This window comes from Talpa occidentalis, unplaced genomic scaffold (genome assembly GCF_014898055.3).
Source record: "Talpa occidentalis isolate TD23 unplaced genomic scaffold, MPIMG_talOcc4v2.1 talOcc4.15, whole genome shotgun sequence".
In the NCBI taxonomy this organism is placed as follows: domain Eukaryota; kingdom Metazoa; phylum Chordata; class Mammalia; order Eulipotyphla; family Talpidae; genus Talpa; species Talpa occidentalis.
The window spans coordinates 27,438,406-27,582,584 of record NW_023601543.1 but is presented as its reverse complement, the minus strand read 5'-3'; the positions used below and the strand labels follow the sequence as shown (position 1 = coordinate 27,582,584).

Here is a 144,179-nt window from a genome sequence, read left to right as displayed (position 1 = left end):
ATTTATTTATGCATACAAGAGCTAGGATACAGGCCAGAGGTGCTGGGGATGAAAGGATTCACGAGAGACAGAGTGGGGAGCAGAACAGGCAGACCGAATGAAATACACTGCTGAGGGGAGCAGCGGGTGAGACAGGAGAGGTCTGCTGCATCATGTGGGTAGCTCCCTGGCTGGCCAGGGATCCAACTCATGCTGCAGAGTCTGCAGAAAGCTTCACAGTGCTGTGCTTAACCCCTTGTGCCACCAAGGAAGCCCTCGAACATAAATTCTGACTGCACCACTTACTATTTGTGTAACCTTTAGCAGGTGATATAATCTTTCTGATCTTCAGTTTCCACATCTCTGAAATAAAGGTTGGGAAGTTTAGTTACTCCTTGTACAGCCCTTATATAACAAAACCCAACAATTGTAAATCCTCAACAATTATTATCATTAGTACAAGCCAACTATATTCTTCCATAGCTTGCACTATCAGAATGAATGTATTCAGTGAATGACGTAACTCTAGCTTCTGAGAAAAATCACTCTCAATGTGCGGATTGAACTGGAAACTGGGGTGGGTGGTGATCTTCAAATGAGAGGATAATGAATCTCCTTATCTAGTTTATTTTGAGAATGTGTGTCAATTAGAAGCAGGTACCACTACTGACATTTTATAAACAATTAATTACCCTAACAGCCTCAGACATGTGGAGAATTTCCTTAAAACAACACAGCTTGGATAGAACACTACCCCTCTGTGGGCTTTGATTTCTTCATCTGTGGTTTGAGAGTGTTGGATTGAGTTGCTTATAAAGGTCCTTCGGTGTCTGACACTCAACATTTCTCCTATTCTCAGTGCTCTATTCTTATTTCCAGAGAAATGAAATGTGAGCAAAATCTTGAGAAGTTTGTCACAAAACTTCCTGCTGTGATAAGAACCTTTAATTAGGGAAAAATATTCTGATTTACTGACCATTGATCATTCATCAATGATTATGATTATATACCAATCTCTCATATAAAGTAACGTAAACTTTTGAGGAGACTTTAAAATTAGATTATCTGAACCTTGACACTATTGACATTCTGCATAAATTATTCTTTGCTTGGAGGGAGAGGCTATTGTGTATTATAGGATGTTGAACAGCCTCCCTGGCATCAGCCCACTAGATGCCAGTAGCATGCCAAGGTGATTTGTGTACATATTGAAGTTTAAGAAACCTTGCTTTTGTCTTAACCTTGTAAATATATTAGACATATCACATACCAGTAACGCTTTTTAAAATTATAGATGTCCACCATAATATATTCTGATTCAGTAGATCTGGGTAAGGCCACCATATGAATATTTTCAATTCTCACTGCTACTTCTGCTTAGTGAATCTGAGATGCAGCAAGGCATAGGTAATGCCGATCTAGCTAGTCCAACCCTTTCATTTCACAAATGAAATTGAGGCCCAAAGATACAACTCACTTGTTCAGGTGACAAACACTCATTTGAAGACCTGTGGATAAGTTCAGATCTCAGCTCCACTGACTTCTCATCTGGTATTCTTACTTTCCACTGCTTCTGTCATCATTAAAGAGGAGTCTACCAAAAGCTATCTCCTAAAGAGGAGATAAAGGAAGCAGAGATGTTGCAAAATCATATAGATTATGACAACTCCAAAAATGTTAGCAGTTATTGTCATTGAAGATGGATATCCTGTGGTAGGAATGTTGATTCCTGTCTCTCATCAGCAGTGAGGAATGTTGCAATTAAAAGCAAGTTCACCTAAGAAAAATTCATATCCCACTTAGTTCAACAGAGAGTATTGCAGGCAAATGAGTAAGAACAAATAGATTTGGGTGCATTTTGAAATGAAATAAGGAGCAAGCAGAGAACATATTAAACAATATGGCAATTAACCTATATTGAGGTCAGTTGCAGCACTGAAGAGAGACAACTGGCCAATCCCACCAACAGAGTCCATCACTGAGTAGGAAGACTTCTACATTCCAAGATGTGGAGCATACCTTGAGGGCAGTTTATGTGACCTTGATATAAGGTGCCCTGAGGGCCAACAGTCAGCTCAGGAGAGTTTTAGAGAAACACCTCATTTCCCAGATTGCATTAAAATGCTCTGGGCCTCCCTGGTGGCGCAAGGGGTTAAGCACTGCACTATGAAGCAATTCACAGCCTCTGCAGCACGAGTTCGATCCCCGGCCTGCCAGGGAGCAACCCACATGGTGCAGCAGACCTCTCCTGACTCGCCCACTGCTCCCCTCAGCAGTGTATTTCAGTCGATCTGCCTGTTCTGTTCCCCACTCTATCTCTGGTGAATTCTCTCACCCCCCATACTTCTGGCCTGTACCCCAGCTCTTGTATGCTCTTGTATGTACAGTCTTTTTAAAAAATAAAATGCTCTGGGGTGAAGCATTCCCTGGCTGGGATTTGAGGCTCCCAAAAATCACTGGAATTGGTAGGGAAAAAAACCATTTTGTCCTTAAACCAAGTCTAAGACTGGAGAATTTACTATCTCCAGAGCTCAGCTTGAATTCAAATAACTTCATATTCTAAAAAAGATGTAACATCTACCTCTTTGAAGAAGAAATCTGGACAGGATAAGTCAAGAAGCAATTTTTGCAGGCTGCCCATACCAACCCACATAAGCCCCTGACAGAGGCAGATAGAAAAAGTATGTTCCGGGCCTCCCCAGTGGTGCAGTGGTTGAGCGCTGGGTTGCAGAGCTGCCTGCAGCCTCTGCAGCACCGGTTCAATCCCCAGCCACTGGGGGAGGGTCCCACATGGCAGCACAGACCTCTCCTGGCGCCCGCTGCTCCCCTCAACAGTGTACTTCGTCAGTCTGCCTGCTCTGCTCTCCGCTCTGAATCTGGTGAATTCTCTCACCCTCCTGCGCTTCTGACTGTACCAGTGATTGTATAAATAAATAAATAAATCTTTTAAAAAAAGTATGTTCCTTTGACTCGCACCCCAAAGTTTAAATCCTATAATTCATTTTTTCTATGTCCCTCCATTATTCATTAACAAGTATTAATTATTCATTAACAAGTGCCCAAGGGACATGTCTGAATCAAATTTACCTTTGTAGTTAAAATGATTTGTTAGCTCTATGATTAATTTCTCTAATGTCAGTTGATTATCAGGTTGTCATACTGGGAATAAAAACTTACTCCAACAGATTATACTTGCCAGTTACCTCACCTGAAGTTCATCAACAAGTGGCACAATGTTGTGATTACCCACTATGTGCTCTGTGCTGTGTTGGGCATAATAGAAAACATAAGAAGAAAGGATAGGAAGTCACCCTCATTCCCAAAGAACTTACAAAAACTTCTGTGCATACACAACAAAGATACACATTACGTGCCTTGCATTCTGATTTCAGAAAAGGAATGGAGTTTCTTGAAAAGAAAGTCTTCATGGAAGACATGGACCTGGAATGAGACAGTATTGGAAGGGGTGCCTTTATGCCTTCCCAAATCACAAACCATTTCTAAAGGTGCCATTAATCTATATGAAATCATTGATTATCAATGTATCTGAGCACCTACTTGGGATTTACATAGCTCTTTTCTAATGTTATCACGTTTATCTGTTCAACAAATATTTCTTGAGCCCCTGCTATGTTCTAAGAGTTGGAGAAACACCAGTAAACAAATTATAAAATTTCCTGCCCACAGGAAGAGTTTTTTTATAGTTGGAAAAAGAGACAATATGTATATATTCAAATAATTATAGAGCAGAATGAAAGGATAAAGTGTCAGGAAGTGTCATTTTATATGGGAAAAGCCAAGGAAGATATCTCTGAATAGGTGACATCTGAGCTGAGTCCTTAAGTGGAATGAGGATGATGCCAGGTAGATATCTGGGAAGAGAGGATAGACTTGTTTCCTTGGTTAATCTTATCTTGTGTGGGCAACAAGCTCCCAAACTATGCCTGTTGCCATTTGAGGTGGAAGTTCCATCTATTCTCTAGCCCAGTGCACCTGCTACTGAGCTAAAAAAAAAAAAAAAAAAAAAGAAAAGAAAGAAAGAAAAAAAAAAGAAAAGAAAAGGTTCCATCACTCTTTTGATCTGACGGATTATATAGTTTAGCAGCAAGCATATTGAACGTTTGGTGAGTTAGGTGATCATTTTAACTAATGTCAATATTAGAGTAATCTAGAACTTAGATTTGACCCAGGCAGTTTCATAACCACTAGATTCTTTATTTCTGCCAATCATTTAAAAGTCAGAACTAAAACTATTTTAGACACTATTATTATTCCAACTATATTATTAGTCTGAAAATTTATTAAAACACCTGGAAAATGTTTCCTAAACTTAAACTCAAAAAAATTCTTCTAACTTGTGTTTGGATCTGAGTATTTATTTTTAAGAGCACATTGTATCTATTTCATTTGGTAAGTCTTATAAAGGCTTCAGACCAAAAGCAATATAATTCTAGACTGAACTAAATGCCTTCCCCCTCCACCTATCCACTTCCTTGCCATGCCAGAGCCGCATAAATCCATGAAGCCTACTCAACGAGCATAGTGTAAGTTTTTGCCTCCTCACTAGACTATCTTCCAGGAAGGGAACTACATCTTACACTTTGTATTCCTCTTATACTTTGTACCTAGCACAGTGTTTTGGCCCTGAATTCTATGAATACTTGTTTATTGACAACTAAAATGTAGGCACTGAGTTAAACCTAAAAATATCATGGTGCTATAGAAACTGTCCAAGTTCATTGTTGGTAAATTCAGTTAGTGAAGTGCTTTCTAATAACCGGAGTCCTAGGGACAAAGGGGAACTTTTCCCGTCAACAAGCGCAGCTCCATGGTCACACACTGAGTTACTATGTGGCAATCTCTCTGCCCCGGAGACCAAGTCATCTCTTGCATGTTCGTGTCACTGCAGAGACATTTTACTTTCTTTCCTTTTGGCAAAGACAAAGTCAATTAATTAGTAATATGCATGATAGTTCAAATATTCTATCTTTAACAGGATAGAGTGTATACCTGACTTGTTGGAAGGCAGCTATACTCACCACTATACCACCAACGCTAAACCTGACTTTTTGGAATAGTCACTAGGATGGCTTGAGCATTTCAAATAGAACCATTAATCATGAATGGAGAAAAACTTTCACTTAGATTAGGCTAGTGGGAGGTTCTGGAGTGGGACAGATGCAGGACACATTTTTGAAAGAACAGATTAGGTCATGGGTAGGCTATGGAGGAAAGGTAGACATTTATATTTTTTAATACAGGACATGGGAGAATAATGACTTCTTCCTTCACTTTAAGCACCATAAGTTGTCAAGGCCCAAAGCAAAAAGGCCAGCAGAGCATACTTCTTTTCCCTCAAGTTATTACCATTGCCTCTAGTGTTGGCCTTCAAGAGCGCTGCATTTAATGACTCCTCTTTCATCCTTCTGTTTATTTGTTTGAAAGTTAAGCTAGTTTAGGTATCATTGATTTGTTGTGGGACTGTCATGTGTGATTTATCATTAGCTTGTTCGTGGTGACCTTTAAAATACAACTGTGTTATTGCAGTTATGTCATTTTCTCAGTATCAGAGAAAATGATTCTGTTGACATAGCCAGGCTCTTTTACAGCTTGCTGGATGCATGAGGTGCTGTACTCTGTTTGGTTCTGTTTCATTAGAATTTGGTAACATTTGGTAGATATTAATTAATATTTAGCTTTGGAAGTTAAGTTGAACTTTTTTTTCTTTTCTTTTTAAATATTTATTTATTTATACAAGCACTGGGTACAGTCAGAAGCGCGGGAGGGTGAGAGAATTCGCCAGAGTCAGAGTGGGGAGCAGAGCAGGCAGATTGATGCAGTACACTGCTGAGAGGAGCAGAGGGCGGCAGGAGAGGTCTGCACACCATGTGGGACCCTTGCCGGCGGCCGGGGATCGAACTGGCGCTGCAGAGGCTGCGGACAGCTTCGCAGCCCAGCGCTCAACCGCTGTGCCACCAGGGAGGCCCTAAGTTGAACATTTTGTTTACTCAAAATATCCTTAACCACATTTCTCCAACAGGGCTACAATGAATGAAATGAGCATAACTATTATAACATTTGGCAAGTTACTATTTACAAGGATGGTTTTAATCTTTCAGAGTGGTTTGCTTTGTTCTCAAAAGCAACTATTTCTGGGATGAGTAATCTAAATTAATAATGATTCTTTTTACTGGTTTTTACGTATAAACCCAGGTTAGCATTTTTTCCTTGAGCGATAATGTGTTTTTCTTCTGTATAGGAAAATACTTAAGGAGTATCTTGAAAAACAGGTCAAGAGAGGGCCCACTGGGGCCCAGCTAGTGGACTGAAAGAATGCTATAGGTTTGCAGTGCCTACCGCCAGGCATGATCTCCATCTAAAGTAAATTTAAATTTGAATTTTTCCGCGAAACTGCTGACATGGCTCCTAATATATAGTGTAATTAAGTTGGTCTATCTTTTACAGAGAGCAAGGTGGTGACAATGTGATGTTATTTTTTACCAATTACGTTGGCAAAACTAAGATTGACAAAAACCAGTCATGATAAAGGGATGGGATAATAGGCATTCTCATACCCCATTGAGGGGAGTATATATATCATCTTTTAGAGAGTGAGAATTCCTAAGGTCTGCAGCCAGTAAACTAGAGACCCAGGAGAGCCAATGGTGTATGTTCCAGTCCATGTTTAAGACCCAAGAAGAACTGCTATTTCAGTTCAAGTCCAAAGGTAGGAAAACACTGATGTTTCAGACCAAACAGCAGAGCAGTAGGGCTAGAGGAGTTTCCTCTTACTCTTAGAAGGGTCAGTATTTTTGTTCTGTTCAGGCATTCAACTGTTGAATGATGCTCACCCACATTAAGGGAGAGCAATCTACATTTTACTCAGTGTATTCATTCAAATGTTAATCTTATTCAGAAATACCTATACCAACATACTCAGTATAGTGTTTAACCAAATACCTGAGCATCCTGTGGCCCAGTCAAGTTAACACATAAAATTAACTATCACAGTATGGGTGGTATGATTTCATTTTTATAAAAAGAAATCCAATTATACATAAACAGAAGAAAATATTAACAGCAATCACCTCTGAGGTTGGGGTAAGGATTGGAGAGTTCTACTTAATAATGTTTATAGATTTGTTTTTGGTTGATTATTAAAATCAGACCTTATTTTTTATTGCTTTTATAATTAAAAAAATGTTGCTTAGTAATGAAGTAGAAGGTGATGTGTAAATCCAACTAGCTCAGTCCCATGGGAGTGGTTACAAGGATCAGGGCAGGGGTAGGCAGGAATCAGGAGAAACATCTATGCAAAGTAATGTCTGTTGATAGGTTATGAGGGGTGCATAATTTACCTCTTGCCTTTCCTTATCTCCTCTTTCTAATCTCTTCATTCCATTGCCCCTCATGCCTGATAGTTTAAAGTCTTTATGTACAGAAACCTCCAATCCCCAATCATGACACTTTTCTTAAAGCACCTTTAGACTCCAGATTTTTACTTCTTTCTCATGGCCTAATGATTCCAAGTGAGACAGAATCTGGCTAATTTTCACACTAGAAAGAGTTTGTTTATACATGAATTAATCATTGGATGCTATTAACTAGTCATTACCTCATTTATTTATTCAGCAATCATGTAACATGTCCTGAGTGTCTACTATGCATGCATCATTGTGCCAGAGAATCAGCAGTTCTACCTGGGTAAGTGATTAGGAAAAGCTTCCCAGAGGAGATGTGGAAGGTGGGGCAAAATAGTCCAGGTACCAGGAGCAACCTCTGTCAAGATTTGGAGTTCTGAAAAGCTAAACATTTTCCAACCTTATGAGCAGGAAAAAGACAAAGATGCCCATTGTCACCACTTTTGTTTAACTCAGTATTAGAGATTTTTGGCCTGAGCTATCAGACAGAAACAGGAAATAAAGGGAATTCAAGTCAGAAAAGAAGTAAACTACCATTATTCACAGACAATATGCTATTCTATATAGAAAAATGCTAAAGAGTACATCAAAAAGTTATTGGAAACAGTAAGTGAATACAGCAAAGTGGCATGCTACAAAATCAAAATACAATAACCTATAACGTTTTTGTTTATACAATAAACAAGAAGCAAAGAAATCAGTAAAATAACTCCATTTATAATTGCCTCAAATGAAATTTAATACCACAGAATTAACCTAATTAAAGAGGTCAAAAGATCTATCCAATGAGAACTACAAGGTGTTATTAAAGGACTTATATAGAGCTATAAGGAGATGGAAGGATATCTCATACTCTTGGACAGAGGGAATCAGTATAATCAAAATTACTATCCTGATCAAAATGATATACAAGTTTAGCGCAACTCGTATAAGAGAAAAAACAGCAATAGTTTTCTAAGAAATTGAACAAAATAATATTGAAATTAATATGGGAACACAAAAGTCCCCAAATTGCAAAAGCAATTCTGAAAAAAAAAAAAAAATAGAGGATTTATCATTTAACCTGACTTCAAATTTTACTATGAAACAACAGTACTAAAAACTATGGTACTGTCACAAAAATAGATACATGGATCAATGGAATAGAATCAAAAGCACAGAAATAAATCCATGTACATATAAGCACCTAATCTACAATAAAGCAGCTATGACTATATAATGGGGAAAGGATATCCTTTTTCATAAATGGTGCTGGGAAAATTGTTAAACTAGACATAAAAGAATGAAATTGGATCATTCTACAACTCCATATCCAAAAATGAACTCCAAAACAGATTAAAGATTTAGATATAAGACCTACCACAATAAAATATATAGAAATAAACATTGGTGATATGTTCCATGACATCATCAATAAAGATGTTTTTGCAAAGAGAAACTCCACTGACTGGGAGAAAATTTTTGCACACAACACTAATGATAAAGGACTGATCACAAAAATCCAGAAAGAGCTGATGAGACTCAATAAAAACAAAGAAAATAATCCTGTCAAAAAAATGGGCAGAAGAGCTAAAAAGAAACTTCTCTGAAGAGGAAATGCAAATGGCCAACAGGTATATGAAAAAATGTTCAGCAGCACTTGCAATCAGGGAAATGCAAATCAAAACTACCATGAGATACCATTTTACACCAGTGAGAATGGCACATATTAAAAAAACTAGCAACAACAAATGTTGGCGAGGATGTGGAGAAAAAGGAACTCTCCTGCACTGTTGGTGGGAGTGCAAACTGGTCCAACCACTATGGAGAGCTGTGTGGAGATTTCTGGACCTACTAAACATAGAGCTTCCATATGATCCAGCAATTCCACTCCTAGGTATTTACCCAAATGACAAAGAAACATCAATTCCAAAGGGCACCTGCACCCCTATATTTATAGCAGCACTGTTTACAATAGCTAAGCTTTGGAAACAGCCCAAATGCCCAAAAATAGATGACTGGATCAAGAAGATGTGGTACATATACACAATGGAATATTACTCAGCAATCAAAAAAGATAAACACATGCAGTTTGCAGCAACATGGATGGAGCTAGAAGGGATCATGCTCAGCGAAATAAGTCAAAAAGAAAAAGAAAAATACCGGATGGTCTCACTCATAGCAGGAATTTAGAAAATTTAAATAAGAGACCAGGAAAAAGACTAATCAATACAAAGTAAAAAATCAAAATCAACAAGCAACTATAAACCAGAGACACACTATGGGGGTGGGGAGGGAGAGGAAGGACTAGAGTCAAAATAAGGGGGGGGGGTGCATACATTGTGCAAAGATGAAAAATTATGTAAGAATGATGTAAAATAAAATATTTTTAAAAATGATGTTTTTGGAGACTCAACCCCTATGGCAGGAAAATTAAAGTAAAAAATAAATAATTGGGTTACCGCAAGTTGAAAAGATTCTACAGAGTAATACAAGAAGATTAAAAATATGTCCCATTGAATGTCACAAAACATTCATGTATTCAATGTATAACTGATAAGGGGTTAATATCCAAGATGTATAAATAACTCAGATAATTCAACAATATAAAAAAAACCCAGCTTAATAAATTGGCAACAGATATGAACAGTTTACAAAAGAGGATATCCAGTGCCTCCCCGGTGGCGCAGCGGTTGAGCGCTGGGTTGTGAAGCTTCCCGTGGCCTCTACAACGCTGGTTCGATCCCCGGCTGCTCCCCGGCCACCGGAGGAGGGTCCCACATGGCGCTCAGACCTCTCCTGCCGCCCGCTGCTCCCCTCAGCAGTGTCCTTCGGTCCTTCTGCCTGCTCTGCTCCCCGCTCTGGCTCTGGTGAATTCTCTCACCCTCCTGCACTTCTGACTGTACCCAGTGCTTGTATAAACAAAACAAAACAAACAAACAAACAAATAAATAAATAAAAACATGCCTCTATTAAAAAAAAAAAAAAAAGAGGATATCCAGAAGGCCAACAGACATATGAAAAAATATTCATCATTTCCAGTAAGAGAAATGCAGGTTAAAACCACAATGAGATAACATCTCACACGTGTGAGAATGGCACATATTAAAAGACCCCCAGAAAGAAGTGCTGAAGGGGATATGGGGAAAGAGGAACCCTATTACACTGTTGGTAGAAATACAAGCTGGTGCAACCATTATGGACTTCATGGTTCACTCCCTGAACCAGTATTTCCACCAGTAGCACAAGGGGAAGAGAGAGGCCCTCAGTTCTGGGGAGTCCTATCTCAAATCTACCAATCAACACATAAAGCAATGTCCTCATCATTATTCCCATCCCAGGTACCCTAGAAAAAGGATACCATCAACATAGTACCCCATACACAGCAGGGGCAAAGATGAGGTGGTTTGCTATGAGCAAAACTTTGAAGCCAACTGCTAGTCAAAGAGTATGATGCATTGCAAATAATAGCTTTTTGTAGACACTACTTGGACATGGAGTTGAAACGGATCTTAGCTCATGTTCTCTAGACATGACTGTTCAGGCCCTGTAGAATATATTGAGACACTTTCCCCTTCTTTGCGTAAGTCTGTGCTGTAATTTTTCTCCTGTATTGATCTACTCGTAGGGGTGAAAGTGCCTCTACATGTGTCTTTCCCCACTAGCACACAAGCAGCTGTAACCTAGCAGACAATAATATATGTCAAAGAATGCAAAACCTAGTTACTTTAAGCAGCTAAATGGGCATTCGGCCCATTCAGAAGGAGGAGGGTATTCTTTCCCTGTGGGCTCTCTACGTGATAGGGGAGTCTCTTTATATGCATGTATATAGAGGCAAGGAGCTTCCTGTAGGTCCCAAGGGTAGTCTTGAAGTCTGGGAGCCCCCAGGCCATATTCTGTCCAAGCTTTTATTTGTGCATACTATAAGAATAGATCTTAGGGTGACCTTAGTATAACTATTCTTCTGCCCCTCACCAAGCATTGGCTCTGTGGGAGGTCTCCCAAAATGGAGACTCTCCAAAGTTTACCAAGATGGAGTTTAGGGGACCCCATAAGTGTGAAATGGAAGCCCAAGGAAAAGTGGATCTTACAGAGGTTTTAGAATTAGTCATTCTGGCCATGTGCCCTATGGGTCATGAAAAAAGAGACTTAAGTCCTCAAATAATTCCCTATTAAAGTACACCAGGGCACTATTCTTGTTTTCTTGTAAGTTAAGCCTCTCTCTCTCTCTCTCTCTCTCTCTCATTGGAGAAAATGCTGTTTAAAAACATACAGTTGGAACAAGAAGGGAGTAAGTGGGAGTGATGGAAGCTTGGGAGACAGCCATAAAGTGTAAATTTGGGCTGATGAGGTCAAAACTACCAACTCTGGGAATGGCTGGCTCAGAGCTTGCTTGCTTGCTTGCTCTCTGTACTCTGTGAGAGTGTGGGCCAGGCAGCATCTGTCAAACCCAAGAAGGCACAGGGCTACAAGTCCCCTTATGCTTATCTCTACAAAATGAAGCTGGATATATGTTAAGCAGAAAGCTAGCAGCTTGGTACATCGGAAAAAGTAATTTGGGTTCCCTCTTAGGGAAGAATTCAAGACCTGGGCAGCCATGGGTTCATGCTGGCCTGAACTTTAAGCATCTTTGAGCTTTTAGCACTGTGAAGGGGGACTAAAGGGGGAGAACCTGAGAGGGGGTGAGAGAAGGGAATGGAGATCATATGTTGTCAATTAGAAAAGAAGGAATGAGAAGAATGCCACGCTTTAGCTTAAACCCTCCTTGTAGGTTGATGACAAGCCACATGTAAAGTTTAAGATGGGTATTTTCAAACTCATCCTTCTGCCCCACTGGAGCAGCTCCAGCTGTAAAAGAAGCAGATGTGGCAAAAGAACAGGATGTTTCAGGCTTTGAGTTTCAAAGGACCAAATGGAAGTGCAGATCTGGTCCTTTAGTCTTCTGAACACTGAAGATTGAAGGTTTTGTGGCTCTCTGGGGCTGTATTTTCTCAGCCTAAGTAGGGGCCCTGTTTTTTCAGGTGTGACTAAACAAGGGGAAAAAAAGAGAAATCAGGTTGGGTAGGCCCTGTGAGGGCAGAATATGGACTTTCTCAGGTACAATGGCAGAGAATCCTGAAAATGCCACTCGACTCCTTAAAGGGACAACCTATAAGTCTGCAAACAGAAAGAAGCTATCTTCCCTGGATTTTGAAGGCTGCTAGATACCTAGATCTCCTCTGGATAGGACGAAGAGTGAAGACGCTTGACTGGGTAAGCCTTTGCCTGGGGAGAATAGAAGGAATTTTAATGACTTCCTGTGTAAAGTCTTGAGGGGCCTTGGGTAGCCAGTATAAACAGGAGGCATTTCAGTTGATTGGATTTATGTTTCTGAAATCAGGAAACAGGCCAACATGGGCCTCTGTTTAGCTCCGTTCCATGGGATTGGAAGTTGGAATGCAGGGAGATGCTGCCTCAGATTTCATCCTGTAATCAGTGGCCATTCTCTTTTTGACTTTTACTTCAGCTACTTTATATACATAAATATGTATCTCTATGTATATGTCATATATTAATTATATATATTATGTCCAATCATATATAATAGACATAGCTAGCTATGTAGATGTAGATATATAGAAATATGGATATAGATATAGATAACATAGATACACATAAAGTTGCCTCCATTCTTGAAAAGACCGGAGAGTTAAAGGGGATCTGGTTTCCAATGATGGAATGAATGAGTTTCAAAAGTATCTCCTTCAGGCCTCAGGCACTGTTTCTCTAAGATATAGGGATTGGTCTATGTGGTCTTGAACATACATTTCAGAAGATCCTTTGTGCAAGGAAGTACAAAGAGCATCCAAGAGCTTCTATTCTTATTTGTTGGCCAAGCCTCTAGAATCTAGACCATTTTATTATATACTCATTTCTGCCCTGTCTGGTGCAAATAACTTGACACTTAAAGTCAGATAGTCCTGGATTCCAGGTGGACTTTGCCACCAGCTAGCTGAATAAGCTACTCACTAAATAAGAATAGACACTATTGATTGTTTACTAATCATGTCAGCCCCATGCCAAAAGCACCTTACATAGATGATCACATTTCATTCTCACAGCAACCCTGGGAGGGAGGGACTGTTATTATCTTCACTGGAGAAGATATTGTTTCTCAAGTTAAGAAAACTGAAATTTAGCGATTGACTCAAGGTCAATGGCTAATCAGTAGCAAAGTCAAATTAGAATCAAAACTGTTCCCAAAGTCTGTGATCATAAACACTAGTAGCCTGCCTCCACCCCTAATTCATTATACTCTGTGTCTAGGGTTTTTGGAAAATAGGAATAATATTTTGAATGACACCTATTCTGCCTACTTTATGAGGATGGTTCAAGGATAAAAGGAGAGAACAGCTATTCTACTCAATGAACATTTATTGAGTATTATGGGTGAGGAGTTGTTCAAGGGTCTGGGTATTCAAAAGTAAATGAAATGGGGTTCCTTCACTCCAGAAGGTTATCATCTGGCTATGAAACAGCCTTGAAAAGCATAAAGCACTATACAAGTGCCAGTTTCCTATGGTACAGTTTTCATTGCATGTATAGTGAAGGGAAACTAATGGCCACGGGTACAGAACAAGCTAGGGTAAAAATCCCACATGGCTTTCAGCTGCTCCCTACCAAACTTGGCAACCAGCTGTTGCCAATCCCCAGTGAGACTGAAAGGAGAGGAAACAGGCAGTAATTTGAAATGTGACCATAATGCAATGTGACTGCAGCTTTTTCACAAGCATATTAGGACGTGCACATCCAAAGGAGTGGTGTCCCCTTCAGACTAGCACCTTGGGAGGTGAAATCCCTGAACATACATTGCAATGATGTTGCCATTGCTCAAAACAGTTTTTGGAACTCCTCTTCAGTAATTGAGTTCAGAGCCCGCGGCACATTCTTTTAAATATCCTCAATGGTGATAAATCTTTGTCCCCCTTTGAGGGTGGATTTGATTTTAGCAAACAGCCAAAAGTCATTCAGAGCCAAGTCTAGAGAATAAGGTAGGTGATTTAGCTCAGTAGTAAAGAGTTTTTAATTAGAAAAGAGCCTGCTCCCTCTCTTCTCCACCCTACTTTTCACTCTACCTATGCCTCTCTCCCCCTCTCCTGCCCTGGCTTCCAAGAATGACTGTTAAGATCACTTTACTTGTGTGGTTCATAACCTAGTACAAACAGAGGTTAAATGACTACTGCCAAGATCAGAGGACTAGGTAAGAGGTGAGCTAGGATCAGCCCCTGAGTCCCCTGCAAATTACAGCGTGAGAACATGAGACATCAGAGAAACTTCATGATGACCAAGGGAACCCAATCATGGAAATGGATGAACAAAGGACCGTTCGTTCCTAAAAGTCTCTCCAAACCCCTCACAGAGCACATAAGTATAGTGCTCCTTGATAACGGCAATAATGCCCTGTGATTGGCCCTTCTTTCCAGCAAAATCCAACTGGGGATAGGCCAATGTCTCTGAAAACTGACCTTCCAAATAGGGTATAAGTAGAAGGCGATAAGAACTCTACTCCTTACCCACTCTGGAAACAAAACAACAGCAGAAATATTGGAGAGCCAGGGCTGTCCCTAAGCAAGATTGTAAAGGCAGAGAAATCACTTTCTTGGCAATCACTTCCAAATCCGCATCCCTCCCCCCATCACCACCTTCTCCCTATTTCCCTATTCTCCAGTAAAGGGGAAAAGTGTCTGATTAGTGCATGTGCCCAAAGGGTAACACAGGCCATCTGCATGATAGAAAAGAGAATCAAGGCTGTGGTTATCCAAAGGAAAGGAAAACAGACTTGCAGAAGCTCTGGATGCATTGACGGGATACTTGTAGGGAAGGCGAGGTATGCCAAATCACCCCCAGAAAGAATATCTACCATTCTTGGTGTGTGAAGGTATCCCTGGAGTTAGCTCTATCATAGGCTACTTTCCCTCAGGGGCTGGTGCTGTCTAGAGTGGGACTTCAAACCACAGAATCCCCTTAGAGAGAAGGCCATGGCCCCATTTGGAAATTGAGGCCTAGAGTAAATGTGGGGGAGAAGCAGAGGAAGGAGTAGCCTGCTCCCAAATCACCAAGGAATTCATGGTTGTGCTGGGGCTGGACCAGGTCCCTGGCTTCCAGCTACACCTGAGCACTCTGCAGTGAACACCTGACCTTGACTGGGGCCTCCTTGGCTGGCAGTTATTTGCAGAAATGCCCATGTCCTCATTCAACATACCCAAAGTTTTTTTGAAGTGAGTCATAATTCTCAGGCTAGTTTCCTCTTGCTATTGATTCACGAGGCACTTGAATTTCTCAGGGGATGAGGGAGTGAGAGAAATGTCAAAATCCTGTGCCCTTTCCAGAGGTACAACATCTTCTCTCATTGGAGGACAAGAAATCCCCTTGGGAACCCAGGAGCATTGCTTTTGAGCCTAGGCAATGATTCCACAGCAACTCGAGGTTGTATATACTATTGAATCCTCAAGATGAACTATTGGAGAAAGTATTCCACCAATTATGTTTCCATGGGGCCCAGGGCACATGGTCTTGATTAGAATGAGCAAGAGCAAAGCAGATTTCCTCCTGTGAAGGTCTGAAAGTAATTTGAAATCCAGCCAATCACGTTCCAGCAGCCAATGCCTGGCTTCCAGCTGCTGCTTAGTGAAAATTCCAAACTCAAGGAGATGATACCTGGAGGGGTAGGTGGAGGTGCAAAAGGCTAAGCCAGGGAGGAAGAGAACTTTTGGAGAACTATAGTTACAAGATTTGTAGGTTATGGCTTTCCCCAGGCCCTCGGTCCCAATTTCAAACCCCAACACACCCAAGCAGAGCTGACTACCAGCCCATGGAAGCGTGCAGCTTTGTGGTGAAACATTTGACTGTATTTCAAGTCCTACCTCCTGTCCCAAACTATTCTAGCTTGTCAGGAAACCCCTAGGGCCTCTCAGCTCTTGCAGAATGAATACAGTTGCTCACAAGCAGTATATCTCTCCAGTATTATATCTAGGATTTCACATTTAAATAGGTGCATTAGCTTCTTCCTCCTCAGCCATATTGTGAAATTTTCAAGATCAAAACCTGTTTCCTTCCTCTTTGCATAACTCACAATGTCTAGCTCAGTTAGGGCCTGACAGGTGATTGACCATCAGTAGTCTGGACAGAGCACAAAAGCACAAGCGGTTCTCCCAGTTTATGTTGGCCTTTTCCAGCCAGGTTGCCACTCTGGCCCTCAAGGCCATGCTGGGCAGAAAGAAATAAATTCAGGAAAGGCCAGCCCCTGAAGAAGCTACCAGAGAGAAAGCAGGTTTCAATAGGTGAGTGCTTTAGTGGGTAGAATGTGGCAGTGAGGCCAGGCAAGTTGGACATAGGGGCAGAGAGAAGGAGAATCTAAACAATCCCCTCCCCATCATTTATCTCAAAATTATATGTCCTGGAAGAAAATCTGGAGGAGAGGAGTTAAGAATCTAACTTCTTTTATCTGGTGTTTGCTACTTCCAGATATGAGTTATTTGGGTACATCTGGGAGACCAAGCATTGCTGCCGTGGTTGTTTATATGTGTATGGGGAGGGAGAGGCGTTGAGGGGGGGTTGCAAAAGCCAAGAATGTTATGGAAGCATGTGTGTATGTGTGTGCATGTCTGTGCATGTGTCTATATATTTGCACTTTCTTTTATTTTTCACACTGTGTCCCCAGCTCAGGTGCTACTAGACAAACTAACACCTCTGTCACCCCTTCTCTGTAATGTCACAACTAGGTCCCAATCCACACGGTTCCCATCACCAATAAAATAGCATGAGAATAATAGGTTGACTGCCACATGCTAAGTGGAAACATATGACCTATCAGTCAAACAAGAATCAGTTTTTCCCCTAAGATGCAGAGCACAAGTAGAAAGGGAGAGCCAAGCTGGAGTACTGAAAATAACCTCTCTGCATATGAGCTGGAGAAGGAAGCTGGTTTCTGGTTTGGCTTTTCTTCAGCTGTGCCATGAAGCTCTAAAGCACTCTGGAAATTAAGCAGTATTCTGACTCTTGAGGATTCCTGCAGGAATGCCCGGAAAAAGCGAGGGCAGAGATGGTTCTAAACATTTTCTGGTGTCACACACCTCAGTGGGATTTCCTCTTTAACTCTTATCCTGGCCCGTCTGGGGTGACAGCCTGTGTCATTCACTCCGGCTGGGGTTCCAAGCTTTCCAAACTGTATTTGGTTTTTTTTTATCTAGTTGAGAGGGTGTCCAGATCTTTGATGTTTTCCTCTTTTGTATACCCCACCTGATCTCACCTTGGACAGCCCTCGTCTCACCACCTACATTGCCAACTTCAAAGCAAGTAGTAATGAGCTTGTAGCAATACAGGAAAGGAAGTCAGGACAAAGGCAGCGCTTGCAAATAATAATTAAGGAAATTTCTCAAGAAATGTTTCAGATAAGAGTGCTGTGGCATGTGTCTGGGGTGACTTAAATGTGACTATTTCTCAAAGTCCCTTCTTGCCCTGTGATCCTGTCATCTCAATATGTCCTCCTTTGAGACCCAGCAGGAAAATGACTTTCACCTGAGAGGGCTAATGGCCCACTTCTCATCACTCTATTCTCCTTCACTTTGGATATTTTGCTCCCCTTCTTATTTCAGAGAACTTGCAATGCTGGCAGCTTTATTGAAATACACTGGGCCTTGTCAAAGGTGGAAAGTAACATTAGGAGCAATTTCAAGTGTGGGCTGGTCAATAACCTGGATTTAAGAATCTTTAAAATTTGAGCCTATCCGAGTGAGTGGGTTGAAATGTGTTGCAGGGAACCACCTTTGCGGGAATCTCTGTAAGTCTTCAGTTATATTTCTTGCCTGGAAAAAATATACACATAACACACACAAATGTGCTGATTACTACAGGGCAGCTGAATGACATAATTCTATCCTTATTACGAAGGGCAAGAGGCCAAGGGAGCCAAGATTAAAGTTTTCTAAATAAAATAGTTTTTACATAACAGTACCAATTACAGAATTTTGGAGTTGAAAGTGATCTAGAAAAAAATACATTTGTTGCAGCTCTCCTGCCTTCAATTTTTCAGAGAATGTGCTTATTTCCTCTACCCATTTGTAAATGCGCCTTTTACCTCCTTTTGATAATACCAGAGCCAATATAGTTCCTTGTAATGTTGGCCTTAAAGTCTCCCCTGCTGTGTTGTGTGTAATGGATACTGGGTTATCGATGTCTGGTGTTCCACCTGAAAGCCTAATGACGTAACAGAGCTCCACGAAGTCGCTGCCAGAGGGAGACCGTGGCTGGTCCAAGGGAAGCCAAATAGCCATTTGGGTCACTAGATAAGACAGTGAGACTTAAGAAATCAGTGTTGTGCTTCTCCAAAGAAAACATACAGATGGCCCACAGGCGCATGGATAAATGCTCAACATTGCTTGTCATCAGGGAAATGCAAATCAAAACCACAAGGAGATACCATCTGACTCCAGTGAGAATGGCTTATATCAAGAAAAAAAAAATAGAGAAACAAGTGTCAGCAAGGAAAAGGCACCCGTGTACCGTACACTGTTGGTGGATGCAGACTGTCCCTATGGAAGACATAAATATTAAAAGTAGATCTTTCATATGATCCACTCCTAGGTACATACCTGAAGAATATAAACATACCAATACAAAGGGATACATGCACTCCTATGCCCATTGCAGCCTTATTTACAATAACCAAGTTATGGAAACATACTGAGTGCCCAAGGACAGAGGAATGGATTAAGAAAATGTGGACTATGATGACTTCACCTAAGGGGAGAAATCCTATATTGTGAAAAAATAAGCACGGATATCTAAAAACAAAAATTAAAAAGTTTAGAAGGATTCAGCAGGTGGTGATGGGGGAAGATGTGGTATATGCACACAATAGGACACTACTCAGCTATTAAAAAGTAGATGAACTCCTGCCATTTGGGACAACATCAATGAAATTGAAGGGGATTATGCTAAGTGAAATAAGTCAGAAGGAGAATGACAAATACTGCATGATTTCATTCATATGTGGGATATAGAGAAACAAAACAAAGGAACAGACAAGACCAAACCAAAACAAACCAGAGAAATCTGACTGCAGAACTGAGGCTACAAGGGCTGTGTTGGGGGAGTGGAGAAACAAAGGTGGGGGGGCGAGGTGGGGTAATGGTGTGATTCTATTCCCCTAAATTATATAAAGTGTTGTAAACCAATGTTTCCTCAGTATAAACAAATAAATATGCTGGAAAAATAAATAAAATAAAATATTAAATTTTAGTCTAAAGGAAAAAGAAAGAAATCCTGTGATCCATCCCCAGGTTGGGGTACTTAGCTGTGTGAGAGAAATTACATAAGCACTTCTGTAAATCCACTTGGACTGTATTATTTCACATCTGCTGTGCTTTCTTGCAATTGTCCAAAAGTCCTTTCGGGTATGTTTAGATAACAGGCTAAGGCATACCAGGGCAGGGAGGGCCTCTTGGCTCTTGAATTCCTGCTATAATTCCAGTGCTCTGAATTTACCAAGCACACACGTTCTGATTGTCTAGCCATGTGCAAATATGATCTCAACACGACTCACTGTCGTGGCCCAGTGACACAGAGACAAAACTCCCTCTCTCCCTCCCTTCCACCCTTTCTTCCTGTCTTACTCCTCCTTCTTCTCTCTCTCTCTCTCATTCTTTTGTTTCTTCCTTTTGTCACCCTCTATTTCTTTTCATCACCTCTTGTAGTACACGAAACTGGAGTTAGTTCCTGGAAGTCTGTGCTGTGTTCAGTATGGCCGGGTGAGAGCAGGCATGCTAATTGGGCTGCAAGGCCCCTTGTATGGCATGGAGCTGACTGGCCTGAGGCCTGGCCACCTGACTTGTCAGGTCAGGGAAACCCTGCCGTTCTTGCACTCTACTCTCCGTTGCTCTGGCTCAGCTTGAGGCAGAGCACAGTGGCTGGCCCTGTGTACTTTGGCAAGGCAGCACTGTTGGAATAGGCCAGGATGAGGTTTTCCTCAAGCCACTGGACGGTCCCCTGGGAGACTATGGATGGCTCACCCTAGCTGACAATGCACTTCCTTTTAAGACTTCATCAAGAAGTTGTAAAACACTCAATGACTTCCTTAGACATTGGAAGGAATACAGCTGCTGTCAGGCTCAGAATACTCACCGAGGGAGGTTTTCCAAAAAAAGGAAGGTTTCCTGGGTTAATGAAAGGAAGTTAGCTCAGCAGCCTAGGGAAGAAGCAAAGCTGGGTAGAGGCAATTAACCAGAATGGGTAATAGGTACTTCCCACTTCTACAGACAATAACACAAGAGGAAGGGCTCTTAAACTTCAGCATATGGGCTGTAGGGCAACTTTCAGGGACATCTGGATTGGTGGCAGGCAATGGTCCAGGCATGGAGGAAGACGTGGATGGCAGCTCCAGATGGATCTATGGCAGCTTGGGGGCTAGATGGGCATACCTTGTGTGAAGTGCAGAGACCACTCTCCAATGTGGTATTTTGACTCCGTGTCCAGCCAGAGACTTGTTTTGTCTGTTCTTGGAACAGAAAACAGGACAATTCATTTCTGGTAGGAAAGATTTAAGGAAAAAATATGCTAAATGATCTGCTAAATTGCTACAAGCTCAAGGGATTGCTGGCTATCAGCATCTGTTCGAACAAGATGCATGTAATACAGGAGCCTCGGGCCTCCTTGGTGGTGCAAGGAGTAAAGACGCAACCGACGAGGCTGTCCGCAGCCACTGCAGCACGAGTTCGATCCTGGCCGGCAGACCGCTCCTGCTACCTGGCACAGCAGACCTCTCCTGCCTTGCCTGCTTCTCCCCTCAGCAGTGTATTTCAATGAATCTTCCTGTTCTGTTCCCCACTCTGTCTCTGGTGAATCCTTTCACCCCCCCCACCACACCCCTGGCCTGTACACCAGTTCTTGTATGCAAAAATAAATCTTAAAAAAAAATAATAATAATACAGGAGCCTCATGTCAAACTGGAAATTTCTCTACCAGCATTTTTCTGCCTCCTGAATGGTGAAACAGTTTCAGCAAGAGCTAAAGATAACATTTACTTTTACCTGAAACAGAAAGCATAGAGGACAAGGCATCCTTGGGTGGTGGTTCTGATCTTCACAGACTCCCTCCATTAGCTGCCCAATCCACGTTGCTGCCATCCACTTTATCATTCACTTATTCCTCTACCCCTGACATGCCAAACCATTTTCTCTGTCATCTCTTTCTTTACCTGCTCTTTAGAATATGAATCTATTTCTAAACCACGATTGGCATTAGGCAGGCTATGTTATAATAACAAATGGACTCTTAGATCTCAATAACTTGGCACAACTAAAGTTTCTTTCACGTAGACATACAATGAGAGTCTTCAGGGTCCCTCCTCCAACTTGGGTGACTTGGGGATACAAGCTCTTTCCATTCCATGGCAGTACCATCTCAATATGAAGTTCCAAGCTCTATGCAGCAGGGGAAAAGAAGGCTGAAGATTCTCTTGAAGTATTTTAAGGTGCAGGCTAGGGAGTAACTTGCAGGATTCCTTCCACATTCCATTGGCAAGAATGCAGTCACATGGACCCCTTTCCCAACATGCCAGGAAGGGTAGGAAATATACTTTCCTGTGATCCCAGGAAGAGGAAAATTAAACAGGACCCAATATCTCTACTGAAGTGTGTCTATGATTTTTTTGGCTCTTTTCTATCTTCATGTCTGTCCCCTAGAAACTCACCTTACCAGCCAACCCTGACACTCAGAGGGGTGAGTGTAACTAGAGATAGTAATGGACATGAACATCATCTCATAGCTAAACTAATAGGTAGAGGGTGGCACCGTTAAGCCCACAGTAGCATGTAAAACTAATCTGTGCCTTCCTCCAACAGTAAAATGGAATTAAACGCTTATCTTGCAGTACTAGCAAAATTAGAAACACCATATATAGGAAACACACAAGTAGGAAAGGGACAACAGTATAGTTTTACCATTGCCCTGTAAAAATTCATGGTCCCCATGGTGGTTCCAGAAGCTTTCAAGCTGGCCTCTCCAAGATGTTGTGACGCCTGGAGCATCTTACAGTGAGTGCTTCCCTGATTTGTGGGAAAGATGGCTGCCTATTGGTTACCATCCGCCTGGGTGTATATTTTACCCTTCTGATGAAACTGACCTATTTTGTGACAGCCATACCTAGGTGTGGGGGTTGTCCTACTCTTCCCAGCAGGACAATAAGGGTTTTTGTTGTATGACAACAGAGTGCTCCACAGAGCTGTTCTAAGGAATGGCAATAGTTACCAATTACTGAAGGCATGTTGTATGACAATGACTTTTTATGCATAGTCTCAACTAATCTGTATGAAAAGCCTCCCAATTTTGGAAACTCAGAGAGGTGAAGAAAATTGCCCAAGATCACGCAACTAATAAGTGACAGAGCTGGGACCTGAACTCAGGGGTGCCTGGCTTATTCTGCCCATTGGGACAGGTAGGGTGTGAGAAGACAGGAATACGTAGAAGAGAGGGCTCTGCTGCTTTGACTACATTATTTTCCTTCCTCTGCCTCATGTCCTTCTTCTGTTTGAACTTGCCTTTTCTTCACTTCTCCTTGTCTCAATGGCACACTGCCAGAGATATTTAATAGAGGACAGCAATTTGATTTAGAAGCAGCCTCCAGACCACAGAGACATCAGCTTAGAGTTTCTGAACCAAAGGCAATCTTGTCTATCATAAATGGACAAATTGGTCTATTTGAGAAATAGAATGTAGCTGGAGAGCCCCGGACAATTAGTGCAGTGACTTCAGCTAACAGGTTCCAGTATGAAGTACTCTTTCTCCTGGTCTGCCCTTGCTGAACTTGTATTGGGGACAAAAGAGTAAAAACAGGATGAGGAAGTCTTTGCTCCCAATCCAGCAGGGACCAGATGAGAAACTTGCTGGCAAACAAGGAATGAGCTGCTGGGGAAGTCTCCATCAGCCGCAAATGAAGCAGCAGCCAGGGAATGAGCTGAGGCCGGCTTGAGCAAGGGGTGAGGAGGCATGGGGAGGATGTCAGCATTAAATATGCCTATGGCTATGTCTAGTCCAACTCCCTCAATATCCCAGTGAGGAGGTCAGGGCTCAGAGAAGGAGAGGGAACTTTCCAGAACTCACACAGATGACTGGTGTCACCACCAGAAATGGAACTTGCATGTTTGGATTGTAAGGATAAGGCTCTTTGCACCATATCAGTGCATACTGCAGGCAGTTGCAGTTGGATCCTTCCAAGAGTGTGTGCCCATTTGGAGGGGTAAGAAGAGACTTTGCTGTAGGAAGTCTCCTTGTGCTACCTTACTCTGTCCAGGACCTATACCAGAATATGGCTAGAAAACCCTCTGTGAACCCATAGGACACCCCTGCTTTAGCATATCTTCACGCCTCAGAAGGATAGTGGGAAAAACTGTCCTTCCATCTTCCTGCTCTTTTGGCCTAGAGCCATCCTATTCTCTGTCCTCATACCTGGATGTTCTTCCGGGAAACTAACCAATGTCGCCCCAGACCAGCCAGCAGGTCCCTCCCTTAAGGCTGAGATCATTAATTCTCTATATAGACCAGAACTTTCTAAAAGTCAATGTATGGACAAGTTCCAGTCTACAACTATGTTCCCAGTGGTTTTTGTTGAAATTAGATGAATCAAGATAAATGTAGTGAGTTCTTTATTAATTAAATTTATGTTTGTTCTGTCGTTCCTCGCTGTTTAGAGTTAAAATGCCATGTCCTAAATCAAATGATAGAGATTTTCACTTGGAAAGGTTTTTTTTGTTTCACAATATAAAAGCTGAGCGCTTTATGCTATACCTAAATTAAATGTTTTATACCCTTCTGTGAAATTCTAAATTCTGGGGTCCCTGGTGGATGCTACCCACCCTGTTTCCAGCAATATCTCTAGGCCTTATTATCTAGGATTGCTGTTTATTTTCTCAACTTTACTATCTGTCCTGAAAGGTAAATCTTCAGATACAAGGAACACAGGCAGCTTCAAGTAATAGTGATTCTAATGGTAATCACTGCTTTATCAAATGCCTAATGAGATGCCTCAGGGAAGGTACACACATGCCTGTTTGTTAATGGAACTGTAAGTAGCCATGGAATTATTAATAAATGAATTGTCTTGTGACGTGGACCTCACAAACACCTCAGGTTCATCCTCCTAGCTATTGGCAAGATTAAGATAACTAATTTGTTCCCTCAAAAAAGGGAATTAGACAATGGCAAAGGGTGGGGTTAGAGAGTTAGTCAGGGTTATGTGACAATTATCATCCTCCCACCTCAATGTTTTAATATATATAAAAGGTAATTTCTTCTCATGGTAGAGCTGGGAAGCAAGAGAAATACAAAGCCCATAGAAGAGTGGAAATGTGAATATCGCAAGGAATAGGACGTTCTCCCTTGCCCCAAAGCCATGTGATTTCTGATGGACCGGTGGTAGCCATAGGAGAGGGTAACTAACATGCCCATCATCTGCTGAGACTGTGTGTCTTGGTGTGCCTTGGCATTCCCAGGGATGGGGTACGATTAAGGAAACTGACTCTATGATTTTTGGCCACATCCAACTCTGCCATTCTATGGGTCTTTACAGTATAGGCTGCCAACAGCAGTGGCTTTTAGATGTCCTGACAAGAATGAGGCCTCCCTGAAGAAGGCAACATAGTCCTTAAGCCACTGAGTTGTATAACCTACTGAGTTCTCTACCCTAAGCACAAGTCCACTGGTTGATGGCGGTCTAGTTTGGAGAGAGCGGCATCCAAGGAGCACTTCCCATTGTTTTTTGTTTGTTTCATGAAATAATAGGCAACCACTTTATGCTGTATCTTTGCCCTGCTTCCTCCCTGGTGACCCAAGGAGAACAACAGCTTAGGACACCTGTAAAGGAGTAACAGGAAAAGGTGTTTCATGGTACAAGGCCAGAGGGTGCTCTAGATGAAGCAATGACTGTAAAGATTCCAAAATTTTTTGATTCACAGATCTTCATCCCTTCCAAAGTAAACTGGCTTAGTTAACCCCTAATCATGAACCTACCATGTATGTAGGTTACATTTGTTGATTGCTCCTGGGGCTCTTCTACTAAGAGGACTCACTTGACTAAGGCTTTTTGTTAGTTAAGGCTTTTTGTTTCTGGGACAGGAGCCAGAGCACAGCAAGCTGTAGTATGAGAAGACACCCAGAAAAAGGTCCTTATTTCACCCAAAAAGAGCTGACCTTGTGCCTTCACCAAAACCCCTTATCTCTCAGCCTGGCATGAATGTTTTACTACAGCCACAACCCAAATAATGCCAGGTAATCTAAGAATGTTCTGCTAGGCTTAGGCTACTTTGGTACAGTTTGTTAATGACTAGGTGTCCCATGTTGTCTGACCAAACACCTCTTTCATGGGCAGTACATGCGCTGCCACCCACCAGCAGGGATGACAGAGAAGCACTCCATGCCCTGCCAGCCTGGACTTTCTTACCTTCCAGAACTTTCCTGTAGTCTGTAGCATCCTATATTGTCAGAATTCAAAATTGAATTTCTCTGGAATTTATAATGCTCTGGCTGAATTGCTTGAACATATAGTACATAGAAATTTTTCTAGAATTCTTTATATATACCAAACTGCATACAGTATTAACCAATGGGGTAAAATTGGGGTATCCAAGGTGACTTTTCCCGTTTTAGTTTATACATGTTTGTACTGGTGTACTCTTCAACAAGTATGTGTGTCTTTTGTAATTTAAGACATTTAAAATAACAATCTGAGAATGTCAATTTGGTGCCACTCTAAACTGGTTCAAGAAGGTCCGCAAACTTAGGCCATGAGATACCTGGAGGGAGAGGTGCCAAGAGCAAGTAGATCCCTGACCAGCCTGAAGCAAAGCAATTAGGACTCCTCCAGGCTGGGCAGGGGCTCAGAGTTGCAGTTGACTCCTAGGAGCATGGATGGACTTGATTTACCATCACCACCCCACCCCCACCGCCAGAAACAAAAGATCAAAGTAAGTAAGTGCTTGAAGAGGTTGGAATGGAGTAGGTTGTGAGCAGGAAGAATGAGAAAGTCCATTTCCTGCTTCCTTTTCCCTATCTCAGAACCTACCCTTAAGTCATCTTAAATTCAGCAGCCTTGGGGGCGGAGTATTCTTTAAGTGTTCCTTTTCCTCTTTATTGAAAAAGCAGCCTCAGCTTCTGTACACCACCCTCCTCTCTCTCGCCCCCCTGCCTTTAAAAACTCAGGATCCTTCTTGCAGCATGGAGTCAGTCTCATTTGGGGCGTTACCAATGGCAGTGCACTCAATTTATTTGAAACTTTGGGGGAAAGCAGATTTGTTTTCATATTTCATCAAAGTAACCATGCCAGCCTGTGATCCCTAAAGGCATGCCCAGGTGACGGATGGAAAATGAATAAGAATCTTTGTATATACAGACTATAGCACCTTTCACATAAATTTAATTCAGAGACTTCATCAACAGCTTGTTGTTTAGCTGTATTGGATTTGGGCTTGGGGCGGGTGGACACCAGCCAGGACACTGAGATATCTGGTGACTTTTTTTTTAAAGATTTATTTATTTATTTATACAAGCACTGGGTACAGTCAGAAGCGTGGGAGGGTGAGAGAATTCACCAGTGCCAGAGCGGGGAGCGGAACAGGCAGACTGACGAAATACACTGCTGAGGGGAGCAGCGGGCGCGGCAGGAGAGGTCTGTCATGCCATGTGGGACCCTCGCTGGCGGCCGGGGATCGAACCGGCGCTGCAAAGGCTGTGGGCAGCTTTGCAGCCCAGAAATCAACCACTGCACCACCAGGGGAGCCCCTACCTGGTGACTTTTGATGACGTTCAGTGTATGTTGATGGCAAGCCAGATGAGGGCAGAGCAGCATGCCAGCAGCGAGGTCAACTGCTTACTTCATGGGGCCTAGTGGTCCTAGGCCATGTGAGAAATTGATGATTGACCAAATCCTGAAGGATTAAGGGGCCTCTAGCCTGGTTTACGAGGTGGCTAAGCCCAATAGGTCATTGCTCTGTGTCCCTGTTTCAAATGCACAGCTTACTTCCAGGGCCAGTGCAAGTTTTGGCAAAGAGAGTCAATTTGGATTCTGGCTTCAGTTAGACTGGCCTTTTGAGCCTTTAAACACACTCTGCCAAGGAGTAAGTCTGGCCAGGCCATTTGACTAGTAGTACCTTATTTGCTTTATGTCCCCAGGGGCATATCTTGGTTTAGGAAAATTAGGAGACAACATGATGTTTGCATGAAGTTAAACCAATGAAAATGGCTTCTTGCAGAACACCTGACTCCGCTGTCTGGAGGGAAACATAAACAAATCTAGCACTTTCTGCTTTTCGAAGGACTTCCCCATATATTTTTTCTTTGAGCTTCACAACATCCCCCACAAACTGGTAAAGAAAAAAAAATACAAATAGTCTCATCGACCCAGGGAGGAAACCAAACTCCAGAAAGGTAACATGACAGAGCTTGGACTAAATCTGATGTCTCCTCACTCCCAGAGCTGTGTTCTTTGGACTATGCCATATCATCTTAGATCATGTCTTCCTTTTTTCCAAATATTTATTGAACATTTGCCACATACTAGGCGTTGTTCTAAGAACTGGGATAGGGCAGTGAACAAATCCGTCTTTTCTCTCATAGAATTTACATTCTGGCTGGGGAAGACAATCAATAAACAACTAAACAGAAAGGTAGAATTTTTCTAGTGGTGTTGGATGCTGTAAATTTTTTTTTTTTAAAGGGAAGAAGGAAAGGGGCAATGGGTGATGTTTTTCTAAAGGTAACCACAGAAAGCATTTTCCATTAAGTTGCTATTTGAGCAGCAACCTAAAAGAAAGTGAATTATGTCCAGACAAGTGTTCCAGGCAGAGGGACAGCATGTGCAGAGTGAGACAGGAAGGTAGGTGGTGTGTTTAAGGACAGCAGGGGGGTTGGTGCATATTTTATAGTAACATCAACTCACATCCTATTATATTTGAAAGCACACACAAGCTTCTACCTTAGTCTGTTGCTCATGCTCGCTCAGAATTTGGTGGGTTTATGGGTAATATGACCAAGGGATCCTCAGACAGCATGGCAAAGATGCTCAGTCCAAACACAGAATAATGCTCTAACACTGGGATTTCAGTGGCATCACTAGTCAAGGACTGAAATTGATTAGACAACATGTATATCAATCAATTCAAGTTCAATATTAAGATTATTTTGAACTTCTGTGTTAGTTTGGGTTCTATCACTTCAGAAGATACATAACATTGGTTCCAGTTTGAATCAACTCACTGTATGTTAAGGGAAACAAAAACAACAAACTCTGGTCCAGGTCACAGTCCAGTGAGAATACTTGGCTTCTGTTGGTGAAGTGTAACTTAGCAAATCAATGTGCCTAGTCCTAGTGGTTACTTCCATCCAAATCCCAGTGTTCAGTATCCTACATGGGCCCATTCTGTAAACCAAGATAGATCTTCTTGAAGTATCGGTGGTATCAGTGATATGAAACTTTTTATTTAAAAAAAAAAAAGATTCAGTAGATAGGACTTCCTCTATCAAATATTTTTAAACAAAACCTCTTTAGGAAGCTAAATTTCTATTAATGCAATATGATTTAATGTTTTATGTTTATGTACTTCATTTTTAATTTTGAGAGAACTTATTTCCACCTACCAACCCAACAAAACCCAGGGATCACACACCCTGACTCTGGTTGTTTAATATGTTTCAGCTCCCACCCTTCTGTGTTCTCCAGTAGCTGCCTCATCCATCAAGTATCTGTAGACACAAGCATCAAAGCTAGGAAACAGTTTCCTCAAGTGGGAAATAAATTCCCAGAATTCAGAATTCCAAATAGTCCAGTGCCTTGCAGGTCTGCAATGAAAATGTTATTTTGGTCTCCTTGGATAATTTCACATCATGTGTATACAACAGAATGTGAATGGGCTTTGGAATCAAGATGAATCTGGTTTTGATTCCACTTACCATCTACCACCTTTGTGATCTGGGTAATTTGCTTAACCCTTCTCAGCCTCACTTTTTTCATCTGTAAATTGGTGATGATAATAGTACTTGCTTCCCTGGTGTTGGGAAGATCAAAAGGGATCTTGTGTGTATGGTTTCTGCCACATAGTAGGTGCATAGTGGAAAGGCTGAGGATTACGACGAGACTTTCTGCTAACAGGGTAGATAAGCAATTTTCTGATTTGAAAAAGACATGCTGTTAACTGACTCTTCAGAAAGCTAGCGGTGCCTGGAGTTAACAGCCTCAGTTGTTGTTTACTCTGAGAATGGTGAGCTAAAAAACAAATATGTTTTGGAGATTCCACAGTTACTTGGTTTCTCATAAAGAGACAACCCAGATTATTTCAGCATCCCTACTGCAAACAAAAATCCTCGTTGGACACCATTTATCTGATCTGAGGATCTGATTAACAGGGTATCTGCCAGATCTCTTTGCCATATGTATCAACCTCACCTTGATTCCTTGGCTCAGAAATGGGAATGGAAGAGAAGCAGAAAAAAAAAACTTCAACTATTGCCTGTCTGGCACTTCCTCATTGACACTGTAATAAAAAATGACTCGAGGAACTTCCAAACACATGCCCAGGATTGCCAGGCTATAATGAATACCTACCTGATCTCACAGGATGCAGATTAACCAACAGTTACTGTAATGAGTAATATCTTGGACAGAAGTGAAGACAGTCTATTGCAAACTGTCCAGTTGCAGTCAGGTAGGTGGATGGTATATTAGCCTTCTGACTAATAGTCTGCCTCACTGGTTAACATTCAATATATTAAACTGTCGTTCGGGAAGCTAAGTTTATGTCTATATAACCAACCAGGGAGAGGGTGAGGGACGATAGGTCAGAACTCCAGTTCCACTGAAGCAGAATTGCCTGCGATGGAGTTTGAATAAAGTCAATTCTCTCTTTCCCAATAGAGAATACCACTCCAGTAGGTGTCATAATTAAGCAAATTAGCACTTGCTGACATAAAAACACAAGATGGAATTTTAAAACCAGTTAACCTAATACCTTGAAAGCATTATTTTAAGAAGTTAGTCTACAAAGCTGTTATCTAAGAGATCTGGCAGCTCTTAGTAGATTTTTGTTCTAGTTGTAACTTTTCACAGCAAGAAGATTTGGGTCAGAGGATTTAGAAACTAATTGGCTGAGATGTGATCCTAAACTGATCCATAGATTGGCAATTTCAAGCCTCTCTCCCATGGGGAAAGAGAAAGCTGAATAAATATATTATTCACATAAGCATGATTTACTTCCTTGTAAGGTCTAAAGACTAAGTCCATTTAGAAAGTATAAGTCAGGAAATTCTTAAGAGTGTAGACTAAATAATCAAAAGTTGAAGCCTTTCCTTTCTACTGATGTGATATAACTAACCAACTGAGCTTGTCCAAAAAATAGTTTGTGTAGCTTTTTCAATCGGTGCCAAAGAGGAAAGAAGAAAATGCAACATCATGGAGTAGACTAGAAATGATAGTGCCACATGAAGACCTAATTAATCACTAATGATTCATCAGCTTCATAATGGAAAGGGGTCAGAATATGTTGAACTAAAGTGCAGAAGTTATTAAGGATACTTGGTGCCTTTTCAATAGTGTAGATACTCTGCTGACAGCCAGTGTTTGAATTTAACAGTTACTGTGCACCTGAAACAGGGAGAAAGGAAGGTCTAGTCCCAGCTCTGTCACCAACCAGCTGTGCAAACTTTCAGAGGGTGTTTTCTTCTCTGGGACTCATTTCCCAGTCTGTGAAATAAGAAGGTTGAACTAAACAATCTTTGAGTTTGCTTCCAACTCTGAAATTCTACAAATCTATTTATTAAGCCCATAAAAATGAACAACAAGGTACAAAAAGGTGCATTTGGGGGCCTGTAGGCAGGATACTTGGGTCGATGACTGAGGATGTATATCATTGTTATCAACCACTAAGCTTGACCTGTTTTTTTTTTTTTTTATTAGTACATGCCAGAGCCTCTGCTAAGTGCTTGAGACATTGTGCCAACACTGCTATGAATAACTGAGTGATTCTCGGAGCTGTGTCTATGCCAGCTACTCCTCCCCATATCCACAGAGTGCAATCCCAAGTGGTATTAGCATCTCACGACTTGTATGAAATAGTAAGGTTAGAATGACCACTAAAATGATTTACTTTGTTTATCTGGGAAGAATCCTGAAGAGCTCTAGAAATTTAGACATAGTATGTACTTCTTTACCTTTTCAATAATGTATAGAATCTGGTATTTCTTTAACTCTACAGCAGGTGTTTTAGGGCCATAAATTAAGATGAAGCTGTTTTCTCCATACCTTGAAAGTGCTTTCAATTCAATTTTCCATCTCTTAGCCAGAATTTTTGTTAATAGAGAAGAATGGTGTGAGTAGTTACTGAAGTATTTACATTTGGCTTTAGAATTTGGGGTTGTATTTTATTTGAAGAGGTATTCTTGATGTTTGGGAACTTTACACCAAAAGACAAATATTGAAGCTGCACTGTAAAGAACTGTCATCGGGAGCATTGGCAAGTTTAGCTCAAGCCTTCCTCATTTCCTCTGCATACTGAAGTGGTATCTCTCAGAATAATGTAGAAGACCAGTCCAGAGCAGCCCCAGCCTTCCCACCAGTTCTGCTGCCTATCCGGATCACATCTGCCAGCAGATTTTGTTGTAATTAAATATTTGTTTCTAAATGTCTTTGTATCCAACTTGTGGGATATAAATTGGAGGAAATAGAAGCGAAATTAAGTCAATAATAAAAGGGGGTGAAATTGAGTGATTCTGGTAGTCCATCTGTCCATAATGAAGAATTGACTAAGCTTCCAGGTCATGATGTGATGGGTGAAAATTATTATTATTAATGTGTATATGTTCACAACCTTCTCTCACGCAGTGCCTCACGCAAAGGCTGGCTTTGTTTTGTCAGATTGTTGCCATTTCACCTTCACCCTCCTATGTTTAGTAAAATCGATTTTTGGTTTTTTTTTTCCCTATGCAGAACCATGAAGAGAGACTAAGAACACATAAGAGACAGGAAGAAAGGAGTTAGGCTGCATTCCAGGTCAATATACATAATTAAGTGCTTGAAAAAAGAGAATTGTTCAGCCTTAAGGACCAAGAAAAGTTGGGGTGGAGTGATAAATTGAAGAGACACTGGAGACCTGTGGAATATGATGCAAAAAAATAAATAACAGAAGAGAAGGGGGTTAATAAGTTATTCTGAATCCCTTTCATGATTTTTTGATTAGTGCAAGATTTTAAAATTATTGTGAAATTACTTTTGGTTGCTAGACTATGTCTTTCACTGAGATACTACTCTGACACTGGTCAACAAGGTTCCTTACTCCATAAAAGTTTCATTAATTTCATAAAACCATCTTTCTCTGGGATTGAATGCCTTGCCCCTGTAGATATGCAATGACACTTCACAGCAGATCTGACAAATTGGCTTTTCCCAATAGCTAACCGCCAAAGCCCTCCTTAAGGCCTAGACCTGGTGAGATGCAGTCTGGTGGCAATAGCACTATCCCTCATCCCTGACATTTGGTTAGAAATTGTAACTTTCCCCAGTGCTTTGACATCAATTTTCTCTTCTTCCATCCTCACAGCATCCCTATGAGGTAAGTAAGACCAGGATGCATAACTTTACTATCCTTTGCCAGCAAGTAATTGGCAGACCACAAATCTTTAGGCTCCTAATCTCAATCCTCCTTGAGACACCCCTCAGAGAATCCAACAATGAACTGTCTGTGATCCAAAGGATCACTTGATACAAGAGATACTTGAGAGCACATAAGGGTCATGATAACTGTTCATTCTTCTAGGTTCTCTGTGCCAGGTCTTTATATTAAGTCAGATCAACAGAAAGAAATTTACCTGAACCCTAATATCTTAGCTTTCTGAAGGAAAAAGACTCTTACTGCCTTAAGATTGAAATTTTACAGTCTTCCTTTTTTTGAAGGGGAAGAAAAGACATTTCCATTTGAAGATTACGTCTGTATCTTTTGTAAAACCACATCGTCCATTATAATAAACACTATCTAGTTTACAAGGAATTACATGATTAATTCCTTTTAGAATTCAGTGGCATGAAAAAAATCTGTCTAGGCAGATGAACTCACAGGCTTTTTTTTACTCCACAGAGAACCATGCAATTCTATTTTATTGTTTTCTTCCATTTTTACCTTAACTGCCAAGAAACTCAGATTTAAAATTTAGTGGCCAGATACAGTGATTTATCATGAGGCTGTCTGAAGCTTCTAGTTCTATTTCTTAAAATGTTTTCCCCTGGTTTTAATTTGAATTGATCTATTTTTATGTGTTCTTAACATTCAAAAGCTGCTTAAGTCTATTTTAAGGAGGTATGTGAGGAAATTATTGAATCAAAGATTCTCAGATAGGGGAAGGATCTTGAAAGATCACTTAGCCCAACCTTTCACACAATGCTGTAAATATCATCTACTATGTCCCCACTTATATGATCATTAAACCTCTGGTTGAATACCCTTAGTAACAGAGAACTCACTGTTTTGATAGTCCATTAATTTTTGGACTGCTCTGACTAGTAGATCTTTTTTCTTTATATTGACAATATGTCTCCAGTTTCCAGCATTTGATCCAGATTCTATCTCCTGAGGTTACATAAAATAAAGTGAAAGCCTACTCCTCATGGTATCCTTTCACACATCTCAAGAGAACTATTGGGCTTCCCCCTTTAGTCCTGTAGTCTCCACTTCTCTTGGCTTAGTATCACAGCTCCTAAAATTGGCTCCCCTCAATGCCTCAAGTGAAAACCATAGTAAAAAAATAACTGGATTCTTTTCAATGCATGAAGAGGGGAACATTTTTGCTATCAAAGGTTAGTGGCCATCAAGAAAAAAAGTTAACCAACAATAAGAGAATAGAAATGTGACAACTTATCTCTGGAATTTTATGAAGGGAACATACAAAGACTACTGTCTTTCATATCAAGAGCAAAGTCTATAACTTCAATTTAATAAAAACAACACAAAATATACAATACACTTTGTTTTTAAATAATGGCTATATATACGCACATATATGGAAGGAGTGGTGATGGGTGACAGATGGATGAACACACAAGACTAACATTAAATGAAAAAGGAAAAGAGGTGAATTGCACACCTGAAAATACATACACGGAGAGGCACAGAGGCATTCATTTATTAATTCCACAAATATTCATTTGGAGCCTTTTATATGTGTCAGGCGGTGCTATGCAGAGTATAAAGACAAACCAAATATGGCTCCTGCTGTCAAGAAGCTCATGACATTTTTTTCTCTAGGTCAAAGTATAGTCAAGACAACAAGACAAATATACAAGTATCTATAAAACAAGCTAATGTTACATAACTTTCAAAGTAGTATAGGGGAATTATTACAGGAATTCAGTGAGAACAAGGAAGAAGTGATATCTAAGTAGACTGAAAGATGTGCAGAATATTGATACGTGGTGGTGAGATGCAGGGAAGGACTTTCAGGTAGAGGGAAAATGCATGAATAAAACATGGAACCAGAAAAGACCAGAGCAGAGAACAAGTAATAAGTTTAAGCTAGAATATAAACATTAAGAAGGAGGGTAGGAAAAACAGGTTGAAACCTAACTAAAAGATTTATAAAAATAGAGAAATGTTGAAATTTTTGGAATGGAAAATTACAAGGTCTGAACTTTAATCCCAAAAGAGTACACTGAAATACAGACAGAGATATACACACAGAGGGAAAAAAATATTTCCTGGAGTAACATAATCATCTTATAATTCCCTTTTGGAATCAGCAAATGGTAAATCACCAGTTACTATCACTATAAACCATTAAAGTAGTACTGCACTTTCAAATTACAGGTATAAATGGGGGATACTTCATGTTAATGTTTATCCCATGGAATAAGTGACATTGTCAACCCGAATTTCACCAATGGGGCAGGTTATCCAGACTTACAACCATCCCAATAAATTTACTCTGGGTCTAGATTGCTCTTGGTACAAGGCATACCCAAAGAACAAGTATGTCTTGCTTCTTTACCATACCAAAGATGCCCCAGTGAAGTTAAGAAACTGTCATTTATAAAGAATCTAGCTCCATCAGCTAGTCCCCTAGAGGGAATCTCTTTCCAGGAAGGCAAGGTCATAAGAAGTTCACCTGATACTACTCCTCACAATGGACCTAATCACCTTTGATGCAGTTGGAGTCCGTGAACATAGGGTAAAACCTGTGCCCAGTGGGTACACAACTACACCCACAACTCAGGAGATTTCATGGCTCTGGAGGAAAAAGATGATATCAAAAATAACAGAATGATCTTATCTTGCTTTGAAGTTTGCAGGTTTTTTGTTTTGTTTTTTTTTTTCCCTGATATCCCTCACCATGTACTGAAATTCTCATTTGGATGATAGGCAAAGTGAAAATAATCCTAAGATGTCTTCTGTAGTCAGACTTTTTTTCAGGTTTCTCTGGGACTTTAGTCCTATAAATAGAATGAAGGTCTTGTGCTATCAACTACCAATGAATCCATAGAGCTAGGTGGGATTAGAGATTTGTTTTCCATCAACTTGGAACAAATTCAACTTAGTAACATGCATGGCAATGGATAAGATTGGCAAGAGTGATTTTACCAATTCTGAGAAACCCAAAACAATACACAACAGACATACCATGTTTTTTAAAAGTGAGAAAATGGCATGGACCAGAGATTCCACTATTTTAATGGACTAGAACCAGCCAGCCAGATGGGAAATGTGCTTGATGAAGTCAACCATCTCTGGTTGGAGATGAGGTTAAAATAAAGTGATCAATCTGTTGTGACCTTTCATCAAATTATTGCTTACTTGAGTCAACTGAGTTTGTAAGTTACCTCCACTTGTTTGATGACGCCTAGATGTGATCACCCAGTGCATGAAGTATTACTATTTGGCTGTTTGCCCCCTCCTACTCCTTGCAAGTTGATTCCATTTGGATTAAGGGCAAGCATGTGATGAGATGAGTAGTTTGGTAATAAAGTTGTTTATACTATGTCTAAGACAAGGTAAGCAGAATGGGAGTCCTTGGAACAACAGTTTTTGGTAGAGTAGTCTTTTTTATATTTAGTAAACCAAGTTACATCCTCTGATGAGGTAGATAGCCATCTGCTATCTCCTCCTGCTTAACTATGCCAAGTGAAATAAAGAACGATCGGATCACTGAATGCTGCCCACAATCTAAACAGAGTCAGTTTTTACCTTGAAAATTATTCGTGGCCACTGCCAGAAATGAAAGTAAATGGACAAATTTGAGAATTAGCTATCTTAAGGTATTTTTTGTCCAGGTGGATGTTATAATAACATGCAATGATGTGTGAAGTGAACCCAAATAGGAAGAGGGAAAAAATAAAGAATCTAAAGGGGTTTTGAGAAATTTTAATTTTGTTTGTACATTTTTGTTTTCTAAATTTTCTACAACACACATAGAAAAATACAGTGTATAGGTATTGAGACCAGTAAGTGAAATATCTAAACAGATGGAATAATCTCCCATAGGATGACCATTTTGTTATGTTTCATTTGCAGAGTACAATAAAACCTCAACTAAGCAGAATAGAACTTGTACTTCATTAGCTCTTGGTTTTCTTTTCCAATAGTCCATTTTGAGAAAAGGCAAATCACCAGAAAAGAGGCAGATAAAAAAGATGTGATGAAATTGATTGAAATCTCTGAAAACATTGTTTAAATAATTTTCTTAATATTTTGTTTTGTACAAGGAATATAAACAATGCAGGAATATAGCTGTGAAAAAATCATTTTGGTCCTTCTTAACAACTAAAGCCAACGTTTTTAGTAGCAATACATTGAAAGAAATATTAGCAATTATATGTAAAAATCAGGCCTTACTCTACTAAATAAATCAATGTTACCTGAGAGTACAGCGTTTTTCTTCTCCTCAAATAATTAAAATGTGAAGGCAAATTGAACAAATCTTAATTTTGGTCAATGTGAAAGGCCTTAATGACAAGGAATCCAAGAAAGAACAGAGTGATTTTAGGTAGGCATTCGTAACAGAACCGAATAAATGAAGATGTGATCGTGAATGAGACAGGATTAGTAGGCCAGACAAGGTGCGTTTGATTGACATGAGGAATGAGAGAAATGCCAAAAAGGGAACTGGGGAATAGATTCAGATACAGAGCTAGGGAACAACACCCTTAATGGGTCTTGTGGCTGAATAAAAGACTTTGGCTGGGCAGTCCTTGTTTTGCAGGCCCAGTCCTGGACTTCCTGGGGCTAAAGGACTGGACTATGCCAGAGAGAATCCTAATCCATGGAGTCTACAGCTGCAGACCCACTCCCTCTCCCCTGCCCCCAATTTTCCCTCCATATTCACAGGGCAGGACAATACCACCCCTCTAGGAAAAGTGAAATCCCATTTTGAGTTGGTGCCTTTCTTTGAAACGTCCTTAGGCCCCAAGACTTCTCTTGAAGTCTTAAAACTTCAGCTTTTTTATTGAGACCTTACCACAAGTAAAAGATGATATTTTGTGTCTCCTTCCTCTCTGCTATGTCCAGATAAGGGAATTACAAACTCCGATCAAAGAAACTAAAAGGCAACTTCAGCCTTTTCTGCAGCTCTCGAACAGCTTTAGCATAAATAGAACAGTTGAGAGAAGTCAGCTTCTGTGAAGAGGTTAGTCCTGGGGTGCTTCCTTCCACTGGAGGTGGAGGGGGTACTGCTGAGAAGAGCTTTTGACTTTAAGCTCAGGTTCAGGGTGAGTTGATAATGGAAAAATTGAATATTAAATATTAGTGAGAAAGGTATCAAATTATACCTTAGGCATTTCTTTCTTTAAAAAGGCTTGCTCTAAAAGAATTAATTACTTTACTGGCTGATATGTTTGGGTTCCACTGTTTTAATAAAGAGATTATTTTTTATAATAAAAGGGAGGAAAAGCTTGCTTAACTATTTTAAACATGCCTGTGTCTTAAGCCTTCACTGCTTTGGTCCATGTGACTGGCAAGCCACTGCCAATAACTCCTTGAAAGTAGAATCTGGAAAACCAGCAGTATAAAGTAAAACAAATGTTCAAGGGGATTTTTTTATTTTAAGGGTAGGAATAGAAACTTAAAAGGCAGGGTGGGCAGGAGAAGGGAGAAAAAGAACAAAACTTTAAGGGAATTGCTCAGTTAATTCAGCGATTTCTGTATCTTACCCTGACATCTCTCACATCTCTTCAGTCATGTTCAGAATATGGCCCTGAGGCTTCAGTACAATACTCACTTAGCCAGGACAGTTCAACGCTGCCTAGATTCTCCTTCCTTAGACAGTTTTGGAAATATTTTGAATAGTAAGCAATATGCAGACCAAGGAACTTCTTAGCCTCAGTTATCCAAACAACACAATTAAGCAGACTCATCTCCTCCCCCTTATTCCTACACATTCCAGCCAACTGAGGTCACAGTGGACTGGGATTCAGATGTATGTTTGCTGGAAGATTTTTTTCCTGGCACTAATCTAATGGTATTTGAGTTATAAATTGTGTTCATTAAATACTTTCTAGAGAATCAAATGAATTAAAAGAGAAAACAAAGTGCCTCCTACTTTTTTTTCAATGAAAATACAGACCTTCTTATCTTAGACCAAGGGTAGTACCGCCCCAACTTTTCCTGAACCTTGTGGCTAAACAATTCTCTTTTCTAAATAGCCCCCTCTCTCCAAGCACTTAATTATGTATATTAACTTGCAGTTTACATTCAAATGGCCTTTTTGGTGATAGCTGTGTTATGAGCAAAGCTTATTAAAGTTTCTTCCCCGGGGCCCCCTTACACTGGACTTGAATAACCCTGGAGACTGGTCATCCTCCGAGGTATAGTCACTCATTAATTTCTTGCCCAGGCAGAACAATGTGTTGAACTGGGGTGAGCTTTTTCCATTGCCTCACCAAAAGCAGATTCCAATCTCAGAACCCTTTGCTCCTGGGTGGGAGAAAGAGAAAACAGTGAGTATATCTTCTCCATCCTAGACCTGTCACAGGATTTTAACATGAACTATTCCAAGCCCTGCAACACCATTCTACTCCATAAACGCACTATAACCTGCAAAACTCTCCTGAATCATTGAACAAATAAGCATTATTATACTTGTCAGGTTTGTGTAATTCGATGCTGCTATTTACAAGGGTTTTTACAAATTTAATAAAAACGGTAACATGTTAATATACAGGTAGCCTTCAACTTACTAATGAGGTATGCCCTAAACATTTATTTATTTTTTTAATAAATTTTATTTTTGTATTCCCCATACAATTGCAACCCCCTTATTTTGACCCCAATCCCTCCCCTCCGCCCTCTACCCCTCATAGAGTGTCTCTGGTTCATAGTTTTTTGTTGATTTTGATTTTCACTTTCTTATAGTTATTCATTTTCCTGGTCCCTTATTTAAGTTTTCTAGATTCCTGCTATGAGTGAGACCATCCGGTATTTTTCTTTTTCTTTCTGGCTTATTTTGCTGAGCATGATCCCTTCCAGCGCCATCCATGTTGCTGCTAATTGCATGTGTTTATCTTTTTTGAATGCTGAGTAATATTCCATGGTATATATGTACCACATCTTCTTGATCCAGTCATCTATTTTTGGGCATTTGGGTTATTTCCAAAGCTTAGCTATTGTAAATAGTGCTGCTATAAACATAGGGGTGCAGGTGCTCTTTGGAATTGATGTTTCTGTGTCCTTTGGGTAAATACCTAGGAGTGGAATTGCTGGGTCATATGGAAGCTCTATGTTTAGTAGGTCCAGAAATCTCCACACAGCTCTCCATAGTGGTTGGACCAGTTTGCACTCCCACCAACAGTGCAGAAGAGTTCCTTTTTCTCCACACCCTCGCCAACATTTGTTGTTGCTAGTTTTTTTAGTATGTGCCATTCTCACTGGTGTGAGATGGTATCTCATGGTAGTTTTGATTTGCATTTCCCTGATTACAAGTGATGCTGAACATTTTTTCATATGCCTGTTGGCCATTTGCATTTCCTCTTCAGAGAAGTTTCTTTTTAGCTCTTCTGACCATTTTTTGACTGGATTATTTTCTTTGTTGTTGTTGAATCTCATCATCACACCATACACAAAAATCAACTCAAAATGGATTAAAGAACTAGACATAAGACCTAAAACCATAAAATACATAGAAGGAAATATAGGCGAAACACTACGTGATTTGCACATCAAAGACATCTTTACAGACACATCACCCAAAGCAGTGATAGTGAAGGCAAAGATAAACAGCTGGGACTACATCAAATTAAAGAGCTTCTGCACAGCAAAAGAGACAATAACAAAAACAAAGAGAAACCCCACCAACTGGGAGAACATTTTTGCACCCAACACTAATGATAAAGGACTGATCACAAAAATCTGCAAAGAGCTGATGAGACTGCCCTAAACATTTAGGCCAGGTTTCTAGGTTAGTCCACAAAGGCTGATTTAACCAACATCAGGTAGAATTATATTATAACTCTGGTAGAAGCTCTAGGTCCTGACAAGAGAAGGGAAGGCAAGATTTCTTCCCATTCTCTGAGTTCAAGGAAAGCCCAAAGCAATGGTTTAAGAGTAGTGGGATCTAAACGGACATTTCTACCCTTTTATTGGTTTTCACCCTTCACGCATCTCCCAGGATCCACCGATCTGGTGTTCTCCCAAGTCCTTCAATATGACGCTTCATGCTTCAAAACTGTCAACTTGCCCATTTTTCCTTGTCCTACTCGAAATGAACTTCCCATGTCCCCCTGAATATCTATCTCAGTTCACCTTCATTATGATACTCACCCCTTATTCTCCCAGACATATGCTTGAAACCCAATATGAATCCCAGTTGATAAAATCGTAAAGCAACCAGACGAAATGATAACTTTTAGCAAGGCTTGGAAATTGGTAAATATTTGGGGACGTGAAGGAGTTATGGGGAGCTACCTGGGAGGCAAGCCCTATAGTCAGTTTGCAAAAGCCATGCCCTCTTTCACAGAATCATTCCTTCCTCCCTGTCTGCCCCCACAGGACTCTCTAAAGGTTTCCACTTTCTCCCTCAACAACTCCCAAGATAGTGGAAGCACATGAGAGGCATTCATAGGTATTGTAGACCTTTTGTAAATTGGGTCTGTATCACTAAGAGTCAACCTGAAAATTCATTATAAGTTGAAAACATTCTAGAATAGAATCTAAAATAGGTGGTGTTACTGGGTGACTTGGCATAGGACATTTAATGAGACATAAGTGAGATGTTTGGGAGCTCTTGGTTTTAGGTCAAGCCTTCTCAAATTTGTTAAGAGTGCTCATCTTGAGCATTTGTGATATTCACAGCCTACCAAGGCCATTGTTGTCAATTAACATTCTAATTAAAGCACAAGTGCTAATGAGGTCAAGATCAGAAGTCAAATCCACTTTGGGTCAACTGGCTTCTTCAGTTGGTTCCATGTACCGACAGAAGCTTGCCCTCTGTTAAGGGGGTCCAGATGATTGTATGTAAATGACTGAAGCTATATCTCTCTCTACACCAGGAAAATACTGGTAAGCACACAGCCAGTGCTGGTGAGTCAGCTACAGTGTGTTCTGCTGCAAACTCCAACACATCTTCTTAGAAATGCATGGGTTTTATATAATTACCTCTAATGTGTGCCCTACCCTGCCAAAGGGAAAACCCTTCAAGGGATTGCAAACCCTTTCCTGCTGAGAAAGAGAAAAGTCCAGGCGTGAGGAAGGGCGACAGAATGACTGAATCCTTGTGTTTGTGTATTGACCTCCCCATAGGAATGAATGTTCCTGGACATTGAATGACTGTGTGTCCTAGGTGCTTATGCACTTGCACTGGTCAGTAGAAAAGTACAGAAGCAGGGCCCAGGTGGCAGGGGCCAAGGGGTGGTGCAGAGGCTGTGCAAGAGTCACATGCTCAGTAAGAAGGCTTCATAGAGGAATTGGGTGTGATAGTTGCAGAAACAAAGATGCACTGGGCATTGTAATTATTCTGGGAAATACTTGAAAACATGGGAGCAGGAATGTGTGGCAATACCCAAATATTACTTTAGAATCCTGTGATTTCCAAGGATATGTGAATGGAAAAACGAGTCTTAGGGTCAAAACCTCCATGAAGAAGAATAAGAAAGCAAGATAGACTAGAGATGCCAAGAGGCGCTCAAGAAAGCAGTGGAGCCCTGGGAGTTAAATGTGTGGGGAAGAATTTTTTATTAGACTGTCATTGCTGCTTCAGAATCATACTGTTTTAATGGAGAGGAGGAATAGGAAAAATTATCCTGAATTCAAGCCAGGTAACCAAACGGTAGCCAGCCTAAATTTGGGTGGCAATACCAACCTCAAAAGAGATGAGGCAGTGCCTACAGAAGAAATGGCACAAGCATCCCCTCTAAGATGTTCTAGCCAATAGATCCCAGGAAAGGGGGGTGGTCATCCCAATATTGCTGCCTTACCTAGATAGATGCAAGTCTCTAAAGACCTGAGTTGGCTCACTGTATGTGGCCCAGGTGCTCAACAGTGGGAGAGACAGGTGCACCTGCCTGATAACTGTATGCAAGGCTAGCCTCATTAACCCTCAAATGTGTTATCTGTGCAGGAAGCAAGAGTCTTGCTCAGGCCAGGGCAGCCAGCCTCCCTCGGGTGCAGTTCTGCAGCAGGCCACCTCTCAAGGGTTTTGCACAACTCAGTGAAGCTTGGAAAATAACCAACTTCACTGTACTCTTGCCAACAGAGTGTAGGCTGAGACTGGCACCCATGCCAAAGGGAGCCCCAGCTTTGAAATTTTGGCAAGCTGCTGCTCTCTCTTTTCCTGCTGCCCATTACCTTATGGTGTGTTTCTCAGCAGCTGCCTTTCAGCTTTTCTCCTCTGGAAGGCTGCAATCTCCACTGGATGCAGACCATGGCCCACTTGCCTGCAGAGCAGGGAAGATACAAAAGTGGTTAATGAAGAGAATGCACAGAGCACAGCACAGGAAGACTCTAAGTGTGAGCTCCACTTACCCATCTTTGCCCATTGGTGGGGGCGTGGGAAGGGGTTTCGTGAAGCCTTTTTTTCCAACCAGCCAGAAGGTCTCCTCTGTTCCTTTGCCCTTATTATAGAAAATATGGAAGATATTAACACATTAGAGCCAATTTTCCTAAGGAAGTCCTCTGGTCAATAGGGCACAAGCACTCAGTCTGGTTCAGGAACCACCCTTGCTTTCCCCCACCACCTCTCCTGGAGTCTCCCGCCTGCACAGCTCCTCTGCCATAAGTACCTGAGGCTCAGGCAAGCTCCATAAACTGCCGCAGCAGCTAGATGAAAAATGAACACCATTTCAAGCTGTCATCCAGATGTTTTGTCGGCCTGCCATCACACAGCTCCATCCTTGGGAATGTGCGCGTGTTTTGGCTCCATAGCAACCAAACATCTGGATGCTCAAGTGAAGATTTTGAAGATCATTCTTGCCCTGATCTTTTGACATTGGACAACCTATTGTCTTTGGTACCTAGAGTACATATATTCAGAGTCTACCTCTGTCCACACCCCACCATCCAACAGTTAGCAAAAAGCCCCCAGAGGGAATAGACATTTAGAAGGCAGGCTGTGTAACTTTGTTTATAAGCCCTAGGCATCCTGGCTGTTTGGAGAGGTCTGCAGTATTCTTTTCTTCCTTCCAAGTGATTCTTACAGGTAGAGAGAGACTCCAGGGAGGCCTCCATTCACAGCCTGGTTAGTTCTTTGTCAAAAACCATAGGTTTGAGAAGCAAAAGGAAATATAAACTCAAGCTGGTCATCCCAGACCCTGAGTGATGATCTCAAATGTGTCAAATTTTCTGCCTCTGCTCCACCTTCCCCTTATTCCAATAAACTCACTTCTCAATATGTTTCTCTCCACTCCTTTCCATTCTTTTTTCTCTGTCCCTTCTTTCCTCCAATCCCTAAAAAATGGTGTTTACTGAGATTAAGAAAAGTAATGGGATATATTTCCAACTCATTAATCTGAAATATGGTCTCACTCTTAGCAGATCTCATTTGTAACAGTTCTAAATTTTTTAACTTAGAAATTCCAATTAGGTTTGCCCCTTTAAATATCACATCCTTTGTTCTCTATTTTACATCACATATATTCATTCCTTAACAATAATGACACCAACCATAATAATAATTAGCACATTTAATTAGAGAATCTCAAAGCACTTTGCAAATATGTGGTTCAAGGCTCTGAATAAGCCCTCTATGAGGCAAGCAGGAAAAGAATACCAAACAGCACCAACCTTCATTAACTGGCAACCAAATCACTCTAAACCTCAAATAATTGGACTGTTTGGGGCCACTCTGCTTTCAGAAGAAGTGAACAAGTTGAAACTAAACTCGCATCATTCTTTCTACATTTATATCACCCTTGTTGTCCAAGGGCTTGAAATGAAGGCGGCTCTGTCCTTAAATTGTTCACGGTGTCATTAAAGAAAAAAACTACCAGGGCCTCCCCGGTGGCGCAGCAGTTGAGCGCTGGGTTGCGAAGCTGCCCACAGCCTCTGCAGCGCCGGTTCGATCCCCGGCTGCTCCCCGGCCACCGGAGGAGGGTCCCACATGGCGCGCAGACCTCTCCTGCCGCCCGCTGCTCCCCTCAGCAGTGTACTTCGGCCCTTCTGCCTGCTCTGCTCCCCGCTCTGGCTCTGGTGAATTCTCTCACCCTCCCGTGCTTCTGACTATCCAGTGCTTGCATAAATAAATAAATAAATCTTTAAGGAAAAAATAAATAAATAAATAAAGCATGAGAAATCTTTAAAAAAAAAACTACCATGGCCCGTGTTGGGCTGTAACACATTAAGTCCAATTCTTCTGTTTCCAAGTTCTTTCTCCCCTTCACATCACCTGGTGCAGTGTCTTGTACATTAACGGTTGCTCAGTAAATAATCAGAATATTCCATTAAGTTAAACTCGCAACCCCGGAGCTCTTGGAAGAGTCCAGCTGCTATTGATCTCACACAGGTAAAACACTCTTAAAACTTAACTTTGAGGACCTCAACACCCAGTCATATTTAACTGCATGACTTGACATCTAGAGGCTATCAATTCCCAAGGGAGGTTTGTCGATGCCAGGATTGTCCGGATATTTGGGTGAGTCTTGGGACACACTCAGATGCCAAAAGTAATGGTTGCAAAAGATGGTGAGAGTATGTTACAGACTCGGGCAAGCTTCCAAGTCAGAGAATGCAGGGGAGCTCCAGGGGCTCTCTGAGGTTTTGGAGCCCATCCAGGAGATTTCTTAGAATCCTAGTTCTCTGTTTACCCACTCTACTTCCAAAATTCTGCGGAAGGGGGTGGGGGGCAAATATGCAACTACCAAAGCCTAAACTCTTGGGCTCCATATCTATCCCTAGGCAATCCCAAAGACAACCCCCCCCACCTCAATAATAGCATCTGACTTTAACCTGAAACTTTTAAGATGCTTTGAAATCTCCTCTCTGATTTAATCCTCACAAAAGCTCTGGAAAGTAGGCTTATTATTAATCTCATTCTGCAAATAGGGACACTGAGGTTCATGGAGAATAAATGACTTGTCAATAAGCAGGGATAGCTGGGACTTGAACTCAACTCTACTAGACTCCAAATTTTAAATGGTGTTCCCTCTACGCCATATAACTTTTCCAACACTGTGGAGTGAAGGGGCAGATCTAGAGGCCAAGAAGCAACTGTTGGGAATTTTAAAGCTTGTGATTAATGAGATTACTGATAATAGCAGGTCAGAAGAGGCCTCTATGTGGAGAAATGGACGCTTAGGGAGGATGAAGTTACTTGTCCAATGTCACACATTAAGTCACTGATAGGGCAAGTATTACAGACCAGACCTTCTGACCCTCATATCTGTCACTACAACCTTATTACTTCTTTGCTCAATTGTTGGTGTGTGCTTGTGTGCACACACATGAATGCACATACGTACATGTGTGCACATGTGCTTGCTTCTGTGTTTGTAGAGGTTGGGAGTACAGGTGGAAGAGGTTGGTGGAAAAGGAGAAATCACAAATAAAACAGGACCACAGCTTAGAGGTCTGAGAACTAAGTACTATTGAGCCCCAGAATTCAGAAACAAAGTCAGAAAATGTCCACCTCTGGCAAGAGGTGACTGAGAACAACCATTTGGAAAGTCTTTTCAGAATGTAAGGCCTTGGAAAATACAACCTACAAACCTAGATATATACAAAGCCTCAACGAGGTGCTTCAAGTGTCAAGAAAACAGTAACCAAAATATAGCCCTTCTAAGAGAAGAGATAATAAAATGACTTACAACTAGCCTGACAGGAAACAAATATTGAAAAAGCAGAATTGGCCAGTTAAGCACTGATGGTTTACATCAGTGTGGTACAAGACAGGATGTGCAGTGGGCAGTGGGACAGCTCTCCAGAGAAGCTGAGTTTCTCACTTCTGTGTAAGGCCTCCCCCCAAGCTAACTCAGCTTCCTCCTCTGGGTCTCTTTCTTTGTACCCCTTACCCACCCACTTACCAACTGCTCTACGCCCTCTTCTCTCACCCGATCCAATCCATGTCTTCAATGTCATGAAGGGAAACATGACTCCAGTGAAGGAGCTGTGATAGAGGGAAGAGCATTGGTACTGAATCCAAGCCTTGCCCAAGAGAAGAGGCACTGATGAATTTCAAACATCTGCCCTCTGGAAGGAGAGGATGCTCTTAGCTGACAGCTTTGAAATCACACCTGGGTGACCCTCAAATATGGTCCTTCCACCCCACGTATTGGAAATAACTCTTGCTTTCCAGCAGTACAGGATAATGGAGGGATGAAAATGTGAATCAGAATTTCTAGTGTGTCGATGATTCATTCTTATTTGGGATATATTGCATGCCCCCAAGGGACAAGGAATATCCGGTCCTCTAGTCCCTGCTATGTATTAGCCAATCAGTGTCTCTGGTGGGGAGCTGGGGGTTCAGGGACAAAAGGATGCCCCTTTTCCTTTCTTTGGGCCTTCTTGTTCCTTCTCATTGCTTCTCCCTTCTCTCTGGAGACCCCTCTCCTCTTCCCTCTTAATCTCTCTTCTCCTGTACCACCCCCAAAACCACTGGCCTGACATGGTCTCAGGGGAAGCCTTTCCCTGCTCTTTCTCCAACTTTCTGTAATGTGTTTCCAGATTCCCTGGAGTGGGGGAAACCGTGAAGCTGCAAAGGATTCCTTTGAAGTAGTCCTGCTTTTGTACTTGAAACACCCAAAGATGTGATTGTTCCTGATTGGAATTTGGGGAACAATAAAGACCATGGGGGTAGTTATTTTTCCTTTTCAATTTGAAAAGTGGCACCTCTTCAGCGCTTCAGCTATTAAAATGAAGGAATCTGTGCCCAGAAGTAGAGAAAGGAAAGTGCTTCAGGAAACCAAGCCGCCTTTGTCTGCCTCTGCTGAGAAATGACAGAACGTAGAGAGGAATCACAAAAGCCTTTGGGTGATTTGACTCACTGCCCAAGTGATATTCCCACCCCCATCATCTCGTGAGCTCTCTGCAGAGGTGGAAAAGGACCCTCAGTCCCCTCGTCAGTGATTTAACCCACCTGATGATGATATTAAGAACCTGTTAGATGGAACATTTTAGGACTAGTCAGAAAAGGAAGCAATCAGCTAGAATCAGGCCTTCTACCCTTTAACTCCTGAAATCCTTTTTACATGTACATCGCCACCATTTGGACAAGGTATGGCAATGACAGAAGCAAACTGTATCCCGCAGTGTCTGAGTTTATTTTGCCTGAGGAAAGAATTCTCATGCCTGGCGCTATCGTGGTGTGTGTGGTGTTGTTGGGAAGACTGGCTTCCTGAGTTTCATCCTGATTCTATCAATTGATTGTGTGGCCCTGAGGAAATCACTTCACCTCTCTGGGTTTGGGTTCTTCATCTGAAAATGAGGAAGTTAGATTATCAGATCTCTAGAGTGTCTTACAAGTGGGACCCCAGGAGTCCTGGGATCACCCAGAGGAAGATGAAAATAATCAGATGGAAATGACAAAAAGAAATAAAGAAAAAGGAAAATCATTCTAATCCTGAATCACAGATCAAGAGATAGCCCTAACAGAGAGGAAAGTGCTAGAAAATGTCTGTCTTTTGTATACCTGACTGTATTCCTCCTGGTTTCAGGGGATAGATATAACGCTCCTCTGTAAACAGTAGGGTGATGACATGTATGAAAAAGCAGAGAGGATGGCCACTAGGCGGGCAAATAGAAAACTCACCGAGACTGCATCTTATTGAACAATGTCTGGCACTGCCAAACGTTAAACAAAATGGAAGTCAGGAAATGTAAATAATACTGCAGCTTGTTAGGAAGCCAAATTCTGGACAGTTCTTTGAGAAACTATCCAGGAGCTTTACCAATTCTCTTCACAATAGCAATATTTTTTTTAAGATTTATTTATTTTTATACAAGAACTGGGGTATAGGCCAGAGTTGTGGAAGGTAAGAGGATTCACCAGAGACAGAGTGGGGAGCAGAACAGGCAGACGGACCAAAATACACTGCTGAGGGGAGCAGTGGGCACAACAGGAGAGGTCTGCCGTGCCATGTGGGTTTCTCCCTGGCCGGTTGGTAATTGAACCTGTGCTGCAGGGGCTGCGGACAGCCCCACAGCGCTGCACTCAACCCACTGTGCCACTGGGGAGGCCAGCAATATTTTTTTTTTTTTGAGGAGGGGGTTCAGTACTGACTTTTTTTTTCATTTTAAATAATTGAATTTTTTGTACTATATATTTTTTCATCATTCTTCATTTTTATACAATGTATGCTTTCTCATCTCGGTTTTAATCCCTGTGAAATTCCCACCACAAATTCACCCGTGAACCATCACCATAGTCCCTTGTGCTCTTCCCACCCCTGTTTTGATCCCTCTGCCCTCTCCCCTCCCTTGCCCTGTAGAATGTCTCTAGTAATAATTGAATCTTTTATTTTTAAATTTTCTGGTGAAGTACAATTATTTTACATCTTTGTTGATATTTTGACATTGTAGGATTTCTCCCCTCAGGTGTGGTCACCGTAGCTCTCCCACCACCAAAGCACCCATAATCCTCCACACTAGAGTTGCCATACTTTAAAGAGGGTAAGGTGGTGGCAAAAAGGAACAATCTTTCTGGCAAAAAGGAACAATCTTTCAGGAACCATAAAAGGAGTTGAAAATTCTGCCCAGACAACCAGGTAAACTCTTTCAGCAGACCATGACCTCTCCAGGAGCAGGTGTGTCCGAGTGGTTTGGTTCAAAAGACAAAAGGACATTATACCTTGAGTTCTGTCCTTCCTCGAAGCTCCACTTCATAGCCCTCACTGAGAGCTTGAAGAATCGTCACGGTGCTGTGACTGACATGAATGCGATAAGCTATAAAAGAAAGAGGCATGACTTTGGAGTCTTCCAGGGAAAATCAATGAGGAAATATTAATGCAATATACGTCCCCACTTCTAAATGAATTAAACCCAACAAAGATCTGAGAGAAAGCCTTAGCTAGAGTTTCAGGGGAGGAGGAGGGAGAGTGATGACCTTCCTCACCAGGCCCAAATAAGGCGTCAGCTGTAGCACCTATCAGCCTCCTAGACAGGATCTCAGATGAAAGGCCATGCAATAGAAAGGTGTTAATTTAACTCGGGGGTTGAGATGGAGAAACCAGCAACCACCACTGTGCTCTCAGCTGAGACGTGACCTCTTCTAAGGGAACTTAGGTTTCAGCAGCTTCTCTCACAGGCTGTTGCTAGGGCTGAACTTCCGAGCTTTAACTTACTTAAGAGACAAAAGGGTGTCTTTTCTATATACGTCTATACAAGTCCTTTTCAATATTATACTTGAAAGAAAACATCAGTGGGAAATGTCCCAAGACCCCTATCAAAGATTGTGCTGCACTTCTAGCTATGAACACACCTGACTGCATTATTTTCCAACTAATGATCACAACCTGGGACAAGAGCTTTACATGGGGCACTAGGATTTATAATTTTATTTAGTATCTGAGTTTAACTCTTTGGTAAAGAACAGTCATTTATTAGTTGAAGTAAGATCCTGGACCTTTCTGAAAACTATCATCCTATGAAGAAAGACCTTGTTCAAGTTGAGTTCAATTAAAGTCCAGACTAGTTCTCACACAGTTGAGAAAGTGACTCTTTTAGCCACTGAGGACAACCTAAGCAGGAAGGTATGACTGCAAGAAATTTCTGCTGTGTGTGTTCACAAAAGGCTGTTCCTTCTCCTGTTGTTATGTCTTCCCTACCCAAAGCCTCTGCTCGAAAAGAGTTGTCCTGTTCTTAACAGGCACACACTCAGCCAGTGTGTCCCTACCCAGCCTCATATGTGCTATTCCACTTGCATCTGGTTGTCAAGGAAACTTTCAGTAGAGTAATCCTACTGGTGGAAAATACACAGCTCAAAAGAGGCACACCCAGCCTGTTTTGTGCAAGGAGGATTTCTCCATGGCTGGGTCACCAGTCACTGGTATTCCCAATTCAACTGGGCAGAAAGGAGATATTGATGTAATTGATTTTTTAACAGACCTGTGACATGTCCTGCTCTCATCATATTCAACATGAGGTGAGAGGCTACCCTGTGCAGATTTTCAATCAGATGTTGAATTTAATGCCATTTCTGGCCACAGTCATTATTTTCCAGAAAACCACAGTCACCAGTTCCTTTAGTGCAGAGATCACATGTATATGCTTCTTTATAACCCTCACAATACCTTCCTTGCATAGTCAGTGCTGAATAAACTACCTGCTGTGCATGATTCACTCCATTTTCTTCCTCCTAGCTGATCACTGGACAAGGTGCTGCCTAAATCTGAAAATTCACTTTCTGTTCTCAGCTTTGTATTTCCAACGTATAACGTGTGGCGTTTCCCTGGTGCCGAACAGAAATATGACTTCAGTCTTCTACAAGCTTACATCAGTCCTGCGTACTGTGCCAAATCTGCATTGCGGTTCCATGATCAATTTCACTCCATCTTGGGTTGCACTTCAAGAGCACAGTCATATGCATTCAGCGTCCCTTGTTGACTACTTCCATGGCCTCTGCCATGTCTGCGGAGTTCGAAGACTTTCCCAGATGTCAGAAAATTTATTCTGACAACAGCTTCTAAGTTCCATCCTGCCTCCTTAATCATGGCTGCACAGGATAGATTGACTAAGACTGGACCCATTGTGCAAGCCTGTTTCTGCACATGAGTGATGAGGAGTGGGGTCAGACAGGGCACCACCCACTGTGATATAGGCCACCATATCATCAGGGACTAGTTTGAGTATATTGCTAAAGTTTGGGAAGAGCTTATCTTGCCTTGGAGCTGCCAAAGCCAGGGCCGCTAAGGACTTAAGTCTTTTTTTAATATAAAATTCAGGAAAACTATATATAGACTCTAATGTTATTCTCTAAGCTTTTTCTTTTCTAGCACAAAAAAAAATCGCTTTGCTCAACCACGATATAGGTAAAAGGCACATTGTGGTTCTCACAATGCCTTAGTAGTGGTAGTAAAAACTATGAGAGAGCTGCCAGCAACAGACAAGTGGCATGTGGTTTTGTACAATGCTTTCTCAAAGAAGGGGGAAGAAATGGTGTCTTTGATACCAAGCTTGTTTTGATAGAAACTGAGGGTTTTATATACAGGCAGGGTGCAATTAATTATTTCAGAATCCCAAGCTCTTTAGGTTGAGGGATTATTTCTGCCTAAGTTAGAGGGGGCTGTTCAATGAAGGCAGGACTCCTGAGGTCCTAACTAGTTCAAAAAGGGGAATAGAGCACCAAACAACCATAGGTTGGGAAGCAGCTGGCTTTGGGTGTGACTCCACAAACGAGTTGAAAAACTAAAAATGTCAGTCCCTTATTTCTTTATCCCCAAATCTCATAGTCAATTTTTTCCTGTACCCAAAGGATTTTTTTTTTTTAGTTGTTTTGATCAAATCGACCGTTTCAGTGTGTTACTTAGCTACAGCTTCATTGCTACAAGAAAGGTGCATGTTCAATCCAACATCACCCCCTACTGGTTTGCCATTAGAGACCAGGAAAAACCTGTATTAGATCTCCCCAATCTCCTCAAATTATCTCTTCTCTTTCTTTGAAATATTAAAATATCAAGAAGCCTGCTCTCTTTCCCCTTGCTCAGGAAAGAATCATTTTCCCAACAGTAGGAAGTTACCATCCTATAGGTCCTTCTACAGTTACTCACGTAATCCTGTTGATTCCATCCGAGAAGCTGTATTCACCGTGTCTCCAAACAAGCAGTACCTGGGCATGGTGAGGCCCACCACTCCAGCAACAACTGGTCCTATAGAGTAGCAGGGGGTTGGGATTATTGTCAACAGGTATGCATGCAACACTAAGAGACAAGCACTGCCCAGGGAAAGAATGTAGCTGCATGAAAGAATAAAGTTGCCCACAATAGCTCTGGGAATCTGAAGGAAGTCTTATAATGAGTAATGTACTCTTTTCCCTACAAGAAAGCAAGTGTATAATGATGCAGACAGACATGACTACCCTTCTGATTTATACCTTTGTTCCAAGTAACAGTTACACCCAAGATGCTTATTATCTGTCAACAGGGACAAATAAGCATCAAACCCAAACCAGAAAGGCCTGGGCAGGGAGTCAGGTTCCAAACATGTTTGTTGCAAGGAAAAATGTGGCTCTTTTTTTGTGCCCTCGGGTTGGAAGGAGGGGACTCATAGGGCTATCTGTCTCTCAAACTGTGTCTATCAAGAGAATTATTGCGAAGACAGTTGGAAAATCCGAAAACAAGTAGAGTGGACTTGCAATCATTTGTGTTAGAGGCATGAAAGCTCAGTTATACATAGACAATAAGAATATTTTCCATTTTCTCTTAGAACAGATTTTTTTTTCTTATATTTTATTATGGCTGGCTATGTTAGGTATTTAGAGGTGACAGTAATTGAAAGAAACTTCAGCAACCATACTGAAAACCTACTTCAAGGGTATCTAGAAAGTTCTCCACCTTCACTTTTCTGGTCTCTGCTCTGTGCGTATGTTACAATTTGTCAGCATTATTTTTTTTTTGCTGTTTCCCAAGTTAGAGAAAGTAATTAAGTGTTTTGCTTCAAAAAGTGCTCTGCCAAGAATAAAAATAACTACAAAAGTTATGTTTCTCATTTTAATTCACTTCTCATTCACAGAAGCATTCATTTAGCACTGAGATAGGCACCAAAGGGAATAAAAATAAATGTAACACATCGTCTCAGTTCTCTAGGAGCTTATAGTTTAATTGAAGAGAAAATACTACCAAGCAGGAAGCAATTAAGCAACAACCTGAGACAACGCATGGTTGAGATGAGATAAATGGCACAGGCAGATGTACTATAATTGTTTAGAAAATGAAGGGGGGTTGCTTATTACAATCTTGTTCAGTCATGAAGGGGCCAATAGAGGAGGTTGGATTTGATTTGGATTCTGATAGTTGGGGTAGGATTTGCAAAGCAGAAAAGGGACCTGAATCAAAGGTTTATGGTTGCGAATGAGCACGGAATTTGGGGAAGCTCTTAGAAAAAAAGCAGACTGCCTAGTTTAGGTGGCTGTGGACAGACCGGAGACAAGTTTTGATATTGAGGTGTACAAGAGAGAGGACCTTGAACCACTAGATAATTTTTAGCAAGGAATTACCTGATTAAACTATTTTTTTTTTCTCAGCACGGTGTATAGAATACGTTGAATGGGAGAAAGGAAAAACTGTTAGGGGGCCACTGTATTAATCTCAGCACAAAGGAGTGAGTACTAGAAAGAAGGTGATCATGGAAGGGGGACAAAGGGTGAACAAACATTTTTTTTTGACTGACTGATGACGAGGAAACTGTCATGGATTTATGAGTTTCTGCTGGTTTATGGAAAAAAGATGATGAAGATTTAGATAATGTTGAATTTCACGTAATGGATGAGTCACCCAAGAAAAGGTTCTGGGGGAATGGTTAGAGATGTGAAAATGAAGCACACATGAGAGATAAGGACTTTTCTTTAAAAAAAAATATCCTGAAAATCTATGATGTGCTTAGCATTTAGGATACAACCATGAATAAACTATGGTTCCTGCCATCAAGAATCTCGGAGTCTAATGGAGAGACAGAAAAACAAACATAAATTAAGCTGATGATGAAGAGAAGGATGAGTGGAAAGAGACAAGAGTGGAAACAAGATGTTATTACAATGATCCAGGCAGGAGATGCTGGGGGTCTACACTTCAGTAGTTAAAGTTAAGAAGAGGCAAGACAGATTCAAGAAATATTTATTAAACTGATAAGAACAGATCTGTACTTGATATTAGCCAAGAGGCCAAATAGCAAATGTGTTTGTATTTACATTTGAGGGTAATCATTGATGTGTAACATCTCTTTTGGTTATACGATAGAAAAACATTAATTAATTCAGTGGAAACATACCTCTTTACGAATATATTAATAATAGAGATTGGATAATGAATTACCTCAAAATCATTTTACTTTGTGCTGTCTGTTCCTTTATGTCTCATATTCAACTGAACTTTAAGGGAATGCAGTACTTTAATCTTAACTCTGCCAATATATTTACTTAGAGGCCTCTTGCCATTTTTGTCTCTTATGAAATTTTCGTTGCCAAGAAAGGTAGGACTGCTTTTTGTTCTTCCAGATTGAGTTGGTGGAGTGTATTCTTGGATATCAAAATATTTATGTAGCTTTGGAATGTTGAAATGGTAGATATTCATGGTGTGTAAAACAGCTTGATATATCACTATAGTTTAATTACATTAAAATGGATGCTTAGTTGTATATATGCAAGACCTAGAAGGGCATATCAAACTAAATTGCTTATAATTATGGATGACTTTGTTCTTTGCTTCTTGTGTTCTTCAGTTTCCCATTATGCACATTAATTTTTTTAATTAATGTTATTTTAAACACCTGCAAGAAAAAAGAAATATTTAATAGGTAACATGTAATTACCAACTTAGTAACTGGTTGAATTGGGAAGTTCAGGGATAAGGAAGAGTCAAGGAGGATGACTCCAAAGAGTAACTGGAATAACCAGGTGAATGATGGTACCATCAACTGGAATACAGAATATTTTCAGTTATTCTGCAATTGGAAAAGGAGGAAGTTTATGTAGGAAGAAAATAATTCTGTTTTGGATATGTTGAGTGTGAAGTTAGTGTGGAACATTCAATTGGAAATGTCAGCATCAAGTTTGATATAGAAAACCAAATCTTAAGGGAAAAGATGTGTGTAATAGTAGAGTTGGAAATCATTGACATACAAAAGGTGGCTACCCAAGTGTAGGTAAGAGGAGAAAAGCAGTGGACGAAGGACAAAACCCTGGAGAATTCTGATGTTCAAGGGACAGATAGAGACAGATTGGGATTATCACACAATGCTAGAAAAAGAAAGCCAAGTTGGAGTGGGTTGAGAAATGAATTAGCAATCAGGATGTGAGGAGCTTTAAACTGAGAGTTTTACATAAAATGTAGGAGCAATCACAGTTACAGAGCAGGAAGAATAAGAGAAGTAGTGAATTAAATGGAGAAGTATTGAGAGAGTGAGAAATATGTTGCAAAAGCCAATTGAGGAAAGTTTTCAGGAGGATTGCTAAGAATATCAAGTGCTGCTGAGAGATAAGAACAAACTGGTAAAGCACTGGAAGAAGTGGTAAGGATTGAAGACAGACTGCAAAGGGACTAAAGAAGGAGTGGATGGGGAACAAATGGTACAGTGAGTATCAGTCAAATTTCTTTTAAGAAATTTTGGTCACTACTAATCTACTTTCTGTTTGGGTACCAGAGGTGGGGGAGAGTGAGTGAAATGGGTGAAGGGGAGTAAGAGGCACCAGCTTCCTGTTACCAAATAAATAAGTCAAAGTGATGTAAAATACAGAATGGGAGTTATAATCAATAACATGGTGTTGTCATTTTGAAAAGTGCTAAGAAAAGATCGTGAACAGACTTGTGATCATTTTGTAATGTATACAAATGCTGAATGATTATGTTGTACACCTGAAACTAAAATGATGTATGTCAATCATATTACAACTTTAAAAAAGAAATTTGGTAGGAAATGAATGAAAGGCAAGGGGAAAGAAAAAGGCACCTAAGAGGAAAGCAGCAATAAGGAGGAGACTGGGTAGGGGAGGGAGAGTGTTGGGAGGTGAGATATCTGCTTTATCAAGGGAGATATCTGTTGAGATACCTGTGAATGTGTGAAGGATAAAATGAAGAGGTGATGGATCCTACAGATATTCAAGTAAGAGTGGAGCCGTGTGGAATTGAAAATCAGGGGGTGAAATTTTAACTAATTAAATAAATCCTTCTAAATACAGCATATGCTTATTCATTTTGCAGCTCAGTCAAATGTGGAAATGTTAGCTCTAATACCATGAATAGGCTGAAAAGTTTGGGCACTATTGAGGGGAAAATTTCCCCCTACACCTCTTGATTCCTTTAGCTACTGTAATAATTTAGTTAACATCAGACAGATTAACAGGAGAGAAAACAATTTAATCTGTGGTAAGGAGGTCCCCACAATGACATGAGAGGTCCAGCAGCCATTTGTGGTATATGTGCCATCCTGACCAAAGAAGACGTGGGTAGAGGTGGGACTTCAAAGGGAAGGACGGCCACTCACAGGAAGATGGAAAGAGCAAATATTTGATAAATAAATGTTTGCAGTGCCATGCAGAAACAATGGGACCCAGGGAAGAATTATAATAGATTTTGCTAAATTCCTCCCAGTTCACTGTACATAGCTCGTGGTTATACCTTAGCTATTCCTTCCTGAATGTTCCTCTATTGAAATTCTTTTAGGCAGTTAAGCTCTTTTTGAGTCTTTTGCAACTTAATTGTCTTCAGCTACAAATAATCTGCATGCCAACGTGGAACACCGTGTGATGGCCTACCCTGAATCTCATCAGTACCTAGAACAAGAAGTGATACCCACTGCGGTAGTTCAAGCACTGAGAAGAAAGTAAACTTGGGTAGGCACAAAGGAATGATGGGGCATGAGACTCCTGAATAATCCAGTTGCCATTAATCAGGCAAGAGCTACCCTGGCCCCCTTCTCCAGTCTCTCCTTAAGGCAGGTGGGATGTCTTTTTGCTTTCATTGGTTGTTTTTACCTGAGTGCAGGCCTATTCGAATCCGGACTGGCACCTCTGGCATGTGCCGCATCTTGAAGGTGCCCACGGAACTCAGGATATCTAGGGCCATGTTGGCGATCTCAGCTGCATGCCTGCTGCCATTCCTCTTAGGGAGGCCTGAGGCCACCATGTAAGCATCTCCAATTGTCTCTACCTGGGAATCAAAGGAAATGGAATTTATAAGCAAGTAACTTCTTTGTGTTTGTTTGTTTTTTCATAGACCTTAAGGGGCAAGGTGGAGGCTGGTGCTGTGCAGTTGTGAAGTGAGGAAGAGAGAGAGGCTGTCAGTGGGTCACTGGCCTGGCTGCACATTAGAATCAGTTAAGGAGCTTTTGTTCTTGTTCTGTAGTCACCCCCCACCCCCACCCCCACCCACGCCCATTCTTTTTCTTTTTAATTGAGGCAACATTGATTTACAACACTGTACATGATTCAGGAGAATAGGTTTCACATCTCCTCAGTGGTAGGTCATCGCACCACCCCCACCATCCAAGCACCCATAATCCGAACCATAGACCACTGTGCCTCTCCCCACTTTACTGATCTACACCCAGAGATTCTGAAATGTGTCGCTATTTTGCAGGATCCTGGCTGGCCCTAGAAAAATATCAGGCTTCAAGTAATTCCTAGGAAAAGGAAAGGGAAAATTTCTGGAAATGTGCCTAGGATGTCCACAGGGGAGCACTTTAAGAGAAGGTGCCTATGATATGCCCCCCAGTGATCATTTCTCTAGATGATTTCACGCAAATGAGCTAGAACAGCCTTAAGGCGAGTATAGGAAAAGGGAAATGAAAGAGGTGGAAGCATCTGTCCCTTCTGCGTTGCCTTGCTAATAGGAGCTGTTAATTTTGCAGGCCCACTGGGTATGAGGACTGAGACTTTTACCACCAACTCTTCTCCAACTGCTACCCTATGAGACAGTACTTTACAGGTAAAGAAAATGAAAACACAAAAGAGTTGGGTGACTCACCGCTTGTTCAATTTTTATTGAACAGCTGCTTTGCAAGGGTAGTTCAAGTTGGACATCTGGAAATAAAACCAAATCTGTGCTCTTCATCTTCCCTACACCTGGTGACTAGTAAGTTGAATCTTTTCAAGTAAACCGAAGAGATAAGTAAGGCGAATGCACTTCTATGAAATGTGCCACGCAGATTCAGCTGCTACAAGTTTGGATCCAGTTAAAGGTCATGTTCTTTGCAGGCAGAGAACTACGCTCACTAAGTGCAATAGTTAAGAGCATGAAGTTCTAAAGTCATACAGTGTTGGCTGCAATCCCTGACACACTGTGTGGCATTGAGCTAGTCACTTAATCACTTGTCATCTCTACATCTCAGTATCCTCATCTGTAAATAGGGATACTGACATACCTACCTTGTAGGGTTTTCTAAGGACTCAGTAACTGTAATATATGTCAAATCACTGAAACCTGTCTGACAGATGGTAAGTATAAGTGGTCACCATCATCATCATCACTGTTTTATCATCCTCTTCATCATTATCAAACTGATATATCTTAAAACCAGCCACAGGAACGTGGCTGCGACTCAGCTTTAGAGGAAGTTTAGTAATCAGCTTTAGGCCCTTCACGACGACTTTCTATATTGCCAATAATGATGATCTTTTGCATCTATGGGACTTTGTATTTCAACAGGCTTCTATCCAGGGCCTCCCTTGTCTGGTGTAATTTGAAAAAATGATCCCTGCCCTCAAATAAACATGTCTGCTTGTGGAAAGCAAGGCAAGAAGTGCAATGCACATGCTATAAGGGAGGGAAAAGCTCACTGGCTGGTCATTATCAGAGACTTGTGTTTGGCCCTTCAGCTTTAATGATTTAGTCACCCAAGAGTCTCCAAGGATCTGGATGAGGAAATTAGAAGGGTGGGGCACATGGTCACTGCCTGATCTTGGTGTAAGACCACTGTGGAAATGTGGGCTGCTTAAAGACACAGAAAGGGAAGGGAAGAGGAAGTATAGATGGGGGACTGGTTGAGATGGGGTGGTGGCAGAAGAACTGAAAAAAACAAATCACCAACTTCATAGTTTCGCAGTAGCCCTCTCACTTCCAATTTCAGATTATCAAGTGCCAAGGGAGGTGATTCCAATTTTACAGGTAAAGAAAATGAAAACACAAACAGGTTTGGTGACTCACCGCTTGTTCAATTTTTATTTCCTTTGCACTGTATTGTTTTTAATAAACAGGACTGAAAATTGGATTCCATTTTTGGATTCATAGAGCCCTTCTCTGTCTCAGAAACAGCACACTAACTCCCTACTGCAGTCATGAAGTGCCAGAATACCCAGTACCCTCCCTCATCCCTAAGACCCCCAACAGTTGTCTGAACAGAATCTGTTAGATTGATTAAACCAGTGGCTGTGTTACTGCCCACGCTGAATCATCTTTGACTTTAGTTTCAACTGAATTAGCTTTTGGTGATTTGTTTTTCTCTTCAGAATGCTTGAGTTCAACAAGTTAAGACAGGTAGTCTGATTCCATGGATTTTTCCTCCACCACGGTTTCCATGTATACCTCTTGATTCGTTAGCAGCTACTGTTGATTGACAAGTATGGTGTCTATTTCTGAGCCCTATTTAGGAGGCTTGGCCTAGCCCTGAGGCTCTCTACCTGACCTGAAAGGGCTCTGTCTAATCTGAGATAAACACACTGCCCTGTGTGCAATTTGAGAGTTGGAACATTACAGGCTACTGTGAAGAACCCAATGAATGAAGCTACTCATTCTCTACCTCTACCTTGGTTCCTGGGACAGAGAGCTGTCTAAAGTTTGAGAGGCCTGGGGCATCTTTCTCCATCAATACGAAAAGTATCTGTGTTGCAGACAGCATGAAAACGTCCCTGCACAGCTATGAAATTTTTAGTCATTTTCTCCATAGAGACAAGACAGCACATAGAATCAAGGGTAAGGAAGCATAGCACTGAAAGGAGTGATTATAGTCATCTGTTCTCTACTAGTCTTCTGTAACCCTTGGTAAGAAAACTGATAGACTAGAGGGGGTGGGGAAAGTGTGAGCAGGTGGTTGCATCCTCAAAATTAATCACTTCCCCAAACCTCAGACCAGTAGGTAGGCTTTTGGTTACCCCACATCAATCCAAAAGAGATCAGGTCTAATAACTCTTTGATGGGTATAACATCAGAATTTCCTCCTGTACAAAAATGGTACCTAAAGGAGAAAACCAAATCTTAACAATATGAATTAGGTCTACAAAACTTTTACCAAAATGAAATCTATAGCAGTGGCCAAGTATGGCCGAGACACCCATACTTCTGTGTCCCCTTCAGTGCCAAGCAAAACACTTATTACACCATGGGTTCTTCACCATTGAAGTGCAATAACCCCTTGGCCCCAAACTCTTCTTAGTCCCAATTCTAGAAAACAACTCAAAAGAAAACTGACCAATAATCTCTTACTGGATTGAGATTATTATTTTTGACAGTAGGAAATTATATGTATTCTATCTCCCTTTATTTCCAAAGGGACACCAATGGAAGTGGAGAAGTGTACTATTGAAATTTTAATTCCTAAATAACGACATACAATAAAATCATATCTTTCAATTTTGGAATACACATACATGAGCCTCATATAAAATTTTTCTCTGGATTTTAATTTCCTGATAAATAACTTACCTTGTAGACATCATGGCTGCCAATGATAGCATCAAAGAGTGTGTACAGGTCATTGAGAAGATCCACCACTTCGATGGGCTCACTCATGGCTGAGATGGTGGTGAAGCCCACAATGTCACTGAAGTACAAGGTGACCAAGTCAAAGCCCTCAGGTTCAACCGTGCCACCCCTTTTGAGGGATTCAGCAACTGATCTGAAAAGCAGACACAGCTGTTCTTCAGAGGACACAGGCTTCCCTCCATGTCATACACACATCTGCTAGACACAATTTCTCCAAAAATCTCTGCCAAGTAAATGATGCAAAAGAAAATGTCACCTGGATGATAACATTAATTCACTCATTTATTCTACAAATATATATTGAGTACTTACAATATGCCAGGCACTGTGCCAGGCACCAGAACAAAGCACTGAACTGACAGCCCTAATCTGTGTCCTAAGGGAGATTTTTTTCAGCTCTCCATCTTCTTCCTGAATCTCTCCTTCCTCAATCCCTTGAGCACCCCTACCCCTCAATATTCCCAGATAGCTGCTTTTGCTTGAGATTAATTTCCCTAATTATCTCTCACAGCAAATCATATTACAACATGATAAGGTACCCGCTACAATTTGGAAATTGTAACAACAGATAAGGTTTTCAGCTAAGGGAGAAAAAAACTAGAAAAAAAAAAAACCCCTGCTATTTTCCTCTAGGAGCTCTAAGAACTGCCTCCTTTTAATTGGTCAACTTTCAGGCAAAGTCATGAAATGACTTTGAAAAACCAAGGCACCAAAAACTTAAATGACCAGCATGATTCACAGGTGGTGGAAAATTAGGAGGTGTGCTCTGCTCCCTTGGTTTCCAATTCTTCTTTGATTTGAAAGTGTGACTCAAACCTACTGGGAGTAGAGAGGGCGCAGGACAAGAGGAGGGAGCAGTTAGTTGATGGATAATTCTTTTCTATTTTTAATAGAACACACTGTTACAAGGATTCACACTCCTCAGGTGTTCACACATACGGTGGTAGCATCTGTGTTAGAAGCTTTTCCGTTTTCTGCTTTTCAATTTCCAGCTCTTCAGTCCGCTCCCGGATCAAATCTTCCAAGTTGCTAGAATATTGTTCCAACATCCGAAGCATGGAATCAATGATATTGGTCTTCTTCCCTTTATTGAAAATTTTAAACTGCAAGTAAAACAGAAAGAGGATCCAAGGACTTCTCACCAAACTCAGAGATGATGAACAGAGCCCCTTGTCACAAATTCCTTCCTCTAAAAACTTCTGGGCAAGAGCGGTGAACCCAGATATAAATGGGAAAAGACAACACCTCATTGTGATTCTGGCCCATTCACAGAGCTCTTGGCCCCCGAGTAGTTCTTCTCCTACCCTTATGGTTCTTTCAAGTCTGAGAAGGGGTGTTCTGGGCAGGATTCTTCAGGTCTAAGATGCTATGACATGAATCATAGCCACGTCAAAAGAAAAGTGTTTGGTCTTGAGTCCAAGCTAGTTGTGAATGGAGTAAGGAGAAAGAGGGCAGGGAATGCTATTTCACTCTTCTCTATCATTGGCCTACTAAATATCCTTTTCTCTAATGCTGCTATGTTGCAAGTCCTTAGATAGTGGGAGGTGCTTGACCTATTAAATATAACCTAAGATCTAATCCTATTTCTTACTATGTGACCTAGCAATAGTGGTATTCCCCATTACCTGCCCTTTATACCAGTTGGGGTTATGTAGAAATTCCACTGGTCTTACCCAACTCTGTGCCCTGATCCCTTATAGGTGGCTGCATGGCACAGATTTTCAAGAGGGCCTCATGGAACCCTGTCCACATGTACAGAGACAGAGAGCTTGACATGGCATTGGAATCATGTGAGGATAGAGCGCCTCCTTGCTGCTGCATGCTGCGTGTGCAAGGCTATGTTCACAACAATAAAAGACCCACAGTAGTTCTATTGAGCAGACATCTAGAAATCTGTCCCAAGGAATCCTTTTATACAGCTGGGTCACCTATATTCCATTTAGCAGTCGATGCCTCAAGGCCAACACTAGAAGTTTCCTTCTGAGCCCAGTCCACATCTTTTTTTTTTTTTTATAGAGGCATGTTTTATTTATTATTTATTTGTTTGTTTGTTTGTTTGCTTTGTTTATACATGCACTGGGTACAGTCAGAAGCGCTGGAGGGTGAGAGAATTCACCAGAGCCAGAGCGGGGAGCAGAGCAGGCAGAAGGACCGAAGTACACTGCTGGGGGGAGCAGCGGGCGGCAGGAGAGGTCTGCGCGCCATGTGGGACCCTCCTCCGGTGGCCGGGGAGCAGCTGGGGATCGAACCAGTGCCGCAGAGGCCGCGGGCAGCTTCACAACCCAGTGCTCAACTGCTGCGCCACCGGGGAGGCCCCCAGTCCACATGTTAATGTCCCCTTAGGCCCTGCAGGCAATCTCAGTGGCCCGCTCAGATGCTTTGGGCTTGCCTGCGACGTAACTCAGGGAGCCTCCTTCGTCTCTTTCCATTTAAGTTTCTTTTTTTTTAAAGATTATTTATTTATTTATACAAGAACTGGGGTACGGGCCAGATGCACGGGAGGGTGAGAGGATTCACCAGAGACAGAGCAGGGAACAGAACTGCAGGGAGTTGGGAGGCTACCCTGTCTCTTAGACAATCTAAACTTCCACTGAAGCATTTCAGCGAGGACAGCCCCAGCAACATCTTGTTTGAAGGTCGTATGATGCGCCCTCCTTCTATCACCGGCTTCCCGGCTGCCTTCTGAAATAACATCTCTAGCATCAACACAAGGGCAAATGCTTTTCTCCTGCCTCATGGTAAGTTTTTAGAAATTTGACCTTCACGGTCCTTTTCCTTTTCCATACTATTGAACACCTGTTTGAGTGTCCTCAAGAAGCCCAGCCGGGCTAATGGAGGCATTGTTAGCTGGGGACACGGATGACTTCATAGGCAGGGCCCCTCAGGCTTTCAATCCACTTCTTTCTGTTTTCCGCCTCAGATACCTGCCACTCACAAAACATCTCATTGCTGTATACTCCAGCTCGACTCAAAAAGCCTCTCCTTCAGAGCTGACACAGCACTCACACAGAGCGCACCCTCAATTTCAGTGTCCTGTAGTTTCAACAAAACCCCGGAGCAGAACTGCAGCTCTCCCAGCGGAGCTCTCTCTGTGCTTTCCTTATTTCTCCCTTTTAAGCCCCAACTCTAAGGGGGAAATCAACCTCTTTAGAAATTCAATATCTTACAGAGAGGGATCATTACTATTCTCATGCACTCCTTTGCCTGATTCCCCCAAAACCAAAGGAAATCCCTGCTTTTGGACTTCATATTTGCACTTTCTTCCATCTTGAACAACCTTTCAGACACCCCTTGTTTTTTTCTGACCCTCCAGAAACAACTTGGGATCACTTAAAAGGTGTACTTGTCATAGTTCTCTGGGACCTCCAAAGCAAACACAGCCCTCTGGGCACCCCAGTCTATTCCATGACACCTAGCTTCTAACAACCTCAATGCTTTTGCCTTGCAAGTGACGGCTGGTTCAATTCCAGCTTTGAAACATTGATTAAGTCAGGTTGTGAATGGTCCGGACTAGAGGGCCAGATCCAGAAGAGCACCAAAACCAACCCATGAGCTCTTGGAGAATGAGCTGCTGATCCTCCAGCACCGAGTGCCTTCACACAGCCACCCCCATGCTTCGTCCCCCACAGGAGTGACCTTTTCTCTTGTGCAAGGTACTTTTCACAATATGATGCTATCCCAGACAGCATTGGGTAGGTGGGCTTCGGGATGACATCCAGGAAGGGCTAAGATTCGGAGTCCTTACCTGATTAAATATTTCATCAAAAGTTGGTCGTTGTTCGGCAGCCTCGACCCAACACTGCTTCATCAGCTGGAGACATTCTGGAGGGGCATACTCAGGAGGAACCACTGGTCTGTACACAGGAGTAGGCTTCTTAACTCTGTTTATGATTTCTGTCCAGAAGCGAGAAGAGAAAGGTTTACTTTCCCTATATAATTTTTTAATTGAAATAACATTGCATTATAACGTATAAATTTCAGGTGTACATGCTTTAAAATCATTATCTGTCTATATACTACATTAAGTTCACCACTAAAGGTCTAATTCTATGCTTTACCACACAATTGACCCTTTTTATATGATTCACTCACTCCTCCTATTTGACCGTCACGGTCCTTTTCAAGAAAGGTTTTCAAATTGTGGGGAAAGTAGCAATATTTGGCAAAAGTAATTTTATTTTCGCCAAGAAAGGGGCTAGTCAAGAAAGAAACAATGAGCCTCTCTGGTAACGCAGGGGTTAAAGTCTCAGCACTATCAGCTATCACCAGCCAGAGTAGCATGAATTCGGTCCAGTCATGGAGCTACCCGCATGGCACAGCAGACGTCTCCTGTCTCGCCTACTGCTCCCCTCAGCAGTGTATTTCAGTAAATCCACCTGTTCTGCTCCCCACTCTGTCTCTGGTGAATCCTCTCACCCCCTACACCTCTGGCCTGTACCCCAGTTCTTCTATGCATAAATAAATAAAAATAAATCTTTAAAAAAAAAAAGAGAGAGGTCACAAACAGGTCATCTCGTTTGCTTTCTCCTAAGGTAGCCGAAAGTAAACTGTCTCTGAACACAGCCTGCATTCATCACATGCGCTATTGGTATCATTCAGGCATAGCTTCCTCCTGTGTCCTTCAGGTTTTTTATGTGGCCAATCTGATATCAATTCAAACATTATACCTCCAATTGACTGCCTCTCTTTACACACCCTCCAAATCATCTAAGCCTTCCCATCACCACAGTAAGCCCACTTAGTGTCCACTGAAGGCCCACTCCCAGCCCAGGTGGAGGCTCTGGGGCCTGCCTGGCCACTAAGGAAAGAAAATCCAAGAACTCCAGTAAATAGTTCAGGGTCTCATCCAGAGCCTGCTGGCTGCTGGACCTTGAACTCCATTTTCAGTGGAACATTTACTGTGTGTCAGACTGAGCTAAGCACTTTGCATACGTGATTTTTCTTGATTCTCACTACAAACAGATAAGGCTGGAACTCTTATTTTCATTTTACAGAACAGAAAATTGAAGCACAGCCACATGGCTAGTAAGTCACAATCTACTATTACATTGCCCAGCTTCCCAATGCCTCAGACCTCATCTGAGAGTTGCTAGACTCCCTATTCACATCGAACCTCCTTTAGTGACCAGAGGTCAAACTGACCTTTTTACAAAGGGAGAGGACTTCCTAAGTAGTCAGAGAAAATAGCCTTCAATATCCCCAGCAACCCACGTTAGGCCTCAAATTGATCTTTCAGTTTCCAGCCTAAACTTCCCCAAACCATTCCTAAAACATGTATCTGGCATGACACTTTCTCACTTAAAAACCTTACCTGGTTTCTCATTACCCACAGGATAAGATCCAGCCCCTAACTATCTTCCTTGTTCGTTCCTTAGCTAGTCTACTGCACACACCCTCAACTCTAAACTTCCTCATCATGAATCAAACCTCACTTGCCCCACCCCTGCATGGGCTGTAGCACCCTAAAAGTGAGGGAGTGTGGGGAGTGACCATAGATCGTGGTCAGGACTGAGGAACTCCACAAGCGAGGGAGTGTGGGGAGTGACCTACCTCCATAGGGGATACAGGACAGATTGGGCCTTTTATGTCCAGTGGGGAATCTGGGCTTGTTTAAACAGGTGATGGGGAACTAAGAATTTGGGGTTTAATGAGGTTTGATTTTGCACTTTTTTAAAAAAAAAAGATTTATTTATTTATTTGTACAAGCACTGCGTACAGTCAGAAGCACAGGAGGGTGAGAGAATTCACCAGAGCCAGAGCTGGGAGCAGAACAGGCAGAATGATGAAATACACTGCTGAGGGGAGCAGCGGGTGCGGCAGGAGAGGTCTGCTGCGCCATGTGGGACCCTCGGTGGTGGCCAGGGATCAAACCGGCGCTGCAGAGGCTGCAGGCAGCTTCGTAGCCCAGCGCTCAACTGGTGCGCTACCAGGGGAGGCCCAAGATTTTGCACTTTTTAAGTCTTTATTTTGAATAAATGTGGACTTCAAGAAAAGTTGTAATAATTGCCTGTGTACCCTTCACTCAGCTTCCCTTAATGTTAGCAACTTACATACCCATAGCACAAATACAATTAACGTTGGTGTGGTACTACTACAAATCTAGAGACTTTATTTGAATTTCATGCATTTCTCCCTAAAGTTCTTTTTCTAGTCCATAATCCAGTTCCAGATCCCATATTCCATTTAATTGTCGTGTCTCAGTCTCCCCCAACCCACCGTGGTTCTTTATTCTTTCCCTGTCTTAAATGACTTTGACTTTTGACTTTTCTCATTATTTTTTTTTTAATTTTTAAAAATTTATTCATTTATACAAGAACTGGGGTATAGTCCAGATGTGCGGGAGGGTGAGAGGATTCACCAGAGACAGAGTGGGGAACAGAACAGGCAGACTGACTAAATACACTGCTGAGGGGAGCAGTGGGCGCGACAGGAGAGGTCTGCCTCGCCATGTGGGACCCTTGCTGGCCAGCCGGGATCCAACCAGCGCTGCAGAGGCTGCGGACAGCTCCACAGCGCTGCGCTCAACAGCCTGCACTACCAGGGGATGCCCTTGACTTTTCTCATTATATGTAGAACTGTTTTATATTTTCTTTGGGAGTTCCATCTTTGCTCCTCAATATGTGCACATGTTCCTTTCACCCTCCACCAAACCATCCATGCCAATACTCCCTCTGGCCTCAGATGGGGCAAAGAGAAGACTTTTATATTTTTTGATGCAGACTGGCCAGTTACTTTGCACAGCACCTCTCAGTTGGGTGTGGATGTGCCTTGATCACTTGGTTGAGACGGTGTCTGCCGGGTCCTCCGCTAGTAAACTTAATGTATTTCCATTTGTAATTAGTAAGTATCTAGAGGGTCCATAACTTTAGGCTATGCAAATATCCTAAACTTTTGCCCACTGACTTTACCATGCATTGATGGATGTTGCCTGATAGCCCAACATTTTGATGGGAGATGTGGATGAAAACCAGTCACAGGGAAAGAATGAGAGGACTTTGACATCCAAGCACATCACAGAGAGTGCTGGAATACTTGGCAGGGAGTATCTTAAAGGAATAGAGGGGGGCTGCTTAAAAAAAGAAAAAAGGATGGACATAGGTACTATAGTCCTTGGCTTATGTCACAGTTTGGAAAAGGACCAGCTTCTTGGGTGGGGGGGGATTTCTTCCAAATGCTTAAAGCTGTCAGACTCCAAATTTTACCTGCACACAACATGGGCTGCTCGCAGACTAGCCATGTTAGCACAAACATAACTGTGTTCACTCTTCTGGCAAATCATGACAGTCTGGCTTGGCCTGGTGGTCTGGGTGATAGTGGGTCCCCAACGCCCTTTTCTCACCTCCTGCTTACCTTCAGCAGGCAGATCCATCATGCAGAATGGGGTGCCGCGGACCATCACTTCTTGCATGATGATGGCAAAACTATAGACGTCTCCTGCAAAAGAGCCTAACCTGTTGCCCCTCGGGGCTCTCAACAGTTCAGGGGCGGTCCACAGCAACTCTGAAAGGAAAGCATTGTGTAATGAATGTGGGGTGGATTAACTGACAGCGTTTGCAATGCCCTTGAGCGCTCCAAGGGTGCTGTTTCATTGACTGCTTTATATTTTTATTAGACAGACTGGCATGTGAGTGCCCCCCCAACCCCGCCGGGGTTTGAGTCTATGAATCTAAGGAATTACTCGCAGAGAAAGTAGTATACTCTCCCCAGGACCACAAAGGCAGACACAGCGGAGGTGTGGGGAAGGGCAAAGAAGCTCTAAGTAGAAAAACTATCTGGCGCTAGCTTTCTTGCTCTCTTGAGCCTGCAAGTAGCAGTTGGCAGGCATCCAGGGAGAGGCGAGCGCACTGCTGGACTGGTTGCCATGGATTTGCTGTTTGCTGAGATCTATATGTGTCTAGTAATTTGATTGTGCCGGGGCTCAGAGATTCACAAGTTGCTTTCTCCAGGTCTTCTCTAAGAGGTTTAGAGGATCCCAGGCCTCTTCTCTTCCTTGCAGAGCAAAAGGATGCGGCAATTCCTCCTACTCAGTTCTGCAAATATTTATTGAGGGTCTACTATGTACCAGGCACTGTGCTAGGTGCAGGAGTGGCTCTGGAGATGAATTAGACGTTGCTTTGGCTTTGCAGTTTACAGACCAGTGGGTAAGACAGATATATGTACCCCTAACTGCAATCCAAGAGAAGTTGTGATGAGGGCCACTACACAGTACAGGGGAGTGAATCCAGTAAAAGCCAAAATTGAACCCCCACTGCATGCTCTCGTGCATGTCAAGCCCCACTAGGAAAAGACATATATTATCTCTGCGTTAGAGAATTAGGGCGGAGACTCAGAATTTGGTGGGGGGGGGGTGAGAACACCTTAAGCAATACACAAATAAATATTAACAATATAGATAAAGTAGTCAAAAGTTGGAGGGAGTATCTCACATTGCGACATCTGAAAATGCCATTTCTGTAGGCCAAAAATGGTTGAATACTGGCAATTCCATAAGGTGCACAGCAATTAAAAAAAAAAAAACTGAGCTGCTCACGTTAATCCAGGAAGACTTCCTGGAAAAGCTAAATCTCAAAGAAGCTCGTTAAGAAGGTCAAGGATGCAGTTTCCTAGAGCCCAGAGGGTAAGGGCTTTGCAGGGGGAAAGAGCAGTACATGCAAAAGAACAAGAGGTAGAAAGGAGCAAATTGCAAATGGGGGTGGTGGTAAGCAGATTAGCTGGGCTGAAGAGAAGGGCTCTGTTAAGGAATAATGAGAAATGAGAAATGGGGTTGAGGAAGTGGGGGAGGGGGGTGGCTGGAAGAATGAGGGCAGAAGGTGAGAGGCCCTGAGAGCTTTGCAAATGAAGGCATTTGGAGTGAATACAAAAGGCAGTAGGGGTGCTGGAGCTGGAGAGGGATTTGATGAAAGCCGTGTTCGGGAAGATTAATCTGGCAACCTGCACAAGCTGGATTGAAGAAGGAGTGAGGCTGGAGTCAGGGAGACCAGCTAGGAAATTATTACAGTAAGGGCCAGAAGTGAGGTGCAAGGGGCCTGAAGGGGTGGGGGGGGGGCAGCTGTAGTACAGATAGGGATCCAGGCACATGGGAAGGCTACAATGAGGAGGTGGCAGGATTGGTGACAGGCTCTCAGTGAGCTTCATGCGAAAGGGACATAGTTGGAGTAAACAGGTCGCTACCCAGATAGGGAGGCTGCAGAAGGGAGTTAGGATGGGGTGACAGGAGGAAAGCGCTGGCGAACATTTCACCATGTTGAATGTGGGCTGTGGGGAAGGGAGCCCCGGGGACCTGCTCCTATGCAGCAGGAAGGAAGGTAGGAAGATGAAAAGTCAGTGATTATTTTGCTTTGTTAGTAAAACCCAGGAAAGAGAAACTCACCCTGGAAATTCTTATTTGAGCCAAGCCTGATCAAAATGATGAAAGAGGGAATTCTAGCTTCACCCCCATCGTGGACTCTTCTCTCTTTGTCCTCCACGTGTCCCCGACCTTTGTCCCCCACCTCCACCCCATGAAAGTCTCTGATATACTCACTGTGGTGGATTTGCCCTTAAGTCTCCTTGCCAAGAAAGAAGTAGTAATACACATAAACTGAGAAGACGAAATGAGACTTTAGTTAAAGGACTACCTTTCTGACAGTGGGATTTCAGACATGTTTTGGGGTGGGGGGTGGGGGTGGGGGTGGGGGGGAGCTGAGGAAGGGGGCGTGAGGGGGCAGGAAAATTGTTGCTGCTTATTCCAGTCATCCTCTCCGTGTGCACATTTAAAAGCACATGAAGGAAAAGGAGGACAAAACTCTCTGGTAAAAAGGTGGGTGATTAAATACAATCATTACTAAATAGTATTTTTAGACAGCACTTACATGTATGTTGTTAATGGCTAAAATGAGGTTTTATCTGCACTATACTTATATAATTGAGAGTGGACAGTAATGAATACACTTACAACACACCCCTATTTCCCCATTCCCACTCCAGAGCCAAGTAAGAGCCACTACCTACTATTACACTTAAACTCTCAGGAAAACTGAAAAAATCACTTTGGCTTGTTTTGTATCTTCTGGAGTCAGTACTAAATCCGAGTCTTGCTGTAGTGATAAAATCAGCCTCAGAGTCAGTGTGGCATAGTATCAAACAACACAGAGCCGGAGGTCAAGACACCTACATGCAATATCCCAGCTGGTTACTAATTAGCTCATCGTTATGAACCTCATTTTCCCCATCTGTAAAATGGAAGTTGAGTCAGATGATCCCCAAGAACTTTCCCATTATAACATTCTAGTTAGCTGTCAGCTAAGGTGAGGAACAGCAAGTTTCCTTATTTCATCCATTCATTGGTTCAACCAACATTTATTCTGCTAGGTACTGTAAAAGGCACTGAAGGAGGCAAAACCTGCTTCTCACTTTCACAGAACTTGTAGTTTGGATAAGGAGAGAACTGCCAATCTTCAACCAATTAAATGTGTAATACAAAGTATGGTCTTCCAATGAAGTTAAAAGCCTTAAACAATCATAGAGGGGAACGTAGGTGAGCTTAGGGGGCCATGGAAAGTCTCTTGAATCACTGCTATTTATGTTAAGCCATGAAGAAGGAGTAGAATTTAGCTGGTTCAGGTTAGTATAACACAGCAAGAAGGGATCCTAAACATTGTGCGCAGCAAGTGTGAAGGTCTGGAAGAAGAGATGGCTGATATCAAAAACAAGAAAACCAGCCCAAAATGGAGTCACTTATGCCAAGTCCCACATCACCAAACTGAGACTCAACTTCGGTACATTCAGTTCTCTCAGGAATGGAGTCTTAAATCAATGACTCAGGAATCACCTGATCAGCACCAGTTAGATAACTTGCCACCCCTTAAAAGAAAGTAACAAATCACCCCCTTTTTGCCTACTATATCTTCCTTGTTGCTGTTTTCCTTCTGGCTATAAAAGTACTTCCTTTTGTACAACACCTTGGAGCGCCGTTCTATCTGCTAGATAGGATGCTACCTGATTCTAATCGATTTTTGCTCAAATGAACTTAAAAAATTAATATGCCTGTTAACACTGGCATAAATACACAACTGGAAGGCATTTGGGACTGCTGGAGCACTGAGACCAGGGGCAAGTGGTCAAGCATGAGAGGTTGGCAAGGCCCAGACTGAGCACTACTTGTAAGCCATGTAAAGGAATTTGAACTTCATCCTAAGAGCGATAGGACACCACTCAGTAAGTTTGGACACAACTGTTACGCAATCAGATTTGCAGTTCAGAAAACTCCCTCCAGCTGCTGTGTATATGAAGAAGCGATGGCGCATCCAGACTGCCACTGCAATTTGAGGAGTGAAATAAAATGGGATGAGGGAGAGACAGAAACAGACAGACAAACACCCCCCCACACACACACACACTGCAGTTATCCTCTCCTTGCTCAAAAGGCCAAAGTTTCTTAAGTTTGAAAGTTGCCAACCTATGAATTAAATGGAACTCTGGGAAGCGGGCATTGTCTTTTATCTCTGTAGCTGACTCACTTTGACCGGAAACACACTTGCTCGTCAGTCACTCTGCAGCTATTGTCCCAACACCTTATAGTGCCTAACACCAGGCTCAACTACTGTAAGCTTTCAAAATAGAATAAGTCAAATAATAACCATATGACTAAGTCAGCAACAGGAACATATGTGGGGGTGAGTAGAAGAGCAATATCACATGTGTGTTATTTTTTTATTGTGATTACCAGAAACTTCAAGTCCTCCAAAGCATGAATGGACAGAGAAAGAGAAAACTCTTATTATTGTTTTTAATTTGGCAGTGCATAGGGACAAGCAAGTCTTCAGAAGACCTGAATCGAAATTCCAGAACTGGTGTTAAGTAGCTGCATGATTTGGGCAAATGTTGAGCCTCAGTTATCTCATCTGTAAAAGGAGAGAGTAGAACTAGATGACTCCCTAGGGCATATAATATTCCACAAGTTTTGTAAAGAGCAAAGATGATGCCACTGATGAGTGAACCGTGTCTCTCTATGCATGTGTCTCTGAGTCTTTCATTCCTTGTTTCTCCTCTGTAGTCAAGTCAGCCACTTTAAAACTTATAATGCCAATGATCCCTTTAAGACCATATGTTGGAATATTTTGTCTCTCCCTCAGTTTGCATTTTTCAGATGCCTCTGTATGCTTTGGTTGCTACCTCTCTTCTTTACTTTTGCAATACTGACTGAAACTTTTTATGCTTAAGTTTCCTATAAGTATTTAGCCCTATATGTTCCCTCTCCCTCTTTTTCTTTCTCTTTGTTGCTTCCTCTCTTCCATCAGCTCATTCCTTCCTAGTTCTCCTTTACCCACTCCCACTCCCCATCTCAGATTCCTCCTATTTCTTTGATCTGTTATGACCCCTACAGGCATTGTTTGGTGCTGCCATTGGTGCACTAGGCAGAAGACAAAAACACAAAATGGATGTTAGTTATAGGCATGCCTACTTATTTACTAGAAGACTATAGTTCTGTCTGAAGCCATCCCACACAACCCATAGAGCATTTACATGCTGAAGGCCCCCTCCTTGCTCCTTTCTCTCACACAGAGACCATGTGGGTAGGCTCTAGTGTCATCCCATTCCAGAATGGGCTTTGTGGGGGTCCAGCTACCAAATTACCTTCCATTCAATCTGACAAGTATTTATTGAGCACCTACTGTGTGCCTAGCGCTCAGCAAGTTCCTCTAGGGACTCCTGGGGTCTCCAAACAATATAGCCTAATCCTGCCACAGCAGGAACTCAACATTATTGCACTGGCTTTGTTCTGAAGGCTAGGCTGTGCCGAGATTACAGCCCCAGACTTCATTCAACTCCTTTGGCTTGGAAATGAGGCTGGATTTTCAACAAAAGTAGGGAGTTGAATCAGCCTGAGGCTTTAATTCTAGGCATATTCTCATTGAAATTTTGGAGTTACCTTGTATACATCAGAAGGGTACAATTCATTGCTTACCTTCCGCAGAAGGTTCCTCTTGGGAGATTCTTAGCATTTCCAAGATGTCATGAAAGCCATAATCTGTCACTTTTAGTACAAAACGCCCATCTACCACACAGTTCCTAGACTTCAGCCTCCCATGAGCAAACTCTCTGTGGTGCAAGTACTTCATGCCCTGCAGATGATACAAACAGGATTTAGGTAGCAACTTATTATTTTGTGCTTTCAGAGCCACTTTCTGAGATTGTTAATGCATGAGCTATTATGATCCAGAATTCAGCTTTTCTCTCTTATATACAGGCAAATCAAAACTTTGTCAACAGAATCATTTCCACATCCCCTCTAGCTCTAAAATGTTATGCCCCGATGAAGAATACTATCTTGTGTGTAAAGAGAATTTTGTTATTGGAAAATTTATTAAAATTGTAAACACAGAATGGACCCATGCATATGTAATTGCCAAGTATTTGAAGATTCTGAGTTTTCTCAAGAAAGATCTAGCACAATTCTTATCCATAATGGGCAGAAATAGAAACTGGTACAGCCTTTTCAGTGGGCACTTTGGCAATGGCTATCAAAATTGAAAGTATGCAGGCCCTGTGATCTAGAAATTCTACTCCTCCTCCAAAGAAACGTTTGCACATGTGCACAAGGAGACATATACAATAATGTTCATTGCAGCCCTGTTTTATAACATTATGCAATTGAAATACAATAAATATCTATCAAGATGGAATAATACGAAGTGCAGTTCATTCAAAATGGAATATTTTGCAGCAGTTAATATTTTGCATCAAGTGGCTCCATCACTAAGCCATAAAGTAAAGAAAGAGTAAGTTGCAAGACTATGTCACAGTATGTATTTTTGAAATCAAAATCTATAATGTATGTAAATATATATGAAATGAACTGCAAAGCTAATCACTCAGTTGCTAGCAGTGGTTGATTTTGGGGGAAGAAATGAAAGACGATTGAGTCAATTTCAGTATTTTCCCCATATACTTATATAATTTGATTTTTTAATTGGATGATTCATTTTTATAATTAAAAATGGGCAATACAAAAGAATGTAAAACACTACTGATCTCTGCAGTTTGCTTGGCAAGCTTATATGCATTCAATGTGATTTACCTGGATTCTATCAGATGGGTTTAATCATTCACATATAAATACATCCATATGCTATTCTAGTCATCTCAGAACTGTTTATGCTTAGCCCTTTTAAGTATTTGCCTCTATTTTGCAGCCTGACACCCTTTTGTATCTGTATGTTTTACATCTAAGCCCTTGGAAAGTTTGCAGTCTCCAGTACTTTCAGAGTCTACAATAGGCGAGATTTCTCCCAGGTGGGTCTAATGTTTGGGTTCCATTCCTCATGGACCTTGGAGGACAGTCATTTATAGGTTTCTTCCATAACTCATGGGACCCAACTTAAAGGAGAATAGAAAGAGTACTAGAATAGGAATCAGGAGATTTGGATTCTATTATGAGCTCTGCTACTTAATAATTGACTGATAAACATTTGTTGAACACCTACCATGTGTCACAGACTCTATATGACATAGTGTACCTCATTTAACTTCTCTAAGTCTCTATAAAAGGATGTTAATCACACTTATTTTATGGAGACTTAGAATGAGATAATGTCTATAGAATAATTTGTAAAATGTTAGGTCACAAGACAAAGGTAGGTCAAGACTGACCAATATGCAGTAAGCTCAGTTATCCAAATCAGCCTCTCTAAAAGTATACATAGACACAATTTGCGTATCATTCCAGGGAGTTCATGGACTCCTCTGTAGTCCATCCAGGAACCCATGTAAGAACCCCTTGGCTGTGAATAGGCTTTTGCCTCCGATAGAACCAGTGGCCTTTTGGATTTCTAGTCATGCTGAGTTACACACTGACATTTGTGGTACACAAAAACCCATCACCTAGTTCAAGGCTGAGCTATATTTTAGAAAGTGAAAACCAGGAGATTGGACTAAGTAAATATGGGTATGAGCACTTTCCCACATCTAGAAAGGATACAATGGGATACAATCAAGGGTTATCTAAAGCAGAGTGCTCGATGGCATCAGGAAAAATATGTGGCCCTCAATTTGGTGGGGAGAAGTGAGAGAAGTAAATCCCTTCTATATTTTACCTTTAACAGATACTGACAAAATAATTGAGAAGGGGTGAGGGCAGACCCTGGAAAGAAAGGTAGAGGAGACATCATCACAATGATCTCGGGAAAATAAAACATCCCCAAACATTTAATTTCTAATCTATAGGAAACACACAAGATCTCCGCAGTCTTCCCATTAACCTTGATGAGATCCAGCAGGAGTGATGATTTAAACATCCAGTCCAGCTTCACATCCTGATTTGTCAGTATGTCTTCTAGGCTCCTTCTAGAACAGAATTCTGTCACAATGGCAAATATCCCCGAATCATAAAAGAAACCCAATAAAGGGTTGACATTCTCATGACGCAGGTCCTTCATCTGGAAATGGAAAGAGATGGGAGAGTCATGGCTGTCCTGTCTCATTTGGGAACCAGGATTTAGGGCACATACTCTTCTCCATACCTTTCCATGATTGGTAGCTGTGGTTGGCAGCATTTTGGCCCCATATTCTCCAAACCCCTAGGGTTACTCCTATAATTGTGTCATTATACAGCAAAAGAGAGATGATCAGAGTAGGCTTAATCTAATCACACAGGCCCTTAAAAACAGAAAGGAGGTAAGAGGAAGAGGAATCAACCCTCCATTGTTGGCTTTGAAGATGAAGGAAAGGGACTATAAACCAAGGACTGAACACAACCTCTAGAAGTTGGCAATGGCACTCAGCTGACAGCCCCTAAGGAAATGTGGATTTCAGTCCTGCAACAGGATAGAGCTAAATTCTGTTGACAATCTGATTAAGCCTGGAAGTCGTTTCCCTCACACTCCAGATAAGAGACCAGCACAACTGATACCTTGACTTCAACCTTGTGTGAGGCTAAGCAGAAGGCACAGCTGAGCCCACTTAGACTTCTCATCTACAGAACTGTGAGATAAAAAGTAGGTGTTCTTTTAAACCTAAGTTTGTGCCAATTTGTCTTGGTGGTGATGGAAAACAAATGCATTGTTTGGGGAGATTTCAGAGAGGGATCTCTCTCACCATATTGTAAATGAATGCTGAAGCTGGGACCTTCTTCCTAATCCTTGGGGAATTTTTGGAGTGGAGCTCAGTGACCTAGGAGGACTAGCAATAGTTAATGCAGGAAAAGGTGAAATAGCTTGTCTTTCTGTGAATGTTTATCCACCCAGCATCTATTATGTACATATCAGGTCAAACCCCTATACACTTTGTTTCAGAAGAAACATCTCGAATCTTGACATTTAACCTATGCAGTCATTCATTTTTCCACAAATGTGAGAAGCATTTAGTGTGTGCACACAATGCCCAAGGCACTGGATAGCATGCTAGAGACACAGAGAAAGAAAATGATATTTCTGTCCTCAAAGGACTCACATTCAAAGGAGTGATAGACAAGGAAACTGACAACTGTATTTCACCATGAAATGTGTTCTGATGGAAGAGGGTAGGAAATGCTGGGGGAGCTGAGATGGTGAGTATCTAAGTCACCCTGGGTCACTTAAGAGTGTATCCCTGAGGAGGTAATATATGGACTGTCATGAAGGCAAGTGAGAATTGACCAGGTGAAGATGACATGGTGAGGGAAGGGGGCGGAAAGTGAGGACATATTATGTTGAAGAAACTGCAAAAGGTTTAGGGTAGGGCCTCCCCGGTGGCGCAGCGGTTGAGCGCTGGGTTGCGAAGCTGCCCGCGGCCTCTGTGGCGCCGGTTCGATCCCCGGCTGCTCCCCGGCCACCAGAGGAGGGTCCCACATGGCGCGCAGACCTCTCCTGCCGCCCGCTGCTCCCCTCAGCAGTGTACTTCGGTCCTTCTGCCTGCTCTGCTCCCCGCTCTGGCTCTGGTGAATTCTCTCACCCTCCCGCGCTTCTGACTGTACCCAGTGCATGTATAAACAAAACAAACAAATATAATAAATAAATAAATAAAAACATGCCTCTATAAAAAAAAAAAAAAAAGGTTTAGGGTAGCCAGAACAGAGTATAAGGGAAAGATTATTAGATACTTAGCTAGAGAGATAGAGAGGAGCCATAGCCTGTGCAAATTTGAGAATCCTGCAGTGGAATTTGAAATGTCTACTATGGGTACTCAATAATTGTTACTTATTATTACTTTCTAATGGAGGATGAGAAAGACAGGAGCCCTATGATAACTTTCAGATTTCTATTTGTATTCCTGGGTGGATGGTGGTATTACACATCAATATAGAGAATTAGGGATGATATTGGTGGTGTCCAGCAGCTCTGAATAATGGTTGATAGCTCACAGGTCCTCCATTTTTGAGAAAATTGTCCTAGAGTCCAAGCCAAAGAGGAGCCACCTTGATAGGTTAGCTCCCACACACAGGCTTCAGCCAATAATTGACTAACTGAGGATGGTACAAAATTCCAAATCCTTAGTCTGAAGGTGGAACTCATGACACGACTTGTGCTCCAGCATTTCTCCCAGGAGATCATAATGAAGCTAGTTTCTAGCTGAGATCACTATTTGCTGAACTTTTACTTTTGCCCTATCCAGCTTCCATCACTCCCTTTCTCTTGAGAGCATTCTGTCAATGAGTAATTTGAACAAGAATCTCTATCCCAGGCTTAGCTTTAAGCCTTGGCAAACAGTCACAAATAATAGATGGGAAAGCAAATTTTGGTGGTGGGGAAGACTGATTAATTCAGTTTGGGACATATTAAGAATCATCGCCTGTGGGACATCAAGGTGGAACCATTCCAAAGACAGTTGGATATTCAGGGTTTGGAGCTGAGGAAATAAGCCTGATATGGACAAATAGATTTGGGAATTGTAATCATGTAAATGATAGATTAAATTAATGGGAGTGAATGAGATAACCCAAAGAGGGCATATACAATAAAAAGAGAATAGAGAAATATCAACGTTTAAAGCAATAGGAATCTATTTCAAGATATTTAAGCAGAGGAGTGACAAGACCAGAATCAATTTAGAAAGGACCACTCTGACTGCAATGTGAAGAAAAGATCTGAGATTGGTAAAAAAAAGATTTGAGATATGGATAGAGTAGTTAAAATACAATTGCCAGAGGTTACCAGGGGTTGGTGGGGAAGGAGGTTTAAAAGATGGGGAAATGAAGACCAGCCTGCCCAAAGATTTTAAAATGAGGCCAGAGAAGTGGAGAAAAGCCTATTGAGAACAAAATTATGAATACCACAGAAAGAATTTCAGGAAAGTGAGGTAAATCCCAGAAACAATCTCAGAAAATGTGATCAATAACTCAGAGGTCAGATAAGATGAATTCAAAGAATTACCTGCTGAATTTTACCATTAAGAAGTTGTTAAACCTCTGTATGCAAACAAGTGCAACAATCTGGATGAGATGGACAGATTCTTAAGCTAATAAACAGTGGCACCTGGGTATCTGGGAGGTGGCCCATCCATGTATGGGCCAAACCACAAAATGAAAACAATTTAGAAATGAAAAAAAAAAAAAGCAATTGTTAATTCCCCAAACTTACCCTACGGATATGTTTACATGGATATACAAAGATAAATATATGTATGTTTAGAGTTGTAGCAGTGTGCATGAATAGGAATGGGCAGATCTCAGATATATTTTGGAATTATAAATCACATGACTTGTGAATAAGGGAAAGAATAAAATCAAGGATTATTCAATTTTGAGCATTAAGAGTATGGTGGGTCATTTATTGATATGGGGTACACTGACTTTGAAAATGAGCCTACATCTCCAACAGCTTGATCCAAGTTGAGATAAATTATTCCTGATGGGAATGCTAGATACTGAGCACCAAAGCTGCCTTCTAAGCATAATAGCCAGGCACCCATGATAATTCTCCTAGTCTGAAACAACCTGAACCAGCTAAGGCAGGCATGGAAATTCAGCCTACACATAGAAACATGGCCACTTTCTTCTAAGTGTTCATTGCATTGTACTGTCTCTTATGGACCAAGTAGCCAAAACTGCTGGGCTCTAAAAATCTGTTGGAAAATAACAGAGTGGCCATATAGAGACTGCTAACCATTCAACATAAACTAGTCATTTGCCTTTGCTTATTGGGAAAACAAGTAGTCCACATTTTCCAGTCTCTGTTGTAGCTAAGTGTAGTCATATAACTGAATTCAGCAATGGAATGTAATAGAAAATGGTATGTATCATTTTTTAGGTTAAAGATTTTACAAGGTTACAGTCTCATTTCTACAGATGAATTTAAATGGTGACAAGGGCCTAGAAATGGCAAAGCCATAAGATGTCCATAGCCTCAGCCCCTGAATCACCATATTTGAAGACAGTCACCTGCCAACCAATAATACCTAACTTGTACCATTATTTTGGTGAGAATTAAATTTCTATTATGTTTGAGACATTAATTTGGGAGGAGGTAAGGTCTATTTGTTATACCATCTAGTATTATACTAGTAACCCTAATGGAAACGGTTCAGGTCTAGATTTTTCCCTAGATCTTATAGTCATGTGTCCTCAGCTCCAAATTTTAGAGAATATCCCATGTAGGATTCAGGTAGATAACTACACGCAGTCATGTCTTACTGATATTCTGGGCAAACCCAGGAAGTAGAAAATGGAACACAGGCTTTAGCAAGATGGCCATCTGAACATGTATAGGATAAACTTGTACTTTACCCTTTCTATAATATCTCCCTCACTGGTTGTGATCAACTGTTCAAGAGTTGAATGTGTCCTGTCTCCCAAGTTTTTGATTACTTCAATATCTGACATGAAACCTTTAAGCATACAACTACCAGAGACACCTGCTCCTGATTCAAGCATTGGCTTAAAGTAATCTTTAGGAGGCCTTCATCCTCTTGAAAATGTTCCTGGGACATTCCATCAGGAGAATTATCCCCACTTGCACAACAGATATAAAACCATCTTAGTGGTGGGTATGGATCCTTATGGAAATATAGTTCTCCACGTCAATGCCTGTCCCTAACTATATAGCCATTGCTTCCTACTTTGACAATAAGATTTTTTACTTCCATGGACTAAATGGTTACTCATATCTCTTCCTTATATTTAATTTTGTTTTCTTTTCTTTTAGATTTCAACACTTCCTATTCTTCTATCAATATATTCACTCTCTATGACCCAAAGGCTAATGGTCACATAGAACATATTAACCAGGTACTAATGGAAGATTTGTGATATTGTATTTACCACCAGTAGTACTTCATCAATTTAGCAAACATGTATTGAGTACCTTCCTATATGTTTGGAACTGACTAAGCTACGTGTTGATGACAAGTGTTGAAAAAAATATTATATGGTCTCTGACCTCTTATTTTAAGCAAATAATCACATAAATAAATACAAACTTGAATCTCTGATAAGTCCTATTAAGTAGAGATACACAGCATGAGTATATATAATTGGGGCTTTGAACATTCAGAGAGGCTGGGGAAGGGTTCCTGGGAAGTGACTGTTGAGCTGGGCGTTAAAAGATAAAGCTAAAATAGATCCTGCATTTACAACAACATAGACGGACCTAGAGGGAATTATGCTTAGTGAAATAATCCAGCCATTGAAAGACAACTACCATATGATTTCTTTCTTTTTCTACAACCCTTTAAAAATGTAAACACACAAACACACACTCTTAGCTCCCAGGCTGTAGACCATGGGACAGATTTGACCTATAGGCCAGAGTCTGCTGACCCCCATTCTATATCATGAAATAATCATTCAATATTCAGGAAACTGAATCTGTAATTTAAAATCTTCACACAAAGGAAAAAGCAATAGGAATCTATTTCAAGATATTTAAGCAGAGGAGTGACAAGACCAGAGTCAATTTAGAAAGGACCACTCTGACTGCAATGTGAAGAAAAGATCTGAGATTGGTAAAAAAAAGATTTGAGATATGGGTAGAGTAGTTAAAATACAATTGCCAGAGGTTACCAGGGGTTAGTGGGAAGGGAGGTATGAATAGGTGGAACACAGAAAATTTTTAGGACATTGAAATTGTTCTGTATGTTACTGTAATGATGCATATGTCTTTATACATTTGTGAAAACCCATAGAATATACAACACCAAGAGTCAACCCTATCTTTTTAAAAAAAGATTTATTTTTATTTATTTATGCCTACAAGAACTGGGTATAGGCCAGAGTAGCAGGGGCGGGAGGATTCACCAGAGACCAAGTAGGGAGCAGAACAGGTGGATCTACTGAAATACACTGCTGAGGGGAGCAGCAGGCAAGACAGGAAAGGTCTGCTTGCACCATTTGCAGGTGAGCTCCCTGGCTGGGGATCAAACTCAGGCTGTAGCAGCAATAGCATGATAGTCCTGAGACTTAACCCCTACACCACCAGCAAGGCCCAAGAGTCAACCCTATCTAATGTAAACTATAGACTTTGGCTAACAATAATGTGTCAGTGTATGTTTATAAGTTGTAGCAAATATGAAACCTTGTTAGGAATGTTGATAATGGGGAAAGCTGGGGGATGGTGGGGGGAGTAGAAGGTATATGGCAACTCTCTAATTTTTGCTCAATTTGCTAGGACCCTAAAACTGCATTTAAAAATTCGTTTTTAAAAACAATTGCAGTATTACAATTGGGAGATGATAGTGGCTTAGACCAGGATGGTAATAATAAAAATAGAGAAAGAGAAGGATTTTTGAATATTAAGGAAAATGAAGTATTGAAGTATGGGTGTAGAAAGTGAATTAACCAGTGACATATACTGGACTTAAAGGACAGTATTAAGGGACATTTTAGGATGAGAAACACAAATTTATAGTAGAAACAATATACTTTAATACAGGACTTTCTACTACAACACTTGGCTGTTGAAGTGTTTGAGGTTTGCTTAGAAAGTCCAACCATAAAGACAGAAATAAGAATGTGTTCAAATATTCAGTTACGGAGACTAAGATGGACAAGAGAAAAATAAAAGAAGGACTTTGGGTTAGAGAAAGAAGAGATCAATAGTCTAAAAGAACTGATGTAGTAAATAGAGGGACCATTGGAAAAAAGGGAGGCAATAGTGACAGTAAGATGTCTGAATCTATGATCTGGAGGTGAAGCATTTTCAGTTGCAAGTACTGATTATGACCAAACCCAACTTATAATGGTCACAGTGGCTGTACCAGTGCAATGGAAGAGAAGATGATTAGATATAATTCAAGAAGATACTAAGTAGTCAAGGTATTGGATGTCTGTATGGACATCAATGACACCAACATAATTTTGGAGCAGAGGTTTTGGAGTTGAGAGGAAGACCATGAGCCAGATCCCAAAATGTTCAATAAATCAGGAGTTGACGCGATGAATAGATGACAGTACAGGTGGGAGAGACGATAAAACAGCAAAGTGACATTGGCTTCAAAAACATGTGTGTGTCAACACTAATGATAAAGGACTGATCACAAAAATCTGCAAAGAGCTGATGAGACTCAGCAACAACAAAGAAATAATCCAGTCAAAAAATGGGCAGAAGAGCTAAAAAAAAACTTCTCTGAAGAGGAAATGCAAATGGCCAACAGACATATGAAAAAATGTTCAACATCACTTGTAATCAGGGAAATGCAAATCAAAACTACCATGAGATACCATCTTACACCAGTGAGAATGGCACATACTAAAAAAACTAGCAACAACAAATGTTGGCGAGGGTGTGGTGAAAAAGGAACTCTTCTGCACTGTTGGTGGGAGTGCAAACTGGTCCAACCACTATGGAGAGCTGTGTGGAGATTTCTGGACCTACTAAACATAGAGCTTCCATATGATCCAGCAATTCCACTCCTAGGTATTTACCCAAAGGACACAGAAACATCAATTCCAAAGAACACCTGCACCCCTATGATTATAGCAGCACTGTTTACAATAGCTAAGCTTTGGAAACAACCCAAATGCCCAAAAATAGATGACTGGATCAAGAAGATGTGGTACATATATACCATGGAATATTACTCAGCATTCAAAAAAGATAAACACATGCAATTTGCAGCAACATGAATGGCACTGGAAGGGATCATGCTCAGCGAAAAAAGCCAGAAAGAAAAAGAAAAATACCAGATGGTCTCACTCATAGCAGGAATCTAGAAAACTTAAATAAGGGACCAGGAAAATGAATAACTATAAGAAAGTGAAAATCAAAATCAACAAAAAACTATGAACCAGAGACACTTTTTGGGGTGAGGGGCGGGAGGGGAGGGATGGGGTCAGAATGGGGGGTTGCAATTGTATGGGGGAATATAAAAATAAAATTTATTATTTAAAAAAAAAACATGTGTGTGTGTGTGTGTGTGTGAGTGTAACAAAGAGTAGGGGATCATTTTTTCTAAAGCATCATCAAGCAAGGGATACAATTCCACCGCTATCTCATCCTGACGTACAAGGACATAATAACAGCCACAACTGGAGAAGAAATGGCTATGGGGAAGGTGGACTCTCTGATAGAGAATCTAGGTTCACTCAGAACTTTTTTTTAAATTTATTTATATATGCATACAAGAGCTGGGGCACAGGCCAGAGATGCAGTGGGTGAGAGAATCCACCAGAGACAGAGTGGGGAACAGAACAGGCAGCTGAACCGAAATACACTGCTGAGGGCAGCAGCGGGCAGGTCAGTTGAGGTCTGCCTCGCCATGTGGGTTGCTCCCTGGCCGGCCGGGGATTGAACTTGTGCTGCAGAGGTTGCGGATTGCTTCATAGTGCGGTGATTAATCCCCTGCACCACCAGGGAGGCCCTCACTCAGAACTTTTATTTTCCCACAAACTATGCACTGTTTCGCAGCAATTATTGTTTTTCCTTCTTCATATGAGAGAGAGAGAGAGAGAGAGAGAGAGAGAGAGAGAGAGAGAGAAAGAAAATCTCACAGAACTAAGCATTGCCTATGAATAATTTCAGGATATTGACACTATCTCTCTGCAAATTACATATTAATTACAATGGGGAAAAATAGTAATTCTACAGTGGAAAAATCTAGTAGACACCAAATAAACCAAGTAACAGAAGTCACCAATAATGGGACCATCGGCATTGTATACCTCCTGATAAAGTGCACTGAAAAGGGCACAGCATCACTCCTGCGGTATTCTGGCTGAAATTTAATAACCTAATCTAACCATGAGGCACATCATACAAACCCATATTGTGGGACCATCCACAAAATAACTGACCTGAAATCTTTAAAAAATATATCAAGGTGAAGAAAAATAAAGACTGAGAATCTGTTCCAGATTAAAGGCAACTAAAGAGCCATGACAACCTGGATTGGAAAATGATCTGGGGAAAAATTATCTACAGTATATTATGATTATTGATAAAATTCAAATATGAACAGTAGTTTAGAAAATTCTGTATTGATATTAAATTTTATCACTTTGATAATCATGTTATAGTTATGTACAAGAATGTTTTTGTTTTTAGGAAATATACACCGGGTACGGGTATTTGCAGGTAAATGTGTATGATATCGATACCTTACTCTTGAATGATTAGGGAAAATATAAATTTATAACTACAGAATAGAAAGCAGCTAGGCAAAATAAAATAATTGCTGAATCTAGGTAGGTTCCACTGGATTTTCTTGAATTATTCTTGCAGTTTTTTCATATGTTTAAAATTACATATAAATTGAAAGTTCCCCCCACCCCCCAAAAGATATCATGGACATGCTTTACCTTGGGTTAATACCTAATTTCTTATTTCCATATGTCTAGTTTATTAGCACCCCCAGGTTTGACCTTCCTTGGCTCCATGCTTTGGATCTAGCTCTCTGTTTAAGTATCCTCGATTGTCAAGCCAGTGTAGAATTAGCTATTCCAGCTCTGACTTTGGGTTCATCTCTCATTATTTTCTCTTCTAGATTCATCTCTCATTATTTTCCCTTCAGCTCCAGGTACCAATACCACATATAAGGGAAATATCCAATAGTAACGTATCATTCTGACCCCTGGAGCACATCTGGTCCCCCATGGGTTGCATCTCTTCTAGTTCCCAGCTTTCTTGGTTCTCACTTGTACAGTGCTCCGGGTGTAGCGGGTGCTCATACGGACCTCTTGGATTGATTTGAACTTGCCTGATTCATAAATGCGGACAGATCTATCACTACTTCTAAAATTCCCACTCTTGAGAGTCTAAAGGAACCAAAGACAGTCTCCACAAATCTTTTATGGAGTCAAAGTTGAAGAAGGAGCCACGATTTTAAATGGTTTAGGAGGAATCATCATCTCTGCATTATGGGCAAGTTGTTTCCTCAAATAAACCATCCAAGGAATCTTCAGATGTAATTGGTGGGATAGAGGAAATCGCTGGGTTTTTTTAATATAAAAAAATTTACCAGTAACTTTTCCAGGTCTGGAAACTGGAGGCTTTGAATGACTATGGAATATGTACTTAGTAATAAACATAATAGCTACCATTTTACAAAGAAGCTATTGCTGTATGTCAGGAAATGTGCAAGATACTTTCTATTTATTATTTCTTTTAATGCTCACCCCAAACCTAGAAGGAGACATTAACATACTCCTTTTACAAATAAGGAGAGTAAGGCTTAGGGAGTGTAGGTGATTAACCCAAGTTAATACAGCTCTTAAGTGGTAGTGCTGTTCAGTGAATCCTTCATGTCTCTTTGACTTCCGAGTCCATACATTTGTATTACATCATATGCTCATATCAAGTCAGTTTCAACCCTGAAGTTTCCCTGCCTTAATTTGTTAAGAGGTCTTCCTAAACAGCAAGCATTAGTAATTTGGGGGAAAGGATTGGTTTTGATGGAAATATATATATGAACAAGGGTTTCTCATACCATTTTAAACATATCACTTGTACTTGATCTGATGGACTTAATGTCTCCAAAATCTCCAGAGGGGAACTTTTTCAGCCACACCCAATCACCCTAGAAAGAAAAGATAAAGAATGATAATGAGTCCTTTTGCCGACAGCTTTAGCACAATGTGCCTTCCACAAGAAGGGCTTATCATCAGACCCAAAAGGCATTGCTCCTCCTCTCTCACCCTGCACCCCATGGACATTCTGTATTTTGAGCTATTGATAAAAATGAGGTCATACAGAGAAATTAAAAATTCCAATTAACTATAGACCAGGAAACAATCAGAGGTATGCAAACCCCAAAAGAGGAATGATAACCACTCTCTACAATGACTCCCTTAAGTAACTGCAGAAAGTGCAAGTCATTTCCCTGGTTCATAGCTAAGTGATGTAGCACCAGGTTCCCTGTTATTAATGGTGATGGCTGGTACTTGCAATTCTCACTGCCTTTAGGGGTCTGTGGCGGGAAATGTAGCACAGCAAATGTTTCCTGCATTTACCTTGATCCATTTTTCTCTCACGGGCCAGGCCATTTAGGGGGCCTCTTTTGCTTTAATCATAAGCCTATTGGCTTAAATGTAGATTAAACATTTTTTATTTGGATGCACAAATGTACTACCATAGTAATATGAGTAATCTAGTCTCTTTTAGAAGTGCATTTCTACTTTTAAAGTACAAAACAGCACTTTCTAAGGCTGCTGTCAAGTCAAAAACAACAATTATTTTATTGTCTTGACTTTAACACTGGTGCTTGATAGATAATTTTCTTCTACGTGCATAGCCTCCAGGATTCATCAGTCATTAAGCCCTATTTAGTTTCTGTCCAACCCAAATTTAAAAAAAAAGCTATATAAATATAGATTCCTTGTTCTCAGTAATAATAATAATGCCTTACATTTGCACAGCGCTCTCTACTCTTCAAAGTGCTTTCACATCTATTACCTATAGCCTGGAGATTCCATTTCAGACTGCACCAATTTGTCATCAAGTAGGGATAATAAAGCAGAAGAAAGCTCTGTGCAAATTCCAAGAATAAGAGAGTGTAACCACTCTCTTATTAAGGAATATATCCAGCTGTGACACTGCATCTGGAGACCTGCTGGAGGCAAAGGCTAATAATTGGAGCTGCAGGCATCTGAGTTACTCGCCTATACTTTGTGTTAAACGGTATCTTCTAGCCAAGGAGCTCAACACACTTTACCTAGGGAATGGCTCTCAGATGCTTTCACCAGTTGGCTCAATGCCCACAAAGTTCAGAAAGAGAGTCCAGGATCAGTGCCTGCCTACAACAGAAGGATCAAAGCATCAAAGGCAGCCTTCCTGATCTCTTGCCCAGCAAATCTCCAAGTGTGGCCCTGGACCAGCTACATCACGGTGACCTGGGAAATGGTTAGAAAAGCCACTTTTCAGGTCCCACCCCACATTTACTGAATCAAAGAACTTAGGAGGTCCTGACGTGAGCTTGAAATTTTAGCCTTCAGAGGACTTTGCCCTTTAGAGGGATTAAAGGCCAAGGCTTAAACTTGTAAGAATGAAACTCTGAGTGGGTATTTACAAAATGAGTCAATGCGTGAACATATGGGTGGGCAATAAAGGCGGCCCCGAGCTTTTGCAACTATGTTACTCAGCGTATGGTCCCTGCTAGCCACCATGGCGCCTTCATGCTGTTTAGAAAAGGGTTCTTTCCCTCAAGAGAAAACAATAATTCTGTGGGAATATTATTTTATAGCCTATGGCTACCTGGTGACAATAGGCAGCAGCTCTGGCTGTAGACAAACACACCTCTATCATATTATCATTTATGCACCCCCAGACACCAGCGGACACATCCCAACAGAAGCATAGATACACTGCACACCACCAAGCCCTGCCTGTCAGGTGAGGCCTTTGTTAGGTTTGAAGTCAGGTTGTAGGTATGAGGGTGAAAGGTAAAATTGGGCCTCCAAGAATATTAGGCAGGAGAAAGGAGTAACCTTTAGAAGCTCCTGAAACATAGTCAAGATAGTGCTTGGCCAAATGCGTATACGTATACCAGTGACTTTGTAAATGCACAGTTGGGTGTACAGGTATAAATGTGGAGATGAGAAGCTCCCCTCCCCCCACCCCCATTCCAGGACTGGACCTGGAGACCAGAATCTATTGTCCCACACCTGCGCCACCCTCATATACATCAGTATGTGTGTACAGTGTGAGTATGCAGTGGTGCCCTTGTGCAGTGCACAGCCTGAACATCTGTACCGACAGCTCTGCTTATACCCGGTACATGTGCTACCTTCTTCCCGGAGTCAGCCCTATTATAGACATTGGTTAGCTTTCTCTCTGCCTTGTTAACTTTTCTAGGTAGTTAAGCAGAGCTTTTCCCCACCAAATCACCAAATTTGAGAGCTGGAAATGGCCTTAGGTATCCCCCATTCAATCCTTACATATTTCAATAAAGAAGCTGAAGCCTGAAGAGATTAAGTGACTTGCCCCAGATCAGAAACCTAGGTAGTATCAGAACAAACGTCTTCTGTCTCTTGCTTTGTTGCTCTTTCCTCTCGTGGGGGTTCTTCAGATTGGGGCATTTGTGTGTTTGTTTTAAATTTTAAATAATTCTCCCATACTTTATAAGCAAATTTTTATTGAGTCTGTCTGTGTCCTACTTCATGAGTAATGAGGGAATGGGAGGAAATGGGCAGTTTTATCTTCACCACACATGCATTATTTGTTTTGCTTTTTCTTTTAAGAGAAAGAATGATAAAATACTTCACTCATCATTCACTTTTTAATTAAGAGAAAGAAACATCAAACTCTATCCACTGAAGTTTTTAGAAGTAATTTAAAGTTCATCAGTTTCACACTAAGGTCCAGGTGTATTAACTAAAGAGTCAAGATAACTGGGTCCTAGAAATCACTCTGCCTTCAACTCAGGGATGACCTTGGAGTAGCCACTTAATCAAACTGAACCTCAGTTTCTCCATTGATAGAGTTGGACAGCTTAGATGATTTCTTAGGTCCTTTTCAGCTCTGCAGAGCTATGGTTACATGATTAGAAAAAGATGACTGGTGGAAAGGAGAGGGGTGGAGAGGGAGAGCTGCAGGGAATATAGTAGAAAGTGGAAAGAAGAGGGAGAAGGCTCTAGGAAAGAGATTAATGGGGAGCATGTGGGGCGGAGAGAGAGAAAAATGAGACAAGGAGGAAAACACAGGGAGAGACTGAGGGGCGGATGGAGTTAGAGAATGAAGAGGAAAGAGAAGTTCAGTGTGTTGGGGTTAACACTGTTGCCCACCTTGCCCCTAAACTATGGCTATGTGAACAGATGAAACGTTCCCAAGGCACCTGCCATTCTCAGCTCTTTCCCCTAGCAGATTGCTCATATGGTTTTCACATCTCAAAGAATATCTATGAATTAAGGGATGATTTTCATGTGCAGTTCTGAAGGTAATGCACCTATGTGTATAATCAAAATGTGAATTTGTGTCTATGTCGTACAATGTCATGAGACATCTTACGGAAGCCTCTCCTTTACCATTGGGTGTCTGTCACTCTAGGTGCATTATCTGGAACCTCCAGATCTTTCAATAATGGTTCTTATGAAAATTTTATGTATTTTAAACAGAAACTAGATGACAAATCTTCTATAAAACACTCCTGCTAGAGGACAATTTCAGAAGGTTCACTGAACCTCTTTCTTCTATCTGCTGATTTAATTAACTGGCATTCCCAGTCAAAGTCCTCTTCAGCCCTAGCCAGGTATTTTTCTAGTTTTGCACCCTGCCATCAGCCTAATCTTGACTTCACCAAGTAGTATTATTCTCACTAACACCCCCCTTGTATGCAGATAAAGGCCCTTTTTGGCCTACACAGTTCAGAAATACTCATAATCTGACTGGCCAACAGTCATTCTGGGAACTAACTCAACTCTTTGCCTCTTTCCAAAATGAAGAAATATCTGACATATTCTTAAAGGGTGGTTAGAGGTGTTTATTTTTTCCCTTCTCAGTTCTACACTATAACCTTCCAACTCTACCAAATAAAACATACCACAATTCAACACATAAATTCTTCCACAGAATAAGAGAATCATAGCATATCCAAACCAGAGGAGACCTTAGAGGTTTCTTAGTCCAGCAATTTTCAACTCTGGCTACACATATAGGGAAACTTTTAAAAATATCCACTCTAGGCCCTACTCACACCAACAGAACCAGAGGTTCTGGAGGTGGGGCCTGAACATGGTTATTTTTTTAGGTTCCCACAGAGATTCTAATGAGAAATCAGGATTAAGAATTTGTTTCAACTGCTCATTTTACAGATGAAAAACCTAGGAACTTTCTTGTGTTTTTGAGATTTACTTTGAAATCTTAGAGGTGTAATATATTTATAAAGCTATCAGCCCATTCTATTTGACATTGGAAAGCTATATGATTATCTTATCTTTGGTCTTTGAGAGAGCAGAGCTGTCAATTCCCCAATGCTCAAGTTTACATTTGAAGCAAATCTCCTCTTTGGTTAAATCAAGTCCAAAGCATGACCCAGAGTTTTCCTGCCATAAATTTAGGCCCAAGTACTTGGAAAAATATAGGCCAAACCAAAATTGGTGTTTTAGGCCCCAATCAATTATTTATCCAATGGTGAAGAGCATGCACTTGGAAAATCCAATATGGTGGACAACTTAAAAACTCATTCTGTGCTGTTTAGAACCTTCTTTGTGGATACATTTGAAGTTGAGAGTGTGTGCTGCTCTGGGACTATCTTCAAACAAAACAAGGGAAGCATACTGGGAAGGCCTCACTTAGGAGGGACACAAAGACAGTCTAGTTTCCCTTTTACCCCCTGCTTAACTCTTTCCTGCTGAGAAGAAACAGTTCATCCCTCCAACTGATGCAAGACTTGTTCTGGTTGCCAAGTTTCAGCATCTAGGAACAACGAGTAGGAGGTGGCCTTTTAAAGCTTGAAATGCAGTAACTTAAGTGAAATCAAAAGGATTTCTCTTTTACACAGCAAAAGGTACCTGTTACTCCAAGAGGCACTACAGGCTGAGGAAAAGAAGTAAAGAAAATATATATGTTTTAAAGGTTTATTTATTTATACATACAAGAGCTGGGGTACAGGCGACAGGTGCCGGGGGTGGGATTAGTGAGAGGACTCACCAGAGACAGAGTGGGCAGCAGAACAAGCAAATCTACTGAAATGCACTGCTGAAGGGAGCAGTAAGGGTGACAGGAGAGGTCTGCTGCACCATGTGGGTTGCTCCCTGGCCGGCCTGGGGATCAAACTCTTGCTGCTGCAGAGGCTGTGAATTGCTTCATAGTGCTGTGCTTAACCGCACTATGTGTTACAACACCGGGGAGGCCCAAGAATATATTTTAAAAGATTTCAATAATATCACAGGATAACAAATAAAGAACAACTAGAATCTGAAGGGAAGGATTTGCCCTGAATCCTATTCCCATAAATCTGTTGACTCAAGAAGTCTTTCCTTCTATTATAGCCATATCTTCTGGAATGAGTAACATGGTTATAAATAATGGGGTCTCACTGAGTTTTTTCCACATGTATATCAAATACCTGGAGTTTAAAGATTAATAAAGTTATAAGTAAGTCAATTAGTTGCCAAAGAAAATCCTTGTGAAAAGTGTCAACCAAATAAGTCCATAAGTGGATAAAAATTAACTGGAAATTCTTACCAAAAGCCTCAACATTTTTGCCCAAAAATTAAGTCCTAAGTCACTGTTTTATTTTGAAATCCAAAAAGGTAGCAGGTTAGATAGCTACTGGATAACCTACCTCATAAATTGCTATGTTGGAATTTTCATAGGTAGCTGGAGTTAGACTCCCTGAAGAAAAGGAGAGCCTTGGGGACCTCCCACTTTGGACCTCCGAGGTGATCTGGAAGCTTACACTGGCACGACTTCCTCTCTGTTAAAGGATTAGGAAAAAAGAAGTTAAAATCAAGTTTTCATGACTTAGGACAGAGCATTGAGCTATGGTGTAGACACTCATCTGTACTTACCTGTTTTTTTTTTTCTTTCTAAGAAAGTAGCTATATGAGTTGAATTTTGTAAACATGAGATAGATTAATTTTCCCTATCCTCCAGCAATTTTTGTTTTAGGTTTGGGCTGGTATCATACTGCACTTCCACATACTACAAAAGATAGGTAAAGTTTTGCAGGTAAGTCCATCTCCCAGAGAGGCTAGAATACCAGACTGGGGGGATAAGAAAAGAGGGGGGCAGAAGGACACCAATCATAATTTAACCTCATTTTATAGACAAGAAATGGACAAAAAAAGGTAAAATGAGTTTCCCAATTTCATACAGCTAGTCAGTGATTAAGTTATAGTGTTGTTTATAAAAGCCTAGCTTTTTTTGATATAACTCCATAGCAGAGCTAGGACAGAACACTACCTTCCTGAATCTCAGTCCTGGCTTTTTGTTACACCATCCTGAATGGAATCCTTTTTTTTTTTTTTTTTTTTTTTTTTGCAAGCAACATTAATAGCAGAAGTTATCCCAGAAAGCAGTGAGACAGTAGAGGGTGAGCAAATCATCTGTGATTTATGTTCTGTTTATGCTTAAACAGTACAAATTACTTATTCCTCCCTCGATTTGTTAGCCTATACACTTAGGTCTTATAAGAAAGGCTAAGAACTGATTAACATTCAATGATGAGAGGAAGGGTTATCTGCAATCTGTATTAGCCTTGAAAATTGAACTTCTTTATCTTCAACTGGACCTGCAGACTTATTTCACATGAAGAAATCATAAATCAAGATTCAGCAATTCAGAGCTAGCAATTACATTTGTTATGGTCTAGGACAGCTCCTACACCCAAATCCAACACCCTCATTTTACAGTGAGAAATCAGAGACCTATATAGGTATATAGACACTGGAAGAAAGATGCAGATGTTACATTTCCTGGTGTTGTATTCTTTCTACCACATCATGCTTTACTTCATGTTGTTTGCCAATACAAATTCATCTTAAGCACTTTCACATATTCTGCCCTTAATGGTCTTTGAAGAACTGAGGATCACTTGTTGACTTATCCCTGAATTAAACTCATTCTATCAAGACAAGACTATCACAATCAAATCTCCAAGGTAACAGCCCTTAATGTGTTGACATCCCAACAGCTGAAGATTTAGACAAGGTGTAAAACTTGACTCTTCACATAACCCTTGAATCAACCTGAACTCTCCTCAACAAAGCAAGGCTAGGGAGTAATCTACTTTTCTTTCATTCTTTATTTTTATATCACAGCAGGAGCACCTAGATTGGTATATTGAAATATAGACCTCTCTATAAATGGTAAAGAGAAAGCAAGAGAATCTGCCAAAATCCACATACATTTGAGCTTCAGTTTCACTTTCTTCTAAAAACTTCCTTTCCTAACCTAACTTCTACTGATCTGCCAGTTTTTCTAGACTGAATTAATTTTATATTCACCAAGAGTTTATATTTTCAGACATTCCATTTGGATGGAATTCTTGGCTTGCTTCTTGACTGATTAGACACAGGCAGTTGCAAGTTTGAGACGACTACACAGAAATTAAGAAAAATAAATGTTTCCCCTATATTTTCCCATCAGAACCCCTCATGTAAGTTAAGTGCCAAAAGGGATCTAAAGACCAATAGCTATGTTCTAGAGTAAAGCTATCTTTTTCCATTTTGACCAAAATAATAAAATATAAAAAGAACACTCCCTAAAAGGCTATCAATCCCTGTTACTACTATTCATTTTCTCACTCGCATGGTGAAAAGTGGTGATTGTTTTTTCACTCTTCTTATTTCAATATTTAGGCAGAACTAAAAGGAAAGATCTATCATTGTGAACAAGATTTTAAGACTCTGGGCAGTTTGGTTTCCAGAAAGCAGCACTGCTTTGCTATTGATTGTGATTTTGTGAGAATTGGTGTTTTAGTAACTCAAATATGGTTTGTGTCTTAGTGGGAGAGGAAGGAGACATGGATGGAGACTCTATAGACTTGACTAGACTATTGCAAGGTTTATACAAAGAAATAGTAATATTATTATGAATAATAAACAATACTAAATGTGAATTACCTTTATTCTCTTGACACTTTAGAATCAAAACATTTGAGCAATTGATATGATCTGTCATTTTGATATGAATAATACCAAAGATGTAAGGATTTTTTAAATTTATTTATGCATACATTAACTGGGGTGTAAGTCAGAGGTATGGGGATGGGGGGTAAGAGACTTCACCAGAAAGAGTGGGGAGCAGAACAGGCAGATCTACTAAAATCCACTGCTGAAGGGAGCAGCGGGCGAGGCAGGAGAGGTCTGATGTGCCATGTGGTTGCTCCCAGCAGGCTGGGGATTGAACTTATGCTGCAGTGGCTGGCGCTAGCTTGATAGTGCTGTCTTTTACCCCTGTGCCACCGGGGAGGCCCAGATGTAGGGGTTTTTTAAATATGCTTATTGCACCAAAAGCAGACAGGGACGTCACCAAAAAAAAAAAAGAAGAAGAAGAAGAAAAGAAAAGAAAAGAAAACTACCAACAAATATCTCTAATGAAGATAGATGCGAAAATCTTCACAAACCAAATTTAACAATACATTAAAATAATGATAGATCATGAACAAGTAGGATTTATTCCAGGGACATAAGAATGTTCATCAGAAATTTATCAATGTGTTTGCTGCAACATGGATGGAGCTGGAAGGGATCATGCTCAGCGAAATCAACCAGAAAGAAAAGAAAAAGAAAAAAATACTGGATGGTCTCACTCATAGCAGGAATCTAGAAAACCTAAATAAGGGGCAAAGAAAAAGACTATAATAAAGAAAAATCAAAATCAACAAGCAACTATAAATCAGAGACACACTACAGGATGGGGGGAGAGGAGAGAAGGGATTAGGGTCAAAATAAGGGGGGTGGAATTGTATGGAGAATATAACCAAAATGAGGGCCTCCCCTGGTGGCACAAGCGGTTGAGGGCCACGCTATGAATCTGTCCGCAGCCTCTGCAGCGCTAGTTGGATGCCGGCCGGCCGGCCAGTGAGGGTCCCACACGGCGCGGCAGACCTCTCCTGTCGCGCTCGCTGCTGCTCCCCTCAGCAGTGTATTTCGTCAGTCTGCCTGTTCTGTCCCCCGCTCTGTCTCTGGTGAATCCTCTCACCCTCCCGCGCCTCTGGCCTGTACCCCGGTTCTTGTATAAATAAATAAATAAATCTAAAAAAAAAGAATATAACCAAAGTGAAAATGCATACATTGTGCAAAAATGAAAAATGATGTAAGAATTATATAAAATAAAACATATTAAATAAAAAGTAAAAAAACTTATCAGTGTAATTCACTACATCAACAGAAGGAAAGATAAAAGTCATATGATCATATCAGTAGATGCAGAGAAAATATTTAATAAGCTTAATCATTGATTTATGCCAAAAATTCAAAAAAGGGCCAAGGGTACATAGGGATGGTGGGAGGGGAATAAATAGAAATATATTTTTTTAACTTGATCCATCTCAACTTACAATTTTTGAGTTAACTGTTTCTAAATATCCAGATAACAAGTATATGCTTCAAAGAAATGTAAAAATAAAAGCAATTTACTTTATATATATTTTTAAACATCTTTTTGAATTTTTTCACAGTATAGGATTTCTCCCCTCAGCTGTGGTCACCATCATTTTCCCACCACCAAATTGCCCACAGCCCTCCACCACAGTCCACCAGCTTTCCTCTACCTGGTTCTCTATTCTCCCTCCCCCTCCTCCTCCCCAATTTTACTTTATACAAAAAGGCCCAGTTAGTTAGTTCTGCTAACTTATCACTTATCAATTTTGATCAAGTCAATGAACACCAAAAAAAAAGTAGTGTGAGATTGTCTGCTTCTAGTGGATCCCTAGGGTGACCTTATATACAAGCTTGCTCAAGGCAGTCTCAGTTTTCATATGTGTTGCTAGAATCTTATTTAGTAAGAGTCTCCTTTCACTCTCAAAAATGTACAAGTTTGGATAATATATTATAGATTGACTATACAGAAAGGAAAGTCATCTTACTAGGAATGTATAAATGGCCAGAGTTTAGGGAGCATTTGGCATATGAAGATTTTTAGTGTCAGGAATCCCAGAAACAGTTGAGTAAAGGGGGTTATTGAGAATATAGGGTTTCTTGCTGATTCAAAAAAATTCCAAAAAGTGGGAATAAAAGGAACATGCTTCAACATAATAAAGGCCATTCATGACAAACCTACAGACAACATCATACCAAGTGTCAAGAAACTGAAAGTGTTTCCTCTAAGATCAGATACAAGGTAAGCATGTCCACTTTCACCACTACTACTCAACATAGTATTGGAAGCCCTAGCTACAGCAATGATGCAAGAGAAAAATACAAAAAGTACAAATTGGGAAAGAAGTAAAACTATCACTATTTGCAGATGACATGACAATATACATAGGAAACCCTGAAAACTCCACTAGCGGGTCTCCCTGGTGACGCAAGGGGTTAAGCACTACACTATGAAGCATTGTGCAAAAATGAAAAATGACAGCCTCTGCAGCACGAGTTCGATCCCTGGCTGGCCGGGGAGAAACCCACATGGTACAACAGACCTCTCCTGTCTCGCCTGCTGCTCTCCTCAGCAGTATATTTCAGTAGATCCGCCTGTACTGTTCCCCACTCTGTCTCTGGTGAATCCTCTCTTCTCCCACACCTCTGGCCTGTACCCTAGTTCTTGTATGCATAAATAAATAAATCTTTTAAAAAAAACTCTACTAGCAAAATTTTATAAACAGAATAGTAATATGGCAAGCTAAAAAATTAATACACAAAAATCAGTTGCATTTCTATATGGAAACAATGAACTGGAAGAGAAAGAAATCAAGAAAACAATCCTATTTACTATCACATCAAAAAGAATTGAATACCTATGAATAAACTTAACCAAGTAGTTAAAGGACCTGTACAATGAAAACTATATATATTATAAGAAATAGACAAAAGAACGAAATGGAACGATAATCCCTTCTCATGAATTGGAAGAAGTAATATTGTTGAAATGGCAATCTCACCCAAAGCAATATATATCTAACAAATGAAACCCCTTTCAAAGTTTCAATGGCATTTTTCAAAGAAATAGAACAAACATTACTGAAATTTATATGGAGCCACAAAAACCCTGCATACAAAAAATAATCCTAACAAAAAGAAGAATCACGCTCATACTCCCAAACTTCAAACTGTTCTACAAAACTACAGTAATCAAAACAATACGGTACTGGAATAAAAATAGCCAAGCCATGGAAACAACCTAAGTGCCCAAGGACAGAGGAGTAGATTAAGATGATAAAGACACACACACACAAACACACACACACACACACACAATGAAATACAACCCAGTGATTAAAAAAAAAAAGATGAACTCTTGCCATTTATGACAACATGTGGATCATGTTAAGCAAAATAAGTCAGAAGGAGAAAGACAAATACCAAATGATTTCACTCAAATGAGATACATAGAGAAACAGAACAAAGAAACAGACAAAACCCAAACCAACCAAACCCTAGAAATTTTTTTTTAAAGATTTATTTATTTATACAATCACTGGGTACAGTCAGAACCGCAGGAGGGTGAGAGAATTCACCAGAGCCAGAGTGGGGAACAGAACAGGCAGACTGACGAAATACACTGCTGAGGGGAGCAGCGGGTGCAGCAGGAGAGGTCTGTCGTGCCATGTGGGACCCTCACCAGGGGCCAGGGATCAAACCGGCACTGCACAGGCTGCGGGCAGCTTCGCAGCCCAGCGCTCAACCGCTGCACCACCAGGGGAGGCCCCAAACCCTGGAAATCTTATGGTAGAACTGAAGCTACCAGAAGGGAAGGATGGGGAGTAGGGAGCAAAGTGTAAAAGGAGTACAATGGACTGTGGTGAAGGAATATGGGTGCCATGGTGGTACATGTGGTATGGTAACATAAATCTGCAGAGGTATGAGTTTATACCTCTGAATCATATTGTGTTTTATAGCAATGTTACCACAATAAAAAATTATTAAATACATGTTTTTTACTTTTGACCCAAACTTTATGATATGTTGCTACATTTAAACAAATGCCACCTGATTTTACTACTACCCATTGCTCATATATGAATAAAGGATTTTTGCCACAGAATTGAATACTTGCTTTCTTAGTACTGGATTATATATTGGGATTGCTTCAGAACTTGTTCTTCAGTACCTGCCCTTTCTACTTGAACTGGGAAATTGCATACAAAGCATATAGAGTATGGCAGATCCAGATAAAATCTACCTCCATGTATCCTACAGTTCTCTGGTGGTTTCAAATATAGAGGCTAACATCAATATATTTTTTATGGAATGAGGGTGGAATGTAGCTTTCAGTCACAGTGATAATTTTTGACATTCAGCAATACATTTCCAGGAACATGATATCAACCTTACAAAAGGATCTGATGATTTTAAAAAGAGTTGGGGTTGTAATTGCGATTTAAACCAAACAGCTGAACATTAAATTTGGTTTTAACTGCATGGAGTCTTACTATGTAAATCCATTTTTCCATTGTCCCCAGTCAACTAGATAAAGTATACCTGAATAGTGGCACATTTGGGCAAATGATCAGTTTGGTAGCAGAGATAACAATACTCAGGCCTGATACACTAGTGTAGCAAAAGTAAATAGCACGTGGAGACAATAGGCTGTGTTTACATTCCCTCCTTACATCCTGTCAGCTGACCATACTAGACTTTGCAAAGACAGTTATCTTTATGTTGGCCACATAGACTGGCACAAAGTGGCACAATCACCCATTACTAGCTACATTAGACGATGATTTGCTTAGTCCAATGTAATAGCCAAACTTTGAATTTCATTTTATATACTGACATATTCCCCCTTCCCCAACTTCAGGGAGGGAAGCCTGCTATTGCAGCTGGGGGCTCCTATGGTCTTCTATACTTCCCATTTTGAGCTGCATTTCCTCCCCAGTACGTGCCCCTGACTTACTCTGGATCCTCTGGGGATGAAAAGGGTGCTGTAAGAAGAGTTAGAGAGTGAGAAGTGCTGCTCAATAGGACCTGTCATGATCAAATATTATTGACTTTTTGGGTTTGGTGACAGATTGACACTCCCATATTGGGGCTCAACCACCATTCCTTTAACACAATTGATGCTCATTCAAATTGGACTCTTACTATTCCGGCTCAATGTATGACCTTTCTTGGAGTTGTCTTCCTGATCAGCTCCCAGGAGGACGTGTTAGGTTGAATTTTTTATAATATGATATATTCTTGTATGTTTCTCCAAGATCCATGTGGAATCCAAAGGAAACTCCAAAGATCCTTTCCAGTAGTCATCTCTCCTACTTCTCTTCTGAGTTGCCAGCACATCACTGCCTCTCTCTGTTGGGTTTGTCACAGTTTGGAACTAGTGCCAGTCTCTGTTCTTTTAGATCCCATATCAAGTGCTTCAATTGTAATTTTGAAGCTTCCTGTGGATAAAAGGATGCATGCCATTTCCCGTAGGGGCAGTACTAATGCTTAACATTTTTTCAGAGATCCATTCTTCTAGGTCTCTTTAACCTCAGGATTTTTCACCCTTGAGGTGGATGTTGAATGAAGAACTGCAAATATGATTTCTGCAACATTGTCTTTGCAAGTCCTGCATTAGTGGGCTAACATCACATTTCACAATGTGTTATTAGGAAGAATCCCATCCTGACTCCTGTTAACTCTTCTATTTGAGGTGCAAGTAAATCACATGGGAACCTGCCTTGTCTGCCATGCAGGGGATTTCAGAATAGATCATGGAAGGAAAGAGCTTTGAAAACTATAAAATCCTAAAGAAATGTTGGACATTATACTTAACATTATCTTTTTAATGCAAATTAGAAAATATGAATGTATAAAATGTTTTTATCCTTTTAGCCTTTAAAATCAACTTGATGAGGGCCTCTCCTGGTGGTGCAGCGGTTGAGCGCTGGGCTGCAAAGCTGCCTTCAGCCTCTGCAGCGCCGGTTCGATCCCTGGGCTGCCGGCAAGGGTCCCACATGGTGCGCCAGACCCCTCCTGCCATGCCCGCTGCTCCCATCAGCAATGTATTTCGTCAGTCTGTCTGTTCTGCTCCTTTCTGGCTCTGGTGAATTCTCTCACCCTTCCGCGTTTCTGACTGTACCTGTTAGGGGGAAAGGATGTCCTGAGCTAATCCCATACAGGCTTTGTGGACCCCACCCCCACTCCAGACCAAAGTCATCAAGCTCCCTGAGCTTCCTCATTTGCCCTTCCCTTGTAAATAAACCTTTTATTAACCTTTCGCGTGTGCCTGCAGTAGAGCATTGATAAGTCCTTTTAAGCGCACGGGTGAGGACCCACAGTCAGGCACCCTGTTTTGTATCGGGGCTGCCCTATAACATACCCAGTGCTTGTATAAATAAATAAATAAATCTTTTTTTTAAAAAAAAAGGCAACTTGCTGAATCTTTAGTGAATATTGACTGGTGTTTTGGGCCTTTGAGGCAATTCATTAGTAAACGGTCATTTCCAAGATCTGCCAGGTTTTACTCACATGTGTCTTTATGAGAAACTTTGCTTTTCATGAAGATGGCACTAAAAGCAAAGAAGGAAACCCCAGCCCCTCACAAAGCAAAAGCAAAAGTTTGAAGGCCAAGAAACAGTGTTGAAAGCAGTCTATAGTCACACAAAGAAAGTCTGCACGTCACCCACCTTCGATAGGTCCAAGACATTGAGACTCCAAAGGCAACCTAAATATCCTTGGAAGAGCACACCCAGGGGAAACAAGCTCAACCGCCAAATCATCACCAAGTTCCCCCTGACCACAGAGTCATACATGAAGAGGATAGGACACAACAGCACAATTGTGTTCATCCCCACACATTCCTTTTTCCATGCTTTGGTTTATATTCTGTTTTCTCTGCCTGTGATTGGTACGGGCCAGCAGCTAATTGATGCATATAAGACTGTAGACAGCGATGGGAACTCTCTTCCAAAAAAGGTCAACTACTACTTAGTTCCAGCTCATTACCACAATGATATCCAATTTTTACAGAACACCCAGAAATCCAGATTTTTGTGTGTAATCACACAATTTCAAAATTTTAGCTACTATTTTTTTTATAATTGTGAGAGTCAAACAAAAGAGGTTATCAGTTTGTGATCTGTGACCTAGACAAAGCCTATTTTTGGTTCTTTAATACACACTTTTGGTGTCAGCTCTCTGAAAAGCTTCCCTCCACTGATCTGCCTCCTCTGAAGTTCTACCCTATTTCTAATATCTTTTGTGCAATATGGCATCAATCAGTTTTCTCGTGTGGTATAATCTGTTTCTCTGACTTGACTGTAATCCTTTTGAAGGCAGGGACTACATCTTCCACGAAGCCTAACCCAGGGACATAGTCATAGGCATTCGATGAAGATTACCATTTACAACAGTCACAGGCAGAAGAAAACTCCAGTGAAACTCAACACTCCCTGGTTGATTTATTCACTAAACTTTTACAAGCACTTATTATCTTATCAGCACCGTATCAGGTGCTATGGGATAACATTTAAAAAATTATATATGTGTGTGTGTTTGTGTGTGTGTGTATATCTGTACCTTTGAGAAGTTAGCAATCAGAGGTTAAGTCCAATGTGCAAAGAAGGGTTATGAGTATTCAAAACTACACTATTGTCCAAAGTGTACTGCATTCACTTCCATAAAACTGTTCTAAGGCATTACTATCTAACAGAAATATAACTTGAACCACACATACGTTAATTTCTAGCAGTCACATTAAAGACATAAAAAGAAACGTGAGATTAATTTTAATACATTTTATTTAAGCCTATTTAACCAAATATTTCATTTTGACATGTAATTAAGCTTTTAAGTTATTTTATTATTTTATAGCTTTCCTGTTACATAATACTAGGTATTAAGTATCTTTTTTTAACTATGAAATTAATGCAAACAACATAAAAATGACCTTTTGCAAAATGTTTTTTCACATTTTAAACAACAGAAACATACAAAGGATTACACCTATGTAATATCAACTTTTGATTATGTTCCTAACAAGAAAAAACGTTATTTATACAAATAAACATATAATCTAAAACATAATCTAAAAATAATTTATAGTTAAATAATTTGAAAGAGCTATTTGACATGTTTTTGTATTAAATCTTCTAAATCCAGTGTGTATTTTTTTTCTTACAGCACCTCTTAGTTCAGACTAACCACATGTCAAGTGCTCAGTCATCACTCGTGATTGGTGGATCCTGTTTGGGGACAGTGCCACAGAGAAAGAGTCAGTCCTTACCTTACTGGCAAAATGAGGATTGATAAATGTCATATCCTCCAATGTCAGCAGAATTCTGTTGGGTCCTTTAATCAACTGAATTTTATTTATACGATGTCTGAAACAAGCATAAAATCAGAGTTACTGGGGGCTGGATGTTTTGCCGATCCACGTTTAGTTTTCCTAAGATAGAAAAAGAATATACAAAATAATCAAGAAAAGAACTGCATATGGAGCCCACAGCAAACCTGGTCCATACAACTTGCGGAGTTACAAAGATGAAAGCAGAAAAATGAAAACACTCTTGAAATAGCATCAAGGGAGGAGTGAGTGGGCGCGTGGGGATAGTATCTCAGACTAATAAAACGGTGATCCCACATCAGGGGCACATTCAAAACAACACCTCTGAATACTTTTAAAGAACGCAACACCCTCACGCATATGCCATAGTAAATATCCTAGTAATACCAGGGCCAAGAATCATTAATCTCCTCTTTATAGAAACAAAAACACATTAAAGAAACAAAACAAAATTAAGCAAATTGTGTGAGATCCCCTAGCCTGAGGCAGAGCCTGCACTCAAATCCTTGCAAGGTCTCTGGCAGTAGGCCCAGATTTCTGCCCACAAGACCACTTGTCTTGCAAAGTTGCATCTCTCCGTTGCCAAAGCAACAGGTTGAAAGTGGAAAAATTCAATCAGTTGGTTGCTTTGTTTACATGATTCCAAACAAGTGGGCTGACTGGATTTTTTTTTTCTTTTACTGAATTGGTCTCTTGTCTGAGCATTACATAGACACAGTTTAGACCTGATTCTTTCCAAACATGCCCATTAATTTGCAGTGAATGTAATTATTTCCTACAAATCAATTACTACACATTGGCGTTTATGATGTCTGCCCACAAGGCCAGGTTGGTCACCTCAATTGCAATGACCTGGCAGCTCAAGGACCTGGAGGAAACCTTGGATTAGTCCCGGTGACTGTTTTGTTCTCTTTTGTTTGGGGGGCTCTGACAGCTACAGTTTGGCTTCCCTTTATCCATAACCCCTTATGGTCACCCTGTGGAATGTATTAAAGCTAAGTGTCAAAGTGGGAGGAACAACCGCCAAAACAAAAGACTGTCGGTTGCCCTGGGAATTCTGCGATGTCACTGTAGCTTTAAGTACTCGCAACCCTGTAAGTTTTCTCAGTGATTCCACTGGTTTGTAAACAAACAATTAATGTGTTTCTAATTGTCTGCCAACAAATATGTCCCTTATCACTGTGGGAGCTGCTGCCCTGCAGAGAAAATTAAAAGAGCCCTGTGGTGAATTCTTGGGTAGAGAGCATGAATCTTTTGGCAAAGCAAAGAAAACATCACTCCCTCACTTATCTGTTTCATATGTGTGGTTAATTGTCTTGAAGCAGGCACACCTGTAAAAATAATCATGCCACAGAATACTTCTCTAGCAGAAAGAGAACTGAACTTGCAATCCAGGGACCTGGGGTGCAGTGCAGATTCTGTCATTAATTAGCCAGATGACCTTGGATAAATAATTTAACCTCTTCATGCTCCAGTATCCTCATCTATCTAGCAGGATAATGGTCCTTGCATTACTCACTTTATAGAGTTGTTTTGAAAATCAAATGAGATAATGTATGTGAAAGTGCTCTGAAAAGCATGAAGCACTATGAAAGTATAAGGGCTCATTATTATCATTATCATCATTAGTATTACAAAGCACAGGGGAGCTGTAGAGAAAGGCCCGGCAATCTGGTTCAGAGTAGGGAGAAAGCAGAAGTTCAAAGAATCCTTTGTTTTTGGGGTGGTTGGGTTCTTTGCACGTCTTTCTTTCTGAAAAAACTTAAACAATCAAAACACACAGAAAAGGAAGGAAAGGAATCACTCTCCTGCAAGTAATCACCATCTATTACAGAAACTCATCAGCTGCTCAGCTCTTCTGATTGCAGCCATGGTGGGCAGAGAGGGAGGAAGGCAGCAAAGAGAGGGCATCTTTTGTGCTTTGTTAGCTGAAGAACCAAGGACCAAGTGACTCTGGGAAATGATGTGCCTCTCTCCCATCTCTGAGTTTTCTATGACCACTTGAAGTACCAATTGTCTCAAACTCATTTTCCTCTCCAATCATTTTCCTCTCTAATCATGTCCCTCTCCAATCATTTTCCTCTCCAGTCTTCTTTGCCCTTTAGTTCACAACTCCAAACACCACCCCCCCGCCATGATTTTTTTTTCCTTTTGCTTCCCAAGAATTTCAGATTGGACTCATTCTAAGTCCAGAGAACCAGTCCATTGAATGGGGAAGACCAGTGAAACCAGTCATTGTGTGTGGGAGGGGAGGGGAGATGACAAGTCACATAAGCAGCTGAGTGACTCCAGGATCCTTTGGCATTGGGTAGCCAGGGTCTACTACACCTCAGATCCAAATTTCCCTAGAAGGGGAAGCTTTTTGATTGAATGAAATTTATTTTCACTAAGTTTCTAACGATGTTAATCAAATTCTTTATTCTTTGGCAGTTAAAGACAGTCAATTTTGTCCCATATCACAGTTACAGAAATGCAAAGAAAAACAGCCTTTGAACTGGCATCTTTATCAAGTGTATTTTAACAATTCATAAACTACCTACTCCTTTGTGTGGTCTTACCAAATTTCCAATATGGAGATGTTGGATAATAGTTATTCACAGTGTTGCCAATATAGTAAACATTATGAGAAACTAACACCTGTTACAGTTTCATCCCAGGAGTTCAGGGATCATTCGAATATCAGAACTGAAGGGGCTCTTAAGGATCCCTCATTTTATAAATGAGAAAATTCTGGCCAAGAGAGGCTTGGTGTTTTGTCCAAATTTAAACAGCTATTTAATACACCCTAGACATTTTTTTCTCTTGGAAATCACCCAAATAGTTCCACTCCATTTCCTACCAAGTTTGTGCCATATTGTTGTCAGAACCACCATTACAAAGTGGTGACAGGGGTGTGGCTTGCAAGATGGACAGGGTGGTGCTTGATTTCATTTTTCACTTTCCCCAAATCATCCTGATGTGGAGAGGGTCCAACTGCTAAAACACAAAGATTATAAGAAAGGGGTACCACATTACGCCATCTGCAGCCATTGATCCCCAATGCTAAATTGTTTCATCACATTAGTTTTTTTTATCCATTAAGTGATTGGAGGGAGAAGACAAAGACTTGACGATAATGATGTCAATGATTAGATAGGACGTTTTTGTCCAGAAAAGAACAGTAAAAATATGGAATATGATCCCCTGGGCAAAAGACTTGAGAGTCAAATTAAGGATCCTGGACTCCCAATAATCAGCAGAAGAGTTTCGCATGCCTGGGATGGAGATGAGGTTTTCCATTTGTTGAGCACCTATGAGTCAGGTATTGTTCTTTATTTAATCCCAATTACGATCCTTGGAGCTATTACCATGATTCCAAAACCTTGGATTCTAGCTAAAGTCTGCCTAATTCTGGGAACTTATTAAAATATGCCAATTGCATTCCCTACTTATTCATAGCATTTGGGGAAGGAGGTTGTTTAAGGGGACTCTGCCTCTGAAAAGCAAGCACAGATAGGGAGCAGACAAGCCCTATTTGTTCTCTAATTTCACCGCAGCGTTGAGAGCCAGATCTACGCACAAGCCACAGCACTGACAACACAGCTGAGGAAGTTATTCTTGGCATCATGAAAACACTTCACTCTAAATGGAGCCGGTAGGAATGGTAAATCACTATGGAAAAACGAAAATCAGTGGGTCATGTAATGAGGCAATTGTACCGAAACATGACTTCCTGGAAATCAATATTAACAAGGCTATTACGGGCTTGTATTTTTATATACAAAAAGAACAAAAAGTGTACCTTATAAAGTAAGCAAATCCATTAATAGACAGCAGGGCTATAAGCAAAGCAAGGCAGACCATCACGGCAAAGGCAGGGTCAATGCCTGCAGAGAGCAGGAGGAAGAGGAAGAATGGCATTATCAAAGAGAGGCAGTAAATAAAAGGCACCACAGAGTGAGTCCCCGTGCTTTCTGGTGACTCTAAAATCAAGCCACATCTACCTAATTCCATTTTTCTACAGCACAGTCTGTCTTGTTGACTTTATGGACACAGAAAGCAATTTCACTGTTCTGAAGCAAAACCACTCACCACTCTGACAATAACAAATCACATGAATTAAGGCTGACCCGGGTGTTTCTTTGGAGGAAAAAGTCCACGAATGGAAAACTTTGAGTACCTTAATTTAAGTTGGACAGCAATAGAGTACTTGAGAATAAATATGTTATCTCACCTGTGAATGGTAAGTATTATGTTGCTTTCATAAAATAAAAGACCTTTTTTAATTCACCCGAGTCCACTCGTGAATTATAGATGAAATACATAGCACTTGTCCTTCAAGAATGAGTTGGGTTTGATAATTAGTATTTTCATCAGGATGTAAATTGGTCTCTGGAAAAGCTAAATATTGAAATCGATTACTAAGATTTCAGTGGGAAATATATGATGATGCGAGTGAAGTAGTTGGTTATGTCGTGTGAAAGCAAACTAAGAATCAAAGTCCATTTCAGCTAGATGCGTGTGGTTTCAGGAAGGTGATGTACACTTCCATAGGTGTAATACAGCTCTTTCCAAAGTTCCCCTCTGTGTCTTAGAGGTTTGATAGAGCTTTCCCTCTTTCACAAGCTACAGGAGGTCCATCACTCAATCAAACCACACATATTTATTGAATGACTAATGTGTTGGGCAGTTGGGAGGCATAAGAATTATAAACTATGGTTCCTGCCCTCAAGAAGCAGTGTGTTTGGGAGGAGAAGACACAATCAGTACATGAGAAACAATTGAAAAGCAATTTTGTGCTAAGCGGTGAAGAATAGACTTGTAGTTCAGTGGGAGTTCAGAGAGGAGAGGAGAGCAGAGCAGAGCAGAGGAGAGGAGAGAGTGTAGATAGGGCATCTGTGTGGTGGGACCTGATTGACAGGACTTGGATACATCAAGGGAAGGATGGATGATCTTTTTGGCAGGTGAAGCAATTGCTGTTCATAGCCTACAGAAGATCAAGGAGAAGATTCCTGCCTTCCTCTTATTAGAGTAACCTCTCTGCAAGTGGAATCATTTTAAAAATGTGTGTTTTTCATTGTGGATGATTACTCAAGGTTGCAAAGTACCTCTCATTGTCCATATTATTTTAAATTAGTTGCGCAGAATGCCAAGATGTTTATTTGACCTGAATGTAAATGACTCACTATATGACTATTCCAATGCTGAAATATGACTTCCCCTTAAAAAAAGCTTCTCTTGTAACCCAAGCTAAGCCAAACTGACTTCCAGTGATTTTTTTCCATTTCTTACCTCCTCGGCAGATCTTCCCATCTGCAAACCAGCATTTTGCATCTGCTCGAGGGGGCCTGCCACCAGGAAAGTGAATGGGTGTCTCTCCAGACCGTAGCAGCTCCGTTTCCATGTCCACAGTGTAAGTACTATGGAGTTCCCATTCTTTCCAGTTGGTGTCCAGGATTACATATTCTGAAATTCCATTTCCATTTGAATCTGTCCTTATCAACTGGTTGAATCCATAGAACTGCATGTTTCTGGAATGCTGAACCAAGCTGGCAGCACTAGCCCGTCCATTTTCTTTCATAGCATTATTCATGGCTTGTGCGATAAAGTAAATTGAATTGTAGATGGTTCCAAACAACGGTGAAACCTATTTTTAAAAATTACAATTATCTTGAGCCCTAGTCGCCCTAGAGCAATCTCAGAGTGTATTCCTAGCCTGTGTTCATTATTATGGGCTGCACGTCTGAGTGGAGGAGAGCTATGAAGACCCAGAGGAAAAAAAAACAATTGTTTCTGAGGACTTGCTTGGTTTCTCCCCTGAATTTTTCTGTTTTTTTTTTCCCCCAGGCCTTTACATCTTTAAATATATCAAATATGACAATTTTACGAGCAAACCAAGTCATACACAATATATTTTTATGCTCCTAAACTAAGAAAGTGATTTAGAGTTATAAAGGGGCACTAAAAAAATACAAGTATGGAATAGACAAGAAGTGCTCAAAGGAAATTTACCAGGTTAATTATTGGTGTATCATGCATAGAAATATAATTTGGCTGGCACTATTAGAGTGGTGGGTATGTATGGCAGGATGGTAAACAATGTGTCTCCACAGTCCATGTCTGTGTCCTGTCTTAGTTCAAAATGGCTATTCTCCTAGACATATGCTCCCCAGAGACAGTGAACACTAGAATACAGTTAAACATATATTCCCACAACGACCTATGCAGACACACATACTGACACATACACACCCACTAATACAGAGCCAAGTGTTGCAGTATATAGAGAATGTAGGTTTTCATCATGAAGCTTTATCTCCTCTTGGTGTGCAAAGTGGCAAAGCTTTGGCGAGAAGCCACTGTAAAGCAGTACAACTGGTAAGGGGAACAGTCTGACTCGGCTGCAATAAAAATTAGGTAAGAACAACAGCATTTGTACTATGATGCACTGCTCATTAGCCTTCTGCATTTATTTTTGGAATAAACCTTCTATCTTTTTTCCAACAAAGGATGGAGGAAAAGCAAAATATCTCTCCCTCCTCCCCCCTACAGGGTCCATGGCTTCATGGTTTTCCGTAACATTTCACTTCTAAGATGGAGTTCAAGTAAGCAATGGTCACACCATTTTACTGAGCTTTGGAGAAAGCTGATACTTGCTACTTTGGTTTCACAAGGTCTAGAAAGCTATCCTCTTGTTACAACCTTCATCTGAAAAAAAAAAAGGATTTTAAATTGAGTGAATTACTCTGTGTGTTGGAAATACAAGTCAAGATGCAAAGGGGTATAGCAGCTGATAAGACACTCCCATGCCTTTTTAATGTAAGCTGAAGGTTTTCAACCCTGGCTGCATGTTAGAATTAACCCAAGGAGTATCAAAACCACCAAAGCCAAGACCCACATAGACCCATAAGATGAGACTATTTGGATTGAGAATTCAGTAATCCACAGTATTAAAAGCTCTCCAGGGAATTCTAATATACAATGGGGTTTAAAACCAACAGTACAGAATAAGACACATAGGCCTGTGGTCACTTCTTAATGACATGATCTTGGGCAAGCTATCCCCTCTCTCTGGGTTTCAGTTTCTTCCTCGCTAAATGAGGATACAGAATCATGAATATCTAAACCTCGGAGATCATCTGGTCCAACTAATCCTACCTTCTAGATAGAAAAAGGAGAGCAAGAGAAGCTAAGTGATTTGTCAAGGTCAAGCATGCATAAAATCAGGACTAGAACCCAGGTTTCCTGCTTCTTCATCTGGCATTCTTGATTGAAATAGATGTTCCTTGGTGTCCCTTTTACCTCTGCAATTTCCCACTCTGTCTCATCAGGGACCAAATTTACCTTTCAGAGATTTTTGATTGGCATTTATATGAGTTCTTCTTCACATATGTGGTCTTTTAACTCTGGAGTGCCCCAGTCTTTGGTCCACTTCTCTACCTACACTCTCTCCCTTGGTGATCTCTTCCGGTTTCATGGCTTTAAATACCACATCTATGCCACATATTTCTACTTCCAGCTCAGATTTCTTTGCTAAACTTCAGACTCACTTACTCAACTGCTTAATTTGATATCTCTACTTGAAAGTTAAATTTCAGTGTACCACAAATTCAACTCCTGATCTCCCCCTCAAATACTATTGCTCCATCTATAATGAGTCTTGTTTTATTAAAAGCAACTCCATTCTAAAAACGAGGAGCAAAAACCAACACCTCAGTCTCTGGAGTTGTATTCCACTCCTTTGTTTTAACACGCACTCTAGAAACAGGCAAGGTGAATAGATGACCAGTGCTGCCACCAAGAAACCCACACTTAGTGGCCTAGCACACACTGAAGTCCCTTAAGGGGTTTTCACTAACTCTCCCTTCTGACATCCTCAAATGCTCCATTTAATTGTCTTTGGGATTTCTGCAAGAGCCTGCCTGTTTTCTGGGGCTTTGGTAGGTTATGACAATAAGTGAAGGCTGGAAGGTGGATAAAATCAATACTAGTAAAACAAATGAGTAAAAAACCACAGGGCAACAAGCCCTTAAAAACAGGGAGAATGCTAGTATTCTGTTTTGAAAGGCACAGAGCCTTCTGAGAAAGAGACTGCATCTGTCTATAGCCAAAACCAAAGACTGAAACTCTTAAAACAACACCCTTCACCTCTGATTTGACCCACCCCCCAGGGTTTTCAGCCGACCAGGCTACCTGCCCTTTGTGCTTTTAGATTGACCCTGGTTAGAGCTGACTAACGGCAATTCCCCAAATGACTGAAACCTGAAGCTTGTTCAAGATTCCCTAGCCAGCCTCTACCACATTGTGCCTGCACACACACACACACACACACACACACATACACGTGCACACATGCACACATGCATGCACACACATGGCCACAGAAGTGTAATGGAGGGACCCAAAGTGAAGGAAAAGAGCATAGCTCTAGCAATGGCACTCAATTTGCAGAACAGTGACTGTCACAATGGCCCACTATCACTGTGTGACTTGGATTTGTGTTCCTGTTTCACCCATTGTACCCTCAGCAATGGAACTGCCTGTTCCCGTAAGCCAAAAGCACACTCTATTAGCACACTCTATTAGCACTGGTCACAAAAGGTCTCTAGTTGTAGCTGTTGCAAATAATGAGAATGAGAAGAGGCAGAGGGTAGGACGGGGGAGCAAGGACACTCTCCAAAACCCCTTGTCCTTGCTTCTAACTAAAGCCCAAAGAAGCAGCACCAAGTTGGCAAGAACTTCAGTCAAATAGATGACCTTGTTGACATCACAGCCCGGAACTGTGAAACCACTGATGACCCAATCTGTTGGTTTTTCTTGCTATATAGATCTGACCATCAATAAGTGAATGAATTTTGAATAAACGACTGGTAATTGAAACATATCCTTAACTGTTAATCAGTGACTTTAGCTAGCTCTCCCCTATGCTTTTCAGAACTTGTGTCTAAGAGAACAAGATCTGGGCTAGGAGCAGTGATATTTGAATTTGTTCAATTTAATGGTTCATGTTGTTGTTAAGTTGACTATCATCAGCCCAGATTTACTGTGCTTAAAAGACACAAAACTGGCTTCCAAACAATTTTGTCCCAGAAAGTGTACATTAAAACCCACCTGACTTGTAGGGCATCACTTAACGGACAAAATGGCAGCATCACTTCTCAACAAAAAGTCAGGTATTTTCAGAGATCAACAAAGCAAAGAGGAATTGAAATCTTGTTACTAAAGGTGTTACCTCCAATAACATGTGATCTCAACCCTTGAATTTATCCAAGAGATGGCTAATAGCCCAACCTGTTTGATAGGATACTGATGAACACAATACCCTTGCTCTGTATAAAAAGAGGTACAAAGACCATTATAGCCATTGTGAGATACAGATAACCTTTTCTGACAATCTTTCTTTTAAGTGCCATCCTGGAATATTCCATTTATAACCACATCTACTCCAGACACCCATTTTTAGGATAATGGAAAGCAATGGGTGCAAGGAACTGAAGGTTCCCCAAGCTTGCTGAGAAATACAGATTTCCTTTACTTAGCCGAATAAGCTACATTTGGAAATATATTATATATACATATTTACATATGTATATATACACAAAATACATGTTTCAGCCATCTGCATTTACAGTAAATAGCATTTCACTGAAAAATATTTGAAATACAATGAAAGTGAAGAATGCATGCTGAGGCAGATACTATTTTTATTATAAGTTTAAAAATAAGTTTTAAAAGACATGGAGGGCCTAACTAAATTTATACCAGTCTGCCATCAAAACCCATTCTCTTAACTACCATGTTATATCTGAACATAACATATACTTGTTAAATTAATTAATGGACTGTGATAAGCCCACCAATAAAAGAATATCACATACATCCATTTGTAACATTTTTTTCCTTCAAGGACATAATTGAAGATCGTGAAATCAAGATCTTTCTCCTTCACTCTCTTATTACTCTCAAATATCACTTCCAAATAGCAAGAGCAAGGGACAGGCAAATTAAAACTCCATATCTGATGGTGTTAGGACAGGTCTGTAACCCGAAACTACAGAATGTGAAGGTGGAAGCTGTTCTAGGAGTGGTAACTGATTAAGCAGAGTAGAGGGTGATTAAACCTAAGTGCCTGAGGAGGGGAACATTAGTAAGCAACAAGCATATTTGCTCCCTGAAATCCTGGAAAGACTGAGGAAGTAGAGGCACCAAGTGCTATAGAAGCTGGGGTGAGGAGGAGCACTGTCCCCACCTCTTCCAGGGAGAGTCAGAGCTCAGCAGGAAACAGGTTAAATTGCTTCTGAACAGCGCTAGAGAGTTGGGACACTTGACCCAAAGGAAAGGATGAGTGAAGAACGTCACAAAAAAAGAATGATGAAGTTAAAATCTTCATATTTAATAGGAGCGTCCCAGTCTTCATTCCCCAATATGCTCCTAAAATACTGAAATTCAGAATTATGATTCCCAAGAAGGAGACTGAAGCATTCAAAGTGATGACCCCAAGAGGCAATATCTATATTGACCAAAAAAAAATAAAAAATAAAAAAAGTTGGTGAGCCAGTTGCCCAATACAGAAGCCGACAGATGAACATACACACCTCATAGACACCACATACATACACCTTCAAATCTGCATTTTACAGTTTCACTCTTAAATATGAGCAGATATCCAGGATCATTGTATATTTAAGGAAGGCTTCTAATATGAAATCGAAAGAACAAAATAAATGAGCATGAAAAGTTAGAAATTAAGGAAAACACAGAGAGTAGAAAAAAACTTCAAAAATCTCCAATGAATATGTTCAGAGAAATAAGAGAAAATGCTATATTCATGAAACAAAAGCAGGATGCCATTAAAATAGAATAATCAAACAACAAGAATCCACTCTTGGAATTTAAAAGTATGAGAGCAAAAAATTTTAAATCAGTATAAGAGAACAGAAAATTGAAGAACAATGATATGGGTGATACAAGAGAATTAGTCAATCAATTTAAAAAATCAACCTAGGAAGTCTCATATCAAACTAATATTATCTCCAGAGAGAGCAAAGACAAGATTGCTAAGTAAATTATCAAAGAAGTAAATTTCCTAGATAGAATGAACTTCTAGTTTGAATGGCCCCACCAAGTGTATAGTATAACACATGTCAAAGACCCAGATGTTGTCATGAAATTTCATAACATTAAGAATAAAGAAATAGACCCTCTCCTGGTGGTGCAGGCGGTTGAGCACCACGCTGTGAAATCTTCCGCAGATTCTGCAGAGCCCATTCGATCCCCGCCGGCAGGCGAGGGTCCCACATGGCGCGGCAGACCTCTCCTGTCTCTCCCGCTGCTCCCCTCAGCAGTGTATTTCGTCAGTCTGCCTGTTCTGTTCCCCGCTCTGTCTCTGGTGAATCCTCTCACCCTCCCACGCATCTGGCCTGTACCCCAGTTCTTATATAAACAAATAAATCTTTAAAAAAAAAAGAATAAAGAATCTTAAATGCTTCTGGGGAAGGAGTGAAAACAGGTTGCACAGAAGGATTAAGAATATGAATGACATTAGCGTTCTCAACACCAACAGTGGAAATGAGAAGACAATGTACCATGTCTTCAAAGTGTTTCACCTAAATTTATATATTCTCAGTCAATAATGAACTATAATATTGACTTTCAGATGTGCAAAATCTCAAAACTTTAACTCCTACGTACCTTTCTCAGAAGCTACTAGAGGATGAGTTCCACAAAAATCAGAGTAAACTAAGAAAATGGCAGTCACATGAATCGTGAAATTGTGGATCTAGCCTAGGAGAAGGAGAAAGGGAGTGTCCAGGGTGACGAAAAAAGAGATCCCAGCATAACAGCTGTGCAGCAATGTCAGGGAGCAACAAGTTTAGATTGGAATAGAAGGACAGAGAGCCCCAGGGAAAAAATGATGTTGGTAAGGGATTTAACAGGTTTTACCAGGTTTAAAAAAAAATTTGTGAGGATCCTGCAGCTTTACCAGATAGCATAAAAAGACTTAGAAATTCAAATTAAGGTAAAAAAAATGTAAAATAATGTAGTTAGAACTCCAGCAAAGATAAAGTTATACATGAATTGAATAGCCAACATGATGTACATCATAGATCATCAGTGAATGGAATTTAGATAGGTGTAATATTAAAAATAATTTAACTGAAAATTGTCAGATAACTATGGGGGGTCTGAAGGAAAGTAAGGAAGTATGTATAAGAGTTGACAATATCAATTATATTAGGATGTCAACAAATAATACCCAAAACTGATTAATCAAGACACCAATATTAAGAAACATAGAGGAAAATACCAGAATAAACAGCTGAAAGTCATGAAAGTGGTTTCTTCTAATGAAGGGCAAGAGGGAGGCTTAGAACTGCTTTGTTGTGGATACAAACTTTTTAGCATTTCTTGACTTTTAAAACTATGTGTATATATCACTTAGATAGTTTTATGGTCATTTGTTTTTACTTTTTAAAGAAACAAGGGCATGAATTACAAGAGCTTGCAAACCACTGCTATAGGCAATGCAGTCTTGATATAGACATTTCAATCCCACTGGAAGTTATTGGGCAAAGGAGAAATCGGGCCATCTTTTCATACATTTGTTTACTCATTCACTCTCTGTCTCTTTCACTAGAATTTAAATCCCATAAAAGCAGGAATAAGTGATGTGCTAGTAAATGTTTAGCAACTCCTCTAGGAGAAAGGAAAAAAGCCCTTATTTGTAACACTTATCAATTTCTGTGGTGAAAATACTCCCAATGTCTGATCTCAAGCTACCAATATTATGGCACTGAACATGGAGTTGGAAAAAGTTGCTTTTGTGAACTAGCATCAACACACCACTGACAAAAATCCTTGCTTGCTCGTCGTTCAGGTGCTCAATAATTAGTTGTTGATCTATTGACTGAATAGGGAAAAAGAACAAGAGTTGATGGATAAGCAAACACTGATCTACAAAATCTGATCTGAGGAAATACCATTTATAATTCTGAAATCAAAATAATTTGGGAAGCTGGAACTATTGAGAGACCCTCTGCCTGCCAGTACTCACAAAACACCAAGAGAATAGTCAGCTGAAGTCAGAATGTGACTTAGATGCTAGATCATGAACAATCAATACGGTCCTCTTGGCCCCAAAGGAGAAAAAGCAGAAAGCTGTGAGTCAGGAACTCTGTTAGTCATTTTATACACATTACTTTGTTTAATCTTTACAACAATTCTAGAAGATGTACATCATAACCCATTTTACAGATGGGAAAACTGAGAAACAAAAATGTCTAAGTAAGTTGCCCAAAAACAAGGACACACAGCTAATAAGAGTGAAAACTGGGATTTGAATCCAAGTTGTCTAACAACTTATGTGCTTTTTTCTGCTATACTATCTTCAAAAACTCCCTTCAGCAAGATAATTTAGAAAAAGTTTTTTTTTTTTTCACAAATGTAAAGATAATTATCTCACCCTTCTAGCATTGTTTAGTTATGAAGGTATAGTCTAGGCACCTGCAAAGTGGGGGTGGAAATGTATCCAAACAAGCTTTTTCATTGGCTCAGGATTCTTTGTTTTAGCTCTTTCTATTTCCTTGTCTAAAGCAGAGTACAGGCTGCCTAGCAACCAAGCTAATGGCATCTTTTTTGGGGGCCATAATTACCTTATGTTTTCCACAAGCTCAAAGGGATTGGATCAGATATTAAGAGTAGAAGCTCTGAGTTTTTTGTATCAAAATATCTGCTCATATAGATATGTACAGTACACACATACACATGCACACACCTTCCTCCTTCCCTCTGTTCTGTGATTAAAGTAAAAAGATGATTTAGCCTGTATTTATGTGATAGCCATCACTGGCTAAAAATTAACGAAAATTCACCATCTGGTTGCTTGCCTATAAATACACCAAAGAACTGCTTTGACCAACCATCCTTAGCAATTTTAAGGATTCTTGAGCAAACTGACAATTTTTTTTTCAGTGCGTGTCTTCTAAATTTTTATTTACTATTAACATATCAGTGGTAATAAAGTTCAAACTCAGCAATGTTAGTATCTCTGCTAATCACTTTTTTATTAGAATAAGAATTTTCCTTTCAATACTTAAGACAAAAAGAGGTAAGCAAATTTAAGTTTCATTTTCAATCATTTATTCAGAGAGAGAAGAATCCCACAGGACAAAGAAATAAAGGATGAATAAAAAGGAGGATATGATGGAGAATGTGAATATTAGATATAACCAGCCTTCTTCCACACTAACATTATCCCAATTTTGTTCACACTTTTCCAGCAGTCATAGGGTCAGTGACAATGGCCTCATTCCTCTTTCTAAGTTATTGGTTTAGGTAGGATGGGGCTCAAGAAAGTGTGGGAAGAAGTCTCTATGAGGAATTTCTGGGAAAGATTTCCTCACTCTTAAGGAGACCAAGAAAGGGACATTCCCCCTTTTTGTCTCTAAACAGCACCACCTGTGTGTGACATCTGAAACTCTTGCAGCCATTTTGGGGCTATGAGAATAACTGATTTATCTGAGCAATTTAGCATGCTAAAACTTGTAAAGTGGAAAGTTGAAAAGAACCAGTTCTGGATAAAAAGGATAACAAAATTGAACTGCTGAATTAAGTGACTCTGGAGCTTTCATGACTTCAAATTTTGAAAAAAAAAAAAAAATAGGTCATTTGGTGTTAAGATACTGGTTTCTGGCAGCCAGAAGCATTATAACTAGTACAGTATGCTAACAAATGCCAGAACTTTTAAATTAATTTACACATCATTCTAAATAATTCTGAAAATGACTGTCTTCTACATCTGGTCCCCAACTTTTAAACACCCACTGTGTATTTTCTTTCTAATTGGCATCTCTCATCTCCCCATCTTCCTCGCATAGTCCTTATCTTCTTTGGTTTTGTCTTTGTTCTCCATTCTTTTCTCTGCCCCCTCATTTCTCTTCCTCTAACCTCTAATTGGCTGTGATTTGAATCTGAAACATGTTTATCCCTTCATTCATCTATACATAGAGAGTTATTACTTCTTGTTTATTAGGAGGAGGGAGAAATTCTTCCCCATGCCACATGCTTTCTTTCTGACAGAGACAGCCCTACTAGCAAAAGCCTTTCTTCACTCCCTTACTCATTCCTTCCCACAACAGAGAAGTGATTTAACCTGACTGGTCACTTCAGAAGGAGAACTAAGCACGGGATGCCCAGGCCCTCTTAACTTCTTTCTCTTGGGAGCATCATATGCTGCTCCAAGCCCAATACTTCACAAAAGGCATGTACGTCCCCACAGGGCAGGACTGTGGTGGTCTAGCAATGCTAGTCACGAGATGGAGAAGTCTGATTAATCCTCAGACTCATTATTGGAAATGCCAGCATTCTCCAACACCAGCCTCAACAATAATGAAGGTAAGTTATATTTCCTTATTTGCCAGGTCATCTGTCTTCTAGCTGAATTGGTTCAGAACTTGGGTCAGAAACAACCTTTCATTAGACCCCCTTGAACATCACTAGTATTGATTAAAGTTTTGTTTCCCTGTTCGTAAATGCGTTTTATTTATTCTTCATGGTTGCATATTATCATTGTGGGTTCCTTGAAGATGAGAAATAATTCTCCAACAGTGTGTCTTTGTTTTATGAATGGTTTCATCAAACCATGCTTTTAATTTGTGTGTGGATGTCTCTTATTGATTGGGTCTCCTGTGAAATAGAGGCTCTTGATAGGAAAAATATTTCTTCCTGATTTTTTAGGTTCTCTGCTCACGATAACTTGTGAATGTGCACTTACTTGATCTGACTCCAGCTTCTTGGGAATTTCACCTTTATCTGCTGCTTCTGTATAGGCTTGATAAAAGGTCTTTTCTTGGGACTCCACTGTAATGGTCAACACAGCATCATAGGCTTCCCGGAGTTTGAGGTTGTTCCTCAGGACCTGATAAGGGGTATGCTTATAAGGTAAACTGTAGAGCAGGGCATCATAGGGCACAAAGACATAGGTTCCATCAGTCATTTTCAGGTCATGAGCCCATTCCAAGAGATGCATCTGAGTCTCTCCCCCAATCAAGGCCGAATGCATACACATGATGATTACTGAAACCAACAAAGCAGGGAAGTTGTGGAAGCAATATGTTAGTAAAACGACAGATTAGGGGAAAATAAATAAATATTATCGCCAATTCATAATTGATTTCTATCTTATGTCTCCAAGATGAATAAGATGTTGAAACTGAACTTAGACTCAGGTATGTTCAGGGATTCTGAATTAGGCCTAGGTTAAAGGACAGACATATCTGCAGGCTACAGACCTAACAGGAACAAGAACAAACACAGCAAATGGGAAGTAGCTTAATGAGAAGGCTTTGGGTTTGGAACACTTAGGTTTATATCACCAGCTATTAGCTCTATACCCTTAGGTAAATTATTTAACCCCTCTTGGTCTCATTCACAAAATGGAGAAAACAATATGTACTTCAGTGGTGATAGTAATGCTTCACGGAGCAATTCTTTCAATTGTTCAATAAGAACTCAATAAAAAGCAGCTATTATTACACCTAAGAATAAGAAGTCTAGAAAAGATAGGAGATAGTCCCATAGCCACTGTTGACTTTGATTGCCCACCTCCTACGAACGTACATTCCAATAGATTGACCTGATCGTTCTCACCCTTACCAAGGCCATTTCAGACAATGAATGACATTAATTCTCACTCACCTATAACTGTTACTAATATTATGGGTAATATGTTCAACATTTTAAAATATAACTTCCCTATAACTGGGATTACTTTGTACTTAATTTAATTCTTCCTAGACTTATGAAATTATGTTGTTTGGCAAGGCTATGCTAGAATAGAGTGGATTAGAGGAGGACACGGTTGAAGAATGGCAGCTAGATCATGAGACTGAAAGTCTTATATCCAATTTCGCCCTTGGAATGCTAAATGAGTTTAGTTTAAGCCCACTTGTGCTTCAGTGCCCACATCTTTAAAATGTAGATTCCAATGCATTTCACAGGTACATTGAGTAGGTTAATTAGATAATGCCTGGCAAGTATTCTGAGCTCCTTGAAGAAAGGCAATTTTCCTATTGCCATTGGTAAATATTAATTATATATGCTTATACAGAACTTTTAATCTCAGTAACTGAATATGCTTAACTAGGTTCAATGGCTGGTCTTTGCCATTTATATATTGCTTCATCTATTTTCAAAACTCTTCTTTACACTTCTTAAATACCCCCAGAAAGTGTCCCTCTGTGAGCTAGAGTTGGTACTCTTCATTTTTTTAAGGTGTAACTAATAAGTTATGAAGTTGATTTAAGCACAACACAACACACACATGCATGTACACACAGCATAACATTCAAATGACTCTTTCAATACAATTACCCTAACATGGTCTATGTGTATTCTGATGCTCAAACCTTCCTTCAAAGGAGCTACTTCATGAACTACACAAGGAAATCAACCTCCCTTGTTCATAATCACACATCGTATGATGGGAAAATATTAGAGGGGTTTGACAAGGCAAGGGGTGGCTTTAGAAAAAGGAAGAAGAACCAAGGCCTTTAGCTCCCTACATTTGGCTACACTATTAATCATGGATCGGTTTGTCGAATTACTCCAGTAATAGATCCACTGAGTTAAGTCAGGTGCCTCAGTTAGTTGACCACTTCATCCAAAGGTATCCTTGGCAAGTAGGTCAGCCCTGGCATCTTTCTTCTATAAAAACAGAAATTAGGGGCCTTCCTGGTGGCACAAGGGGTTAAGACGCAACCTATGAAGCTATTCACAGCTACTAAAGCATGAGTTCGATCCCCGGCCAGGAGGTGACCCACATGGCACAGCAGACCTCTCCTGTCTGGACTGCTGCTCCCCTCAGCAGTGCATTTCAGTAGATCCACCTGTTCTGCTCGCCACTCTGTCTCTGATGATTCCGCTCACCACCCCCCACACACACCTCTGGCCTATACCCCAGTTCTTGCATGCATAAATAAATAAATCTTAAAAAAAAACACAGAAATTAGATGATTTGACTAAGGTCATCCAATAGAGCTACAATTCTGTTTCATTTACTGAAAGCAATATTAAAATCACTTCACTGGCTGATAATGTTAAATAGAACCTTTTGTGTTGGTTTGACATAAAAGCAAATACTTTAACAGATACTATGTGTAGTGGGTGCTATGGTATGCCACCCAGATGAACTCTTCAGGACTGAGGCACTCATTCCCCTAGCTGCCAGAGGGGTTAGATGACCACTGATACCTCTCTGGGAATTTCCCTAAGCTGACGACAGCCACCTCTCCCAAGGTTATGTGCTGGTTCACAACGAGCATAAGGTTAAATTTTCAGATATTTTGTGAGCCAGTTAATGTCATTTTGGTAGCTTGGAATTGTGCATATGTGAGAGATTACACAATGGAAATCAGCAAACACAACAAATCAGGGCTTATTTTTCTCCAGATCCTGCATCCCTTTCTCTCAGTCAGCCTGTATGCAAGGACTGGTCAACAAGGAGACAGACAGTTCATGATTCCTTCAGTTCTGGGCAACTGAAGAACTGTCCAACTCCACAGCTCATTGGGACTGGCTTAAGCTCTGTTGTGACTGTATGATAGTTCAACTCTTTTGCTTTGCCCAATCCCACTGCTTTCTCTTCCTCATAGGAAAGTATCCTTCAATAATCTTCCTGCAAGTCTCCATCTAGCAAACTTTTTTCCAGGGCATCAAGTTGTAACTCTGGTTTAGAGAACAAGCATACCCTGAACTGCCTTCTATCACAGCACTTACAAGATTCTTTTCCCCCTTATTTATCAGCCTTGCAATGAAGCTGTGAGGTCAAGGGCTATATTTTATCACCATATCTTGGTATAGAAGTATGCACTCAACAAATGTGGCTTAAAGAAATTTCAAAAATTTCGGAGAGGTTTTGCACTTGGGTATTTTGTGAGATCCTTGAGTTGTGAGATGTGGGCATATTTGGATTGTTAATATGCAGTAACAATTTGAAGTGATAATTGCTGGGCAGGTAGAGCGTACCTGTCTGTCTGTAATACTTAGTGTTATTAGGGCCTCCCTGGTGGTGCAGGCGGTTGAGTGCCTCACTGTGAAGCTTTCCACAGCCTCTGCAGTGTGGGTTCAATCCCATCCTAGCTGGCAAGAATCCCACATGGCGCAGCAGACCTCTCCTGTTTTGCCTGCTGCTCTCCTCAGCAGTGTATTTCGTCAGTCTGCCTGTTCTGTTCCCTGCTCTGTCTCCAGTGAATCCTCTCACCCTCCCGCGCATCTGGTATAAATAAATAAATCTTTTAAAAAATACTTAGTGTTATTAACTCTGCTAAAGATCTTTCCTACCCTCAACCTGAATCTGTCCTCTTAATTTTCCTTTCATTGGTCCACAGTGAGAACACTTCAAGCAAAAAGAGTCAGAATTTTTATAACTGGAAAGACCCTTTGATAACATCCAGCCCCTCTCATTCTCCCATCACTTTTAGGTAAGGAAATGGAAGTCTCTAGAGGAAATGATCACAGGCTCATTTATTTTTTGCATGCCAAGACCTTCCCATTGAATGCAATTAAAGTAGAAAGCATAAATACTGAATGCAAACAACAGCATCTTAATTTAATAGATGGAGTGCTTTGTGAACAGGGATTCGTGAATGCATCTGTTCTACATGATGATTTTACTAAATAGCTTTATTATCTTCAAAATTACATTCATTAAAATGGGATTTTACCCGTAAGTTGTTGTCAGGAAAGGATTAGTGGACAGAAACCTTAAATCCTAAACAAGACCTGGGTCAACAGGTGATCACTGAATAATACTAATTTGTAAGTTTCCATCCTGATTGTTACCAGTGATGCCACTTTAGAGCCAAAATAAGGACCCAGAGATACTGCCTCCTGAGATCCCATGTCACTGGAATATGATTTTGGCAATTTCTCTGAACTATCTGGGCTATGTTTTCATACTGTGCTACCCACTATGGCACTTAGAGGCTAAGATCCTCTCTGTCATCCTCTATATGCTAACAGCGGGGAATGTCCTGAAACTTTAAGTCAATTCCCAAGTCACTCAACTCCTACTTCTCTTCCTATATTGAAATATTCTGTCTAATATTTCCTTGAGATTGAGGAACTATATTTCTCAGAAAGCAAAGTACACTATTTCTCACAGGTCACTCACTGGCTATGAAGTTCTTAGGGGAAGAAACTGGGCCCAGGCTCATACCTACTGAGTGGGAGTGGCCCTACTAACTAGTACCCAAGAATCCCCTAGGAGTCAAATTCCTTTGGCAGCCTACAATATTGTTCCCAATCCACAGGACGCCCCATTCTATTGTTATTGCTCTTCACTTTAACCCTTTTGCGATATTTCCTACCACTGATATTCATTTTAACCTATTTTGTTTTAACACATATGAGAGAAAGTGGAGCGCAGACAGGACAGAGGAGAAGGGGGGCATGCAACATGTTTAGTCCGTCTCACAGATTCAAAGTAGATTAAAACCCTGTCCTCTCAGTTTTTCCCCACCCATTCTGTAAAATGGATATATTAGAACAGGGCGGGAGGCTCTGGAATCTACATACTTCCCAGCCCACTTCCCTGTGTGATTCAGCACAGTAACCCTGAAAACAACTTTTAAGATGTGTGTCCATTTCTTTTGCTTGAGGGCACCCCACATGTTTTCACCTTAAGGCTTGAGACCACCACTACTCCCACTATGGAATTCAACTCATCTCATCGATCCAAGCAGCTCAGCATATGTTGCCAGAAACATATTCCTTTCAATGGCCATGCCATCTGCATCTTCTGGTGTTTTTCAGACCCAACAAACTGCATTGCAAGTGTATTTATTACCTTCACACTGCTGCTCCACTAGAGATAAGTTTTTAATGTTTCTTCCCTCCTTGCAACATGTTTTCTTCAACTTTTCCTAAACTGCTATATGTAAATAAGTCCTCTTAAATGCAGAAAGTAGATGTTTAGCAATTTCCTCTTGTGCTGGGTCTTGAATAATTTTATCATTACTCATTGTGAACCCATTCATGAGAGAAGTCATCCTTTCTTTACGTAGATTTACTTACATTTATGTATACCAAGTCCTATACCAAATTCCTTGTAGTATAGTTGTATCATTTACACTGATGTCACTACTGTAGGAAAACAGGGAGATGCTTAGTACTTTGAGGCACTTAAAAGAATTCCATAGCTACATCCAAAAGTTAAAAATGAAAAGTTGGAGGGCTGGATTATGTACCATACACAACACAAGATTGCAAGTGAGCATGCCCTAGGGATAAACATCAAGTCGAGAGGAGATAGCAGAGCATAGGTTTCATTACACCAGTGGTTCTCAAAGTGCACCCTCTGCTCAGGCAGTGTCACCACCTCTGTGAACTCAGTAGAAATGTGAGTTTTGAGGTCTTACCAGATCCCTCCTGAATCAGATCTGGAGGTGGGACCCAGCAATCTGAGTTTTATTGAGTTCTTTAAGGGATTCTAATGAAAAGGTGCTTTGAAAAGGTGCTTAGATTAGAAAAGGTGCTTCCTTAGACCAACCTGAACACATATCTTAGCTTTCCCAATGCTGTGTGGCCTAGGGCAATTTAGTAAACCTCTCTTTGCCTCTGAAGTCTCATCCATAAACTGTATGAACACCACAGGGGTAGAGTGTGCAACTGTGTAAAGTGCATTAAACAATAATAGGCCTAAACTTACAGGGATGTTGCAAGAATTGAATGAGATGGTCCATACAAAGCCCTCACCAAATGAATAGCAAATAATAAATTCTCAGTAAAAATTAGCTATTATCATTTTTGCTATTTTTACTATTATTATTTTATGCACAAGAATCTTCAGTAGATGGGAAGAGGCTAGCGAGGTCCCTGGCAATTAGATACCAAGAAAGTACCTAATTTTGGAAGAACAAGAGAAGTCTATTCTGACTGTGTCCTATTGACTGAATATCACATTGTAACAATGCATTCCCTATTTGGGAGGATTTAAAGGAATCCCTAAATGGTTCAACAACCTAGTTAAACCCAAATTGAAAGCATTTCACTATCAGTCAAGCATTGATAGGCAAAAAGGTGAGAAGAGAGGAGGACTTGAAATAGCCATTTGAAAAGTTCTCTAAAGAGCTTTTCAGGGGGCCTCCTGCTAGTCTTTGTAGGAATTAGCAAAAGAGCCTCTTCTTGGTAATTGCAATCCCACAGGTGCTCTGCCTGGCCGAAAGGATGCTCTTTTGTGCCATTGGATCAAACCCTCCATCTGGGCTCAGGGTTTAAGGAGTAGAGCGTGAGCTGGATTTTGGCCCTCAAGCCCATTCAGCTAGATTCCCTTACGCAGGGGCACAATGTAGATAACCACACACAGCAGCCCTGACTAATAGGGAAGCCTTTGTCTTTGAATAATATCTTTCCTACTCAGTTTTGTCAGAAAGATAATTGGCTATTGTCCTGAAGCTTAAAGGAAATGAGTTGAGAATCAGGGGGAGGCTGAATTCCCCCCTTCTCCGGGGGATTTATCCCATATTCCTTGGTGTTAATTTATCCCATATTCCTTGGTGTTAATAATGACTACACCTACACTTGTTATGTGAGGCTCACCTGTGTTGTAAAACTTGAAAGGAAATACCTATCTCCTGCATGATTCTGAGGATTAAATTAGATTATCAGTATGCAAATACCTTGTAATCTGTAGAGAGCTGTTCAAATGTAAAGTGCTATTGTGGTTGCTTTCATTGTTTCTGTGGCCACATCTAATCACACCCCTGCTGTTTTCTCTCCTAAGAGAGCACAACTATTATTAATGTTATTATAGTCTTTACTGTTGAATTTTATCAATTTCTTCGTATTGTATAAGCACAATGTAGAACTGTTTCTAAGAAAGACACTTCTCGCTACAGGAAGGTGCCAGTGATATTACCACAACAGAAACATAAATTGATAAGAAAGCAAAGCACCATACCAGTCAGTGTAGGCAAGACACCTCTCCTTTCCCTTCCCACCACGATCCCTCACCAGCACCATCAGGCAGAGCTGTGATCACTGTAATTGTGAGCAGATCAGACAAAACCAATCTTCCAACTATTTCTACTAGCTCCATATATTGTTAGGTCTCTCCAAAGGAAGGGCTCCCTTTCCACCAAAAGGCCCTTCTCTGAAAGCGTTCTTGGGAAACCACAGTGTTGAGAAGTGGCCTCATACTACACAGACTAGGAAAGAGGCCAGGCCCTGCCTGCCTCAGTCCTCAGTGGAGGTCACACAGAGATGAATGCCTTTTTCAGTCAAGAGCGCTAACAGCTAGGAACGCTTTGGCAGTCTTGGGTCCTACCAGTTGAGAAGGGCTAGAAAATAAGCTAAAATTTGATCTGGTATGTGCTGTGTGTGGTGTGTTATAACCTTCCTTACAGCTGTGTTGGCTCAATCCATATTCTGGCTTCTGGTTCTTTCTCACCAGATTTCCCATATTCTAAGAGCATCAGAGAAGTGCCCTGAATCCCCAGGCCACTTGATCAAAGTCCTGGTGATCCATACATATACCTACACCGGATACTCCTTCTCATGCTCCCACTGGCTGGGTACTGCTCTTGACAGCTTGTCTCGAGTGCATGACAAGTTCATCTCTCTTTAAGACTCACTCCCTGTCCACAACTCCTACTGTCACAAGCCACCTATCACCAGGTGCCCTCAGATACCCACAACTGGCTATACCAAATGTGAGCGCCACACACTCTTGAATTCTGCACACTGAGCTGCCAGATGTCATACACAGGCCACAGTCCCACCCATGGCTCAGTTTCCCTGCCCCCTACCTCCGCTCCCATTCTGGCTTAGGTCCCTGAGGCCCCAGCATGCCTCATCTGAGAATGCCTGTGTTTTGTCAGAAACCAGAGGCAAAGGAGTGGAATGCAGAGTTTTGTCTTCACTCTCTTTTATCTCCCTTTTTGAGTCCTTGCTTCACTTCCTGTTGCTATCCTCCCTCCCCAGAGTCTTTGCTCCATAACCACACAGCTTCCTCTCGAGGCTTTTTCGCCTCAGTTTAAAATTTCCATTATTTAATGGGCTGATCCACACTGTTATAAAGAAAACTATCTGATGAACCAAAATCTTATTAATACAAAAATGGCAATTTAAAGGAATATTTATTTGCACTTTCATTTACTTAAAAACAATGGTTCTCAACCCTAGCTGTATTTTATAAGCACTTGGGAAGTTATTTTAAGTACCTATACCTGTGCCCCACTGCAGAACATCATATTTTCTGGACACAGCACAGCCATTTTGAAAAGATGTCCACGTAAGAACCGTCAACCTAAAGGAATGAATCTCTAACAGTGGGGTGATGTGGACATTTGCTCCCTCCCTGCCTCAAAAGAGTTGTGGGTGGTGAGGACTCAGTTCTAATTTTTCGCAGTCTGACAGCCCCCAAAGCTTCAGGGTTTAAATTTGTTTAACATTTCATGGTTGAGGCCAAATGTCATTTCAAAGAGTAGACTATTTAGAATGGGTGGAATATGGAACACCCGTGGAATGTAAACTGGCAAGAGACGCTGAGATTCATGAAGATTTGTAACATATTATGAAGTTATGAGACGAAATACGTTGGCCTGTGTTGGGCATGACTTGTCCCTGGAAATGGTTTGATATCTTTAAAAATAATTCTGTACTCTGCTTTGAAAGCACCAAGCTCTGTTATGAAGTAATCAGAGCCACACCAACTTCTGACCATTATAGGACCTTGTAGACTAGAGCTGGACACAGATAACTTAGTTCCTGAAACTAAAAAGTCTTGCCTTCATCCTCCCATAATGATCATAATTAAGGTCCAGTAACAGAGACCCTTGAAATTTAAAATGAGCTTCTGGTTAGAAGCCAGGCTGAAGCTGGACCATTCTCTACCTTTGTTATGTTAAGGAATGACTGGGACCAGGATTGATCCTAGAAGCAATCAGTTGAACAAGTAGTTTCTTCTCTTTTTTTTTTCAAAGATTTATCTATTTATACAAGAACTGGGGTACAGTCAGAGGCGCAGGAAGGTGAGAGAATTCACCAGAGACAGAGTGGGGAGCAGAACAGGCAGACGGACCAAAGACACTGCTGAGGGGAGCAGCGGGAGAGGCAGGAGAGTTCTGCCGTGCCATGTGGGTTGCTCCCTGGCGGGCTGGGAATCGAACCCATGCTGCAGAGGCTGTAGACAGCTTCACAGGGCGGCGCTCAACCCGCTGCGCCACCAGGGAGGCCCTAGACAAGTAGTTCCTGAAACCTCTGTCCAAAGTGGTGGAGCGACTGCAATGGGAACATGTTCCCACAAGTCACTACCACTTTCCCAAAAGGGGGAAAGTGGAGATTTAAAAAACTGGAATAGAAAAATGTCACACCCAAGTGTCGCAGGGGCCAGCAGTAAATGCATGGAAATAGATCTTCTTCAAGAGGAACAAGAAGGGTCCCCCTTTTCCAAAATCCACCCAACTCCCTCTGGTGATGGTAGCTTCAGTGGGTCAGCCCTTTGCTCACTTTGGACAATTTGTCCATTGTCTCTACAAGAAGCATCTTTAAACATAAAGCAGCTCTTGAAAGGGGAAACATTAAAATTCAGGCAGCCTTCTTTTATATGCCTTCATTTAAGAGTGAGGACCCCCCCCCCCGCCCCGGTTGTCCCTGGTGGCGCAAGGGGTAAAGACGTAAACTATGAAGCTATTTGAGCCACTGCAGCACGAATTTCAACCCCAGGTAGGGAGCTACCCACATGGCGCAGCAGACCTCTCCTGACTCGTCCGTTGCGCCCCTCGGCAGTGTATTTCAGTCAGTCTGCCTGTTTTGCTCCCCACTCTGTCTCTGGTGAATCCTCTCACCCCCCACACCTCTGGCCTGTACCCCAGTTCTTGTATGCATAAATAAATAAATCTTAAAAAAAAGTAGGACCCCCCCACCCCCTCCATATCAACTAGATGTGTGCTGCAGAGAGAGAAGCCCTGACTTCTGGGGAGAGGGAGGAAGGAGATTGTACGTTGAGGGGTAAAGAGAAGACAGAAACTATGTAAGATGTGATGTCGTCAGGGGAAGTACCATGTTCCCTGCCCCCACTTAACCCAGATTTCCTAAGCAGGAGCTAGGAGCAGGGTCCCGCAGGCATGCCTGGTATAGAACTGAAGGCATGTGAGCCCAGGGTCTCTTCTTGCCCTAGTGGCATCCTGGTACTGCTTGGTAGCATGATGGATAGTATTTGACCACATGTTGGCCGGTTAATTTATATCTCTCTCCCTCTTCTTCCTCACCTAGCTACCTTCATAAACAAATCTTTTTATTTCCCTTTCATTTCTCTCTGCATGTCTGCTTTCGGGTTTGTCTCAAATTAAGCACACCAGTGAGAACTGACACCCAGGTCACCCCGTTTCCCGCAAGGTTGCCCTGGAACAATGGCACAAGGGCACTGGGCCCCCAGGAGGAAAAGTACCCAGAAGTAGTCAAAGGTAGATCTCCATTCAGTGACAAGAGCAGACAAACATGAAGCCATAAGAATGCCCCTCTTATGGCTGGACTGAAATTACCAGGGTCCCAAGGGCACAGAGGATGTGTAGATACGGTTGTTCTTGATGCTTATTGTTCCCCAGCTAGGTGCCAGAGCAGGTGCTGAGAGCAGGCACTGGCACCCACGGGCATTTTAACCACAGGGCTCTTTGTACCTCTATTCAGCTTATAAAATAGACTCTTTGAACAGGACAGTCTTGAGGCCTGAGTGTGATTGAAAGAGGACAAACACATGAAGAACTGGGGAATAATGTGCTAGCCAAGGATGTGGGAGGAGGGAAGCTTTGGGAGATTGTAATTTCATTCACTGAAGCCACGTTTAAACTTCAGCCAGGAGAAAGCACTCACTGCGAATTCTGTCCGCCTCGCGTATTTGCTGGAGAGCTTTCCGAATGCTCTGGCTGTCTTGTCCTGTGGTCAGGACGACCCCTACAGGTAGGCCGTGGCTCCGAAGAGCACTTGCTACTCGATTGGCTGTGTGCACCCAAATGTCTTCATCTGAAGAAATGACTCCAGCGTGAGCCCACTGGAAATATTTCATGACAGTTACCAGCACCCTAATGGGAGAAGGGAGTATCCGAGAAAAGGTCGGGTAGCTATTTTTATTGTCTAATTCATAATTCACACAAGCCCAAGAGAAAATCCCTTTGTCCCAGCTGTTTCCCAGGAGTGAGGCTGCCTCGCAGTAGCCAGGGTTGGTAGGGCCAATAAATCCTGAGGCCATCTGGTGGTAGGAAGTGAAACTGGAGAGGGCTCTGGAAGTCTGGCAGTCTTCGTTGAGAATCACATATTCAAAAGAGTAGCCTGGGTCAAAGGATGGGTCCCTGTTGATGCGCTCGGTGGCTAGTTGAGCAGCCACTTCAGGCAAGGCCTTTGAGAACAAGGGATCACAAGACCAAGGGCCCAACACCCCTATCTTGTAGGGGGATGCCCACACCTGCTGTGGGAGGGGCATGAAGGCCAGAAGGCACAAGCACCATGGTGGCTTGAAGGATGCAAGGCCATGGTGTCCTTGCTGTCTTCTGTGAGCCACAAGCCAGAGCATAAGGCAAGAGAAATGCCCGGATCCCGAGAACATATTTCTCCTGCTTCCAGACAGCTAATGAAGAGAGGCTGGAAGGTTAGTCTGCTGTTCCAAGATGTTCAGTGGTATTCCAAATGTCTGTCAATGAGAGGAAAAGACTTGTTATTCACATTATTCCTGAAGCTTCTGGAAATATCTACCTACCAAAGAGCACCTACCAATGTGAAAGTTTCTTAGCCCATCCCTGACCAAAATGCCTTTTCTCCCTGAACTTCCTCACCTCCGTAGGTGACACCTCCATCCCCAGTTCAGCCATTTGCTTCGGTCATAAACCTAGGAGTCAGCTGAGATGCTTCCTTCTTCTCTGTCACCACTCAATCCATCACCAACACCCACAGATTCCATTCAAGTAATAGCTGGCCACTTCAACATTGTGAGGATTATAAGGGTTAACATACAGCAAGTGCTTATAACAAGGTCTGGCATCTTGTTAGCATTATATCTATGAAGCTATATGTAGCCACTGCAGCACGAGTTCGATCCCCGGCCAGGGAGCTACCCATGTGGTACAGCAGACCTCTGCTGACTCTCCTGTTAATCCCCTCAGCAGTGTATTTCAGTAGATCTGCCTGTTCTGCTCCCCGCTCTGTCTCTGGTGATTCCTCTCACTGTCCCCCCCCCCCCACCTCTGGCCTGTGCCTTAGATCTTGTATGCATAAATAAATCTTGAAAAAAAAAAAAAAGAATGGACCATAACTGAAGGCAGGGAGATCGGTTTGGAGGCTATTGTAGAAATCCATGTGAGAAATAATGTTGAAAGAGTAAAGATGTAGAAGAATGGAGAAGAATTCCACCACAATTTAAACTTCAAAGAGATTATAAAAATAGAACCAACAACAACTTGGGATCTGACAAGTTGTAGAAGGTAAAGAGGACACCAAGATGGTTTTAAGCTTTTCAGACCTAGGCAAGTGATTGGAAAATGATGCAAGGCTCTGAGACAGGAAAAGGGTGGGAAGAGAATGTATTCTATTAGACATGTTGAACTGAGCGATACCTGTAGAACATACAAGTGGCAAGATCCAGTAGACAACTTGGTATACAGGATCTCATAATAGAAAGGTGAACAAAAGACCTAAATTTTGGTGTGATTAGTTGATAAAGGGTAATTGGACACAAGGCAGTCTTCAAAAGAGTTATGGAATAAAGAAAGAAGACAGACTACAAAACCCTTAAAGGTCAGGCAGCCAGAAAAGAAGTCATAATGAAAACTTACATGGAAAGTCAAGAAAAAACAGCAAAATCCAGGAGACAGTCGTATCTTACAATCTAAAGAAGATGAAACTCTGAGGATGAAAAATGTTTATCTGCAGATAACTCAAGAAAGCTAAAGATAGAAGGCGTCTGTCCTTGGATACAGAGCGTAAGGCTGCAAGTTGGTGGACCAGAACGAGGCAAACATGGATGGGAATTAATGAAGTGGAGTCAGTAAATGCTGAGAACTCTCTCAAGACGTCACATGCAAAGCCTTTCACAGGCTCTTCCCTTTCTCTACAGTCTCATCTCCTCCTCCCCTAATGCAATAGTGAATTCTTGCAGTTCTATAGGTGTATGGCACTTCATCTGTGAAGCATAGGATTTGGAAAATGTCATTCCTTCTGCCTGAATGCCCTCCTTCCTCTTTCCACACTCCATTTCTGGTTTTCCTGATGAACTTTACCTTCAAGACCCAATTGAAGTGGTCCGTATTCTGTGCAACTTTAATTAACACTCTCAGGTTGAGTTCGTTCTTTCTCCATCTACACCTTATATCCCTTAGGAAGGTGTCACTGACTTAAACACTGTACTTCCTTATCATCTATATGGTAACAAGGATACTGAAAGGTTTGCTATCTCTGTACTTACATGACCTTGTACTTTCAATCACAGCAAGTGGGGCCACACTTTATGGAGAACCGAGCTTGCTGCATTGGGAGTTCTTGGTGGTCTTTTTTATAGTCTAACATCCAGCCAAGTACCCAACATGCACTAGGCATCAGATAAATGTTTATGAAATGAATTAATAAAGCACTTAAGTTATCCAAGTTCAGAAAATAACCTCTCTACACAGATTTAAAAGAATTAATGGCTTAGAGGAGATGTTAATGAGAAAAATTTTAGTAAAATTTTAATTCCAACCAAGGGTCAAAATAATGACTTGGCTCTCTTCAGGCCTAATAATCAGCACCCATGTGTACCAGTCAAACCCAACTTATTGTCGATTTCCAGCAAGATCCCTGCCTATGCCAATAACCCTGTCTGTTGGTTATTATTCTCACACCTAATTTTATGAAGAAGTCTGATCCCTCAAGAGACCAATCAAGGGCATATTTACTAAGTCTTAAAGCCTCTTATGGTGCAGGATACCACACAAGCATGCCCTGACATTTTTAAACAGGTGAAAGCTGGTTAAAATGATGGTCAAAAAGACTTGGAGAGGAAATGTCTCACCAAACAGCATGAGCCAGAGACTTTTGATTGTATAGGACAAAGGAGGGGGAACTTCCAACTTTGTTTGGTGGTGGTAGAAAAGTGATTCTCACCTGATTTCTAAGTATAAGGACCTCAAATTTATTCCTAGAATTTCAAAAATAATCTAATCCATTCTCCCTCCTCCCAAAATAGATTTTGTGTCTGTGTTCTGACTACGTTGAAGGCACGAGAGTAAGATTCAAGATGGACGGGGTGTGAGATGTAGACTCAGCTTTTAAGGCCTGGCCACGTGTTTCTCTCCTCACCCTCCTGAAACCCCCATCTTTTCTCTGTCATCACATAACTTGGGAGCCAGGGTGCTTTAGGAACAGTTTCTTCTCTGAAGTAGTGTGAACGGGGCCCCTATATCTGAACTGTTTTGTGACAAATATATTAAGCTGTACAATATCTTTATCCTTATAGGACCTCACTCTTTTCCCCACCAGGGGTGGACATCAGTGAGGGCAACTGTATATGGGCACAAAGACACCAAGGCCTTTTTCATAACAACAGGGCAAGAAGACCAACCAACTGCTCTTCTCCCCCAAACACGCCTACTTTGATGGGTTCTCTCCCAGCAGTAGTACGCTCAAATCAGAAATTAGCACTTGGATAACAAAAATAATATTTATTAAGTTCTTGCTATGCACTGACAGCAAAACTCTTTGGATATATTATTATTTATTTAAAGATTTATTTTTATTTATTTATTTGTGCATAGAAGAACTGGGGTACAGGCCAGAGGTGTGGGAGGGAGTGAGAGGATTCACCAGAGACAGAGTGGGGAACAGAAGAGGTGGATCTACTGAAATACACTGCTGAGGGGAGCAGCAGGCGAGACAGGAGAGGTCTGCTGCGCCAGGTGGGTTAACTTCTGGCCAGGATCGAACTTATGTTGCAGTGGCTGGCAATAGCTTGATAGCACTGAGACTTTAACCCCTGTGCCACCAGGGAGGCCCTGAATATATTATTTTAAAAATTCAATTAAAAAAAAAACAACTCCTCACAGCACTTTGAGGTAGGTACTATTAATACCCTCATTTACAGATAATGCAACTGAGGCATAAAAGGGGTAAGTTACTTGCCTGAGGGCATACTGTGGTCAAATGGGGATCTACATCCCAGTTGACTGAGCTCTGTACTTGATCACCTGCCAATAGCCTCTTATCTATGATGTCACTGAGACCACCATTATTATACCTTCCATGCTAGCTGGATTGACTTTAAATGATTCATTTGTGGTTAAAAACAAAAAACAAAAACGTAGTCCCCTTTGAAAGAATAAATTAGGTAACGAGGATGAGGGCTGAAATGAACTGGGAGGAGCAAACCAATTCATTATCCAACCAGCAGAAATTCGCCACTAGTATTCAAGCCCAGCCCTGGGACATCCCACTTACCACTCACTTGGGGATCAGTAGTGCACAGCTGAGGGTGGGGGCCACCAATCACACAGTATTCCCTGTGAAGCTCATCTTAGCCTTGGGAAGTCGTGGGAGTACAGCTTTTGGCATGCTAGCCCTGGTACTCAGTTTCCTCATTTCCAAAATGGAAATAAATTTCACTTAATGCTTTGGAGATTAGGGATTTAATAAGACAAAATGCTGAGCACACAGTTGTCTTTCAATAAATACTAGTTCTTCTTTCTATTTGGAAAGAATATTGCATTAGGAATCAGGAAGCTGAGTGCTGGAGCCAGTCCTGCCACTGACTCACCCATCATGTGACACTGAAGAAGGATTGAGCTCCCTCTTTAGGCCTCCGACACGCACCCCTCCCCACCCGCTCAGCTGTACTGGAGGACCTGCATGTCCCTTCCTTCTCTGATGAACATTTATTCTGGCATTCTGTACCTCTCCCAGGCAGCGACTTTCTACACCTCTGCACTATTCAACTGCTTTGTGAATTCATTCAACACGCTCAATGCTTTGCTGTTCTAACCAGCTTTTCCCTGGAGTTAGAGTCCCCTAAGTGGTTTGTATTTCCTTTAATCTGGAAGATTCAGTTCCTCATCATTTTTCCTTTTTGCTGTAGAATCCTTTATCCAGTACCTACAATGGGAAGTGTCTGCACCCCAAACGCCGGAGTTATGCTACACTGAACATCTGAGTTCCTGAAATCATTCACTGTCTTATGGCTATTAAGTGTACATTCAGAGCCTGGCATATGCTAGGCCTGTAGCTACATAAAAATTGGGGGAATATAAGACCTGACCAAGAGATCTCACCAGAAAAAGTAACTATGCCCCTCAGGAGGGAGAGAGCCATAATGCCCACCAAAGAGTCTCACGGGTAAGGTCAAATGTGCAATTTCCCTGGTGGATTTGCTCTCCCCAGTGCCCTGCACAGAGCCTACACAGAACAGCTACTCCACAAATATTTCTTGAATAAGTAGTGAAAAGGCAACATGGAGCACGTGTATGCTCTTACTATCTTCTTGAAAAGGTTCGATTTTAAGCCTTGGTCAGGAACTACCTTTGACGAAATTATCCAGTAGGTAAAATTTGTCTTCAAACTTCAAGTCTGGCTCACTCTGCCCTCTCCTTTTTTTTTTTTTTTTTTTTCTGTAAAGATTTATTTATTTATTTATTTATTTATTTATACAAGCACCGGGTACAGTCAGAAGCGCGGGAGGGTGAGAGAATTCACCAGAGCCAGAGCAGGGAACAGAACAAGCAGACTGACGAAATACACTGCTGAGGGGAGCAGCGGGTGGCAGGAGAGGTCTGCGCACCATGTGGGACCCTCGCCTGGTGGCTGGGGATCGAACTGGTGCTGCAGAGGCTGTGGGCAGCTTCGCAGCCCAGCACTCAACCACTGCGCCACCAGGGGAGGCCCTCTGCCCTCTCCTTTAATGGAGAGAAAAATAACCACTAGAGAAAGAGGCTCTTGAAATCATTTCCACTTTTATGTAAAAGAATAACATTTGACACTTTCCCCAGCCACTCCCCCCTCCTCCCTAGTCAGTTACAGAGGACAAATACTGCATGATTCCACTTATGTGAGATATCAAAAATATCAAAGTCACAAAAGCAGGCAGGAGAACAGTTGTTGCCGAGGGCTTTGAGGAGTTCTCATTCAATGGCTGTAGAGTTTCAATTAAGATCTTCCGTAGAATATAGTGCGTACAGTTAATGATACTAGTGTGCACTTAAACACGTGTGAAGAGGGTAGATCTCATGTTAAGTGTTCATGCCACAATAAAAAATTTTAAATAAAAATCTTGCTTTTTTACAGCATTTCCCCAGGTTTATACATTTATGACATGGTACTTCATCAAGCCCCACTCAGCAAGTACCTCTTACTATTTGTTCTCCTTTGTTGTTGCTCCTTGTTAAATAACCCCCAGGCTGAAGCTTTGTCCTTCCTTTCTTTCTAGGCTCTGTTCGTGCATTAGGTGGTATATCTAACTCTGCCAGAACTATCTGCAGAAGCAGAAAGTTCTATGTTGCTCTGGGATTTACTCTTGATCCCCAGTCCCAAGATTTTGCAGAAGGAAACATTCTGAAGAAGAGAAAGTAGGAAGACAGGGAAGAAAGGAACACAGAGAAGGAAGGGATGGGAGAAGGGAAGAAAGGACACTGGAGGGAGAGAAATGTCCTAAGTCTTTGCCTGTTGATTTTGGTTTTCATACAGAATTATAAAGCTCTTCTATAAAAGACACTGTCTTCAAAACAACCTGGATGGAGGCTTTCCTGGGGTTAATGGAAAATGTGGACATAAAAAAAAGTCTGAAGGTATGAAATTTGGGGAATGGAATACTACTGACCCACAGCTCTTCTGGGGCCGTTGTCTTGGTAACTCAGGTTCAAACACCTGCATGGAATCGGGCTGCCATGGAAAGTAGCTAAAGCATAAGTACCCATCATTTCATTTCAGGTAGCTTTCATAATCTGCTGGGCAGCCTGATTTCACAAGGAAAATGACTGTTCTTTAAACATGTACAAAGAAAGACTATGACAAATAGCTCGGAGGAAAATGTTTCCTCATCCTAGCTTGTCAAGCCGAGGACTTCTATGGATGATTGATCTTTGTAGCTACAGCCTGAATCAAGTTAACAGCTCATGTAAGACAACATCAGGAAGAAATAAAAAAGAATCATGAGAGAAACTAAATGAAAGCTTAGATGAGAGCTGTTGAGCCCAATCTTGATTTAAAGTGTCTTGAACGATCTTTTTACCACTCTCTTTCCCTCTTCTTTCTCTCTTTCATTCTCTTTTGTTTCACTTTTTAAACTACATATTACAACAAAACTGAAGTATCTCAGTCACAAGCCTGAGTCCCCAGTGGGCTGTAATTTTTTTCCCCATTACAATCCTTCTAATAAACAAGAGCTGTCATATACTCACCCTGTAATTCACCGCTCCAATGTCTTCAATTTACCATCTGTACATGCAAATCTCTGGTTTGCTACCCAGGGTGTCCATTTCAGTGCATCCTCTAAGTGTTCATAATCCTGCCAAGGACTCCAGTCTCTTGATAAATTCCATCAATGGGGTAAATAATTGGGAGGGTTAGTAAACCTTTTTGTAAATCACTCTTCAGCATCCACAGACCAAGACCAGGATTTGGATTTAAAGAGACATTTCTAATCCGTTAAATTGATCCTACCTGTAGCAGTTAATGCTGACCTAAATGATTGACCCGGAGATTAACAAACAATTAAAGTCCTCTGGATAAATGCATCCTCCCGAATGACTGCCTTCTTCTACCTTTCAAAGTCAGGCTCATATACCCTCTGACTTTACCTCTGTGTTTTTCTTTTTTCCCTTCTGTCTAATAGCCACACATCGCTCTTTCTCCAGGACAGCTTTAAATGCCAGAACATTCATTAGCTGTAATCCTAGCCCAAATATGAATGATGATGCAGACTGGCTGCATACAAAATTCAAAGTAGGTTAAGTTTGTTTCTTTCTTCTATTCTCCTTAAGTGCCTCCACAGCCTTTCTTAACAGAAGAGACCCCACCATCACTAAGTTCCCTCCCATGCCCTCTGTATTTTACATCTATCCCTTACCCCTTATCAGCCCCCTCTGTCATGGGCACCATTCATTCGGGGGCCCTATTCTGGAATCCTAAAGTAAAGGCTGAAGTGCTGGCGGCCAAAAATTACTTCTGTGAAATGAAGGCCACTATATGGTAGACGCTGCTAAACGATAGCTTTATTGAGACATAATTCATGTACCATAAAATGTGTTCTTTTACAGTATTCAATTTGGTAATTTTTACTATATTCACAATGTCATATGATGATTATCAGTATTCAATTCTGGAACATTTTTATTACACCTACAAAGAAATCCCATACCCATATAGCAGTCATTCCCATGCTCCCCCTCCTTCTGACCCCTGTCAACCAACTAATCTACTTTCTGGTTTTCTGAATTTCCCTATTCTGGCATTTCATATAAACAAGAACATACAGTATGTAGCAATCTGTGCCTGGCTTCTTTCACTTAACAGAATGTTGTCAAGATTCATGCTGTAACATGTATGTAACATGTATCAGTACTTCATTCCTTCCAGTGGATGAATAAAACTGCATGTTATCAGATATATGTTCTGTTCATTTAGCAATGGTTTCCATTTTGAGCTATGATGAATAACGCTTCTAGGAGCATTGGGTAGAAGTCTTTGCGTAGACATGTTTTCAGTTCCCTTGGGCATATACCTAGCTGTGGAATTACTGAGACATATGATAACTCTGCTTAACTTTTTGAGGAACTGCCAAATTGTTTTCCAAAGTGACTACACCATTTTTTTAATACATTCCCATCAACAATAGATGGGGGTTCTTGTTCCTTTATGTGCTTGCCAACAGTCATCATTATCTGTCTTTGCTTTGAGTATGGTAGGCATTTACACATGTACATGAACTCAGTTTATATTCACAACAAACATGAAGGTAGACATTATTCTCCCATTTTGTAAATTAGGAAACCAAAACTCAGATAAATTAGGAAATAATAATGTTTCTGAGTCTTAATGATATACAGGAATTTTTTGGAAACCTATCTTCCTTAATCCACACAGAAGTCCCAAGAAATAGATACTCCTTGAACCCCAGAAGTACAGAGAGGTTAAGTAACTCACCAAAAGTCATATAGCCAGTAGAGTCAGAATTTAAACCAGATAGACTGATTCTACTAGGTGGCAGAGTTAGAATTCAAAATCAAGGGCATTTCCCAAAAAAAGATGACTGGATCAAGAAGATGTGGTATATATACGTAATGGAATATTACTCAGCAACCAAAAAGGATAAACTCATGCCATTCACAGCAACATGGATGGAGCTGGAAGGGATTATGCTCAGCGAAATAAGCCAGAAAGAAAAAGAAAAATATCGGATGGTTTCACTTATAGGAGGAATGTAGAGGAAACAAATAAGGGATCAGGAAAAAAATAACTATAATAAAGTAAAAATGAAAATCAACAGGCACTCACAGACCAGAGACATTCTGTAGGGGAGGAGGAGGGAGAAAGATCAGGACAGGGATGGCAAGAACACAAGGGACTACAGTGATGGTGCATGGGTGAATTGGTGATGGGAATTTCACGGGAAATCATACCTTGTACAAAAATGAAGGATGATGTAATAAATATATATATCAAATAAATATATATCAAAAATTAAAGTATAACAATCATAACAGTAAAACAAACAAATTTTGATTAGGAAAAAAAAATGCAAAACCAAGGGCATTTGACTCCAATAAAGTCCATGTTCATCCTTGCTACATTCCACTAATATATCCCATGTGCCAATCCCCCAAGGTTGCTGGAAACAATCCTTAATTGCAGAATTTTGGGTGATCTAATTGAAATATTTGTGCAAGTGAGGGTCCTCTACCTACTAGTGCCTGGTGCTATGCATGACCCCTATCAGATATTCAATACCTCAATGATAGGTAGGAGTAGCTATAAATTAGCATGTCAATAAAACTTCTAAAGTGATATTTTTATTAAAAATTCCACAAGCCCCTACCTCTATGTTGATAATAATAGGCAAAAGTTATTGAGGATTCACTATGTACTAGACACTGCATGATGAGCTTCACATATGTTGTTATTGAATCATCCCAACAGCCCTATAGGTTTGGTATTATTATCATACACATTTTACAGTTGAGGAAACTAAAGTAAAGAGAGGTCAAATAACTTGCCCAAGGGCACACAGCTATTCAATAGCATGTGTTGAATCCAGATTGTGAAATTAAGTGGTCTAACTATAGAGTCAAGGCAATTAACCAGGTTAATTGTAAGGTGGGTCCACTGAATTATCCAGAGGCTTAAAAATGCTTATTGGATCTCTCATGACTTCTGTGACAGGGTAATTATTGTCTGTTTTTGAACAAAAATTCAAAATCATTGGGGCTCCTAGTGAGTCTAAAAGTATACAAAATCTCCAAATCCACCCCCAATACAATCTTAGGGGTCATTTCTGCAGTACTTTTATTATTTAAAAAAAAAAAAGATTTATTTATTTATGCATACAAGAACTAGGGTACAGGCCAGAGGTTTTGGGGGTAAGAGGATTCATCAGAGACAGAGTGGGGAGCAGAACAGGCAGATTGACTGAAATACAGTGCTGAGAGGAGCAGCGGGCGAGACAGGAGAGGTCTGCTGCACCATGTGGGTAGCTCCCTGGCTGGGGATCAAACTTGTATTGCAGTGGCCGCGGATAGCTTCATAGGTTGTGTCTTAACCCCTTGCATCGCCAGGGAGGCCCTGCAGTACTTTTAAAACCACTGCATCAGAAAGATCAGCTACTCTGTCTGATCAAATACTGTCCCTTGGGGGGTGTTAATGGCCTACAGCACTAGAATGTTCATGGGATTCTACTGGTTTCTTTAAAAACATATCAGTTCCCATTTTACATTTCCAGTATCAAAGCTGAACAATTTACAGAATTCATTTATCTCTGGATGATTTTAATTTCCTAAGAAGTCAGGGAATGAAAGGATCCAAAATTTCACATATTCGCCTCCATCCTACAAGACTGACTATGAAGCTAGACACATGTCTCTCTTGTCCCCCTCTTAACCTCAGTTGCAAAGACAAAAACAGTCCCTGAATATGTAATACTTTTTTAACACTAATTATTCCAGGGAACCCATATTTATATATATCATGGGAAAGTGGTAAAGGCTTTCTATGACAGCAGCCTGCGATCTATATGTATTCCTCTTGACACTGAGGCACCAGATGAATACCTCTGCAAGGCTGAGGCATGGATTAGAAAATTAGGTCCAGAATGGTACATTCCTAGCTAGTCATTTAGAACAAGAATTGGACAGGTAGTTCCTTGCAGTCATGTGAGAACCTGGGGGACATGGAGGTGTGTGAGAGCTGGAAAAAAAACTACAAGAAAGCACATTAGGGACCTCCCTCGTGGCGCAAAGGGTTAAGACGCAATCAATGAAGCTGTTGTCGTTTTTTGGAGTCTGTGGGTTTGGAGTGCGGGGTCCTTGGGTTCACTCTGGGAAAGGTTTCACCAGAGCTCCCATTCCAGCAACACGCGGTGAGATTCCCAGGCGAGTTTCTCCACGAGACAGAGACATTAGTTATATTTAAAGGGCAGGTTTATTAGGGAAAGGGACAGAACAATAAAGGAAACTTGCATAGACACAAGCGGGCAGGAAGAGCTGAGAGAGGCCTGCATGGTTGCAGGCAGGCGGCCTGGAGAAGAGCGGCCTCCACTGAGGTGGGGTCAGTGAGGAGAAGACCCTGCAGGGTACAGATCATGGGCAGGGAGGGAGGCTGCTGCCCTCCAGAGGGAGAGAGTTTCTCTTCTGCATACAAAGAAGCTGTTTGAAGGCTATTTCGTTTATTTATCTATTGACCTGCATACCCATTTCTTTATTTCATTATGCAGGGGTTTGTTTTCCTCCAGTTTTGAAGGGAGGGGTGGAACCCTGACCCAGCGTTCTACCTTGTTCAGCCCAGAAATACTTAACCAGACTAGAGCTCAGTGCTGCCCTCTAGCAGTGAACTCCCAAACTGAAGTGAAAGCTGAGACTGCAGTGACGGCACATAGCCACAGGATGTCACGATTATACAACTATTCTAACTCTCAACTCAAAAAAAAAAAAATAATAAAAGTGTTGCATGACTGTTGGAAAATATTTTAGATAATTCAGAAGAGTACTAGCCAGAAAAATATTTTGTTTTGTTTTCAATGCATACTGCATGATTCTAAAGTTATAGTCAAACTATATATGAAATTTTGGAAAATTTTTTAAAAAATTGATACAATAACATATGTGTGCTCACCAAGGGCCCTGGACTAGGAGTCAAACCAATCTGTCTTCAAACTCCAGCTCCCCCTTTCCAAACCATGTGACCTCAGTCTAGTTGTTGTTGTCACACCACACCCACCACCAAAATACTCATAGTCCACAACCGTAGTCCACTGGGCTCCCTCCCCACCTTGTTGGTACCCTTGACCCTCCTGGTCTAGTAGATTTGGTTTTATAGTCAGCTTTCTTGGGTTAGTTCTTAGTGTGGCTTTATCTGACCCTTTGTTTGCTTCACTGTACTCCACATATAGGTGACACCATCTGGTATGTTTTTTCCTTCTAATGTTTCACTTAGCATTATCCCCTCCAGCTCCATTCATGTTTCCACAAATAGCAAGAATTTATCTTCTTTGATAGCTAGTAGTAGCTATTTATATATATTTATATACCACTATATACCTCCATTATGTATATAAACCATATCTTTCTGATCCACTCATCTATATTTGGGCACTTAGGTTGTTTCCATAGCTGCGTTATTGTTAATAAGTGCTGCAGTGGGGGGGCCCTCTGGTGGCATAGGGGCTAAGTCTCAGAGAGCTATTAAGGTATGAAGGTATCAAGCTATTGCTAGTCACTGTAGCATGAGTTCCATCCCCGGCCAGGGAGCTAACCCACATGGCACAGCAGACCTCTCCTGTCTTGCCCGCTGCTCCCTCAGCAGTGTATTTCAGTCAGTCTGCCTGTTCTGCTCCCCACTCTGTCTCTGGCGAATCATCTCAGCCCCTGTACCTGTGACTAACACCCCAATTCTTGTATCCGTAAATAAAATAAAGTGTTGCAGTGAACATGGGCATTCAAGTTTCCCTTTGAATTAGTGTATTTGTGTTCTTCAGGTAGACACCTAGGAGTGGAATTGCTGGGTTATATGTCAGATCCATTTTAATCTTTTAAGAAACATTCATACTGCTTTCTGTGGGGGCTGGTCCAGTCTACATTACCAAAAACAGTATAAGAGGGGCCTCCCTGGTGGCACAGCGGTTGAGGGCTGGGTTGCGAAGCTGCCCGCAGCCTCTGTAGCGCCGGTTCGATCCCCGGCTGCTCCCTGGCCACCGGAGGAGGATCCCACATGGCTCGCAGACCTCTTCTGCTGCCCGCTACTCCCCTCAGCAGTATACTTTGGTCCGTCTGCCTCCTCTGCTCCCCACTCTGGCTCTGGTGAATTCTCTCACCCTCCCGCAATTCTGACTGTAGCCAGTGCTTGTATAAATAAAAATAAATAAATTTAAAAAAAACAGTATATGAGGGTTCCTTTTTCTTTACTTCCTCAATAGCACTTGTTTCTGGTCTTTTTGAAATGGGCCCATTTTCATAGGTGTGCAGTGGTATCTAACTGTTTTGATTTGCATTTCCCTGATGAGCATTTTCTTGTGTGCCATATTCTCTTTGGAGAAGTACCTGTTTCACTCTCATGCCCATTTTGTAATTGGGTTATTTGCTTCAATTCTCTGTTTTC

General features: G+C 41.1%; 1 protein-coding gene across 1 annotated transcript; it reads right to left on the bottom strand.

Annotated features, from left to right (window-relative positions):
• Positions 1 to 39,232: 39,232 nt before the first annotated feature.
• On the bottom strand, positions 39,233 to 137,993 carry GUCY2F (guanylate cyclase 2F, retinal). Its single transcript, XM_037512086.1, has 20 exons — positions 137,774 to 137,993; positions 130,239 to 131,052; positions 119,143 to 119,444; positions 108,663 to 109,017; positions 107,173 to 107,257; positions 103,332 to 103,428; positions 92,803 to 92,934; positions 87,010 to 87,099; positions 76,437 to 76,613; positions 74,144 to 74,300; positions 68,548 to 68,697; positions 64,943 to 65,091; positions 62,137 to 62,300; positions 61,138 to 61,330; positions 57,474 to 57,648; positions 52,558 to 52,656; positions 49,641 to 49,735; positions 43,388 to 43,476; positions 43,211 to 43,299; positions 39,233 to 39,346 (listed from the first exon to the last, which is right to left on the bottom strand). The coding sequence occupies exons 2-19, from the start codon at positions 130,966 to 130,968 to the stop codon at positions 43,212 to 43,214; spliced, it is 3,327 nt and encodes a 1,108-aa protein (XP_037367983.1). The 5' UTR covers positions 130,969 to 131,052; positions 137,774 to 137,993; the 3' UTR covers positions 39,233 to 39,346; position 43,211.
• Between the last annotated feature and the right edge of the window lie 6,186 nt (positions 137,994 to 144,179).

Bases quoted from the DNA above. Each gene is read 5' to 3' on its own strand.
- GUCY2F (XM_037512086.1), bottom strand. From the start codon at position 130,968: ATGTTCTCGGGATCCGGGCATTTCTCTTGCCTTATGCTCTGGCTTGTG. The intron at 76,614-87,009 runs GTATGAGAAACC...TTCCATTTCCAG, and splicing joins CAAGTGATATGTTTAAAATG to ATGAAGGACCTGCGTCATGA. The intron at 74,301-76,436 runs GTTAATGGGAAG...TATCATCTGCAG, and splicing joins TCCTGCTGGATCTCATCAAG to GGCATGAAGTACTTGCACCA.